The sequence below is a fragment of the Grampus griseus genome (genome assembly GCF_964374135.1).
Source record: "Grampus griseus genome assembly, chromosome: 8".
Classification (NCBI taxonomy): Eukaryota; Metazoa; Chordata; class Mammalia; order Artiodactyla; family Delphinidae; genus Grampus; species Grampus griseus.
The window spans coordinates 108236566-108374792 of NC_139002.1; the positions used below are offsets into that span (position 1 = coordinate 108236566).

The 138227-nt window shown below is 54.8% G+C and overlaps 4 protein-coding genes across 14 annotated transcripts; 3 read left to right on the plus strand and 1 right to left on the minus strand.

Annotated features, from left to right (window-relative positions):
• The first annotated feature begins 3475 nt into the window (after nt 1-3475).
• NAP1L4 (nucleosome assembly protein 1 like 4) lies at nt 3476-67191 on the plus strand. Of its 4 annotated transcripts, XM_082659658.1 has the most exons (16): nt 3476-3565; nt 22758-22788; nt 23234-23292; nt 31848-31947; nt 34792-34933; nt 42834-42920; nt 44348-44479; nt 48154-48225; nt 53087-53226; nt 54435-54580; nt 56884-56906; nt 57323-57442; nt 60295-60324; nt 60769-60825; nt 62638-62675; nt 66112-67191. In XM_082659658.1, exons 2-15 carry the CDS (start codon nt 22775-22777, stop codon nt 62641-62643), a joined length of 1128 nt encoding a protein of 375 aa, XP_082515784.1. In that variant the 5' UTR covers nt 3476-3565; nt 22758-22774; the 3' UTR covers nt 62644-62675; nt 66112-67191. The 4 variants fall into 4 exon arrangements, with proteins under 4 accessions (XP_082515784.1, XP_082515781.1, XP_082515782.1 ...); XM_082659655.1 differs by lacking the exon at nt 62638-62675; XM_082659656.1 differs by lacking the exon at nt 62638-62675 and having other exon boundaries at nt 3499-3588.
• A 14660-nt stretch (nt 67192-81851) lies between these two features.
• On the plus strand, nt 81852-82938 carry PHLDA2 (pleckstrin homology like domain family A member 2). Its single transcript, XM_082660543.1, has 2 exons — nt 81852-82302; nt 82570-82938. The coding sequence occupies exon 1, from the start codon at nt 81896-81898 to the stop codon at nt 82289-82291; it is 396 nt and encodes a 131-aa protein (XP_082516669.1). The 5' UTR covers nt 81852-81895; the 3' UTR covers nt 82292-82302; nt 82570-82938.
• Nucleotides 82939-84906: 1968 nt separating this feature from the next.
• SLC67A1 (solute carrier family 67 member 1) lies at nt 84907-106855 on the minus strand. Of its 7 annotated transcripts, none has more exons than XM_082660606.1 (11): nt 106739-106850; nt 105682-105872; nt 103596-103693; nt 102521-102681; nt 101894-102026; nt 93796-93914; nt 92381-92488; nt 91306-91406; nt 87293-87394; nt 86948-87068; nt 84907-85131 (listed from the first exon to the last, which is right to left on the minus strand). In XM_082660606.1, exons 2-11 carry the CDS (start codon nt 105823-105825, stop codon nt 84944-84946), a joined length of 1275 nt encoding a protein of 424 aa, XP_082516732.1. In that variant the 5' UTR covers nt 105826-105872; nt 106739-106850; the 3' UTR covers nt 84907-84943. The 7 variants fall into 7 exon arrangements, with proteins under 7 accessions (XP_082516732.1, XP_082516733.1, XP_082516735.1 ...); XM_082660607.1 differs by having other exon boundaries at nt 106743-106840; XM_082660609.1 differs by lacking the exon at nt 105682-105872 and having other exon boundaries at nt 106739-106855.
• Nucleotides 106856-120507: 13652 nt separating this feature from the next.
• On the plus strand, nt 120508-122950 carry CDKN1C (cyclin dependent kinase inhibitor 1C). Of its 2 annotated transcripts, none has more exons than XM_082661226.1 (4): nt 120508-120639; nt 120820-121469; nt 122000-122136; nt 122232-122950. In XM_082661226.1, exons 2-3 carry the CDS (start codon nt 120830-120832, stop codon nt 122131-122133), a joined length of 774 nt encoding a protein of 257 aa, XP_082517352.1. In that variant the 5' UTR covers nt 120508-120639; nt 120820-120829; the 3' UTR covers nt 122134-122136; nt 122232-122950. The 2 variants fall into 2 exon arrangements, with proteins under 2 accessions (XP_082517352.1, XP_082517353.1); XM_082661227.1 differs by having other exon boundaries at nt 120514-120639; nt 120788-121469.
• The last annotated feature ends 15277 nt before the right edge of the window (nt 122951-138227 follow it).

Consider the following 138227-nt stretch of genomic DNA (forward strand, 5'->3'; position numbering starts at 1 on the left):
TTGATAATTTTTGTTATTGTCCTGCTATAGTTTATTCTGCTGATCATGTTATCAGTAAGTCTTAACCTTAACCGGAAGCAGCCACCAGCAAAACCAGTATCAACATAAGCTCCACACCCTAGGCTCTGTGTCTTGGGATCTCTGCAAGAGTAACCACAAAGAAGGAACTATTCATCAAACCTAAAATTTGGATGATCATTGACACTTAACTGTACACCGAGAGTATTGTATTTGTTCCGAGGTACCTCAAAACTCTTTGGAAGTGCACTATAGGAAGTGGGAAAAACGAGTAATCCCATTTTAACAAGAATGTATACAGATGTGAAATAGGAAAATAAGGGTTCCGGAAAATTGTTATGGTCCTAGCCTCATGTAGTTTATATTTATTTAATTTTTTTGGCCATGCTGTGAGGCATGTGGGATCTTAGTTCCCCAACCAGGGATCGAACCCGTGCCCCCTGCAGAGGAAGTGCAGAGTCTTAACAGCTGGACTGCCAGGGAAGTCCCTCGTGTAGTTTAAAATTAAAGTCTGTGCATACAGAAAATATCTGCAAGGTAATTATTAGAATAACGGCAAGAAAAGTCAGGGAATCCTTTAGATTCAGAGTCATGACTTACTTTTCAAATGGAATAGACTCAGCTAGTGGCAGTTTTGCTTCTAGAGTAACGTGGCCTCAAGAAAGCCACTTCACCTGCTTCTATGGATTCATCTGTTACCTCCTATAGACTCCATGCCACATTCATACATCTCATCTTCCCTTCATTATTTCAGTGGTGACAGTGGCAATTTAGGTTTACATCTTAGCACCTGAAACTCTTTGGACTAAAAAGTCCTAAATAAAAACAGTCGTTAAAAAACAAGTTTCATGTAAAATTACCCAGCGTCTCAAAAGTCAATGAAAAGTTACCCAGGGACCCTAAGGCAGAAGTAGTATTTGAATCTTTAAACACAAATGCAGTGAAGTGTGTCAGTAACTAATAAGTTGCCTCCTTTGTAATGCTTTCCATTTTTGGATTTCATATGTCAAACTCCTTCGCTTAGCTTGTGAGCATAGTAATTAGACAGTGTTTCAGATAATTCATTTTTGGAGCACAGAACTAATTAACAACTAACCCTGTTATAACAGGCTAAAATGAGAGTAATGTTTTCCTAATACATAATTGTATTTCTGAACTTGAGTAGGGATATTTTGAGCTGTTTGGTCACATGTTAAATATTTTGCGCTTTTTAAAAGATTCCTGATAATACTTCTCAATTCTTTCCCATGAGCCCTGAATGTAATTCTGATCTTATAATATTTTTCAAAATGATCTACGGGGAATTCCCTGGTGGTGCAGTGGTTGAGAATCCACCTGACAATGCAGAGGACACGGGTTCGATCTCTGGGCCGGGAAGGTCCCACACGTCGCGGAGCAACTAAGCCCGCGAGCCACAACTGCTGAGACTGCGCTCTAGAGCCCATGCTCCGCAACAGGAGAAGCCACCGCAATGAGAAGCCCGCGCACCGCAATGAAGAGTAGCCCCCGCTCGCCGCAACTAGAGAAAGCCCGCGCGCGGCAATGAAGGCCCAACGCAGCCAATAATTTAAAAAGTATATATAAAATGATCTTCGTCTCCCTTTATCGGAAAATGTCACTTCATCAATCCTTTAGCAATTAAACTCCTCCTGTGGCTTGACCAGCGTGTGTGGGGGGAGGACCCATAGAGACACAGAGAAGGCCATGTGATGCAGCCACAAGCCCAAGACGGCCCAGAGCTCCCAGAAGCTGGAAGAGGCAGGAAGGACCCTCCCCTGGAGACTCTGAAGGGAGCCCAGCCCTGTAACGCCTTGATTTCTGCCTTCCTGCCTCTAGAACGGTGAGAGAACACAATGCTGTTGTACTTTCTAAGCCCCACGGCTTGTGTCCCTTTGTTGTGGCAGCCACAGGAAATTAAAACAGCATTCTCAGTCCTGTTGCAGAAAGGCTGTGGACAATGTCGCCCACCTTCCCACCAACTCACTGAAGTGACCCAGGGAGCGGCCACTACTCCACTACAGCCGTTCCACCAAGGGCCAGGCCCAGTGGCCAGCACACAGGCTGCTCCCCCAACTGGCGCCGGCGTGCTGCACCACCTGCTCCAACCCCGGAACAGACAGGCAGGGCCAGATACAGTGGCCTCGTGGATATGCGCCTTTAGTAAACAGGAGGAGGACAGACCTCCAAACTTGAAAATGCTGGTGCTCTTTTCTTTCGTAGTTTATTGCCTCCTCCCCCAGCTCGGCCCCATCCTCAGCAAAAACAAAACAAGATCACTACAGAAAAGTCAGAAAATCCAAGTAAGGCAAGCAGGGATCCCACACACGCCCTCTCAGTACAGATGCGGGGCAGAGGCTGGTCCCCGCCGTGTGGGTCCCACCTGGGCACCTGCTGGGCACCCTGCGGCTGGTTAACTGACGTTACGTCCTTAACAGCCCCATCCAACAAGAGCCTCTGGATGCTTTCAAACTCCTCCCCCCCGCCCCCTTCAAACTTGATGAAAGTTAGAACGGGTTTCAGAAGCGACCCCGCTCAAAGAAAGGAAAGTTTCTGAAGAAACGGACAAAAATAATCAAAGACCCCTCAACGGAAGATAGCGCCCAGAAACACACTCTCAGAAGCCCGGGCCTGGCGGATGTGGGTTTCCACCGAACTGTCGTCTTACTCAAGCGGTTTTCAGATTAACGCTTTTCCAGGAACTGTAACGTGGGGAGGCCGGGGTCAGTACCCCGGCCCCAGCCGCCCGGCCCTTTCTTCTGTCCGGTGGGTCTGTTAGGCCCGAGCCGGGCTGAGACGCTGGGGACGCGGGCCTGGGCGCTGCCCCGGGAGAGCCCGTGAGTGCGCGGCATGGGGTGGGGGAGGAAGAGGGGACCCCACGCGCCAAGACCAGCAGGCAGCACGAGCCCGGGGATTTGAGGGGGGAAGCCCAGGCCATGGGGTCGCGGAGGTCGGCGGGGTCAGCGCGCGCGTCCCTGGGGCTGGAACTCAACTGGGGTGGGGGGGGAGGCAGGGGTCGCGGGAGGTGGGTGGGCCCCGAGACAGCGCCCAGTCCCACGGGGGGCTGGGGAAGGGGGGTGCACAGGCCGGCGGGTGGACTGCGCCCGAGCGGGGGTGATCGGTCGGGGTGGGCTGTTGGGATGGGGAATGGGCTGCGCAGACCGGGATGAGTGTGGGGCCGGAAAAGGGGTGCGCCCGAAGAGAACGCGCCCCCCACACGTGACCTCCGCGCGCCTCCGGTCCTTAAAGGGGCGGAAGGAACGCGGGCGCGCGCCACGCTGACGTCACACATCCCTATTTGCATCCGGCCCGCGGGTCTCAGCCCCGCTCAGCGCGGCGCCTCCTGGGCGGCCTCCGATTGGCCGTCACCGGCGGCGCCGAAGCGTAGTTGACTTGCGCCGCGCCCTCCCAATCGTAGCCCGCTTTGCTCGAGGAGGGCGGGGCCAGGAGACTCAGCCAATGGGAGGCGGCGTTGTTGGCGGCCACGGCGGCGCACTCCCGGAGCGAGCGAAACCCAGACGGCCGCCGCCACTGCCGCAGGAGGCGTGAGGTGCGGACGCGAGGCTCGGCCGGGTAACGGTGGTAGTGGCGGCCGGCGGGGCGGGGACCGGGGCCGGGGCGGTGGGAGCCGCGGAGGAGGCCCGGGGCCGCTATCTCGGGAGGCCGGGGCGGCAGGGGCGGGGCCGGGCCCGGAGCGGCGGTGGGGAGCGGGCGGGCGGGAGCGGGCGACGCGGATGCGACCGGGGCACGCGGGGAGCCGGGCGGGGCCCGGCGGCGGCGGCGGCGGCGGCAGGTGTCGCGCCCCGCCCCTCCCGCGGCGGCCTGAAGGTCAGGAGAGCTTTGTTCCCGCGCGGCTCCCGCCCGCCGGCCCCGCGGCGTCCCCGGGAAGGTTAAGGCCACGGGTCGAGCCGCGAGGACCCGGGCGAACGCGGAGCCGCCCAGGGGCCTTTTGTTTTCGGAACCGGAGCCTTCCCAGGGCTGAGTGACCGTTAGCCGCGGCTGCAGCGGGCTCCGGTCCCGCGTCCGACGGGTGGGTGAGGCTGCCGCGTGTGCCGGGGCGACACCAGGACTTTACACGGTCCTGGGTGTTGTCGGGGACGGGCGGCGACGTGCGCTCGCAGCCGTTAACGGACGCGCCGGGAGCCGGACGGGCCCGGCGTGCCCGGCAGGGTGGCCGCCGAGTCTGCGCTACTTTACTGCTTAACGTCATCCTGCGGACGGGGAAGTGGGGCCGTCCGAGAAGTCCGTGAGCGTCACGGATGGGACGTTGCCTTGCGCGTCTTAGTCCGGAGGTGGTGACAGCAGTCACATCGGTGTGTTTGTACCTGATTGCTGGGCCACTTCCCCGCCCCCGCCCGCCCCCTCGATCCTGGGTTTTCCGAATGCTTTCTGTTAATGATTAGACTTCCCGCCGTCCGCAGTTATCCCCGGTCTATATAAGCCGAGTCCTGCAAGAAGCCTTTGGGCCCCGAAGAAAGCTGTGTCGGGTTCCTGGCGGGGATGCTCCTGCAGTCACCTGCCAGCAGGGCTTTGGTTCACATGTTCCCTCTGTTTTACTTGCATGTCGCTGTAAAGTATAAAAATAGGCTTGTGAAAATTCTCAGAGTGAGTTGTTGAACTTAAAAGTTGTCTTTTCAAAAATCACTGCCTTCCTGTAGAAGTAACTGTATCTCTAAGTGATTAATAGCTGTCCTGCACACCAGGGACTCCGATAATCTCTGCCTGCATTGACTCATTTCATAATAGTCTAATAACTTATGCGATAAGCACTGTTGTTTTCCCGTTTAACCACTCAGGAAGCTTGCGGCCCTGGAAGATTAATCCATAACTTGGATTAAAATACAGGCAGTTTTAATTTTGCCCAGCTTTACTGTTTCTGTAGAAGAGATGAGAAGTTTTAATAAATTGTTTTTGTTATTGCGCTGAGCCTCACTGAAGTCTAGTTTTTGAGCAGCACTGATGCTGGTTGATCATTTCCAGCTCAGAATTCTGTGATTCCACAGAATGCTAAATGCTTCCCGTAGTAGAATCTGGAAATGATTTCAGACGGTGATTAACAATAGCTAGAGGGATAAATGATATGCAAATGTAAAATGAACTTCCGAGAAAGAAAGGTGGTGATAGAGTAGGGATATATTTAAAAGGTTAAATGAGTGACTAAAGTAGAGGGAGATGGCTTAAAAATTAGCGTTATCTATTAGTGGTTAACTTGTTAAGAGTTGACAGGAAAAAGAAACCCCAGAAAATGAATTTTCTCAATTTATTAGCTGCCTTTTTTTTTTTTGGTTTTGTGACAAGGAAAGTTTTTTCTTTCATGTTTTGAAGGTAAAGTATTCTATTCTGAGATTTGGAAGGATTGAAGATAAGACTCTTGGTCAATAAAAATACCATTACAAAACTTAATTTCTTATAGAATTATAGTGACAAAGGGGATTCGTTTTATAGATAAAATAGGTATAGGAATTGTGACCATTTCAAGTTTACTTAGGAACACTTTCACTAGAAGTTTGAGGCCTCTTCTCGTGGTAGAGTAATTATTCTCAAAATAATTATAATTATATAAATAATTTCAACGCTGTAGTGCTGTCTTAAATACCTGTTATTACACATACATTTACAGTCTTTTTTTTCCCTGGTTGACCCGTGTTACTAATTCAGAATGTCTGCGGTTATTTGTGCCTCTGTATTATAAAATAACATCTAAATGCTTTTGTGACTTTTGCATTACTTTTGAAAATACTATAGAGAATAGAGATTGGAGAAATTGATTGAATTTTTTGCAGTAGCTGATTTTATCACTTGGTTTGATAATCTCAGTAAACTGAATTCTGGAAAGGATACATGTGCTTTAGGGTTGTGTCCTCTAAAAGTTTACAGACATTGTAGCTTTGTGAATTGACCATTTAGATTATCAGACCCTTCTATGATATTCTGAGTTGAGAGATTTTAATCTGTATGAGACAGTTCAAAATTTTTTAGAAATTGAGTGCTTCGAGTTGGGATGTGTTCATCAGTACGTGACAGTCTGAATTCATACTTGAATCTTTAGTTAAAATGTTGCCGTTAACCTGTCAGGATTTTTACCAACCTCTTGATATTGAGAGCATATTAATTCCCTGTATCTGCAGTTCTCTGACCAGCTAGGGTTCAGAGTGAAATCTTTTCCTTTTTTCTTTGAGCAGTTGATAGTCTTCTAGCATCAGGAGGAGGTGACCTCAAATGTAAATGTGTACGTGGGGTCATAAGAGTTACGAATTCCTTGTTTTCAGAGCGGCTTTTCTTTTCCTGTTCATTGTCCACAGTTGTAAAATGGTTTAAAACTGTTCTGATAAGCTCATGTTGTACTTCCAAAAGTTTTATTGGAGAACCCAGGGGGGTTTTTTGGTTTGTTTTTTGTGGGATTTTTTTTTTTGTGGTTTTTTTTTTTTTTTGATAAATAGTATCTGTAGGCCGAGGGTGGTTTAAATTCCCAAAGCCCTAAGGGCCACCAACCAGTATGAAACAGGGAAGAACCATTACTGCTCAGAACCAGTGTTCCCAGTGATGGCATTTTGAATATCAAGGCAGCATTGAGGAGCGTTGGGAGGTTGGTCTGGGATTGCTGTCTAAGGAGTGCTGTTTTGTTTTCTAGAGGTAAAGGTGTTTAGGCATCCAAAGTAAAAGGTTCATATTACTTAGTTTGACTAGTCTGCCACTGGGATGGTTTCAGAAGTAGAAGGTAGCTGGTGCGGAATTATTGCAGGAAATTGCTCTCCTCCAGCCTTAGCTTAATTTACACAATTTCTCCTAGTTCAGTGAATACTTGCCTTCCTAAACTGCAATTGTGAGATTTTTCCTTGAGCACAACCCTTATTAATGGGTAGTGAAGAATTTTATGTTTGACTGTTACGGAATTTTCAAAACAGACGACGTAGGTTTGTTTTTGTTTGACAGCCATTGGTTTTCTACCCTGCCCTCTTCAGAGAAAGCAGGGCTGCTTTACACTGTTTGCCATTGAATTTTAAATTTCATGAGTATTTAGTAACAGGAGAGGCAGTGTATTTCTGTAGTAAGAAAACTACAAAAGATCACTTAATGAACTTTACCTTTTGATATTGGCCCCTCACTGTGTAGCCTTGAAAATTTCCTCTTAAAAGTATACTGTCAGCTGTTATTAAAGGTGCTTCCATTCTGGGTCTGTGGGACTTTTTTTTTTTTTTTTTTTAGTGTATGTACTGTGCATTTTATTATTATCCCAAAAAGCCTGTTCAAAAACAAGAGAAGATGATTTCTGTGTAATAGTTGTGTGGTGTGGTAGAAAGATCGACTATACAATTTAAATACATGCAAAGGGTGTAAGTATTGTAATTTAAAACGTTACTTGTTTACCCAGTTATCCAAAGTAGCTTTCAGTGCTTGGCATCTGTTCATCCACGAATGCCATCTCTCTGCTAGGCACAGTTCTAGGTACTGGGGTATTTTATTGCACTGAACAAAACAGACAAAAGATCTTGCCCTCAAGTATTTCCACACTGGGAGACAAACAAGTTAGACAGTGGTAGGTGCTTTTGAAAACAAAAGTAGAGAGAAGGAATAGGGATTTGGGTTTTAAATAGGGTGGAGAGGGTAAAGCCTTACTGACCAGGTGACAAGACCTTGGATTAAGAAAAACCTTCAAATATTTGACTCATTCAGTCATATACTAACGAATTGCGGACAATAGAGTGGAGGAGGAAATTGGAGCTATAACGATGAAGAACCAGTGTGCCTTGAGTAAAAATAGACTGTTTTGGTTAAAGAAGGGAAACTTTTTTACTTTCTTCCTGAAAACTGAGGGCTTGGTCTCTAGCAAGCTTCTGAAAAAACAGTCCACCGTTGTCTCATGGCCATTCGATCTTCTAAGCAGATGTGACTTCCTGTGTGTCTTCCGAACCTTCTTAGGAGCGGCTAAGGTGTGCCTAGGGTCCCTGACACCACCATGCTGTATACAGGTGACACACGAGCAGATCATCACTCAGCAGCGGTGAGCGAATGGGTGAAGCAGATTGCTTGGCCACTGTCTCCTGCCTAGTCCTGTGCTGGGCCCAGGGACTGCTGCGTTGAGCAAGTAGATAGATCTCTGCCTTCATGGAACTTACTCTTCAGTGGGAGGCCAGAGATGGATCATTCATCCATTCTTTTTTCAAAAACATGACAATAAAAAGTTTCAAACATATGTAGAAGTAGTGATTCCCCCATATGTACCTAACATTTAGCAGCAATAATTATTTGCCACTTTAGTTCATCTGTAAACATGTAATATATGTGATTTTTAAAATAGATTTTTCGATCGTGGCAAAAGAAGAAGTGCATATGTATTAGATGATCAATCATTACACGTGATTGAAATCAGAACATAATTCTAAGACCACTGGTTTGAGTTTAGAATCTGAACACTTTTTTTTTTTTAACTTTTGAGAGATTACAAGTATATTGAAGGGTTTGTTGATTTACAAGGACATTTTCCATTATTTCAGCTATTTACATAAGTTATCTGGTTGTTTATTTTAGATGTTTTGACTTACCTGCTGGCATATTGAATCCAACGCAATTAACTCCCAGTACTAAGGAATGCAGTGACAGAGACTGGATAAAGAATCTCCTGATTAGGGCTTTGTGTAGTGGCCAGGTTTTGTGGGTAGAGACATTGGGATGTCCTGTGGGGATATCCTGATTCCTTCTTAGAGCAGATGAATGGCTTCTTTGTCCTTTCTGATGTGTCCTAAGCCAAAGTATGGTCTGGTACTCCTGGAGGATTTGGACCTGTACCCTGGGACTGATCAGACTCCACGATGGGATCGCCAGCCCTCAGACTTTTATGTGAACCAAGTGATTATGCTGTGGGGTTCATTTAACTGCCACCCTAATTTAATAAGTATTATAGACTATATTGAAATTCTAAAGTCTTAACAGAAACATGTTGATTACATTTAAATTAATTTTAATCATCTCATGGGAAGATATGGAGGACCTCTGACTTAAGACAGCTAATAAATGTATTAAAAGTTTTGGTTATGTGAAGGGCGACCATGTTCCCCAATTTACACCTTCTTTGTCTCTTGAGAGTGGCCCAATTTGAAATTATAGGATTACTCTCTAACTGTAGGCTAAATGTTTTCAGTTAAAAATTAAGAATTTAAAGTTATATTGGATAACTTGCTACAAAAATAAATTTTTTTCCCCTAGGAAAATTTTTTTGTTTGGGGTAAAAATAAATTAATCCATAAATCGGATTGTGAGGTAGCTTATATAAATAAAAGCAAAACATTCATTTGTGTAATCATGGAAATTTGCATGTCAATCCAGATTTAGAATTATAGGCTCAAAGTTTTTGACCCTGGAAGGGAAACTGAATAGCTGTATTCTTTTGAAGTTTTAGAATGTTCTTTTGCCTGGTATTCCTTTCATATGTCAACTTGATTGCCTTTTAGAAGTAAGAGACCCTTTTGATGAGGCTTGGGACTGTAGTTTCATAAAATTAATATTAAACGCAGTATGCCACCATTTAAAACAAATGGATGGTTATATTTCTCACACTTGCAAATTTGGTAATTCCTTATAATTTTCTATTTTAAGAAAGTTTTGTTTGATAGTGATTGCTAAACAAAAGTGAATAAATTGTGGTGTGAAACTTGAGTAACTGAACTCCAGCTTGTTTGTGATATGTCACCACTCTACATTATTTTTTCTTAGATAAGGGTAGCAATGTTTAAACTAACTCGATTTGTTGGTTTCATATCAAGCAATAGATAGGATGATTTGTAAGCGGTTATAAAAGTGGAGAGAGACCTGGAGTAGATCGTGTACTGGGCACTTCCTGTGTTTAATTCCGTCTTCACAGCAGCCTCTCAGGTAGGTCCCTTCTAGTTTATGGATGTTGAAACCGAGGTTACACAGCTAGGAAATGATGGAGATGGGATTCAAACCCGGATCAAAACCATATTGTTTATAGTGTGTGTGCTTTGCTTTAAACATTGATTTCTGGGTTTGTGTTGTTGTTTTGACCTCAGAGTATTTTCTTTTCTATTGTTTAAACTCATTATTTTGTTTGTTTTTCTTTCCTTGATTTAACTCCTTTTGGGGGCGGAGAGAATGTTTTGTTGGGTTTAACTTAATTGCTTTGTCATCATGTCACCGAAAATAGGATCATTGTATCCATGGGATCTTTTAAATTGGAGTGGTGTCATTCTGTGGGAAAGTGAACGTCTTTGGCCTCTATTCTGCAATAGAGTGTTTATTCGTTCACCAGGTATTTATTATGTCAGAGGCTGTTTCGGTCCCAGAGACTACTACATAGTGAACAGGATAGAAGGAGTGGCTTCACACTCTACTTCTAGACAGTGGGTTTCTTGGGAATGCTGCTGAACTGCAGGATCCTGACCCTGACTGAGCTGTTGATTGTCATCTATTCCAACAACAGCAACAGTAATTTTGAATTGAGCAGGTGGAAGTGGTGGCAGGAAGTGAAGTGGTTGGTGGGGGTAGGGAAAGGTCAAGAGGGTCTGGATCTGAAATGTGAAAGGATTTTAATCTAAAATGGAACCAGAGGGTATGAACGGGTAGCTCTCATGCATGCATCCTCAGGAAAATGAAAGTTGAAGACTGTGAGACTGATTTCCCAAAATTGCCTGCTTTACAGAAGATTGAGACTTATGCTATAACCGGTGAGTGTCTTCCAAGAATCTCTCTCCATCTTCAAGTCAGTGAACTTGCTGCGTGGCTCCTAACTGGGTTTTCCCCTTTTGCACTCTTTGCCTGTAAAAGCAACCTGCCCTAAACCTTCAGGCTCACCTGTCACTCACTGCAGTTTAACGTGTCCCAAATTGCAGTTCTTCTGCTGTTCCCAAATAAACTCGATTTCTGGTAACTTGAGCTTGCCTCAGTTTACCTCCTTTCTTTTAGGTTGCCATTACATGGTGTCAGAAGTGGGATCCAAAGGAGATACCCACCAAGGAGTGGCAACCCCCAGAGTTGAGCAGGGTACCCACACTTGAGCCCTTTGTGCTCTTCACTTTCACAAGTTGCCGTAACTTGGTTAGGCAAGTCTCCTCTTGGATCTCAAGCTCCCTCGTTTTGGTTGAGCTCTCTGGCTTTATTTGGGATCTGGATAGGGACAGACTGTCCTTCTGGCGAGTACTCTTTTGTTCTGAATCCAACAATGGGATACCAATCATCTAAATGTTTTAGAGGTGGCTCCCTTCGGGAACTCTGATGTGTTTTTGTTTGGCTGTTTTAAATATTTATTTATTTATTTATTTATTTATTTATTTATTTACTTGGTTGCACTGGGTCTTAGTTGCGGCAGGTGGGCTCCTTATTTGTGGCATGTGAACTCTTAGTTGTGGCATGCATGTGGGATCTAGTTCCCTGAGCAGGGATCGAACCTGGGCCCCCTGCATTGGGAGCGTGGAGTTTTAAACACTGCGCCACCAGGGGAGTCCCTCTGAGGTGTTTTTTAATTAATTAATTAATTTTAGGCTGCATTGGGTCTTCGTTGCTGCGCGCGGGCTTTCTCTAGTTGCGGTGAGCGGGGGCTACCCTTCACTGCAATGTGGTGACTTCTCTTGTTACAGAGCACGGGCTCTAGGGCACGCGGGCTTCAGTAGAGGTGGCACGTGGGCTCAGTAGTTGGGGCTCGCAGGCTCTAGAGCGCAGGCTCAGTAGTTGTGGCACTTGGGCTTAGTTGCTCCACGGCATGTGGGATCTTCCCGGACCAGGGATCGAACCCGTGTCCCCTGTGTTGGCAGGTGGACTCTTAACCATTGCGCCACCAGGGAAGTCCCACCTGATGTGTTTTATTGATCTTTATATGATCTTTCCTCATAGACATTTTTGACTAAATGGACCAGTCTTACTAAGGATAACTTAGAACTTCAGTGGCCGTTACAAGAAACCCTTTATGTCCCCAAACTTGTTTTTCTCCGAACCAAGTTAGAAGACCATGGTTACCAGATTAAACCATCCACATAGGGTAGTTATTTTAATTGTTATCTGGAGGCTTCTAAATGGGTTCAGGATTATAAAATTGCCTCCTTACCAAATACTGTTTCCAAATTGAAGCAAATAAGCAGCTAAAGGTGGATTTTTAAAATGTCACTGGCCTCTTTCTTGGTGTGAGCTGAGGTCCCTCCTACCCTTACTGCTCCATCTCCTTTGTACCTCTATCTTTGCTGCCTCCTTATCCCTCCCCTCTCTCTGAACTTCCTTTCTTTCCTGTCACTGAACCCTCACCTGCCAAGCCCATTAAAACTTCCCTTTCAAAATTAGACCTTCTGAGCATCCTGCTAAACCATAGCAAACTTCCTGTACCCCATGGGCAAAGGTCAAGCTTAGGGCTAGGGACTGCCCTGGTGGTCCAGTGGTTAAGACTTCACCTTCATGCAGAGGGGGCACGAGTTCTACCCCTGGTCGGCGAGCTAAGATCCTACATGCCTCATGGCCAGAAAACCAAAAAGCATAAGACAGGAGCAGTATTGTAGCAAATTCAGTAAGGACTTTAAAAATGGTCCACATCAAGGATATCTTTTAAAAAAAAAAAAAAAGGGCTTGGGGTTATAAGGACTTTCCCAAGGTAACATGGATCCTCATAGATTTGGTGAGGAATTCAGTATCGTAACCCTGATTTACCAGCTTGGTCCCTCCAGTCTCTATCAAACAGTCCACATGCTTGTCTAAAATAAGTCAAGCCCAGCACTGGACTAAAACAACCAGTTGAGAAAACCCTGAACCATCTCTTAGGCTCCCTCCCCCAATTTAAATTTTGATTTATTTATTTTTTATTTAATTAATTAATTAATTTTTGGCTGTGTTGAGTCTTCGTTGCTGTGAGCGGGGGCTGCTCTTCGTTGCGGTGTGCGGGCTTTTCATTGCGGTGGCTTCTCTTGTTGCAGAGCACGCCTCTAGGCGCGCGGCCTTCAGTAGTTGTGGCATGCAGGCTTCAGTAGTCGTGGCTCGCAGGCTCTGGAGCACAGGCTCAGTAGTTGTGGTGCACGGGCTTAGTTGCTCCACGGCATGTGGGATCTTCCCAGACCAGGGCTCGAACCTGTGTCCCCTGCATTGGCAGGCAGATTCCCAACCACTGCACCACCAGGGAAGTCCGATCTCTTAGGCTTAAACGAAACCAACCACCAGCCCTTTTATGTGATCAGGCTGGCAGTACAGCCAGAAGCCTGCATGAAGCCATCCCTAGAGTCTTCCCCTAGTCCATGGACTGGAACAAGATTCAGGCATGCACCCAAAAGCCTGCTGTATCTGTCCATAACTGTTAGAGCAGGCTCCAGATTGTTTTCAAGGAAAATTTCAGGCTTCCCACAGATGCCGAATCCACCCAGGTGGCTTTTAATTCCACGTTTGTATATGATCTAACCAAGGACTCACCCTGTTAGTCAAAAGAACCTGTATAGAATGGGAAACAGTGTCTACCCTGATCTTGTCACTTTGGCCACTCAATTGGCTCGTACCCCAGAAGATGACACCAAAAGAAAGACAACTCCCGCAGATGGAGACTCAAAGCAAATCTGGCCGTTGGAAAAAGGATTGCTATAAATTGAAATCCAAACACTTGCAACCCTCCAAGAACCGACAGCCAAACCCACCCCAAGGATGTGACTCAGAGGACACACAGGGACTGTTCCCTGTCCGTCCATTAAATAGCCTGGGGAAGACTCTTCTCCAGATCAGAGACAAGTTCCTTATAGTATTAATTGGCACAGGGGCTGCTCTGTCAGCGCCCAGCCTAACTACAGCGAAACAGTTCCTTCCTCACAGTATTACATACGTTCCAATAGTGGGGACCTCACGCTGCACCATGTCCCTGTTTCCCAGCCCATACCTTTTTGTCTGGGGCCTTTGCAAAACAAACACCCATTTCTCCTCAGCAGTGTGGCTCCTATACATGTATTAGGATGAGATTTCCTGGAGAAATAGCATGCTGCCACTTTTTCCCTCAAAATCAACAGTTCAAATCAACACTTAGGAAGATTAAACCCCTTTTTGCCTTTATTACATTGCAAAGCTAAAAAGACCGAGCTTTGGACTTACCCACTATTAAGGTACCCCTCCCCCCCACTCTTTGGGCAGAATCCTCAACAGACATAGGCAGAATTCATAGTGCCTCTCCTATTAAGACATACAATACCCTATAAATAAAGAAGTCTTCCAGGACATAAGTTCTATCATAGAAGATGGTAAGGCCGAAGGACTCTTTGTCCCTTGCACTAGTCTTTGTAATAGCCCTGTCTTACCTGTAAAAAACCCAGCAGCCAAGGAGGGAGATTTGTGCAGGACCTTTGGCAATAAACAGCATTGTAATTCCTTGCCACCCTGTCACCTGTAATCCCCACGTGCTGTCAGTGTTCATCTCTACGGGAAGCAACTTTTTCACTGTGGTCAACTTAGGCAGTATGTTTTTTTAGTATTCCTGTTGATAAAGAGTCAATATCTTTTTGCCTTTACCTGGGAAGGACAACAATATACCTGGACAGTCATGCGTCAGGGCTTTACTGAGGTTCCTCTTCTGACAGATTTTAAAGGCGACTTAAATGACGTAGAATTCTCTGGAGGCACCACCTTACTGTAACATGTAGATGATTTGCTTCTTTGCTCGCCCTCCCAAAATTTCCAGAGACATTGTTCACCTGTTAAAGATCTTAGCCATTAAGGGATATAAGGCCTTGAAGGAAAGACTGCAATTTGTCCAAACTCATGTTTGATATCTAGGACATTTAATCTCAGAATGGAGACTACACCTAGATCCCGATAGGCTTCAAGGCATTTTAAACTCTCCAAACCCCCAAACCAAATGTCAGTTACAGAGTTTTCTTGGGCTAGCTGGTTATTGTTGCAACTGGGTTCCAAACTTCTCTTTAATGATTCTGCCCCCCATATGCTCCCTTTTGTTGTTGGCCGTGCCACATGGCACGTGGGATCTTAGTTCCGCGACCAGGGATTGAACTCGGGCCCCCTGCAGTGGGAGCCTGGAGTCTTAACCACTAGACCACTGGGGAAGTCACCCTATATGCCTTTCTAAAGAACAGCATACCTGACCTCATTTTTTGGGATGACCAAGATCGTTTAGCCTTTGAAGGAAAGTTTAATAAATCCACCGACCCTTGAATACCCAAATTATCAGCTACCCTTTTCCTTATTGTTTATGAGAAGGAAGGGAATGCCCTCGGGATATTTACCCCAAAATATGGGGCTATCACTGACCCCTGGGTTACTACACCCAACGGTTAGATCCCTGGCCTGAGCATATGGCATGGCTTAGAGCTATGCCTGCTGCTGTCCTCTTAGTAAAGGCTACCATCTTTGCACCTCACACCGTTGAGGCTCTCTTGAGTTCACACCACACTCAACACCTCTCAGCAAGCCATTTTACCCCTTTGAAATCTTCTTACTCGCTGTGCCCGCATCACTCCCATTCAGTGTAACAGTCTCAACCCTGCAACCTATCGTCCCTCCTCCACTGATAAAATTCCCCATGACTTCCCATGATGACACCTCATGACTACTTACAGGAAACCTCCTTGATGAATCCTGATCTTATGTGGTTTACTAATGGCTCTTACCTGAAAAATGAAAATGGTGAATTTTGTGCTGGGGCTGTGAAGTTATTGAGGCTGCCGCCCTGACTTTGGCTGCTTCAGGTCAACAAGCTGAATCACACAGGCATACCTTATTCTGTTGTGCTTTGCAGATATTGTGTCTTTTGGTAAATTGAAGGTTTGTGACGACCCTGTGTCAGCGTCGGTCAGCGCCGGTCAGCGCCATTTTTCCAACAGCATTTGCTCACTTCATGTGACTGTGACATTTTGGTAATTCTCACAGTATTATTGTATGTGTTATAGTGATCTGTGGTCAGTGACCTTTGACGTTCCTACAACTCGCTGAAGACTCAGATGATGGTTAGCACTTTTTAGCAATAAAGTATTTTTAAATTAAGGTATGTACATTGTATTTTAAGATATAATGCTATCGCACACTCAACAAACTACTATATAATGTAAACATTTATATGCACTGGGAAACCAGGAAGTTCATGTGACTCGCTTTACTGCAGTAGTCTGGCACCAAACATGTAGTACCGTGGAGGTCTGCTTGTATACCCTCACTCAAACATGCATTTTAGTCAAAGGCAAGACAGCACACCTCTTTACTGATAGTATGCCTTTGTAGCGTGGTGCAGTGCTTTGGAATGTTATGGAAACAACAGGGTTTCCTTACTCCCAGTGGAGATAAAATTAAGCATGGCCCTTATGCCCAAAGTCTGTTGGACACCATACTGCTGCCGGCAGCTCTAGCTATCATTAAAGGGCCTGGGCATTGCAAGTCTGATTCACTGGAAGCCAAAGGAAACCACCTCCCTGATACCTCTGCAAAAAAACACTTCCTTTATGATACCCATAGACCAAACCTCCGTCATGGTCCAAAAGGCTCTTCCCCCTGCAAAGACCTAAGAGAACTAGCCAGGGGAGGATAACAGCTGGCCTCTGAAAGAGAAGAGCACAACTGGAAATCTGAAAGGCTGGCTGTTGGACCCATGAAGAAAAGGGGCTCTGGTTTGAACCCAGTAATAAGCTGTTTCTGCCAGAAAATCTAAAACTTCCCTTATTGACCACTGTACATGGATTAAACCATTGGTCCACTGAGAAAAGGGTAACCTTTATAAGTCAGTGTTGATAGAGAAACACCAGCAAGACCACAAAAGGCACTTGTCTTGCTTGTTCTACTTGTCATACATTGAGCCCAAGGAAGCCTGTTTGTCCCGCCTCAGGACATTTTAATGCACCAGACTGCTCACGCTCTGCAGGTGGATTTCATACAGTTGCCCCCACTCATGGGTATAAATATGCTCTCGTAACGGTTTTCATGTCGGACTCGAGCATTTCCATGTAGAGTGGTGACTCCCTCTTCCATAGCTAAAGTCCTTGTAGAAAAGATCCTTCCCACTTGAGGACCTCTCCCGCCCCTGGAACTCCCGGGGACCTACTTCACTGGGCGGTTTCCATCAGGCTTATCATCCTCAGCCTTCAGGGCTGGTTCATGCAAGTGTAATTGTAAAGAGCTGGCTGGCTGAGTTAGTTGAAACCCTCCAGATACATTGGCCAAAAGTAGTGCTCTGGTTCTTCTGGATCTTAGATCTACATTTGGGACTCATAGATTCTCACCCTTCGAAATAGTCACGGATGGCCGAAGCATTTAGCCCCTGCTTTGTTTGACCCACAATAAAAGGTTGCGTACTTCCCATTTTGCAGGGGCCTAAGAGCCATTGAGAGTAGTCGTGCTGTAGTAGAGCAGCCTTTCTGCAGTGTGCTCCCTGGGGATGAGGATGTCGCTTTACAGCCTGGAGACTTCAGCTACTGGAGGAGACCTACGCATAAAGACTCCCTCCTCCCTCACTGGAAGGACTTCTACCAGGTGTCACTGACTAATCCCTGTGCCACGAAGCTCCCAGAGTTAGACTTCTGGATTCATGTGTCCCATCTTAGAAAGGACCCCAAACCTGAGTGGACCTGCAGCCCAACTCAAGACTGAAAGCTAAGAATTCCTAAGGACTGAAGCAGACAGCTTTCCAGAGATCAGAGAGATCCGGCCCAGGCCTGTGAAACCTGTTTCAGCCAATTCTGTATCACTCAGCCAAGTCATGCTGCTATAGTTGTAATTGTCCTTTCTTTGGCCTCCTTGCCGCCCTCTAGTTTGGCTGTAATGCACCCCTTTGCTCCCACCTTACAAGAACTCTCATTCCACCAACCTTACTGATCGCTGGTGATGATGAACCTGAACTGGAGGCCTGGCCATTATCCTTAGAAGGGTGGTGAAACCTGTCTGGCAGAGATACAAGGTTTTCCTTTGGCATCTTTGTGGCTATACTTAAATTGGCACCTGACATTACAGCATTCCATTGGGTGCCCCACCCCTAAAGGAATCCCTCTCACTTAAGCCTGGACTCTTACCGAAAAGCTTTCCAGTGTTCCAGAAGCATTAATGGGACTGGTGAATCTCTAGGCTACCTCCTGCACCCTTGTAACACTTGTATGTGATTCAGATGGCCATGGGTTCATTCCCCACTGGAATCTAGGAGACTGACGTCTCCTCCAGCATGTATCTCTTCGGTGGGGTGATGAAAATTTTAACGATACAGGGAATAGAAAGCTGATGTGCTTTCTTCAGTGGCGCCTCATGGGGAGCTGAACAGAGATCTGTTGAGTGGTAGGAACTAATTCACCCTAGCTTGTCCCTGGCAGATCCCCAGCCTCCATCAGAACCTCACCCACAGTAACCAAACTCACCTGTTACTCCAAATATATTGAAATTTAAGATATTCCTCTAACTATCCTCACGGTGCTAAACAGAACCACTTATCATGCGTTGTTTATAAATGACTGATTTTGATCATGAGATCTCTTTTATTCCAGGAAAAGAAAAAACCCTGTGTTTAGAAAACACTGGTTATTTCCTTCTGTGTGGAAGGAATGCATACCCCACACTTGCCCTAAATGGGAAGTGCGCTTGGAGCCCTGTCCTCACTCCTGATGCTGGAGTTGGGAAAACCCTGCCTTCCATCGCCCTTGGGCCCAATCTGGGTTCCTTCTCCTGCCGTCTTGAGAGAGCACATCGTAGCTGGGATGGATACAATTTTGGGTGGATGCCTACAGATACGCTCCTGGTAGATAGAAAGGGATTTGCCCTTTGGACTTTTTCCCTTGAGTTGGAGTAGCAGAACTTGAAAAGGCAGTTAAGAATCTCATCAGATTCATGGCTGCTACCTTAATGCTTATGTCAGAGCTTTTGAATATCAACAAACCCAAGTAGACAGCCTAGCAGAAGTTGTCTTACAAAACTGCAGAGCCCTAAACGTCCACACTGCATAGCATGGGGGAACCTGTGCCCTGCTTGAGGAAGAATGCTGCGGGGTTTTTTGTTTTTTAAAATTTTATTTATTTACTTATTTATTTTTGGATGTGTTGGGTCTTCATTGCTGCACGCGAGCTTTCTCTAGTTGCGGTGAGCAGGGGCTACTATTCGTTGCGGTGCACAGGGTTCTCGTAGCGGTGGCTTCTCATTGCCCACTTCTCATTGCGTGGGCTTCAGGAGTTGTGGCACACGGGCTCCGTAGTTGTGGCTTGCGGGCTCTAGAGCACAGGCTCAGTAGTTGTGGCTCTAGAGCGCAGGCTCAGAAGTCTTGGGACTTCCCTGGTTCTTAACCAGGGAAGTCCCAAGAATGCTGTTTTTATGTTAACAAATCGGGAAAAGTAACACAAGACTGAAAGTAGTGAAAGAGGGCTTCCCTGGTGGCTCGGTGGTTAAGAATCTGCCTGCCAATGCAGGGGACACGGTTTCGAGCCCTGGTCCGGGAAGATCCCACATGCCACGGAGCAACTAAGCCCACGTGCCACAACTACTGAAGCCCGTGCGCCTGGAGCCCGTGCTCTGCAACAAGAGAAGCCACCGCAATGAGAAGCCCATGCACTGCAACAAAGAGTAGACCCTGCTTGCCACAGCTAGAGAAAGCCCGCATGCAGCAACGAAGACCCAACGCAGCCAAAAATAAATTAATTAAAAAAAAATAATAAAAATAATGGAAGATAATATCAAACTATTAACTGAAATAGGCCATACCGCCGGGACCTGGGCCATTTTTGACCTATTAAATATAGGCAGCTGGGGAAACAGGTTGAGAAGTTTATTCTAGTCAGTAGCTATAATTGGACTTCTGGCCATGGGAATAATCCACATGGTTAAATTTCTCCTGTTTTGTATCAGCAGGCAAATGTCTTTCTCCCAGGTGTATGTACAAAATAAAGTTGTTTTTCCTGTATGTAACTACAAAATAAAGGCTTATCCTGAAGCTCAGCTGACCATGGAAACTGAACTGACCACGTCAGAGGAACATAACTGAGGTTCCCCATTTCTCAATTGTTTTGTTAAAATGAGGCCAAGTACCTGCTTGCTGTTTTCCTCTTCCGTGGGATGAGACATCTGAGGATGGTCCTCCTCAGCTCCGAGAGACCCATAATCCACGTGCAGCTAATGGTGCCTCTGACTAAGTGAGATACCCACACAGTAAGACTGATGAGCAGTGCTTTTTGTGAAAGAGTTTAATCAAAAGGGGGGATGTGAAAGGATTTTAATCTAAAATGGAACGGAAGGATGTGAAATGGAGAATCTCTTGCGCATGCACCCTCAGAAAACATGTACCCTCAGAAAACAAAGATGGTGGGACTGATTTCCCATAAATGCTTGACTTATGAGAGATCGAAATTTATCCTCCAACCGGTGAGCATCTGCCAGGAATTTCTCCGCATCTTGGAACCACTTGCTGCATGGTCCCTAATTGGATTTTCCCCTTTTGCACTCTTTGCCCAAAGAAGCACCCCACCCCAAGCCTTCAGTGAACTCACCTGTAGCTCGCTTCAGTGTGTGTGTCCTGAATTGCAGTTTCTCTGCTGTTCCCAAATAAACTCTATTTCTGGTAACTGGAGTTTGCCTTAGTTTACCTCCTTTCTTTTAGGTTGAAAGAGACCCCAATCCACACCATACTAGCCAGGTAACCTTGGGTTAGTCACCTCACCCTTCCCATCCTCAGTGTCCTGTGCACTGGGGATGCACCCTCCCTGCCAGAGTTGCTGTGGGTATAAATTGTGGGAAATTGCCTGTCACATGGGGACCTTGCTAGTACAGAAGGTGTTGGAATTAGGTGTGTGGCTTGACTGGGTGGGGAAAACGGGACTTTGTCCGTTAAGCTGGCAGTGACAGCTGCTGCAAGAGAGAGCAGTTGGTGTGTGTGGTCTACACAGAAGGTGCTGGTGGACATAATTGTTAGACAATGGAGACTTTAATTACATAGCCAAATTGTAGTTGGTTTCAGTGTGTAACCAGTTTGGCAGTAGGTGTCAGTATCCATTCCTATTCTCTGACCCAGAAATCCTACAGTCACAATCCTACTATTGCCATATAAAGAATTACTTGGGATGGGAAGCCATGTAAACTAAGATGTGTTCATGTAGATGTTATCCGAAGTATATCAGGGGGGAAATCTTCAGTATTTAACAACTGGTAAAAGGTAAGTGTATTAGCTCTTAAAATGTTGTCATCAGATGTTATTTTGAAGACCTGCCTGTCTCATGTTTTGCATTTGTAATATATGAAAAAGCAGGAATATAAGCTTGGGAATCGGGCTTCCCTGGTGGTGCAGTGGTTAAGAATCCCCCTGCCAATGCAAGGGAGATGGGTTCAAGCCCTGGTCCAGGAAGAGCCCACGTGCCGCGGAGCAACTAAGCCTGTGCGCCACAACCACTGAGCCTGCGCTCTAGAGCCCGCGAGCCACAACTACTGAGCCCGCGTGCCACAAGTACTGACGCCCGCGTGCCTAGAGCCTGTGCTCCGCAAGAAGAGACGCAACCGCAATGAGAAGGCCGCGCACCGCAACCAAGAGTAGTCCCCGCTCACTGCAACTAGAGAAAACCCGCGCGCAGCAACGAAGAACCGACGCGGCCAAAAATAAATACATTTATTTATTTAAAAAAAAAAAGATAAAGCTTGGGAATAGCCCGGGTGCGGCTGTATGTATGCAGCAGATTGCGGAGGAGCTAAGCTGGGAGGTGTAGGAATTCGGGTTTCTGTGTGGAGTGACTTTGGACTCAGCAGAAGGTGATGGGGACCGTTGGAGGGTTTTTCCTCTCCTGATTTTCATTTGTTTCCTTAAATCATTTAGCTTTTTGAAAAAGATAATGTAACATTTATGTAGTGTTTCGAATTTTTAAAGTAATTACAATGTTTTATTTTGAAATAGAATTACCTAAGAAAGATGCACTTAAAACAATCGTAGTTCATACATTCCATTTGGAGCTGTATTTCCTAACTGAAGCGTTATTGTTCTCTTTGACCCTGAAGCACTGATGAAGGGGTCTGGGCTTTGCTCAGATACCTAAGAATGAGTCATCGACCAGTTGTCAGCTTGAAACCACCCCTCAGAGGGGCATCTGAAGTGGATTTACAACATCTAGGACTAAGGAAATGTGATCACCAAGCCTGACTGTTTTTAGCTCTGCATTTAGATAGGGCTTTGAAATTGTACTAATATCAAGTTCTGTTTAAGTCATAAATGTCTTAGAACCCACCTTTAATATTTATAGGTAGAAAGTCACCTAATCTGGAGATAATCTTTTTTTATATGTCTCTTGTGAAAGTGGGATCATAATTGAGTGTATTACATGATGTTTTTACACAAGTACTGCATCTTCAGTGTAGAAGTAGTAGAACACACAGAATAAACAAAATTTTAAAATCATTCTGAGTTAGGGTTTGAAAGGCAATGTGAGCACCAGTAAATTCTTTGAATTGCTCTAAAATAATTGGTCTAGCATAAATAAGTGTTCCTGTTTCTGAAACTTACTATAGACATAAGGCAAGTTAAAATTGATGAATTGTCTTTATTCTGAAGTCTGGTCATTTTAGTGCCAACAAGAGAAATTTTTTATGAGTAAATGTGCTTGCACTGAAAGACGTATAAGTTTTTAATTTGATGAGTTTTCACAAGTGTGTGTATGCAAGTAACCAGTACCCCATTCAAGGTCTTGACATTTCCATCACCCCAGAGCAGTCCCTCTTGCCCCTCCTTACGAGGTCCTCATCCCCCACTGAAAATCACTGTGAAAAGAGTACATTTGAAAATTTTTTTGTTTGTGAATTTTTAGTAATGTTAATTCTTTTTTAATTTGTAGGAGATAAAAACATTCAGATGGCAGATAACAGGTAAGCCAAAATGGACTTTGTTTATTGGAGTTTAAATTTTAGTTGGTGAGCAAGAGGCAAGCCTTATTTCTGTAAACATCATTAGGTGCTCCAGGTGATGGCTCTTTTTTTCCCTCTGTGTCTTTGAGCCCATAAAGAACTTGCTTTAGATGTGAAAAGTGTGTCATATATTGATACTAAAAACCTTTATGTTTTTAGAGACTTTGTGTGGCTGTCCCACAGAACCACTGTGGGCACTGTCCTAACAGCTTGGCAAGGTGGTTTTTTTTAATAACGGTGAGGAAAGTATTTCATAGGTAACACGTGTGTGTCTGTAGTTGTCTTCTGCTCAAATCTGAAGTTACTGTGGAGACACCTCTTAATGTGTTAAATAAGAAAAACACCATTGCGGTATTTATCTGTGAAACTTTTTTTAGAGTAATACTTTTTAAATATATTGTTTTAGTTTTTCAGATGGGGTTCCTTCAGATTCCTTGGAAGCTGCTAAAAATGCAAGTAATACAGGTCAGTTCACTGCACGTGGGAAAGTGAACCGTTGGAGAGTTTGCGTGCAGAGCAGGGAGGCTCCTACTCAAACCTCGGAAATCAAGTGAATAGCACAGTGCACCTCTACCTGCCGTCTCTCGCTGTTAGCGCTGATTACCAGGCGCTCAGCCTTTTTTCACCTGTGCCTTTACTTCTCTTCCCGTGATTATTCTGAAGCACGTCCCAGATATCATATTATTTTGATATGATCATAAATTCATAGATATATTACTTTTCCTCCATTTTCTTTTTTTTTTTAATACATTTATTTATTTATTTTTGGCTGCGTCGGGTCTTCGTTGCTGTGCACGGGCTTTCTCTAGTTGCGGCGAGCGGGGGCTGCTCTTCGTTGCAGTGCGCAGGCTTCTCATTGCGGTGGCTTCTCTTGTTGCGGAGCACGGACTCTAGAGCGCATGCTCAGTAGCTGTGGTGCGCGGGCTTAGTTGTTCCATGGCATATAGGATCTTCCTGGACCAGGGCTCGAACCCATGTCCCCTGCATTGGCAGGCGGATTCTCAACCGTTGCGCCTCCAGGGAAGGCCCTTTCCTCCGTTTTCAAGTATTTATCTATGCTTGTTTTTCCCTCTGAACTGTTTGAAAGCAAGTTGTGGATATTCTGGCTTTTTCTTCCTAAAACAATTTAGTATAAATTTCCTAAAAACTAGGATAAAGTCTCCTAACCACAGTGCCATTACCACAACCAAGAAATTTAATGTCGGTCCAATACTATTAGCTAATGTACAGTCATGTTCATATTCTCCTGGTTTTCTCAGCATTTCTTTTACCTCCATACCCCACACTCAAATCCAGAGCTGGCCGAGGATCACATATCACGTTTAGTTCTGTCCCCTTTATTCTAGAGTTATCTCCCCACCTTTTTTACCCTTCCTCGCAGGGACACATCAGCAGGCTGTGTGCTCCAGCTGTCTTGTAGAATGCTCTGGATGGGTCTCGTGGTTTTCTCCTCACTAGATTCAGGGTAGATGTCTTGGCAAGACAAGCACATAGGCGACCTGATGGAGTGGAATGCAGTTAGGCCTGTGATGGGGCTCCCGAGAGTGCTGACGTGGTGAAGACAGTGTCTGCCGGTCTCTGCCCTTAGGGTCCTTGGAGTAAAGGAGCTGTTGGGCACCCTGCGGGAATCCTGTTCTCCGTAAGACTCTTACGTAGGGATTCGGGCACCACTGATGATCCTTGCTGAATGCGTGATGACGTTGGTGGTCACCAAAGGGTGTTTTTCTAATCCTATCAATCTAACATATTAACATCTATTAAAGAAATACTTCCCTATTCCCCCGCTACCCCATTTTAATGTTACTATAGACTCATGGATTAGCTTTTTATTCAGTGTTTAATCATTTGCCATCATTATTCTTTTTTTAATAAATTAATTATTTTATACAGCAGGTTCTTATTAGTCATCCATTTTATAAACATCAGTGTATACATGTCAATCCCAATCGCCCAATTCATCACACCACCAGCCCCACTCCCCGCCGCTTCCCCCCTTGGTGTCCATACGTTTGTTCTCTACATCTGTGTCTCAATTTCTGCCCTGCAAACCAGTTAATCTGTACCATTTTTCTACGTTCCACATATATTTGTTAATATACAGTATTTGTTTTTCTCTTTCTGACTTCACTCTGTATGACAGTCTTTAGATCCATCCACATCTCTACAAATGACCCAGTTTCGTTCCTTTTTATGGCTGAGTAATGCTCCATTGTATATATGTACCACATCTTCTATATCCATTCATCTGTCGATGGACACTTAGGTTGCTTCCATGTCCTGGCTACTGTAAATAGTGCTGCAGCAAACACTGGGGTGCATGTGTCTTTTTGAATTATGGTTTTCTCTGGGTATATGCCCAGTACTGGGATTGCTGGGTCATATGGTAATTCTATTTTTAGTTTTTTAAGGAACCTCCATACTGTTCTCCATAGTGGCTGTATCGATTTACATCCCCACCAACAGTGCAAGAGGGTTCCCTTTTCTCTACACCCTGTCCAGCATTTGTTTGTAGATTTTCTGATGATGCCCATTCTAACTGGTGTGAGGTGATACCTCATTGTAGTTTTGATTTGCATTTCTCTAATAATTAGTGATGTTGAGCAGCTTTTCATGTGCTTCTTGGCCATCTGTATGTCTTCTTTGGAGAAATGTCTATTTAGGTCTTCTGCCCATTTTTGGATAGGGTTCTTTGTTTTTTTAATATTGAGCTGCATGACCTGTTTATATATTTTGGAGATTAATCCTTTGTCCATTTGATTCGTTTGCGAATATTTTCTCCCATTCTGAGGGTTGTCTTTTCGTCTTGTGTATGGTTTCCTTTGCTGAGCAAAAGCTTTTAAGTTTCATTAGGTCCCATTTGTTAATAGTGGATCGAAAAAGATCTTGCTGTGATTTATGTCAGAGTGTTCTTCCTATGTTTCTAAGAGTTTTATAGTGTCTGGTCTTACATTTAGGTCTCTAACCCATTTTGAGTTTATTTGTGTGTATGGTGTTAGGGGGTATTCTAATTTCATTCTTTTACATGTAGCTGTCCAGTTTTCCCAGCACCACTTATTGAAGAGACTGTCTTTTCTCCATTGTATATTCTTGCCTCCTTTGTCATAGATTAGTTGACCATAGGTGCATGGGTTTACCTCTGGGCTTTCTATCTTGTTCCGTTGATCTGTGTTTCTGTTTTTGTGCCAGTACCATATTGTCTTGATTATTGTAGCTTTGTAGTATAGTCTAAAATCAAGGAATTTGATTCCTCCAGCTCCTTTTTTTCCCCTGAAAACTGCTTTGGCTCTTTGGGGTCTTTTGTGTCTCCATACAAATTTTAAGATGATTTGTTCCAGTTCCATAAAAAATGCCATTGGTAATTTGATAGGGATTGCATTGAATCTGTAGATTGCTTTGGGTAGTATAGTCATTTTCACAATATTGATTCTTCCAATCCAAGAACATGGTATATCTCTCCATCTGTTGGTATCACCTTTAATTTCTTTCATCAGTGTCTTATAGTTTTGTGCATACAGGTCTTTTGTCCCCCTGGGTAGGTTTATTCCTAAGTATTTTCTTCTTTTTGTTGCAGTGGTAAATGGGAGTGTTTCCTTAATTTCTCTTTCAGATTTTTCATCACTAGTGTATAGGAATGCAAGAGATTTCTGTACGTTAATTTTGTATCCTCTAACTTTACCAAATTCATTGATGAGCTCCAGTAGTCTTCTGGTAGCATCTTTAGGATTCTCTATGTATAGTATCATGTCACCTGCAAACAGTGACAGTTTGACTTCTTCTTTTCCAATTTGTATTCCTTTTATTTCTTTTTCTTCTCTGATTGCCGTGGCTAGGACTTCCAAAACTATGTTGAATAATAGTGGTGAGAGTGGACATCCTTGTCTTGTTCCTGATCTTAGAGGAAATGCTTTCAGTTTTTCACCATTGAGAATGATGTTGGCTGTGGATTTGTCATATATGGCCTTTATTATGTTGAGGTAAGTTCCCTCTATGCCCACTTTCTGGAGAGTTTTTATCATAAATGGTGTTGAATTTTGTCAAAAGCTTTTTCTGCATCTATTGAGATGATCATAATGGTTTTTATTCTTCAGTTTGTTAATGTGGTGTATCACATTGATTGATTTGCAAATATTGAAGAATCCTTGCATCCCTGGGATAAATCCCACTTGATCATGGTGTATGATCCTTTTAATGTGTTGTTGGATTCTGTTTGCTAGTATATTGTTGAGGATTTTTCCATCTATATTCATCAGTGATATTGGTCTGTAATTTTCTTTTTTTGTAGTATCTTTGTCTGTTTTTGGTATCAGGGTGACGGTGATGGCCTCATAGATTGAGTTTGGGCGTGTTCCTTCCTCTGCAGTTTTTTGGAAGAGTTTGAGAAGGATGGGTGTTAGCTCTTCTCTAAATGTTTGATAGAATTCACCCGTGAAGCCATCTGGTCCTGAACTTTTGTTTGTTGGAAGATTTTTAATCACAGTTTCAATTTCATTACTTGTGATTGGTCCGTTCATATTTTCTATTTCTTCCTGGTTCAGTATTGGAAGGTTATACCTCTCTAAGGATTTGTCCATTTCTTCCAGGTTGTCCATTTTATTGGCATAGGGTTGCTTGTAGTAGTCTCTTAGGATGCTTTGTATTTCTGTGGTGTCTGTTGTAACTTCTCCTTTTTCATTTCTAATTTTATTGATTTGAGTACTCTCCCTCTTTTTCTTGATGAGTCTGGCTAATGGTTCACCAATTTTTTTTATCTTCTCAAAGAACCAGCTTTTAGTTTTATTGATCTTTGCTATTGTTTTCTATATTTCTATTTCATTTATTTCTGCTCTGATCTTTATGATTTCTTTCCTTCTGCTAACTTTGGGTTTTGTTTGTTCTTCTTTCTCTGGTTCCTTTAGGTGTGAGGTTAGATTGTTTATTTGAGATGTTTCTTGTTTCTTGAGGTAGGCTTGTATAGCTATAAACTTCCCTCTTAGAACTGCTTTTGCTGCATCCCATAGGTTTTGGATTGTCATGTTTTCATTGCCATTTGTCTCTTGGTATTTTTTAATTTCCTCTTTGATTTCTTCAGTGATCTCTTGGTTATTTAGTAACGTATTGTTTAGCCTCCATGTGTTTGTGTTTTTTACGTTTTTTCCCCTGGAATTGATTTCTAATCTCATAGTGTTGTGGTCAGAAAAGATGCTTGATGTGATTTCTATTTTCTTAAATTTACTGAGGTTTGATTTGTGACTTAAGATGTGATCTGTCCTGGAGAATATTCCATGAGCACTTGAGAAGAAAGTGTAATCTGCTGTTTTTGGATGGAATGTCCTATAAATATCAATTAAATCTATCTGGTCGGGCTTCTCTGGTGGCGCAGTGGTTGAGAGTCCGCCTGCCGATGCAGGGGACACGGGTTTGTGCCCCGGTCCGGGAAGATCCCACATGCCGCAGAGCAGCTGGGCCTGTGAGCCATGGCCGCTGAGCCTGCGCGTCTGGAGCCTGTGCTCCGCAACGGGAGAGGCCACAACAGTGAGAGGCCCGTGTACCGCAAAAAAAAAAAAAAATCTATCTGGTCTATTGTGTTGTTTAAAGCTTGTGTTTACTTACTAATTTTCTGTTTGGATGATCTGTCCATTGGTGTAAGTGAGGTGTTAAATTCCCCCACTATTGTGTTACTGTCGACTTCCTCTTTTATAGCTGTTAGCAGTTGCCTTATGTATTGAGGTGCTCCTATGTTAGATGCATATATAATTGTTATATCTTCTTCTTGGATTAATCCCTTGATCATTATGTAGTGTCCTTCCTTGTCTCTTGTAACATTCTTTATTTTAAAGTCTGTTTTATCTGATATGAGTATTGCTACTCCAGCTTTCTTTTGATTTCTGTTTGCATGGAATATCTTTTTCCATTCCCTCGCTTTCAGTCTGTATGTGTCCCTGGGTCTGAAGTGGGTCTCTTGTAGACAGCATATATATGGGTCTTGTTTTTGTATCTATTCAGCGAGCCTGTGTCTTTTGGTTGGAGCATTTAATCCATTCACGTTTAAGGTAATTATCGATATGTATGTTCTTATTACCATTTTCTTAATTGTCTTGGGTTTGTTTTTTTTTTTTTTTTTTTTTTTTTTTTTTGGGTTTGTTTTTGTAGGTCCTCTTCTTCTCTTGTGTTTCCCACTTAGAGAAGTTCCTTTAGCAATTGTTGTAGAGCTGGTTTGGTGGTACTGAATTCTCTTAGCTTTTGCTTGTCTGTAAAACCTTTGATTTCTCTATCAAATCTGAGTGAGATCCTTGTGGGGTAGAGTAATCTTGGTTGTAGGTTCTTCCCTTTCATCACTTTAAATATATCATGCCACTCCCTTCTGGCTTGTAGAGTTTCTGCTGAGAAATCAGCTGTTAATCTTATGGGAGTTTCCTTGTATGTTATTTGTCGTTTTTCCCTTGCTGCTTTCAGTCAGTTTTTTTTGTCTTTAATTTTTACCAGTTTGATTACCGTGTGCCTCCGCATGTTTCTCCCTGGGTTTATCCTGCCTGGGACCCTCTGTGCTTCCTGGACTTCGGTGGCTGTTTCCTTTCCCATGTTCGGGAAGTTTTCGACTATAATCTCTTCAAATACTTTCTCGGGTGCTTTCTGTCTCTCTTCTCCTTCTGGGACCCCTATAATGCGAATGCTGTTGCGTTTAATGTTGCCCCAGAGGTCTCTTAGGCTGTCTTCATTCTTTTCATTCTTTTTTCTTTATTCTGTTCCGCAGCAGTGAATTCCACCATTCTGTCTTCCAGGTCACTTATCTGTTCTTCTGCCTCAGTTATTCTGCTGTTGATTCCTTCTAGTGTATTTTTCATTTCAGTTATGGTGTTGTTCATCTCTGTTCTTTAATCGTTCTAGATCTTTGTTAAACATTTCTTGCATCTCCTCCATCTTTGCCTCCATTCTTTTTCCGAGGTCCTGGATCATCTTCACTATCATTATTCTGAATTCTTCTTCTGGAAGGTTGCCTATCTCCACTTCATTTAGTTGTTTTTCTGGGGTTTTATCTTGTTCCTTCATCTGGTACATAGCCCTCTGCCTTTTCATCTTGTCTGTCTTTCTGTGAATGTGGTTTTTGTTCCACAGGCTGCAGGATTGTAGTTCTTCTTGCTTCTGCTGTCTGCCCTCTGGTGGATGAGGCTATCTAAGAGGCTTGTGCCAGTTTCCTGATGGGAGGGACTGGTGGTGGGTAGAGCTGGGTGTTGCTCTGGTGGGCAGAACTCAGTTAATCCGCTTGTTTGCTGATGGGTTGGGCTGGGTTCCCTCCTGTTGGTTGTTTGGCCTGAGGCGACCCAACACTGGAGCCTACCCAGGCTCTTTGGTGGGGCTAATGGTGGACTCTGGGAGGGCTCACCCCAAGGAGTACTTCCCAGAACTTCTACTGCCAGTGTCCTTGTCCCCCTGGTGAGCCACAGCCATCCCCCACCTCTGCAGGAGACCCTCCAACACTAGCAGGTAGGTCTGGTTCAGTCTCCGCTGGGGTCACTGCTCCTTCCCCTGGGTCCCGATGGGCACACTACTTTGTGTGTGCCCTCCAAGAGTGGAGTCTCTGTTTCCCCCAGTCCTGTCAGAGTCCTGTAATCAAATCCCGCTAGCCTTCAAAGTCTGATTCTCGAGGAACTCCTCCTTCCCTTGCTGGATCCCCAGGTTGGGAAGCCTGACATGGGGCTCAGAACCTTCCCTCCAGTGGGTGGACTTGTGTGGTATAAGTGTTCTCCAGTTTGTGAGTCACCCACCCAGCAGTTACGGGATTTGATTTTACTGTGATTGCACCCCTCCTATCATCTCATAGTGGCTTCTCCTTTGTCTTTGGATGTGGGGTGTCTTTTTGGTGAGTTCCAGTGTCTTCCTGTCGATCATTGTTCAGCAGTTAGTTGTGATTCTGGTGTCCTCGCAGGAGGGAGTGAGCGCACGTACTTCTACTCCACCATCTTCCCTCACTGTCCATCGTTATTCTTTTTTGTGTGCAGATTGTCCCATTTGCCAATGGGGTCCCTGTAAGCTGGCTTCTGTGTCCTTTTGCTGCGTCCCCGTCCATTTTGAGTTCTCTGTAGCTTTGTGGCATAGGCGATGGTCCATTTTCCCGTGAACTTTCCTTTCCCCAGACCTGGAATCTACATTTATGCAAGGAGGCCTGTATCTTTTAGTTGGGACAGAGATTTAAAAACCAAAATATAACTCCCACCTGCCATTCTTTCTAGACCTTTCCGTGGCCAGAACCAGCGATGTGTGTGTGTATGTTTAGTATTTACATGCAGTTTTGTACATACACAGTTACATATGTTTTATACACATACACGGTGCTTCATGTTAATGATTGGGATTGTAGTTAAAAGGTAAAATTGAGTGCATACACGTTGTGTTCAGCTTGCCCGCATCACTGTCTTACAAAAGGTGGGGGAGAACTCTAGGTCTGCGCTGCCTTTTGAGTCGGGTGAGGGCCCTAAGTTTGGGTTTCCATACAGTGTCGCTGAGAGGGAATCTTTTCAACACAGAGCCTGTGCCGCGAGCCAGGTGTGAACCAGTCTGTGGCACAGCTGACCTCCCTCTCAGCGTCGTGTTTGTTCTTCAGGAGTCGGTACAGTGTGTGTGAGCTGTCGAGGTCGCAGGGCAGAGGGGCGGGGGCTCCTGGGAGGAGGCGGGTTTGGGCAGGAGGGCAAGGTGGGTGAAGGTGGAGGCAGAGAGCGCCTGGAAGGTCTGGTGCCCCCAGGGAGCTGGTGGGAGTCGCGCTTTCCTGAGCTGGGGCACAAGTGCGCGCTGATTTCCTGAGCCACGGGCACCTTGTCCCCGTCCTCGGCTTCCGGAAGGGAGGTAGACTGCCTGAACTTAGCAAGTGACAGTGTCCTCGGACCTCGGAGGGGACTGGGGCTTGTGCCGCTAAGGTGAGGAGCAGAACTCTCCAGGTACCCCCGGTGTGTTTGTAACCATCCCCTCAGTGATTAACACGGAGGATCGAATGCCTTTACAAGTAAATGTTTTTGAAACAGATGTTGTTTCTTTTTAACTCTTGATAGAAAAGCTCGCAGACCAGGTGATGCAGAATCCTCAAGTTTTGGCAGCTTTACAGGAACGACTTGACAGTGTCTCCCACACTCCTTCGAGCTACATCGAGACGTAAGTATGCTGCGAGGGAGACGACGCAACTTTAAGAGACAAAGAATAAACCTCTCCTGGTTCCTTAGACTAGGAATAAGTATGTTTTTCATTCAGTAGACCTTGCCTGCTGAGAGCCAGGCTCTGGGGTCCCGAAGGTGACTGCTGGGGTCAGAGCCTGGTAGAAGCTACAGGCCTGTGAGGGCCAGGGTAGTGCGGTGTGTCAAGTTATGGGCGAGTGTACGGTGCCAGCCTGCAGGGTGAGAGGCCTTCACAGGTCCCGTGAGCAGGCGGACTGGGGCGTCAGCAGGGGGCGGAGGTACAGGCAGATGGGGGCAGTGCTTTCTCTTCACGGTGGCTCCTGGTTCGCTAAGAGACCCAGTCCTGCCCGGCTCACCTATGTGAGCCTGCAACAGCGAAACGTGGCTTATTTGGACGAGGTCTGTGTCTCTGTTGTACTGCACAGTGAACACCGTAAGGATGCCCACCCTCCAGGCCCTTGGACTGCTCGTCTCGGGGCCTCAGCTGCTCCGGGCTTCCCTCCTCCGGTCAGTGCACGGCTGCGTCTCAGAGAGTCACCCCGCACACACACTGGCTGGCCCACGCGGGACTGGGGACAAGGGGGCACAGAGGGGGCACGCTTGGGGTCTGCTCTGCCCGTAGAGAGGGTTCTTCCGGGGGATGACCTAGTGGGGAAGGTGGGGTGTGGTGATGCTGGGTGCAGGTAGGAGAGCTGAGTGTAAGTGGTGCTTTCTAGTTTCTGGCTTCAGAAACTGGGTGAATGGGGTGGGTGGCATTCACTGAGAGGAAATGGGGGAGGGGAACAAGGTTTTGTGCGATAGAATTAGTTCCACGTTCCATGCTGTACGTGACGTGCCTGTTGTGGGGAGAAGAATGGTGTGTAGTTACTCTTACTGTCTGGAGGCTGGCTGGGGAGGATATCTGGGTTCAGTTGGCTTAGAGGTCCTTGTATTTTTACTCCATTAGGAAGATTAGAAAGTTAGGAAATAACGTTAGGTTGTGTAATTAACGTAGAAAAGAAGTACAGATGTTAATGTATTCAGCGTTACTAAATTCTTACTCTGCTTTTTCCTTGTTCTCTAACTAGCAGTAGTTCTAGAACGGTTTCTGTAGTTGGCAGTCTGTAGTGAAGGACCTTTGTCCAAACTGAGGTTGCCGTGGGTATGATTATACCAGGACAGGGTCCTTTGTGATTCAAGGCTTTTCTACTACACTTGACCCTCTGTATCCACGGGTTCCCTGGGTTGTAGATTTGCAGATTCAACCAACTGTGGATCAAAAATATTGGGGGAAAACTTTTCCAGAAAGTTCCAGAAAGCAAAACTTGAATTTGCCTCACGCCAGCAACTATTTACATGACATTTACATTGTATTAGGTATGGTAAGCAATCTAGTGCTGATATATAGTATACGGGAGGATGTGCTTAGTGTGCAAACACTATACCATTTCATATAAGGGACTTGGGCATCCATGGGTTTTGATATTCACAGGGTTCTGGAACCAGTCCCCCTTGATGGCTGTATTTTCTAAACAGTGCTGTGCTTGGGAGCTGCCTGGTACTGTATACCATTAGACTAATGCCAGCCCTGCCCTTGAGGAGTCAGCCCACGTGGAGGAGGACTCAGAGGGCAGGACCCAGGCCCACCAAGGGGGATAGTGTGGGTCTTTGTGGGGCCCAGGAGTCTGCTCTTGTTTTTAAAAAATTAATTTATTTGGTTGCACCGGGTCTTAGTTGCGGCAGGCGGGCTCCTTAGTTGCAGCATGTGGGAGCTAGTTCCTGACCAGCGATGGAACCTGGGCCCCCTGCATTGGGAGAGCAGCGTCTTAACTAACCACTGCACCACCAGGGAAGTCTGCAGTAGTCTGCTCTTTGTTCCAGATTGTGACTCAGGACTTCAGGTTAAACAAATGATTTTAATGGGTTTAAAATGTTTTTTCCCTTCTGATTTATAAAAGTAAGGCATACAAACTAAAATGTTTCTTAGAAGGTAAAAAGTATCAAAGGGCTAAGGAGCTGGTAGTTGTCTGACTCTAGACTAGAATGCACGCCTTGTCTCTGTCGTCTCTGGTTTTTCCCTTGCTGTGTCAGCAGGAGCTCGTCCTGTGGTGCTGAGTATTCCTTGAGGACACGGTTGTGGACAGGCCGTTTTAATCCTGCTCATCTTGTCATTGTTCCCAGTCTTTCACTTTTACAAATAATACATCAGTGGTCACTCCAGCACATAAACATTTGGTTATTTCCTTAGGATAAATTCTTAGAAGTAGATGCAAAGAATATTTTCAAGGTTCTTGTTTACCCTTAAGAAAGATGAGTCAATTAGAGGGCCTCTGCCCTCAGCCTCATCAAACCTGGGAATTTCTAAAATTTTCTTCTCTCTTTTATTTAAAAAAATTTTTTTGACTGCACCTCGAAGCTTGTGGGATCTTACTTCCCCGACCAGGGGTTGAACCAGGCCCTCAGCAGTGACAGTGCAGAGTCCTAAGCACTGGACTGCAGGGAAGTCCCCCCTGGGAATTATTTTTTAATTGCCAATTTGGTAAGGAAGAGACAGCAGTTCTTTTAAATTTACATTCTTTTGGCTATTTCATGAGATTGGACCTTTCTTCCGTGTTTCATTACCTGTATTTTTTGTGAATTATCTTTCAGCTTCCTCCTCCGCCACCGCCCTGCTTTTGGTGGGGGGGCGGGGAGGTGGTGTTTGTCCTTAATGATTTTTAGGAGCTCGTTTTCATGGTAAGGGTGTTAATTCTATGTTAATGTTAATTTATTTTAGTAAAAAATAAGCATGCCGCCTTATTTTGCAGGCATATGGATGTTTTATTTTTTATTCCCTCTCTTTTAGTTTACCTAAAGCAGTAAAAAGAAGAATCAACGCACTGAAACAGCTTCAGGTGAAATGTGCTCATATAGAAGCCAAGTTCTATGAAGAAGTTCATGACTTAGAAAGAAAGTATGCAGCATTATACCAGCCTCTCTTTGACAAGGTAGGGAACTCTGTTAGTAAACTTAATTAGTATATTTCAGAAAGTTCTTCAGGCAAAACATCCAGATGTACCCAGTGAATCATTGACTGTTACTCTTTTTTTTTTTGACATCTTCATTGGAGTATAATTGCTTTACAATGGTGTGTTAGTTTCTGCTGTATAACAAAGTGAATCAGCTATACATATATCCCCGTATCTCTTCCCTCTTGCGTCTCCCTCCCTCCCACCCTCCCTATCCCACCCCTCTAGGTGGACACAAAGCACCGAGCTGATCTCCATGTGCTATGTGGCTGCTTCCCACTAGCTATCTGTTTTACATTTCATAATGTATATATGTCCATGCCACTCTCTCACGTCGTCCCAGCTTACCCTTCCCCCTCGCAGTGTCCTCAACTCCATTCTCTATGTCTGCGTCTTTATTTCTGTCCTGCCCCTAGGTTCTTCGGAACCATTTTTTTTTTTAGATTCCATATATATGTGTTAGCATACGGTATTTGTTTTTCTCTTTCTGACTTACTTCACTCTGTATGACAGACTCTAGGTCTATCCACCTCACTACAAATAACTCAATTTCGTTTCTTTTTATGGCTGAGTGATATTCCATTGTATATATGTGCCACATCTTCTTTATCCATTCATCTGTCGATGGACACTTATATTGCTTCCATGTCCTGGCTATTGTAAATAGAGCTGCAGTGAACATTGTGGTACATGGCTCTTTGAATTATGGTTTTCTCAGGGTATATGCCCGGTAGTGGAATTGCTGGGTCGTATGGTAATTCTATTTTTAGTTTTTTAAGGAAGCTCCTTGCTGTTCTCCATAGTGGCTGTATCGATTTACATTCCCACCAACAGTGCAAGAGGGTTCCCTTTTCTCCACATTTATTGTTTGTAGATTTTTTGATGATGGCCATTTTGACTGGTGTGAGGTGATACCTCATTGTAGTTTTGATTTGCATTTCTCTAATGACTAGTGATGTTGAGCATCCTTTCATGTGTTTGTTGGCAATCTGTATATCTTCTTTGGAGAAATGTCTGTTTAGGTCTTCTGCCCATTTTTGGATTGGGTTGTTTTTTTTGTTTGTTTGTTTTTGCGGTACACGGGCCTCTCACTGTTGTGGCCTCTCCCGTTGCAGAGCACAAACTCAGCGGCCATGGCTCACGGGCCCAGCCGCTCCACGGCATGTGGGATCTTCCCGGACTGGGGCACGAACCCGTGTCCCCTGCATCGGCAGGCGGACTCTCAACCACTGCGCCATCAGGGAAGCCTGTTTTTTTTTGATATTGAGCTGCATGTACTGCTTGTAAATTTTGGAGATTAATCCTTTGTCAGTTGCTTCATTTGCAAATACTTTCTCACATTCTGAGGGTTGTCTTTTCATCTTGTTTATGTTTTCCTTTGCTGTGCAAAAGCTTTTAAGTTTCATTAGGTCCCATTTCTTTATTTTTGTTTTTATTTTCATTTCTCTAGGAGGTGGGTCAAAAAGGATCTTGCTATGATTGATGTCGTAGAGTGTTATGCCTATGTTTTCCTGTAAGAGTTTGATAGTGTCTGGCCTTACATTTAGGTCTTTAATCCATTTTGAGTTTATTTTTGTGTATGGTGTTAGGGAGTGTTCTAATTTCATTCTTTTGCATGTAGCTGTCCAGTTTTCCCAGCACCACTTCCTGAAGAGGCTGTCTTTTCTCCATTGTATATTCTTGCCTCCTTTATCAAAAACAAGGTGACCGTAGGTGCGTGGGTTTATCTCTGGGCTTTCTATCCTGTTCCATTGATCTGTATTTCTGATTCTGTGCCAGTACCATACTGTCTTGATTACTGTAGCTTTGTAGTATAGTCTGAAGTCAGGGAGCCTGATTCCTCCACCTCCGTTTTTCTTTCTCAAGGTTGCTTTGGCTCTTTGGGGTCTTTTGTGTTTCCATACAAATTGTGAAATTTTTTGTTCTAGTTCTGTGAAAAACGCCATTGGTAGTTTGATAGGGATTGCATTGAATCTGTAGATTACTTTGGGTAGTATAGTCATTTTAATAATGTTGATTCTTCCAATCTAAGAACACAGTATATCTCGCCATCTGTTTGTATCATCTTTAATTTCTTTCATCGTCTTATAGTTTTCTGCATACAGGTCTTTTGTCTCATTTGGTAGGTTTATTCCTAGGTATTTTCTTCTTTTTGTTGCAGTGGTAAATGGGAGTGTTTCCTTAATTTCTCTTTCAGATTTTTCATCACTAGTGTATAGGAATGCAAGAGATTTCTGTGCATTAATTTTGTATCCTGCCACTTTACCAAATTCATTGATTAGCTCTAGTAGTTCTCTGGTAGCATCTTTTGGATTCTCTACGTATCGTATCACGCCATCTGCAAACAGTGACAGCTTTACTTCTTCTTTTCCAGTTTGGATTCCTTTTATTTCTTTTTCTTCTCTGATGTAGCTAAAACTTCCAAAGCTATGTTGAATAATGGTGAGAGTGGACAACCTTGTCTTTTTCCTGATCTTGGAGGAAATGGTTTCAGTTTTTCACCATTGAGAATGATGTTGGCTGTGGGTTTGTCATACATGGCCTTTATTATGTTGAGTTAAGTTCCCTCTATGCCTACTTTCTGGAGAGTTTTTATCAAAAGTGGGTGTTGAATTTTGTTGAAAGCTTTTTCTGCATCTATTGAGATGATCATATGGTTTTTCTCCTTCAATTTGTTAATATGGTCTATCACATTGATTGATTTGCATATATTGAAGAATCCTTGCATCCCTGGGATAAACCCCACTTGATCATGGTGTATGATCCTTTTAATGTTCTGTTGGATTGTTTGCTAGTATTTTGTTCAGGATTTTTGCATCTATGTTCATCAGTGATATTGGCCTGTAGTTTTTTTTCTCTGTGACATCTTTGTTTGGTTTTGGTATCAGGGTTATGGTGGCCTCGTAGAATGAGTTTAGGAGTGTTCCTCCCTCTGCTATATTTTGGAAGAGCTTGAGAAGGATAGGTGTTAGCTCTTCTCTAAATGTTTGATGGAATTTGCATGTGAAGCCATCTGGTCCTGGGCTTTTGTTTGTTGGAAGATTTTAAATCACAGTTTCAATTTCAGTGCTTGTGATTGGTCTGTTTATATTTTCTATTTCATCCTGGTACAGTCTCGGAAGGTTGCGCTTTTCTAAGAACGTTTCCATTTCTTCCACGTTGTCCATTTTATTGGCATAGAGTTGCTTGTAGTAATCTCTCATGATCCTTTGTATTTCTGCAGTGTCAGTTGTTACTTCTCCTTTTACATTTCTAATTCTATTGATTTAAGTCTTCTCCCTTTTTTTCTTGATGAGTCTGGCTAATGGTTTTACAAGTTTGTTTATCTTCTCAAAGAACCAGCTTTTAGTTTTATTGATCTTTGCTATGGTTTCCTTCATTTCTTTTTCATTTATTTCTGATCTGATCTTTATGATTTCTTTCCTTCTGCTAATTTTGGGGGGTTTTTTGTTCTTTGTCTCATTGCTTTAGGTGTAAGGTTTGGCTGTTTATTTGAGATGTTTCTTGTTTCTTTTTTTTTTTTTTTTTTTTTTTTTTGTGGTACGCGGGCCTCTCACTGTTGTGGCCTCGCCCGTTGCGGAGCACAGGCTCCGGACGCGCAGGCTCAGCGGCCATGGCTCACGGGCCCAGCCGCTCCTCAGCATGTGGGATCTTCCCGGGCCGGGGCACAAACCTGTGTCCCCTGCATCAGCAGGCGGACTCTCAACCACTGTGCCACCAGGGAAGCCCTGTTTCTTGTTTCTTGAGGTAGGATTTTATTGCTATAAACTTCCCTCTTAGAACTGCTTTTGCTGCATCCCATAGGTTTTGGGTCGTCGTGTTTTCATTGTCATTTGTTGCTAGTTATTGTTTTATTCTCTCTTTGATTTCTTCAGTGATCTCTTGGTTATTTAGTAGCGTATTGTTTAGCCTCCATGTATTTTGGGTTTTTTTACATATTTTTCCCTGTAATTGATATCTAGTCTCATAGCATTGTGGTTGGAAAAGATACGTGATATAATTTCAGTTTTCTTAAATTTACCAAGGCTTGATTTGTGACCCAAGATATGATCTATCCTGGAGAATGTTCCATGAGCACTTGAGATGAAAGTGTATTCTGTTGTTTTTGGATGGAATGTCCTATAAATATCAAGTCCATCTTGTTTAATGTATCATTTAAAGCTTGTATTTCCTTATTTATTTTCATTTTGGATGATCTTCTGTCCATTGGTGAAAGTGAGGTGTTAAAGTCCCCTGCTGTGATTGTGTTACTGTCGATTTCCCCTTTATGGCTGTTAGCATTTGCCTTATGTATTGAGGTGCTCCTGTGTTGGGTGCATAAGTATTTACAGTTGTTATATCTTCTTGGATTGATCCCTTGATCATTATGTAGTGTTCTTTGTCTCTTGTAATAGTCTTTATTTTAAAGTCTATTTTGTCTGATACGAGAATTGCTACTCCTGCTTTCTTTTGGCTTCCATTTGCATGGAATATCTTTTTCCATCCCCTCAGTTTCAGTCTGTATGTGTCCCTAGGTCTGAAGTGGGTCTCTTGTAGACAGCATGTATACAGGTCTTGTTTTCATATCCATTCAACCAGTCTGTGTCTTTTGGTTGGAGCATTTAATCCATTTACATTTAAGGTAGATATCAATATGTATGTTCCTATTACCACTTTCTTAATTGTTTTGGGTTTGTTATTGTAGGTCTTTTCCTTCTCTTGTGTTCATGCCTAGAGAAGTTCTTTTAGCATTTGTTGTAAAGCTGGTTTGGTGGTGCTGAATTCTCTTCGCTTTTGCTTGTCTGTAAAGGTTTTAATTTCTCTGTCAAATCTGAATGAGATCCTTGCCGGGAAGAGTAATCTTGGTTGTAGGTTTTCCTCTTTCATCACTTTAAATATGTCCTGCCACTCCCTTCTGGCTTGCAGTGTTTCTGCTGAAAGATCAGCTGTTAACCTTATGGGGATTCCCTTGTATGTTATTTGTTGTTCTTCCCTTGCTGCTTTTAATATTTTTTCTTTGTATTTAATTTCTGATAGTTTGATTAATATGTGTCTTGGCGTGTTTCTCCTTGGGTTTATCCTGTATGGGACTCTGCACTTCCTGGACTTGATTGACTATTTCCTTCCCCATATTAGGGAAGTTTTCAACTATAATCTCTCCAAATATTTTCTCAGTCTCGTTCTTTTTCTCTTCTTCTTCTGGGACCCCTATAATTCGAATGTTGATGCGTTTAATGTTGTCCCAGAGGTCTCTGAGACTGTCCTCAATTCTTTTCATTCTTTTTTCTTTGTTCTGCTCTGCAGTAGTTATTTCCACTATTTTATCTTCCAGGTCACTTATCCGTTCTTCTGCCTCAGTTATTCTGCTATTGATTCCTTCTAGAGAATTTGTAATTTCATTTATTGTGTTGTTCATCAGTGTTTGTTTGCTCTTTAGTTCTTCTAGTTCCTTGTTAAACATTTTTTGTATTTTCCCCATTCTATTTCCAAGATTTTGGATCATTTTTACTATCATTACTCTGAATTTTTTTTCAGGTAGACTGGCTATTTCCTCGTCATTTGTTTGGTCTGGTGGGTTTTTACCTTCTTCATCTGCTGTGTATTCCTCTGTCTTCTCATTTTGCTTAACTTACTCTGTTTGGGGTCTTCTTTTCGCAGGCTGCAGGTTCGTAGTTCATGTTGTTTTTGGTGTCTGCCCCCAGTGGCTAAGGTTCGTTCAGTGCGTTGTGTAGGCTTCGCGGTGGAGGGGACTGGTGCCTGTCTTCTGCTGGATGAGCCTGGATCTTGTCTTTCTGGTGGGCAGGTCCACGTCTGGTGGTGTGTTTTGCGGTGTGAACTTAGTATGATTTTGGGCAGCCTCTCTGCTGATGGGTGGGGTTGTGTTCCTGTCCGGCTAGTTGTTTGGCATGGGGTGTCCAGCACTGGAGCTTGCTGGTCGTTGAGTGGAGGTGGGCCTTAGCGTTGAGTTGGAGATCTCTGGGAGAGCTTTCGCCGTTTGACATTACGTGAGCCTGTGAGGTCTCTGGTGGACCAGTGTCCTGAACCCTCCTACCTCAGAGGCACAGGTCTGACACCCAGCTGGAGCACCAAGACCCTGACAGCCACACGGCTCAGAAGAAAAGGGAGAAAAAAAGAAAGAAAAAGAAAGAGAGAGATAGAGAGAGAGAGAGATTTATTAAAATTAAAAATAAATTATTAAAAATAAAAAAATGTTTAAAGTAATTTAAAAAGAAGAAGAAAACAAGAAAGAAGAGAGCCACCAAACCAAAAAACAAATCCATCAATGATAGCATGCGTTAAAATCTATACTTTAAAAAAAAAAAGGACAGACAGAACCCTAGGACAGACAAATGGTAAAAGCAAAGCTATACAGACAAAATCACACAAAGAAGCACATACACATACACACTAACAAGAGGAGAAAAAGGAAAAAAAATATATATATATCTCTACATATATTAAAAAAGAAGGAAGACAGCAACCAAATGAATAAACAAATCTACCAATGATAATAAGCTCTAAATACTAAACTAAGATAAACACAAAACCAGAAACAAATTAGATGCAGAAAGCAAACCCCAAGTGTACAGTTGCTCCCAAAGTCCACCCCCTCAGTTTTGGGATGATTTGTTGTCTGTTCAGGTATTCCACAGATGCAGGTACATCAAGTTGATTGTGGAGCTTTAATCTGCTGCTCCTGAGGCTGCTGGGAGAGATTTCCCTTTCTCTTCTCTGTTCGCACAGCTCCCGGGGTTCAGCTTTGTATCGGCCCCGCCTCTGCATATAGGTCGCCTGAGGGCGTATCGCTCATACAGGACAGGGCTAAAGGAGCAGCTGATTAGGGGGCTCTGGCTCACTCAGGCTGGGGAGAGGGAGGGATACGGAATATGAGGTGACATTACAATAGCCTGAGGCACACCGTGTGTTCTTCCGGGGAAGTTGTCCCTGGATCACAGGACCCTGACAGTGGCGGGCTGCACAGGCTCCCGGGAGGGACGGTGTGGATAGTGACCTGTGCTTGCACACAGGCTTCTTGGTGGCAGCAGCAGCCTTTGCGTCCCATGCCCGTCTCTGGGGTTCGCGCAGATAGCTGCGGCTCGCAGCCGTCTCTGGAGCTCGCTTAGGCAGTGCTCTGAATCCCCTCTCCTCGCGCACCCCGAAACAATGGTTTCTTGCCTCTTAGGCAGGTCCAGACTTTTTCTCGGACTCCCTCCCGGCTAGCTGTGGTGCACTAGCCCCCTGCAGGCTGTGTTCACGCAGCCAACCCCAGTCCTCTCCCTGGGCTCTGACCGGAGCCCCCACCCGTCCGGCGGTGAGCAGGCAAGCCTCTTGGGCTTGTGAGTGCTGGTCGGCACTGATCCTCTGTGCAGGGAATCTCCCCGCTTTGCCCTCCGCACCCCTGTGGCTGCGCTCTCCTCCATGGCTCTGAAGCTTCCCCCCTCCGCCACCCGCAGTCTCCGCCCGCGAAGGGGCTTCCTAGTGTGTGGAAACCTTTCCTCCTTCACGGCTCCCTCCCCGAGGTGCAGGTCCCGTCCCTATTCTTTTGTCTTTGTTTTTCCTTTTTTCTTTTGCCCTACCCAGGTACGTGGGGAGTTTCTTGCCTTTTGGGAAATCTGAGGTCTTCTGCCAGCGTTCAGTAGGTGTTCTGTAGGAGTTGTTCCCTATGTAGATGTATTTTTGATGTCTTTGTGGAGAGGAAGGTGATCTCCGCGTCTTACTCCTCTGCCATCTTGAATGTTTCCCCGTATGTTATTCTTTAAGCCCCAAAACTTAGAATCTTAAGCTATAAAAGCATCCAGTTTTCAGTCTTTTTATACACATTATTTACAATTTCACTGTCTTTACTCTCAAGTTTCTGAGTAACTGAGTGTAACGGTAAGAAGATCTCGTTTTTACTTAGAGAAGGGAATTCATCACTGGTGACGCCGAGCCGACAGACGCAGAATCCGAATGGCACAGTGAGAACGAAGAGGAGGACAAATTGGCCGTAAGTTTTTTTTAATGAGCGCCACTCGTGTTCTGTTTCAATGCTGTTAGAAATAAGATGGTTTGGGGTGGTGATCTAGTGGTTAGGATTTTGCACTTCCACTGCTGTGGCCTGGGTTAAATCCCTGGTCTGGGGAACTGATACCCCGTGCAGTGCGGCTGGTGGGGAAAAAAAAGAAATCTGGTGGTTTTCTTTTACAAAGAAAAGAGCTCCTAACAGTAGGTGCGGCTTCAGCCTTAGGATGTTTAGATTTCTTTATGACAGTGAAACTGGACAGCTTGGTTCTGTTAGTTAATGTGGTGAGCCAGACACAGTCCCCTTTTTCAGCCGTCTGTGGCACCTCTGCACAGTGGTACAGTGAGATAAGGGATCAGGGGAGTGGAGATTAAAACATCAGAAAAAGTCTTAGTCGAGAGAAAGCAAAAACCCTCAAGGAGAGCACAGCTGTGTCTGTAGAAGGGCAGATACTAGAGGGTGGGCGGTGGTGGGGAGAGCATACTGGAAACATCCGTGCCATCCTGCTCGGGGACCAGCAGTGACAGTGAAGTAGCCCCAGTGCATCTCACCACTTTACATTGGTAAATGGTCCTTTTGGTGATGTGCCCTGTCCATCACCTGCTTGCAGCCTTTTTTTTGGTGATGGGTATCATTCCAGTGCCACGGAAAGTCCCAAAACGACAAGGTGAACTTTGTTGACCTGATTTTACATTTGGGAGTGGCTTTTCTATCCTATAGTATAAACTTCTGGGGTTTTTTTGTTTTTGTTTTTTTAAGTGTATGTTAGTTTTGGTAGCTATACATCTTTCTGATCTTTTAAAAACATGTAGAATCTGGCGTAGTTGAAGCCATGCCTGTGGATCAATATAGTTGTGAATCAGTTCTTCATTGTGCGAGGAAAATCTGCCCCTGTTAACTTACAAAGCCCCTTGTGATCATGTCCTTCTGAGAATCACATGTCAGGCCTGTGATGTTAGAAAAGACTGCCCTCCTCGTGGCTACATCGCCTTTCTCGTCACCCCCCTGATGTGCGCATGGTGCCTCTGTCCCAACAGCTCCGTATCATTGGACGTGCAGCTTGCGGGGCAGTTTCTTGTTGCTGGAGATCCTGGAGTATCCCTCTGGTGGTTGTCCCAGGAGGGACAGCGAGCCAGCGCCCCCCAAGTCAGGGGGGCATTGTATCAGCTCTTCAGCTCTTTTCCCCTTGGTCTGGAGTTACATCTGGCTGGAATGCCTTAAATGCTTTGTTCCTCAGAGACGTTGGAAACTGTGATGGGCACAGTGGTCTTGGAGATGCAGTTTCAAAGAGCAAGGGTTTTTGATAGAAGTTTACATGGGATTCTGAAAATATGGTCTGTATTAAGCCATTCAGTTATTTGTAAAGTTGTTGCTTCATGATAAGTATCCAATTTTGCATCTTATTTTTCTAGGGAGACATAAAAAATAAAGCAGTCATAGCGGAAAAAGAAGCAGCAGCAGCAGAAGAGCCAAACCCAAAAGGAATTCCAGAGTTCTGGTTTACCATCTTCAGAAATGTAGATATGCTAAGTGAATTAGTTCAGGTAAGCACACAGGCACATTCCCACTTTAGAGAAGACATTATTTATTTGTGAACTTTCAACCGCATGTCTAGCAGTTGTTGACTGTGGGTGGAAAGGTGCCTTCTGTGACCATAACTCAGGGGAGTCAGGGTCCCCGGGAGGCCTGGCTGCAGCTGGAGCCCCCGTGTGCCCTCGTGTAGCGGCCCTCACGGAAAGGCCTGCCACGCGGAACCTCAGCCGAGCTTAGGGTCGCTTTGTCTCCTGTAAAGTGTCTGTTGTCTCACCCCAGGAAGCTTGTTAACAGATTCCAGACCCTTCTCTACCTCACAGTGATGTGGACAAGCGAGAAGCGTGAGGGCGAGGGGTGAGAGTGGAGGAGTTGATACTGAGCGGTGAAGTGTGCGTGCGTGCGTGTGTGTGTACACATGTACCCATGAGCACGTTTACACACAGGCGCACGCTCGCTGGCACGCAGTCTTCTGTTTTGATTGATTTTTGAAATTTGAAATGGACCTATTGTGCCGCCTTGCTAGTTGTACAAGTATTTAACAAGTTGCTAATAATTTCTAATCATTTTCCTTGAAAAAGTCTTTTTTTTTTTTTAATGGGAATGGTCAAACTTCCTTTGTCTTGCCTTGTTGAGCTTTCTCTAATGAAATGGTGAACCAATTAAAAGGTAACAAATGTGACTTTCCCTGAGCTCAGTTATGGTAGAAGTTTCCAGAATTCAGAAATAGGTACTGCTCAGAAGTCCACAGAGGGGGCCATCTCTGCATTTGGACCTATTCCAGACGGGTCAGCACAGTGCTTTTATATCAGAGCACGGCCACAGGTGGCGTGCAGCTAGCTCGCTCTACTGCAGTTTGCAGAGGTTTCACAGCTGCAGTCAGAATGGTTCCAGAGAGTTGCTGCGTTGCTATGTCTGCTGCCTGCCTTGTTCAGTGCTTATCTGTAAGCCAGAACTGAAGAAAAGGTGGAGGGGATGCGTTTCTTACTCCCCTTCCAGACGGGGGGAACATTTAAAATACATGACTTAACAATAGCCTGTGTTTTCTTGTCTCATGTGAAAAGGTGCGGTTTAAGAATACTAGACCGTTGGGAATTCCCGGCGGTCCAGTGGTTAGGACTTGGCCCTTTTACTGCCAGGGCCCGGGCTCAGTCCTTGGTTCAGGAACTAAGATCCCATAAGCCGAGTGGCATGGCCAAAAAAAAGAAAAGAAAGAAAGCATACTAGACCAAGAATACTAGAAGACTAGAATGCCATGAGCCAGAAATTTATTGGGAAAATTGAGTAATATATGCTAGAACCAGATTCACCCTGCCTATAGGTTAGTCACTTGGGCAACTTTTAAAACTAAATAGCAGCATCAGTGCCTCCCCACCCACAGGTCAGCGAGAGTTTGAGGTGTTTGTAGAAGCTCTCATGATTCCGATGTACCCCCAAGGGTTGAAAATCCCCATGCCGGCAGACCAGATGGAGAAGGATGTGTGTGCCTGTCACTGGGACGTCTCGTGGAAGTGCAGGCTCTGAGTCAGGTCTGGGTGGGGCCTGAGGATCTTGGTTCCTGATGTGTCCCCCAGGTGATGCCCATGCTGCAGGTTGGGGGCACACTGTGAGTGGTGGCAGGGGTGTCACGAGGTAGGCTTTTTGGTGCTGGTTAGGCGACTTGATTGGGAGACCTAGCTCCTGGTGTTGCCTGGCCAGCCAGTTAGTAACCCAGGGATGGCGCTGCTGCTTCATCTGTAGCATTTCTTTGGTTTCAAGTACGGTCAGCTGTACTTGAATGAGGTGTCTCTTCCGTTCTCCCAGCACCTCTGTCTTAGTATCAGTGCTTCAGTATTTATGCCACAGAGTGTCTCGCTGCTTTTTGTCTTACGGTTGTAAAAAGACGTGCCATTTTTTGAGTACTCATGTAGTATGCAGAGAGTGATGAAATCTGGTTTGGGCTGTTTATAACCTGAAGCAAGTAATGGTAGTAGGTTCCATTTTGGTCAGACATTAAATCCCAAAGGTGGGTTTGGCTGTAGGTCCTTGGGTTCTCTGTTGGTGGTGGCCAAGATAGGTCCAAAAGCAGAGTTTTGAAACTTAGGGAGAGCAGCTTTAAGTCAGTCCCTGAGTTGCTTCCACTGTTGGCCCTGAGTTTTGAGCCTGCTAACTTAGGGCTTTGCGTTGTGGTCTGGGCCACAGAAGGTCCTTGGCCCTCAAGGCATGAGGTTGTTGGAGGAGATCAAGAGCATCATGGCCGTCTCCTGGCTATGGGGCGGCACCCGTGGTGCTGCTAGCTTGACTGCAGTGGGCTTGAAGGTCCCAGTGCCGTGTATTTGGAAAACATACTGGTGATACATTCGCCTTGGTGATTCTAGAACTAGGCATACGTGCTCAGTCACTGATACACGTGATCTCGGAGCCAAGTGTTTTCTGGCTCTAGAATTTAGGATTTGACATCTCAGACTGATGTGGCCTTTGAAAACTGCTTTGGACTTAACTTTCTGTCTAGAGACTTGGAAGGTGCCTTTGTTACTGCTTTTTTTTGGGTTTGTTCTATGCAGGCAGACCTCGGAGACATTGTGGGTTTGGTTCCAGACCCCTGCAATAAAGTGAACGTAGCATTAAAGTGGGCCACATGAATTTTTCGGTTCCTCGGTGCGTCATAAAAGTTAGGTTTACACTATACTGTAATCTACTAAGTGTGCGATAGCATTATGTCTCAAAAATGTACGTACCTTAATTTAAAAATACTTCGTTGCTAAAAAATCCTAACCATTGTCTGACAACGCAGGGTTGTCACAAACCTTCAATTTGCAACAAGAACAACAACAAAAAAACCCCCCAAAACCCCACCAAAATATCTGTGAAGCACAGTAAAGTGAAGTGCATTAAACGAGGTCTGCTTGTGATGTAGAAAGAATTTAAAATTGGGAAGTTGGTAGTTATCAGGCTCAGCGGAACCTCAGGAAATCCTTCCGGTCCAGTCCCCAGACTTCCAGGGTGAAGTGACTGTTTCACAAATAAAGCACCTCTCGTGAGTATGTGGTCACTGGGTTTCAGGTCCTGTGATTTTTTTTTTTTCTGAGTTTTTCTCAGTTGGCCTTTCTCAAACGACAGGCCCTGGTGAACTTCCGTGTTTGCATAACGATGACTCGTAAAGGCATAGAGCCATCGTTAGAGGCTCTTCCATAGTGCCTGCCATTAGGTCTCAGACTTGCTTTGTGAGTGTCCTTGACTGTGTGTGTTGCTGGATTTGGGCTATTTATCACCACGTGCCCTAAGCGGGGGGAACTGGCTGCCAAGGTCAGTAGCTTGTCCAGGTATTTCTTCTGATTCTGTCTCTTAGGAGATGCTGAGGACCAGCAGTCTTAATTGACGGCATTTCCGACCCTGTCTATACTGGCAGCTGGTGGGGCTGTGAAATCAGTCAGGGCTCTTGCCCCTGGCAATGAGCGCGATGCCCTTCTGGCTTGGCATTGGTGGTTACCAGTGCTCCGTGCCAGACAAAGGTGGCACCTCATTGCTGCCACCCTAAGACTGCTAGTGACTGAACAAATTTGGGTGGCTTCCTGGGAGTGACAAGGACAGAATTCCAACAGGGCTAATTATCCAGTGTCTAGGAGTAGGTGCAACAGTGACTCAGTGCGAACATGTGTGTTGTCTGTAAAAGCTCAGCAGAACTTTCTTTTCTTCTCTTCATGGTTAGGAATATGATGAGCCCATCCTGAAGCACCTGCAGGACATCAAAGTGAAATTTTCAGACCCTGGACAGCCTATGGTGAGTACTGATTGTTTGAACTCCTGGCTGGTGTCAGAAAGGGTCAGGCCACTAAGGGTAAAGGGCTTAGAGCCAGAAATCCACACCCGGCCATTCACTTGCTGGGTGACTGGAGTGCGACGTGTGTTCTCACATTGCATCCCTGGGCCTCACCCGGCAGTGTGCACAGCCGGACAGTAACTCAGTCCACCAGCTGTTCGGGGGCAGGCGCAGGAGTCAGGCACAGGAGGGGACTCCTCCGACGTGGCCTCCACTGTGCCATGCTGTGGCTTCTGGGCTAGTTTGTTTCCTCTGTCAGATGGGGCGATGTCCTCCTTCTCCTAAGCGTCTCCCAGGTTTGTGAGGGTGGAATGTATGTAAAACAGGCTGCAAAGGATGGTTGGTACGTATTCAAATATAAGCAGCACTTTAACAGAAATCCAAGATACTAGTGAAGGAAATGTACTAGGTTTTACCTTCAAGAATCACTGCGGATAGATAAGACTGAAAAAATGTTTCCCTGCTCTTTGATTTGTCTGGAAACACATCTATCCAGAATCCTTGCTCTCGTAGGCTGCCTACCAGTTAGTGAGGGGAGTCTGACCTAAGCCAGCCTGTCCTTTCCTGTGAAGCAGCCTTGAGACGGTGAGGCCTGAGCTGCGGTCCTCGGGGAGCGCTGTTCGTGACCTCCCAGCCTGCCTGTGGCTGGTGGGTTCCATTCCAGTGCCACGGCAATTCCAGCACCACGCAACTGCCTGCCTGCCTGGTGGCTCCTGGTTTCAGGTTTTGAAGACACAGTGCCTGAGGGCCGTGGGGCTGAGGCCCGGTCTCTTCCCACTTCCCCACCACAGAGCAGTGCGAGCGGGATTCCCTCTACCCTGGCCTGCGGGTGATGCCTGCTGGGGGCAAGGGGTGGGGGCACACACACCTGTATCTGTCCCTTTCCTGGTCTGCTCCACTCTGGAGGTGACATTCACACATCCCTCCGCAGCAGGTGGGGTGTGGACACCAGCCAGAGTGATGCCTGCTCACAGGTTGGGGGTCACTCTGGTAGCTGAGGGAGCCCTTTCTTTCCTACGGCACCCAGGTTATTGCAGCGCCTTCCTCTTGTCAGTTTCTTCCCAGTAATCGCTCCTCACCTGTGCGAGGCTTGGCCACAGCATCCCCTAGAGGCCTCCTGTGGCAGAGTGCTGTAGTTTGCTGTGATGGGTGTGAATTCTCTTTTCCTCTGTGTGTGTGTGTGTGTGTGTGTGTGTGTGTGTGTGTGTGTGTGTGTGTGTGTGTGTGTGTGTGTGTGTGTGTGTGTGTGTGTGTGTGTGTTGCGCACACACGCACGCACCTGTTTGATGATTTCCTTGGTCCATTCCCTTTCTTCCTCAGCCCATCTGTCTTATATTTTCCTTGGTCTCTTCTGTGGCCCATAGACAGGCTGGAGCCCTAGCTGTGGTAGACTAAGTCATTGTGAAAGTCATACGTGCTTGCATAAGAAAAGTTAGAAAGTATAGAGAAGTGTACAGAACGCTGTGCACTCTTTTAGAGATAACTGTCAGCAGCTTAGTGAATTTACCCATAGTCTCTGCGCTTTTTAAAATTGTTATGAAACGGGGTCTTCCCTGCCTGCCAGTACAGGGGACACGGGTTCGAGCCCTGGTCCGGGAGGATCCCACATGCCATGGAGCAACTAAGCCCATGCGCCACAACTATTGACCCTGTGCTCTAGAGCCTGCGAGCCACAACTACTGAGCCTGCTCTCTAGGGCCCGCGAGCCACAACTACTGAGCCCCTGTGCCACAACTACTGAGCCTGCACTCTAGGGCCCGCGGGCCACAACTACTGAGCCCGTGTGCCACAACTACTGAGCCTGTGCGCCTAGAACCTATGCTCCTCAACGAGAAGCCACCGCAATGAGAAGCCCGCGCACCACAACCAAGAGCATCCCCCACTCGCCGCAACTAGAGAAAGCCCGCACAGCAACAGAGACCCAACGCAGCAATCAATCAGTCAATCAACAAATAAATAAAATGTCTAAAGAAAATAAAATGAAACCACTTTACTTCAGAGGGAAACACAGCCAGGGTGTTTGCCCCTCCCCAGGGTCACTCTCCAGGGTCACCATGTTTGTACCTCAGCAAAGTGGAATCCCAGTGTGTGGACAGTGTTGCACTGCTCTCTTCACCTCACGTAGGCCCTACGGGGTGGAAAATAGTTGCTGCATCTGTTGGCTGTAAAAAGGTTCAACAGGGCTTCCGTGGTGGCGCAGTGGTTGAGAGTCCGCCTGCCGATGTGGGGGACGCAGGTTCGTGCCCCGGTCCGGGAAGATCCCACATGCCGCAGAGCGGCTGGGCCCGTGAGCCATGGCCGCTGAGCCTGCGCGTCCGGAGCCTGTGCTCCGCAACGGGAGAGGCCACAGCGGTGAGAGGCCCGCGTACCGCAAAAAAAAAAAAAAAAAAAAAAAGGTTCAACATTCCCCAGAATATGCCACTGCCACCACCACCCCGTTATAAATTGTTGCGTTATGATCAGCTTACTTGTGCCCCAGGCTTTTGTTTAAATTTCTGATGATTTCCTCAGTTTAGGTTCCTTTTAGTGTATAATTACTGGGTCGAAGGAGACAAACCTTTATAAGTCCCAAAGGTGGTTCAATTTACACTCCTGATGATGCTAGTGGTATCTTTTTACACTTTTCTTTTTGTAATAATAACATTTCTTGGTTTCTTTCTATGTTGAAATAATTTCAAGCTTAGAGCAGCACTGCAGCAACAGTACAGAGAATCCCCGTATGTCGTTTGCCTGGACATGAGTTGTCTGCTTTGACCACATGGGCAGCATTGCCTGGGGACCGCCTCCTCTCTGCTCAGCACAAGTGTCGGCAAAGACAGTAGCAGCCGTGTTTACTTTGCTGGGCAGAAGAGATGGAATTTGACACTTAATTGCGAGTGTGGCTGGGCATTTGTCATATGTTCATGGCTGACTTGGCTGTAGCGGGGTGTGAGTGAGGTCGCCTCGTCCTTGGGCCCTTTTCTGTTGGACTGTTAGACACTTTCTTTAAATCATCCCCAGTTGTGTTTGACTCATTCTTGACTAAACAGAGGCCTAGGGAAAGAAGGAAAAGTAGGAAAATATGAAGAAAGGAAGTAGCACCCTTGGTTTGGAGAAATGGCAGGAGAAGGAAATGGGGAGAGAGAGAGGAAGATAAATAATTCTGTCCATATCTATATGGACGTAATGAAGGATGGAATAAAACAGTGCCATTCGTTAGCCCAGCCCAGTCCCCAAGGTGGGTCATCCACATCTGTGGTCACCACCCTCAACAGTTCTCAAGTAATAGCAGTCTCCACTGACTGAAGTCCAAGATAAAGATCGGGTTTATGGGGCCTGGGGTCAGGTCCAGGAGAGCCGTGGAGAGGGATTCCGCCGATGTTCTGATTCCCCATAGCTGCCTTCCTGTCCTCACTGCACTTTGGTTTTGCCAGCCTAGTGACTTGTGGGTGTTGACCTCCCTTCCCCTCCAGCCCACACCACGCTGGCAGGGGTCAGTGGAGACCTGGCCAGATCCCTGCCATCCCTTCTGAACACTGACAGGACTGCCTCCAATCCTCTTGGCCACTTGTGTCTGTACTTCCCAGGCCCTTGTGGCCCTTCTCTTCCTCATCCCCCTCTTGGGGGAGTTCTTATTTCACTTCCCCTTGTGGAAGTGGCTTGTTTTTAGTCTTCTTAATTTTTTTCTCAACTGATGGTTGTACCATTACAATAAAAATAGAAATAGCTAACATTTAGCAAGTAATGCCTGTAAACCTGGCCCTGTTCTAAGTGCTTCCATAGATTAATCCTCAAGTGAACTCATGGAGAGAAAGGGTTGTTTATTCCATTTTGCAGGTGAGGAAACGAAAGCATAGGGACGTGGAATGGCTTCCCAGAATCACGCAGCACTGACAGGCAGAGGCTGGCCAGACCCGGAGCCGGCCCTGTAGACTGTTGCTTACTTCCCCCAGGTTGTCTTGTCAGAAGGGCTGAGGTCAATATCTTTGCACGTGCTGCTGCATCCATCCAGGTATCTTCCTGAAATAGGACACATTCCTCAAAACAGAATTATTGGCTCCCAGAATGTTTTTTATTTTGTTAATTTTTTGATATTGCCAAATTGCCCTTCACAAAGCCCTTTACAGTATATGAGTGCCCCTGGCTTCCCAAAACCCTTGCCAGTACCATGTGTTCTTTGGACATTTTGCACAGAAAGGGGGCGTCTCATTTTATTTTTCATCTATTTTGTTACTGTGCACACGAATATCTTCTGATTTGTTACTACTGCTCTGTACACCCGTTTGTCCATTCCTCCCGTGCGTGTCTGTAGGTCCGAAGAGTGCTTTGTGAGTGAAGGGTGAACTTGTCCTTGGTGTGGTTTGAAGAGGCCCAGTCAGTGCCTCCCCTTCTCTCCCCATGTGGAGTCTTGGCCCTTTCGCTGCGCGGCAGAGAAGGAGCTGCTCTGCCCAAGAGAAAGGAGAGGGGGACAGGGTTCTGCTGTCGCCTTCTGCCTCCAGACCCCCGCCCTGCTGTGCTCTCGGGGAAGGGAGGGTGGGGCGGCAGGGAGAAGCCACACTCCTCAGGAGAGCTTGTCCTCCCTGGGAGGGGAGGTGGCGGGGCCCGAAGGGTGACGGGTATTTGCCCGCCTGCTGCCCTGCTTTAACTCTGTGCTGGTGCTTTTGCAGTCAGCAAGTTCTTATGTGGCAACACCTGTTGAGCTTTTCAGTCATGGTTTCTGCCTGTGGTGTCATGCTTAGGGAAGAGCTGGGTTCCAGTAAGTACTGTGTGATTCATAAAGTCGGTCGCTAATTAGTCATAGATTTTAAGTGGTGCTTAGCCCAGTTTCTGTCTTTTTTTCCAGTCTTTTGTATTAGAGTTCCACTTTGAATCCAACGACTACTTTACCAATTCAGTCCTGACAAAAACGTACAAGATGAAGTCAGAGCCAGATAAGGCCGATCCCTTTTCCTTTGAAGGTCCTGAAATAGTTGACTGTGACGGGTAAGGAAATGCCATTGCAACTTCTTTTTCTGAAACAAAAGCAGGAGGTGGTTTTACAACTTTACAAGTAAGATGGAAGTTAGGAATAAAGCAGAAAGCCTTTAATCTGTTTAAAAGCCCAAAAGACAAAGATGGAAATTAAAGAGTCTCTCTGGGAATATGATGACTGGCGCTGGGAAATGTATCATGTGGTTACGTGGGCCAGGGTTTGGGGTGGTGGCCCGATTTCCTCGTTTTAATGAGGGCATTGGGATCTCCAGTCACCGTAAGTGAAGCAGTGATCATTGAACTGATAAATTGCTCTCAGCGGGTATTTGTCGAGTGAATGAATGAGTCAGTGCAGCGCAGCACTGACCGCGGTGAGGCAGCATGAGCGTGGTTGGCCTCAGGGCTGAGCGCCTTGGTGATTGCAGCCTGCGGACCACCAGGGAGAGTGGCTTGGAGTTCACTCCTCTTGGGTGGTTTGAGACGGTTTGGGAAATTGTTTTATTCTTGATTGAAACAGTTATCCTTATTCACTGAACCAAGTACTTATCCTGATGAATCTCCCTGTGTGAGTAATACAGAACTCTCTTAAAATCCTGCTAGACTGAAATGGCCAGAGTAATGTAGATTGTTTCCCACGGCCAGGCCATCGGGTGAGAAGGCCTGCCTTTCCAGGCATGTCCTTGAGCAGACGCTGTTCAGACACTGCCAGGGCTTACCTGTTGGTCCAGGGTGATTCAGAGTGCTGTCCCCACCAAGGGCCGCTCAGCACACTTGGAACATTGTGTCTTGCTCCGGTCACCAGTGTTTGCGGTAGCCACCTGCTTGCTTTCTCCAACTTGTCCCACTCGCTTAGCTAGTTGTCTTGAGAATTCAGGCGCCTGAGTGGGTGGCTTCCTGTGCGCTGTGGGGTCTGCGACGGGGCAGCAGGTGACAAGCCCTTGAGCGGGCGTGGTCACGGGAAGAATGTTGGAGGACCCCTGCGAAACGTCTGGGGGTTAAAGCTGTGCAGCTCCGGGAGCTGCCGCGCTGACAGCCTGCCTGGCGGGGCCCTCCGCCTTCACTGGCCTTCGCGTGAGCTCACCGTGTGCCGAGTGCTCGCTCACAGGTTGTTAAGTTGTTTTGGGGTTAAGCACAGAGCTGTGATTTGCTTGCTGGACACACGTGTGACCAGTTTTTCTCATGGAGTGTGTACCCCCGTGATCACGGTCTTGTCCCTGTAGGTGTACCATTGACTGGAAGAAAGGAAAAAATGTAACAGTCAAAACCATCAAGAAAAAGCAGAAACATAAGGGCCGAGGCACCGTCAGAACAATCACCAAACAAGTCCCCAACGATTCCTTTTTCAACTTCTTCAGTCCGCTGAAAGGTGAGTGGGCTGGGTGGTGACTCCAGGTTACACACAGAATGACTGTTAACATCAGGAAGGCGGTTCTGGTCCTCTGGCGAGCGTTGGGGGGCGGAGCCGTGGCTGTGCGGGCGGGCCCACGGGTGCCTGTCCTGGCAGGAGGGTGAGCCTGGGCAGCTGGCGGAGCTGCATGCCCCCGCCCCCAGGGGGAGGGCTCCGCGTGGCTGCTCTGCTCCCACCCCTACAGCCTGCAGGGTGTCGGCCCACCCCTCCCTCTCCCCGCCCTCTCAGGTGGGTTTTTGGTTTTTTCTTCGAGCCTTGGTATAGAGCTCAGGGGTTTGGGAACTTACATATTGTGACAAACACAGACTTAGGACAGAATCATAGCTTGGACGCTTGCTCTCTGCTCCTTGCTCCCACCCTCCAGTAAAAGAGAGATGGAAGTAGTAATGGCTCAGCCGCTGGTTTTGAGGAAAATTACTTGGAAGTCTTTACATAATTTCCTAATCCTGAGAATTCGAAGACCAGACCCGCTGGCAGCATTAAAATATGGATATGAGGGGAAAACATTTTCTCTTTATTTTCCGTGAACAAAAAACAGTTGGAGATAAATGTCGGCTCTGATCTAGGTCATTGGTGGCCCTTTGGGTTGTTTGTCGGGGCCACGGCGTGGCTTCCGTCTTCACTCTGACTCTTGTGCCGAGTTACCAAGCTGCCCGTCACCATGCAGTCCATTGTCTTTCACTCTTGTGGCTATTTTCCGTGACTTGTCTTCGAACCTGGAAGATGCCGATGTATATCAGTTTTGGGGACAAGAACAGCCATAAATGTAGTTCTTAAATTTCCTTTTTCGGGAAGATCCCTTTCAGAGCCTCACATATGGGAGGCTTCCTGTGTGAATTCACCGTGAAGCAAAGGGGCTTTGATTCCTAAATTCAGTGGCTTTTTTGGATGTTTTAAATAATAACAATTAAAATGGAATCAAGTGGATTCAAGAATTGGGGGGTGATTTTGGGGGTTCTAAAACTGTATTGTGGTTGCACAAGTCTAAAAATGTATGAGAAGTCATTGGATTGTATACTTAAAGTGGGTGAATTTTATGGTATATCACTATTTTTAAAGTAATTGAATAAACATAATATCAAGTGATATGCTCTATGAAAAGGAATAGAGGATGACAGTGGGGGAGGGATGATGGAGTGGTCAAGGAAAAAAACCCAAACTGCTGAAATGCTTTTTGAAATGAAGGAAATAAAAGATGGCTAGTCCAGCAACCTGTTTGGCTTTAATCCTACAAACTGGCCCAGAAGTCAGGTGAGGAAGTCCTTGCTGTGATTGTTGCCGTCCCTGAGTCCAGAGGCCCCGAGCCTGCATCTTAAACAGCAGGTGGGGCTCTTACACGCCGAGGCTCGGGCCCCCCACCGCCCACGGGGAGGGGTGCGCACACCAGCACCCGCTCCGCCGTGGCTGAGATGGCGCGTGCCCCTGTCTGTGCTGGCCACGGAGACAGACCTTGCAGCAGAGGGGCGACAGGGAAGACACAAAGGCAGGGTGAGCCCGGCAAAGGGGACGCGACGCCTGGCGAAGCGCCACTGGGCTTCACTGAGCGTGGTTTTAAGGCTGTGTCTTCCTGGTTCCGTGTTGGGCTGTAGTTCGGCACCGAGGTCTGTAGGGCCGTGGGTGCTGGAACCGAATCTCAGCTCACCTTTTGTGTGGAGCGCGGGCCTCTGCCGTGGGTGTCGGTGAGTGACGTCGCCCTGCGTGCTGCAGTGTTTGCGGGAGGAGCGGCTCCGCACTACCTTCTCCTTCCCCTTCGCAAGCAAGCAGGGATGCAGCTTCCGCCTAGCTGAGATGCAGCGCCTCGGTCGCACTGAGGACTTACAGTCTTAAAGTGCTTCCTGTTTCTCTACCGAAGCGTCGCTTGTAGTTTTGTAGGACACGGGTTAAAACTCCGCTTAAAACAAAAATGCCCTGAACGGCCACAGTCTGGGCAGCCGGTTCACCTTTCCATCTGCTGATGCTTTAAACGTCTGTAAATTCTCTTCTGAAAGTGGCCTTCTCCAGCTGGGCCTGTGAGCATTACTGGGTACCGGCCTTTGGCCCTTGATTGGGGGTGGGGGGAGGGAAGGGGGCCTGGCGGTGCTGGGGCCACAGCTTCAGCCTGCAGCAAGGCGGGGGAGTGGGGAGCCGGCCAAGGGGAGGCACAACGCTTAGGCAATTTCTAGTGAGCTGTTCCATTTTATTTGTCAGCTGAGCTTCCTGTGTGGGCCTTAGAAGGCTTTGGTTGTCGATGTAATGCAGATGTGTTCTGTCTTTTTTTCTAGCATCAGGGGATGGAGAATCACTGGTAAGTTGTGTGTCATTATCAAAAAAGTATGTTGTTTTGCTGTTAAGGTCCTTATTTCCTGAGTAGTTTGCTACTTTCTTTTTAATCTGTTCTTACTGCCTAAAAACCAAGGGTGAATTTGTATTCCCTGCACCGTGGGGGTGGGACAGCAGCGCGCGTGCCGCGGGTGGACCTGAGGGCAGGCGTCTCCTTGAGCCTCACCCCCGCGCACATGTGGCTCTGGGCCCTACGCTTTCCTGCCATTTGGCTGCAAGGGTTCCTTTAATGCGGCCTAACCTCAGAGATGCCTGTCACCCAGCAGTGCCCGCACTGGGTGCGTTATAAGCCGAGTCACTGGAAGTGGGGGGTCAGGCATGGGCAAGGGAATGTGATGTTTACCCCACTGAAGCAAGTTAGCACTTTGCTTTTCCCCTCAGGATGAAGACTCCGAATTCACGTTAGCCTCCGACTTTGAGATTGGACACTTCTTCCGTGAGCGGATCGTGCCGCGCGCCGTGCTCTACTTCACGGGGGAGGCCATAGAGGACGACGACAACGTAGGTGGCCTGTGGGAGCCGCTGGGGTCAGAGCGGGTGCTGGCTTGGGAAGCCCAGCCGAGATTTTCATGACATCCTCCACCAGGTCCACGGGGCACTGCCCTCTGGAGTTTGGAGGAAATAGACTGGGCAGGGAGATGGCAGAGGCGGGAGAAGCAGGTCTCTCTGAGGCATCTGAGCACCACACGCCCGCGTGGGCCCGGCCAGTGACTTGTTTCCGAACGTCCTCTAAGGACCCAGGGGTTCGCTGCTGCACACGAGGTCTGTGGCTTTGGGTGACTTCTGAACACGAGGAAACTCCTGTTCACCAAGCGACGGCCAGCAGAGCCGAGTCGTGCTGGCATGTGGCATATCGACCCCAAAGAAATAGAACCCCACACTCCACAGAAAAACAGCCCGGCTGCGCAGGCCACCTTCCCCTCTGCTTGAAGGAACTCGCCCTCCCACAGTCAGAACTTGGGAGCAGGACCCCTGAGCACAGCCTGGCCAGCTGCCCCGGGCTGTCACCTGAAATGGTTCTCCATCGTGACCAAGGCCCGTTTGCCACGAGCCCTCTTGTTGTGTGGAGATAAAGGTCTGTCCTGTGGCGTGTTGCTGGAAGTGTGCTTAGGTGCTGTTTGCTCCCTTGTGTTGAGTGCTCTGAGGTTCCTTTCTGGCGAGGTCTGTTGTGGCTGCTGGACAGGTCCGAGCTGCTTCGTGCCCTCCTTTGTGCTGAAGGCCCCCACGCAGCGGGAGTGGGCCAGCCCAGGGCGTACTGGCTACATCACCTGACACTGGTGAGCTGCTCAGGTGCGGCCTGTCCATCCCCGGGCTGGGAGATACTTGTGGGAATCCGGGAACACGGACACACACAGCACAGCGCAGTTTGGGGTCATCTTAGCGCTCAGGTAGTTGCTCAGACTTAAGTTTTAGGAAATGCTGGTTATGCAGCAAATTCTGGACCAGCGCTGTCCAGCGCACCTTCTGTGATGAGGGAGCTGTGCTCTGCCGCATCTGCTGCAGCAGGACTGGCACCACGTGACGCTGGGAGATGGAAGGTGCGGCCCTTGGCGGCTGGGGAACCAGGGTTTGCATTTATCTAATTTGACCAAAAAAGATCGAGTGGCTACACACAATGGGAAACTCAGCTCTAGACCAGTGGTCTCAAGCTTTTTTGATCATACACCCGTCAGTTTAAAAACTTAATTAGCAGCTCATATATATTTATTTATAGTATAGGCAGCATAGCAACTCCTGGTGAGCAATACAGTGTGTTTGCCTGTAACATCCGTGTCCATGCTCATTCATAATGCCTTTGGTGCAGGTACCGCAGGTGCAGGCACCGCAGGTGCGCAGTGTGGTCCAGGGGCTCACGTCAGCCTGCGTCTGCTGCAGCCCCAGCTCTGCCGGTTCCCACGCTTGGACCGGGGCTGGTGGTCGTCACTCCAGCTGCTCCTCAGGCTCCTGGCAGAGGAGGCTCGGTGGTACTGGGACAGAGATGAGTGCACTGACATCAGACACGCTAGGGACGATGTAGACACTGGGCATCGTTATGGGGTGAAGTGGGCGGAGGAGGAGTCCTGGTTTCGTCTTCCACACTCAACGTGGGTCACCTCACTCGTCCCACGGGCTGCACACCCCACTGTGGAGCCTCTGCTCTGCCTGAGCGTGAGATGCCCGCACAGAGCTCGCTCAGAAGACGGGGCCAGGGTGAAATGATGGCCTTAGAACCTCAGAAAATGGGCACTTGAGCCTGTGTGAGACTGGTTCCAGTGCGACCTGAAATGCTGCAGTGAGAGTCTTGTCGACTGCAAGACAACTGAAAGGTCTTCTTTGTCAGAGGCCTGGAGGAAAAGGTGCCAAGACACGGTCAGATCCCAGGCCGAGCGCACCAGGCCCTGCCCGCACTGCGCTCTTCTGAGTTCCCTTTGAGTCGTTGCTGACGAGTGGGGGGGGCGGGGGGCTCCAAGAAGAAAGGGTTATAAGAGAAAGCTTGCTGAACCTTCATGTGTCTGTGTCAATGCAGCCACCAGGGACGAGGGGTATTTCGTTCTGTTTGGCTTTTGACAGCAGTCTGATATTCGGGACTTGGCTGAGAGCCTGGCCAGCAGTGTCTTTGGACACACAAGACATTGAATTGAGACGTTCATTCAGCTACACTGTTGGAGTTTCTCCCATGCACACTTTTTCTGACTTATTTTAAAGATTACACACCAAGATTTTATTACATTTCTAAATACAGATTAAAGATTTCCCCTTGTCCGAGTTATAAAATGACATTGAAAGTCCAGTATGTGATAAAATTAACGCTACTGGTTTGCTTAGATCAGCCAGTTTCCCAGTTGGACCCAGCGCACACCCAAGCCAACGGTTTCCTTTCTTCACCCCGTCTCCATCCGTAGTCTTCGTTTTGAGTGGTTTTCGGATACCTGGTATCCTATTAACATGGCAGGGCTTGTGAGCAAGCGGCCCCGCAGTTCTGGCCCTGGCTTGGAACAGAGGTGCCGGTGGCAGACTGGCCTCTGCTGAGAGGCCAGGCCACTTCCCGCTCTCCTTAGGCCCTGTACCCCTGTGGGCGTTTGACGGGCTGTGTCTGGGTCAGGTTGCCTGGATCACGCTTTATAAAACCTAAAAACGGGCTTCCCTGGTGGCGCAGTGGTTGAGAGTCCGCCTGCCGATGCAGGGGACACAGGTTCGTGCCCCGGTCCGGGAAGATCCCACGTGCCGCGGAGCGGCTGGGCCCGTGAGCCATGGCCGCTGAGCCTGCGGGTCCGGAGCCTGTGCTCCGCAACGGGAGAGGCCACAACAGCGAGAGGCCCGCGTACCGCAAAAAAAAAAACCAAAACCTAAAAACCTGTTTCCTTTCTTTTCAGTTTGAAGAAGGTGAGGAAGGAGAGGAGGAGGTAAGACATGGTTTTCGTGAGACATCATTCCCCGAGGTTGCTTTAGGCCTTCTCTGTTTGAGTGGATGAAGGTTATGAAGTCAGGGGACCACTTTAGACTCGTCTCGTGGGAAGCTGCCTTTGAAGCTTTCAGCCCTATTGAATACTACGGAAAGACACGGCAGATGGGTAGCAGTGTCCAGTTTGACCCTGCAGTTGGCTTATGAAAATGCATCTTAGAAAATAACCATTTAGCAAACCAAATCCACTTTTTCAGCAGTATGTTTATTTCAGGGTTATTTGCTAGAACAAGAAGTGTCCAAAGGAGGGGATTTAAAGAAGTATGGCTAGCAATGATTGTAATTGCTTTCCTTCAAAATCAGAGTATTGCTTTATTTGTGGCTGGTGGATCCACAAGAACTTAAGTCCTGTCTGTTCAACTAGCTCTCACTCCTTTCAATGCAGGAATTAGAAGGTGATGAGGAGGGAGAAGATGAGGACGATGCCGAAATTAACCCCAAGGTTAGTTATTTGGGGCTTCCCACGCCTGTGTATGCTACACTGTGGACCTTTTAAAACACGTTGCCCACTTTGAGGTAGTGGTGTTACAAATATGTACCTGTCATTCTCTAATTAGGAAAGTTAAAATGCACCAGGAAAATACTTGAATGAGGAGCTATTTAGACACCTGGTGTATAATTTGAGTGTTAAGTATGAGTACTAAACTGCTTTCCCAAGCTATATCTTATTTGTATAAACTTGTTCAGTAGAGCAGCTTTACATTCCATAACTTTAATTCTTTTAAGATGATGATTTAACTGACAACATGAATAAACTTTTTTGTTTTGTGTGTTTGTTTTTGGAAAAGGTACAGAGACGGGACTTGGTGGGGGGCTTGTTTTGTTTTGTTAATGATAGGATAATGGAGTTGTAGGCATAATTTTACAATTGTACATGGTCTGAGAATACTCAAAAGACATGTCTCGATAGCTCAGATATTTGAAATAAATTAGGAAGCTTTGCAAAGAACAAAACAACCAATTAGGATGAGTGGGGAGTCCCATTAATTTTACGCCTGTCTTGAGTTTTTACTTACGGACTCAGATGAGCGTACATCAGGGACTTTGCCACTTGACACATATTTTAAATACAGAACTGTTCTAACGCTGTCCTGAAGCTGTAATTGCTCACGTGAAATTTATAGTTCACCTGACTCTTAGGACCAAATGTATCACAGGCTGTCAGAATACTAACATTACTTGGCATTGTAGAATCTTTATCTCTATTTAAGTAGATGTTGTTTGTTTGTTTGTTTACCCCCGTTGTGCCTGAAGTGGACCGTGCACTAAGCTGTCGTTGTGTAGCTGGGTCTGATCACTTTATAGCACCAGATGTTCCTATGAATGCATGCTTACAGCAGTAGTTCCTTCTGGGGAAGAATTCATGGTGGGTTTAAATCCTCACTGTGCCTTATAGATACTGCTCTGGGAGTGGGCTCGGGCATGTTCATGTTTTCAAAGCCAGCCTGTCTGTTGGGGCGTCGCCGTATGGACGGCGCACCTGTGCTCAGTTCCTGAGCTGCGAGCCTAGGGCCCTGCCTTGAGTGGATCGCCCTTCACTGTCGGGTAATAATAGAACCGCGCCGTGCCCGGTCCCAGGTGTCTGTATCTGGCTGTTCTTCTGCGCTTGGGGGGCGCTGATGCACACGTTCACGGTGGGGCTTCTAGAGCAGAGATGGCTGGTTACAGTGTCCACTGCTGGACTCAGGTGCCCTGTCTCTGGTCGCTTGTCTCACTGACAGCGGCTGCTCTGTTCCCCATTTCTTGTTGTTTCCTCCTGTTGTCCGTCCTCTCTCTCCCCTTGCCAAACCTTCTGTCTCCTCTCACGTCTGGGTTTTCTAGAGAATTCTCACCAAGTGATCACAGATAGCTTAACAGAAAGTAGAGACATGTCAGTAGTAAGCCTTCGTGAAGCCTTCGGTCTGTTGTGTTGGCTGGGAGTGGGCGAGGTGCCTGAGGAGGGCCCCTCGGTCAGCCACGTGCAGTCGAAATGCCCTAGTCCTGTCCCCTGGGGTCGTGACGTGACACTTCTGTTCCTCCATGTGCACCTCCTCAGGGGGCGCAGTCACATCACAGTCTGTACAAGCACAGGAAGATCAGGAAGAAGTGTTGCGGTATTAAAGGTACAGATGGGTGTTGAGGTTTCCCATCTCAAGGTCGATACTTTTGCAGCCCTTTGTATCATGAGAAATGGTGGCTCTTTCCTCCTGTATAATTTTGTGCATTTCATTTTCTTTCATGCTGACAGTTCCTTTCAATTTTTTTCCCCATTTAGGTGTAATTTTTGTCTGTTAATCATTCATACGTTTCTAGGTAAGGTGGAATTCCATTCATTCCTAACTTCCAAACTTCTGGTCTGTGCTTTGTAGCAATGCCATGTTGTCGTGACTCGGTGGAGCGTCCGGGCGCACTCAGCACGTGCTGGCCTGGACAAGGGCTTTCTGAAGAGCAGTGTTTTTGTGCAGGTGTCTGTCGTGTGTGCTTTTAAAACCGACAGAAACCACGTCTGGCTCCTACTTGCTGAGCCCAGTGTTTGTCGCTGACCAAGTAACAGAGATGTAACTGGTGTGAAAGCTTTGTTGGTGATGGGGCTGCCGCCCCCCTCCCCACACCCCCCACACCCAGGAAGAGGACAGAACAAGAGGGCCCTGGGACCAGGATGCACAGGTCCCCCAGCCATGCTGGCCTCAGCAGGACGAGGTCTGCTGCCTGCTGTGATTCTTCTCGACGTGTGTCTGTTGCTTGTTTATACTTTTTAAATTCAGGTGCTACGCAGACCAATAGATAATAAAGGGGTAACTTTAATGCGCCAGGATCTTCTCTCTCAGAAGCTGCCGGCACCAGGTTTCACATCAGCGCTAGTAAGTCTGTCAAGGTTGCTGAGGAGTGTACTGCTCGAGTAAGAAAAGGACCTGTTGTAGGTCCAGGTGAGCGTTGCAAGTCCCAGGAGCCGCCCTGTCCCCCTCTGGGGGTCATGGGTCCTCGTAGCTCTGCCCCAGTCACGAAGTCCCTCTCGTACGACACCGTCGGCTTTTGTGGGGCAACGGAGGAGGGTGCAAACAGGAGAGCCTGTGAGAAGCCAGGGCGGCAGTGTCAGCATCTAGGAGAGAGCAGGGGCTGCCCGCGTTGAGCTAAGCAGGCCAGCGGTGTGGGAGCGGCTCCTGGGAGAGCAGAGCTGTGTCTCTGCACCGCAGAGCCGTAGTCTGGGGGTCTGTGAGCCCCATGCCTTCGCGGGTCCATCTGCATCGCCTTCCTGTCTTACTCGGGCGGCTGGCTTTCTTAGAAGACTAACGGGCAGGTGGGCAGACTTGGGCTAAAGGAAGCATTTTAATTAGATGAAGTGAATGTACACCTGGGATCTTTTCTGTTTTAAAGGGTCAGATCTGATCATTTAGAATTGTGTCTGCTTACTGTCTGATTCCTGCTGCCCTGTGTGTCTGAAGAACGTGTCAGCCAGGCTGGTTTGGCCTGAAGCCCCACTGCTCCCCACCCTGCCCGTGACTGCGAAGCGTCCATAAATGGTCCAGCCTGTACCTCTGGGCGAGGAGGACTCTTCTGTGGCAGAACCACAGCCGTGCCGTCTCGCCTGTGTCGTCAGGCGCCCCGTGGAGGGGGTCGTGTCATGGGCTGTTGGGCAGGTGCTCAGGCCTCAGGCCCCCAGCCCTGAGGCCATGGTGGTGGCGTGTGCTTGCTACCAGCAGTGCAAGCCCTTCTTTTCAGTGCCCGCCCCCACCAGGCAGGGTGTTGACTGTTAGTTTGTGCCTTTGAAGCACCGACTCCCGTCCCTTGACGAGCGGCAGCATGAGAGACTGGGCTTCCAACAGCTTCGTGCCGTGGGGCAGAGGGCGCTCGGGTTAGTGCAGTGTTGCTCTGCCCTCTGTCACGGGCCGGAACTGTGGTGTCCCGGTGATGAAGCTCACATGCGTGGCTCCAGGCTTCTGGGCTGGTGCCAGGCTGGGCTGCACGTGGCCCTTGGGAGGTGGGATGCTGGTGACAGCCCAACCCTCTGCTGCCTGGCAAGCCCCACCTTCTGCCTCCTGTCTAAACACAGCGTCCCCACCCGGCTCCCACCCTCACAACAGCCCGTCCTGGTCTTGGTTTTGGCGAGGACCCTTCCCTCTAGCAGTCTTCAGCACCCAGGGAAGGAGTTCGTTGTCAACAGACAGATGATTGATGCCTTCTCCTGGTTAAAGATAGATGTGATGTCACTGAGACAGCACAGTGTAAGCCGCGTGCCGCTCTGCATTCATGGCGTCCTGTACGTCCTGCGTATGTATTTACCCAGAGGATGTAGAGCAGCAAGCCCGCCGCCCTGTGCCGCCCGCCCCGCCATACCACGGCCACGGCACCGTCCCACCCACTCCCTCAGCCTCAGCTTCTCCCACCTCCTTCCTTTCTGCAGATCCAGTGATGGAAACCCACACACTTCTCCCCTGTCCACAAAAGGCTGCACGCCACTGCCCCAGCCCCTGCCAGTGCTGTCCCAGTCCTGGGGCACCTCTGCGCCTCCCCAGCGAGTCTGGGGCCGGCGTCTGATCCCCCTGGGCACAGTCTGGGCCACCTCCAGGTCTCCCCTTGAGACGACAGAGTTTGAGTTAGGTCTCTTTCAACTAGGATTTCTGGTCGGAGTATTTGTTTTGGTGCCCAGGCTCTTTCTTCAGCAGTGTTTCCGGTGAGCGTGTGATGGGCCGGTGCCACTGGCCCAGTGCTGGGCAGTGCTGGGCCGAGACCCGGGCCAGACCTGGAAGTCCCAGCTCGTCCCTGTGCTGTTACACTTACAACAAGGAGCGTAGCCCAGGGCCCCAGGTTATTGTTTTGTCTGTATGCACCCTTTACACATGAGCTTGTTCATCCCTTAGGTGTGGTTTCCCAAGGAATGACCTGTAGCCCAGCTTATTCCATGCAAGGTGTCAGTTGTGTTATCCCAGATGGTTCTTCTGAACTGTGTGGTGCGGGTTTTTCTTAAGACTCCGTAGATGTGCCAAGTTGTATTCAGAGTAATGTCATCTTCACAGCCAAGACCATAGGTTACTGACGAGTAAATTCATTTGCTAAGAAGTACTGGTGAAATGGTTACCTGTCTCTCAGGCTGCTTTTGTCCTCCACACAGCATTCATGGGGTCGCTAAGTGGGCTTCAGCGACAGGAGACGCAGCTGCCGACCACACGGAAGTGCGTCCGCTCCTTGTCTCGCTCGCGCCTTCTCTGAAAGGACGGAACTCCCAGCCGAGGGGGCTCCTGGGAGGACTGGGGCCTGGCTGTGGAGTTCTTGGTGGCCTCTCGTCCTTTGTCGGGGCGCCTCGGGCCAGGGCAGGAGGGGCTTTGCTTCAGGGCCCGGCCTGGGGGCAGGTGTGCTCCAGGCAGCGCCCGCAGCCTTGTTCACCTCGGGGATGGAGGGGAGCCAGCGCTGTTCCCCGCCTGCTCACCCCAGAGCCCAGGCGCCTGCCAGCTTTGGAACGAGGGCACTGCTGTGCGTTTAATTACTGTCTGCCACCCGAGGACCTCCCTCACCCGGAGACCCTCCTGCTGAGAATTAGAATGTCTTTATACAGAGAGAGGCAGCCCCGCTGTGACCTTGTTACTGGGAAGTTAGCTGCTTATTTGTTACTATTTTTAAAGTGTATTTGTAGTGGCCGTGTTTTCAGCAAGAACGAGTGAATACTTGAGTCTTTGTTTTCGCTGTTGGTTGGAGATGCCTGGTTGGTGGAATTGCTCGGTTCTCTACAAGTCTTGTTCTCTCTCGTTGACAGAAGGAGCCCAGCCAGCCCTCGGAGTGCAAGCAGCAGTGAGGCGCCGCTCGCTCGTGTGGACAAGTGCTTACGCCTAACTTGTTTTCAAGTGCATGATTTTCACTTTAACTTCTCCTTTTACTTTATTATTTTGCTTAACCTGTACAGTGGCAACTCAGATGCATTTCAGAAACAGGAGGTTTAATTCCAGCAGCACGCTCTACGGCCTTGGGCGCAGCTCAGTGGACCCGCCCAGCCCTGCCTTAGGGAGGGCCTCGCAGACCGCTGGGGCGGTGGGGTGGGGGCGGATCACTTGACGCCGGGGGCCCGCGTCCAGGGCCCAGTTCCAAGGCGTGTAGATCCAGTTCACCCCTCCCGCCATCAGACGGGATTCCTGTTTCTTTGGAAGAAACCCACATGCAGTTTCCAGTTGTCTCGGAAGAGCCGGCCGGGGTTGGCACTCATCCCACTCGCCCTTTGGCTTTATTTTCCTCGGGGCTGGGGTGAGGGTCGCGCGGCGCCCACTGAGCCTGAGGCACGAGCTTGTGTGATTCATCTCGTATTTATTTCTCTCTCAACGCTTGTGAGGGCTTGGGACGTGAGCTGTCCTTCGAATTTCTGAGACCCTGTGGGCACCAGAGACCCGGTGCCCCGAGCAAGAGTTGGTGGTCCGCCCGCATGGAAGAAGGCCTCCCTCCCGCCAGCCGTGGGCCAGGGCTGGTTCTCGGGACACACGGACCACGCTTGGCGCTGAGGACGGGGGTGGGGTGGGGCTATGGGCAGAGCCAGGGTTTGCCAGGCTTCGCGGGGAGGGGCTCGGGCAGGAAAGTACAGCTTTCCCAGGTAGTGTGTAAAATGTCTTGCTTTCTCGGTAGCTCCCGTTTCTCAGCCTCACATTCACCTTGTCTTAAAAGCCCTGGGTTCCGAGCGACCCGTTCTTGGCTGGAATGTGGGTGTCGAGTGTGTGACCTCTGGCCCCAGGGGCATCCACGCTGTGGCCAGGCTGTAGACTGCTCAGCCTTACTTATGATACATTTGTAACTGAATACAGTGTTTTCAATTTGTACAGACTAGTTAGAATATTCTATTAAAGTTGTGAACTGCGAGCCCAGCGCTGTGTGTGTCTTCATTGCAGGAGGCCCGGCGGGCTGGGGCACTTGGGGCGGGTGGGGCTCGGATGTGGTTGCGCAGCCTCCCAGGCCGGGTCGGGTCTCTGGAGCCCCGGGCATGGGCAGATCCGGGACTTCCGGGCTCCTGGTCTTCTGTTTTGATTTTGAGGCTTTAAAGCCCATCTTGAGTTAGGGCTGCAGGCCCACTTCACCGTCGGGGTGGGTCTGGGGTCCCCGGGTGGGCCCTTTGCTGCCCCGAGAGAGCGTCTGCTCCTTCCCCCAGCAGAGTCATTTCTCAGCTTGTGTGCGGGGCTGGACCTTTCCGATGAGAAGGTTCCAGGAGGGACACTTGCTGCGCCATGGCCACGTTCGGCGTGTCTTCTCGCTGGTGCTCTTCTGGTGCTTGTGCCCTCCCTGCTTCCCTTCATTAGTGGGGAGACACCTGGTGCCCGGGCTCTCGCTCCAGCTGCCCATCTGGGGATCGGCCCAACCCGCATGCAGCACAGAAGCCGGTTCCCAGCTCGCCTGGTGCCTCCTGCCGGCGGGGCTGGCTTCTCCCGGGAGCGGTCAGAGAGAGCACACCGGGGGCCACGAGAAGGGCCAAGCAAGGCTTAGAAAGAAACATGCTTTCGGGGTGTCCAAGACGACCATAGGGCCAGAATGTCGTCCACTCCTGAGGCCCCCGGGCCAGCCGGGTCCAGACCCCCCCGAGGTGGGCGGTGGTGAGCCTCTCCCGGGCCTGCCCCGACGGCCACCGAGAAGAGACAGGGGCACCAGGGGGGCCTCGTTTCTGCAGACACGCAACAAAAACCCCATCCTTGGAGGGTGCTTGGAGGCCTGCACGCCCCCCACCCAGTCCCCTCAGGCCTCCAGCAGAGCTACCATCCCTGCTGACCCCGGGCCCTCAGAGTGACCGCATTTAGGACAGCGGAGTTGACAAGTACCTATGGGGTCAGATACGGTTGCATAAAGTGACGTGCGTAGGTAACTTGCAGGGGGAGAGCGGGGACAGTTTAGTGCCGGGAGCGCCTGTCCCTCTCCTGACTGTCACCAACGGGTGGCGGTGCCGGGTTCATGCCCAGGGCAGTGACCCTGCACTCAGGCACGTGCAGGGTGCTGGCGAGTCAGGTGAGAGGCTGGCTGTCTTCTCGCCGATCGGTCGGGGGCAGTGAGGGTTTGGCAGGTGGTGTGACGAGAGCCTGAGGAGACTGTTGGGACCTCCACCCAGCAGTCTTTGGGGCTTCAGGAGAGGAGGCGTGTGTCACCCATGTGCGAGCGGGTGGACGGTAGGTGCCGCCGCAGTTTGAGATGGCCAGGGGGTGGCGGAGGCCCTCCCTCACCCCCCAGGAGACACGATGAGTCAGGACCCACACCCAGGGACTTCTCTGGTGGTCCAGTGGTTAAGAATCCACCTTGTGGGCTTCCCTGGTGGTGCAGTGGTTGAGAATCTACCTGCTAATGCAGGGGACACGGGTTCGAGCCCCGGTCTGGGAGGATGCCACAGCTACTGAGCCTGCACGCCTGGAGCCTGTGCTCCGCAACGAGAGGCCACAATAGTGAGAGGCCTGCACACTACAATGAAGAGTGGCCCCCGCTTGCCACAACTAGAGAAAGCCCTCGCAAAGAAACGAAGACCCAACACAGCAAAAATAAATTAATTAATAAAAAAACTTCCTACCCCCAATATCTAAAACAAAAAGAATCCGCCTTGCAATGCAGGGGATGCAGGTTCAATCCCTGGTCGGGGAACTAAGATCCCACACACCCCAACTAGAGAAGCCCCCGCACCACAGCGAAAGAGCCCGCGTGCCGCGACTAAATGAAAAGATCGCGATGCAGCCAAATAAACATTTAAAAAAAAGAAAAGTCCCACGTCCACAGTGGGCTTCATGGCCACAGAGGACAAGCGCACCTGCCTGCCAATGGGGAACGCCCTCTGGGATGTGCTGGAGGAGCAGAACCTGTATGGGGAGCGCACCTGTGCGTGAGTGCACACCTGCGTGAACACAGCTGCGTGGGGGTTCCCAGTCAGAGGAGCTGTGTGCCTGGGGGACCCCTTTCTGCGTTCTCTGTGGGCAGCCATGTGACGTAGTGACCAGACACAGTGGTTTTACGTCAGACCAGTGTAAACGGGGGCAGAGGGAGGGGTGTTCAGATTGCTCACATTGTGGCACCGGGTTTATTTCCCCCATGGGTAAGAAGGGTGGGCGAGGGTGCCACGCTCGCCCGGGGCACTGGGGCCTCAGTCTGCCCCTCAGCTGTTCTGGGTACACTTGGTGGTAAGGCTGCAGCACGAAGCCCTGAGGCCGTGCCCTCCCCAGCCATGCGCTGTGGCTCTGACCCCACAGCCATGCACCTCCTGTTGGACCCTCCGGCGCCTCGGAGCGCCCTGTCTCACCCTGGGTGCTCACAGGCTCCAGGGCTCCATCAGTCCTTGCCACTTGTGCTGGAAGGTCACGGAGCGTCCAGTAGGTTTGCGCGGAGCCGTCAGCCTGGAGGCAGCGGGAGGGTGGCACTCCTGGTGGCCGGCTCTGCCTGGGAGCTGCAGCTTCCTGGGGCCCAGGCTGCTGTCACCACGGGACTGCAGCACTGCCTGCCTGCTTGGCCTCCGTCCCCACTGAGCCTCTGGACTGCCGCAAGCAGGGGAGGGCTTTGATGACCAGGCCTCCCCAACCCTGCTTTGGGGCCCCCTCTGGGCCTGGCCTTCACGTTGCTCGTGAGGGGCCACCTCCTCTCCTGTGGCCTCTGCCACCCCTGCCTGCCCCCCTCCCTGGGTTACTCTCCCCAGGCCACCCTTGTTCTGTCGCAGGCCGCAGGGCTTGGTTCGATGCCTCTCCCACAGGGCCTGGGTCTTGTCTGTCACACACGCTCAAAACCAAAGGGCTGGGACTTCCCTGGCCGCACAGCGGTTAAGAATCTGCCTGCCAACGCGGGGGGCACGGGTTCGAGCCCTGGTCTGGGAAGATCCCACATGCCACGGATCAACTAAGCCCATGTGCCACAGCTACTGAGCCGCACTTTAGAGCCTGCGAGCCGCAACTACTGAGCCCTCGTGGCACAACTGCTGAGCCTGCGCACCTAGAGCCCGTGCTCCACAACAAGAGAGGCCACCGCAGTAAGCCCACGCACCACAATGAAGAGCAGCCCCTGCTCGCTGCAACTAGAGAAAGCCTGCGCACAGCAACAAAGACCCAGTGCAACCAAAAATGAATAAATTTATTAAACCCAAAAAAACCAGGGACGACTCCAGGCCCAGCTGCCGTTCTGAGTCCCCCCCACCCCCACCAGCCTCGGCATCCTGACTTCCGGGTGGCGTGTGGCCTAGTGCCCCGGCCTTGGGGAGCAGGGGCTCCCTGCCTGAAGGTGGGGCGGCAGCAGTGTCTATACCCCACATGGACTAATCCTTGGCCATAGGAGCCCAGCAGCACAGGGCTCTCGAAAGCATCACCTGAGCGGGCCTTCCACGACGTATCTCTGACTTCCAAACCTTCCAGGCCGCAAGGTGACCACGGCTGCCTGGGGGCGGGCCTGGGGCTGCCCAGGGAGCTGTCTGGGTTGCGTGTTCGCTTGTCAAACTCCTCAAAGTCCCTCACGTGGGGACGTTTGGTTTTACGTATGTGAATTATACTTTAGTGAGGCTGATTTTTCAAAAGCCCCACAAGTTGGGGAGATTCCACTTAAAACTCTGGTTTTCCCCTTTAGGAGTTGGGAGTTGTGGCACCTAGGGCCTGGGGTGGCGACAAAGCCTCCCGGCCCCTCCGCCCCCGGTGGCCAGCCTGCTCTGCTGGTCCATGGCTCCCACTTGGTGGGGCAGGGGCCAAGCAGAGACCTGACCCCCCTTCCAGGGCCCCACAGTCCCCCCAGGCCCAAGGGCTCCCTTCTTTTTTTTAAAATTTGTTTATGTATGTATTTTGGGCTGTCTTGGGTCTTGGTTGCTGCGAGGCCTTTCTCTAGTTGCAGCTAGCAGGGGCTGCTCTTGTGCGCGGGCTTCTCATTGCGGTGGCTTCTCTTGTGGAGCACGGGCTCTAGGCGTGCAGGCTTCAATAGTTGTGGCATGCGGACTCAGTAGTTGTGGCATGTGGGCTCAGTGGTTGTGGCTCACGGGCTTAGTTGCTCTGTGGCATGTGGGATCTTCCCGGACCAGGGCTCAAAACCCGTGTCCCCTGCATTGGCAGGTGGATTCTTAACCGCTGTGCCACCAGGGAAGCCCAAGGGCTCCCTTCTTTAAGCCCAGGCTGTCACGGGCCAAGCTGGGCTTCTGCTCCCTGAGCGCTTTTGTGGGGGCTGTGGGGGGTGGGGTGGGGTTCCCACCAAGCCTTGCCCCAGAGGTGGGCAGCTGGGCTGTCTTGGTAGTGCTGCTGACCTCTGACCTGCCCTCTGCTCAGACTGTCTCCTCCACACCTCCCAGCACTGCTCCCCCCCTCCCCGCCTCTGAGTGCCCAGTGGGCTGGGCAACGCTGGGTGGGCTGCAGAGGCCCGGTGGGAGAGGGGCCACCTCCAGCTGCATCCTGAGGGAGCCCCTGGCCACCAGCCAAGCCCCTGGTTGCAGCAGGGGCTGTCTCCGGGGCTGGGGCCCTGCTGGAGGGCACTGTCCCAAGCGTGGGTGGCCCCTGGCTCCCTGCCAACGGCCTGCCCGGCGCAGCCACACCTGGGCTTTTGGCCCCTGCTTCCGAGTCCTTCCGAGCAACTTCCTTCCTGTGGAGGCGGACACGTCCTCCCAGCCCCAAGCTCAGAGGGCAGAGCCCCGTGGGGGACGGGAGCCCATGACCTCAAACCCAGCCATTCAGGCCCCCGACAGCAGGACCTCCAGAGCCCCTCCCCGGCCCTGGCTGAGCTTTCGGTCCCTCTGAACTTGGTGTGATTCTCCGGGTACCTTGTCTGCCTGGGATCCGCCTCACAGCCTCGGAGCCTGGGGCCCTCTGTCTGTGGATTCCCACTGGGCGCTGACCCTGGAGACCCCCTTCAGCCCTGCCTCCTCAGGCCGCCGGGAGGGTGAGGCTCGCACACACCCCGAGGCCAAGTCACTTGGTATGCCTGGGTGGAGCCCCGTCCGCCCCGAGGTGTCTCCACCCGGCCAGTCACTGAGCCAGCCTGGCCACGCAGACTCAGCTCCAGGGCGGTGGCCGGATGTGACTTTCCATGGCAACCTAACAGGCCTGGCCTGGCCCGGCCCAGCTGGGCTCCAGGCTCGTGGGGTCTGTGGACCTTGCCCAGGCCCAGGAGGACAGGGGCAGGAGACCCCACAGACACGCCCTCTGCGGGCTCTTCCCTCTCGGGCCGGGGGCTTTCTCCAGGGCCCCTCTGCAAGTCTGGGGGTGTCCACCAAGCCTCAGCCTTCCCGGCTCACGCATCTGGGCTGTGAGGAGACCCATCACTTGCCACCCTGGGGCTACGGGAGAGGAAGCCTACGCGTGAGGCCAGAGCCGCCCTCCTACTCCGACCCCGGGCACGGGTAGGGCTGCCCACGCCACCTCCCCAGTGCCTGCCAGTTGGGAGCTCTGGGCCTCAGCGAGCCTGGAGCGTGCGTCTCGGGGGACGGGCAGGCACTGGGCCAGCGTAGTCTGGGCTCTTCTACCATGGCCCCGTTTTTGGCAGGGGGCTGGAAGGTCCCAGCAGAGCTCCTGGAGCTGCCCTCCCAGGGACCAGGACCCTGACCTCCTGAGAAGGAGGAGAACCAAGTAGAGGATGGAGCCCAGCCCCCAGGCTGTGACCCAGAGAGGTCACCTTTCCCAGCTCTGCAGTGGAAGTGGGGGAGGGAACCGTGAGAGGCACCCCCAGGCCCGGTCCTTGGGGTCCCGTCACAGGGCAGGGCTGAGGGGCTCCAAGGACGATGGGAGGAGACTGGCCCTGAGGAAGGGGCTGGGCCGGGGTCTTTCCTCAGGCTTTCAGCACAGCCTATCTGATCTCCAGAACTGGAAGGTAATAGACCTGTGTTCTTCACAGCGTGTGGTCATTTGTTACAGTAGCCCCAGAACACTCGTGCAGATGACCACAGGCAGCCGGGCTAGAGGCTGGGACAGGAGTTGCGCCGGCGGGCAGGTGGTGGTACAGAAGCAGGAGGGTGGACTTCAGGAAGCAGGGAAGAGAGTGCCCGGCCTCTGGCCTGCAAAGTGGGAGGCACAAGGGGACACTGTTTAGAGCATGAGATACCTGGGGTGGTGTGTAGGGGGGCCTGGAGACCCTGGGCCAGGACGCCCAGCCTCTCAGCAGCTCATGGGTGGGGGGCCAGGATGGGGCTGGTGGATGGGAGGGGCCACGGGCAGAGACCAGCCCCGAGACTGCGGTGCCTGGTGAGGGGCTGATTGTCCAAAGAAAGCACAGTCTCTACCCAGAGGAGGGGCCGAGGGGACCCCCTAACCAGGTCCCACCGGCTCAGGCCCCTCTGAACATCCCAAACCTGCTCTCCTGGCCTCTGGCTCCCCTCCTGGCCAGGAAGTACTTCCATCTGGATTCCAGACATCCGAGGAGCTCCGTCTCCTTGTCTATATGCCTGGGGAAACCAGGTGATGTGGAGAACTCCTACTCATCCTTGAAAACCCAGCTCAGAGCTCACCGGTGGTCCCTGGGAAGCCTGGACCTTACCACCCACGGTCAGCTAACGACCCCATCACTCTTGTCCGGTCCCCATCTGCCATCAGACTGGGCTGCAGGCCCAGGAGAGGATGAGAAGGTGTGGATGGGAGGGCGGGGCAGGCGCAGCACCGGACTCCCTAGGGGCTGTATCAGTGTCCAGGGGCTGCTGCAACTGACCACAAGCTGGGTGGCTTAAAGCAAACAGAAACTTACACTTTTACGGTTCTGGAGGCCAGAAATCCAAAACCAAGGTGTTGGCAGGGCCACGCTCCTCCAGTGGCTCTCGGGAAGGGTGCTCCTGCCCTTTCCAGCTTCTGGGGCTCCAGGCATCTCTGGGCTGTGGCCGCGTCCCGCCAGCTTCTCTCTGTTGTCACGTGGTCTCCTCTTCTCCTGTGTCTCTGATGAGGACACGTGTGCTGGCATTCAGGCCCCTCGATAATCCAGGAGCAGCTCCTCCTCTCAAGGTCATGAATTTAATCGCATCTTTTGCCATATAAGGTCATCACCTCCATCCATCTCCAGAACTTCCCATCTTCTCAAACTGACGCTCTGTCCCCGTTAAACACTCACGCCCCGCCCCTCCCCCAGCCCCCACTGTCTACTTCCTGTCTCTGTGAATGGCAACTCTGGGGACCTCATGTGAGTGGGACCCTATTCACTCTTTTACTGTATAAGGTCACATTCACAGGTTCTGGGATGAAGACGGACACATCTGTTGGGGGAGGGCCACCGTCACCCCCTACAGAAGCTGTTCAGACAGACACAAGCATGTGAAGAGCAAAGACGGCAGACACATGGGGCTCAGAGAAACGCCCCTGGAGACTGGACCCCGTTTTGGGCCACAATTGGTCATACAGAGCATTCATTGTTCGGCCAGCTTTGGGGAAACGGGCACCCTGACTGCCAGGAGGGCTGTAAATGGGTTGGCAGGCAATCTTGTCCGAGTTGTGACACGTTTAACTCAGCAACTCATGTCCTCCCGGCTGCCCTGGTGAAATGCTGCACATATGGGTATGGTCAGCGGCACACAGACACTCCGGCAACATTGCCCACAGGAACTGCAGCCTGAGGCCCAGCACAGGAGGTGATTAGATGAGAGAGTGGCCGGTGGAAGGGAGGCGGACTCATGGGGGACACCCACGACCTAGAAGAAAACAAGACCTGTCCCCCTTTCTATCAAACAGATTAAAAACGCAAGCTCGTGTCTGCAGACGTGGATATTCACATTTTCTAAGTTGTGCTAGGATACACGTTCCATACAATTTAGCATCTTAACCATTTCTAGCAGCTTAGCCAGCTCAGTGGCATTAAGTTCATTCACGATATTGGACAGCCATCCCCACCATCCGTCTCCAGAACTTTCCACCTTCCCAAACGGACACTCTGTCCCCATGAAACACTCACTCCTCTCCCCTCCCCCAGCCCCCGGCCCCCAACGTCCTGCTTCCTGTCTCTATGGATTTGACGACTCCAGGGACCTCGTGTGAGTGGAATCAGACAGAACTTGTCCTTCTGTGTCTGGCTTATTTCACTGAGCATAATGTCCCCAAGGCTCATCCACATTGTAGCCTGCGTCACGATCTCCTTCCTTTTTAAGGCTGAGTAATACTCCATTGTGTACATGGACCACGTTTTGTGTATCCGTTCGTCCACGGACGGGCACGTGCTTCCGCCTTCGGCTGCTGTGAACACGGGTGTGCAACCATCTCAAGTCTCTGCTCGCTTCTTTTGGGGACAGACCTGGAAGTGGAATTGCTGGATCACATGATAATGCTATTCTTAATTTTTTTGAGGAAACGCCAATGCATTTTTTATTGGGTTGGCCAAAAAGTTCTTTTGGTTTTTAAGTAAAAACACATTTTTCATTTTCACCAAGAACTTTATTGAACAACACATTCACCCTTTCGTTCCATTTACCTTCCGCCGTTTTTCAGGCAACTTCATAATTCCATCTTCCCCAAACTTTTTATCTATTCCAGGTGCCTTTTACAGTCTTCTAATGAATTGAAATTTTTTTCCATGAAGGGAATTTTGTAAAGACCGAAATAAATGGAAATCCGAAGGTGCAATGTCTGGTGAATAAAGCGGATGAATCGGAACTTCTTGGACACTTTTCATCAATTGAGAGCAGTATCTGTTGGAATTAATCGTTTGGCGTTCTGCAAGGAGCTCATAACAGAGGACTCCCTTCCGATCCCACCCTGTTCACAACATCACCTTCTTTGGATGAAGACCGGCCTTCGGTGTGGTGGGTGGTGGTTCATTTCGCCTGCCCCACGATCTCTTCCGTTCCACGTTATCGTACAGTATCCACTTTTCATCGCCCGTCACAACTTGTTTTAAAAACGGAACGTTTTCGTTACGTTTATGTAGAGAACTGCATGCGGAAATACGGTCAAGGTTTTCTTCGCTTAACTTACGTGGAACCCGAACATCAAAGCGATTCACATAACCAAGCTGGTGCACATGATTTTCAGCGCTTGATTTGGGTATTTTGAGTATGTCGGCGTATTTTGAGTATGTCGGCTATCTCCCGCGTGGTGTAACATTGATTTGTTCTAAATTAATGTCTCGATCGCTCTCCACTTCAACGGGTCCACCTGACCATGGAGCATCGTCCAGTGAGAAATCACCAGCAGGAAACTTCGCAAACCGCTTCTGACACGTTCGATCAGTCACAGCACCGTCTCCATACACTGCACAAATCATTTTATGCCTTTCAGTTGCGTTTTTACCTTTCTTGAAATAATAAAGCATAATATGCCGGAAATGTTGTTTTTCTTCCATCTCCCGTATTAAAATGGCTACAGAAAAATTCACCAATTTTGATAAGTTTTTTAAATGCACGCTGATATGATACCTGTCACAATACAACCTAACAAAATTGTTTTGAATACAGTTAAAGACAACTGAGCGCTATCAGAGCCATCTCACGGAAAAAAACGAACACTTCGGCCAACCCAGTAAAAAGGATCGAAGGTCACTTAACCGCATCAAGAGTGGACCTGAGGTGGGGTCGCGAGAGAGGAGCGCTCAGAACTTTGAAATAGAGCTTTGAAATCATTTCAGCCAGTTTTTACTTTTTATGTCAACAATTGGTAACTATTTTGGTAAATGTTTAAAGTAGTAAAGAAGTTGATTACAATACACATGACAGGGACTTCCCTGGCGGTCCGGTGGTTGAGACTCCGTGCTTCCGCTGCAGGGGGCACAGGTTCGATCCCTGGTTGGGGAACTAAGATCCCGCATGCTGCGCAGCACGGCCTAAATAAATAAATAAATAAATCTTTAAGGAAAAAAAAAATACACATGACCGAAAAGAGAAAACAAAAATACACATGACAGGGTCCCACCCCAGACCTGCTGCACAGACTCTGGGGTCAGGGTGGGCGGGAGCAAGATGTTCTGTCCTGTGATGACGCAGCCCAGGCAGCTGCAAGGGCTGAGTACCGTCCAGAAGGTGGTGGCCATGCCTTGCCCACTCGCCCTCCCCCCTTTCCTGTATTTTGTTCATACATTCATCCGAGATTCCAGAAAGGTCCCTTGTCCCCGTGAACCAGGCCCTGGGCAGTCTCTGCTGAGTGACAGGAATGACAGCTGGCTCCCCTACCCGCTCCGCATTCTGTGATGATGGGAGAGGCCCCTCCTCTCAGCTCCCCCAGGCCTGGACCAGCCTGGCCCTGTCCCCGCCACCAGACCCCCCCACCCCGCCCCAAGGTGTTCTGGTTTCACAGACAAGCAAACAGTCTCCACTGACATCAGTTGCTCTGAGCAGAGAGCTGGGTCTCTTGGACAGGGAGGTAGATGCTTTTTAGGCCCAGTCATTTCCAAAAACACTTCGCGAGTGCCTGGGCTGGGCCCTGAGGGCCCCAAAGACCAAGACATTGTCACTGCATTTTAGGAGCTGGTAGTGACTTCTGAGCAGGGTACTGAGGGATGAATGGGCGCTTGCTAGGACCCAAGAAGTAAAGGCGCTCTGGGTGGTGTGTCACTGTTTCTCATTCGATCCCCAGCGCCTTGTGAGGTGGGGCCTGCCTGGCGGACTCCAGCTGAGGGGCTCAGGGAGCCAGACAGAGGGATGAACCTGAGAGACCAAGGCCAGGCTGACAGTGAGAGCCTGAAACCAGGTGGGGACAGGCGGCCTGCCTCCCGCCCTTGGACCTCTCACTTTTCCCAGGCTGCAGCTTTGGGGAGAGGGACTGAGGGCAGGCCTGAGTCACAGGCCACGGCCAATGGGCTATGTGGGGCTCAGGTCAGGTGACATCAGGCCACTTCTCAGGTGCTGCAACTCCAGGCAGCTGGGGCCTCCCCGTCCCCCGCTGCCCCCGGCCCTCCCCAGGCTTGCATGGAGCAGGCAATGGAACTCCAAGGCCTGGCAGTCACGTGGTTGGTGGGAGCAGGCCCGAGGGTGTGCCCCGGCAATCCCAGAAGGCTTCCTGGAAGAGGCAAGAGGTGGGGGGGGTGTCTTCCAGGCAGGGGAGCAGGGGACCTGTCCTCAGGGCTGTCCCTGAGCACTGCCACTCACAGGAAGAGCCCCAGGCACAGGGGCTGCCGTGATGCACAGCTTCCTCATCTTCCTTTCGCCAGGCTGGTTGGGCCAGAGCCTGGAGGGCCTGGCCTCGTCACCGCTGGGGAAATGACCTCACTCGGGGAGTTTCGAAGAGGTGTCCTCTCTCTGCCCCAGCTGCCTGACATCCTCACCCAGCTGGAAGGGATGACAGGTGTCCCCAGCCGGATGTCTGGGGACCAGTCTCGTCTGCCTGGTGGGACAGGGGGTGGGGGGTGGGGGTCTCCTCAGGCTCCGCGTGAATCCCGGATGCAGCCCTTGGATAAATATTAGTAAACTTGGCTCAGACCTATGCTCTCTGACGCCACTGTCTCGAGGCGAGGCCCCGCGCTGGCCCCTCCCCATCTGAGAAGCAGCCACCGAACATCCCCAACCCAGAACCTGCTCAGCCCTTCAGGCAGAGGCTGGTTCCTGCCCCCAGGCGCGGGATGCAATAGGACGGATCTGAATTCTACTGGCGGGCTGGGTGACCTCTGCTGAGCCACTTAACTTCTCTGAGGAGCCCCACCCGTTCCTTGCAAACACCAAGAAAGCAACCCAGCGCCCCCCCCCCCTCATGGGGTGACCCTGAGGAAGAAAGCAGGGCCCACACGGGCCTCCCCGAGGGTGCCAGGCCCCTGACCCTCAGTCTGGGGCTCCTCCCTCCCCAGCACCAACCTGGCCTGGCGCCCTGATGGGCCGCAGCCCACATCCGCACTGGGGGCCTCGGTCCCCTGCAGGAAGCCAGCCTGGTGGGTCCTCTGGGCTCCTAGCTATCAAATGGCTCAGGGGTGTCTCCCCGAGAGACCTTCGCTGGGGTTGCAAGGTCAGCGCTTTGCTTCCTCCTCATGTTCCAGAGGGACCCTCAGACGGGCCTGCTTCAGGCGTGGGGACAGGGTCCCCTCCTTGCTCTGGGTTCCTGCTGGTTTGGCCAGGCGGCCCACGGGCCTCTGGCTGGAGGGGTTTCCAGGCCCCCCGGGGCAGGGGCGTTGGTGGTGAAGCTGCCTGGGGGGGATTTCCACCAGCCCATCCCCATCCTCCGGGGAGAGTGGCAGTGGGCTCCCCACCCCCTGTGACCTGCTTTCCCAGCTCCCGTGGACGCCCACCTCTCAGACCACCCCCCCCCCCGCAGGTCATTGGTCACCGACTGACTCTCCCCAGAAAGGCCTGGCTGTTGGGGACAAAGAGAGGAGCGCTGGGTGGGCATGGCGAAGTGCAGCTCACCTGGCCTCACCTGGTTTTCAAGACCTCTCACATCCCTTCCTGTCTCTCTTGCCCCGCCCTCCCTGGGGCCTCCGCTACCACGTCTGTGAAATGGGGCTGGAAGAATGCCCACCTTGGGCCTCGCTCACCTGGGCTCCTTGGGAATCCCCCTGTGGCACCCCGCCCTCCCCATGGAGACCTCCAAGCTGTCCTCTTGCCCACCCCCAACCCCGTACTCCCCAGGGCAGGCAGGGCTTCTCCCCTCTCCCCTCTCCTCGGGGTCCTAGCACCAGCCAGGCTTACAGGCACACAGTAGGTGCTTAAGCAGTGCTGAGTGTCTGTGGTTTGCCTGGCCCTGAGGTTCCAATGACTGGCCCCCGGGTGGGGGAAACGGGCTGGTGGGCCTTGGAGGGGTCCCGGCAGAGCGCTGGACACCCAGGGGGCTCACAGTGGCTTCCTAGAGGCAGCAGCCTGGCCCCTGGGCTGCCTCTCCCGTGGCCCCGACAGCCCAGGGCCCCCTCAGGACAGAGAGCCTGCGGGAAGGCGGGTCAGCAGTCTCACCCTGCCTGATGCTGGAATCCCCTTTACCAGCTCTGCTGGGATGCCTGTAGTGATGGGGAGCTCACCCCCTTATAAGTCTGCCCTGTGTTGTCTTGAGGGGAGATCTGTCTCCCCACCCACCCACCCTGTGCTCCCTTCACCCTCTGGCCTGCCACCCCACGGGCCTGCCGATTCCAGCTCCGCCCCTCCCCCCAACACTGACCAGCATCCCTATGCTTGTCCTGTGCTCCCTCCCACAGGCCAGAGTCCTGGGCACCCCCTGCCCTCTGCCACACCGCTGACAGTTGCCCTGGACGCACAGGTGGGTGTGTCCATCTGCAGAGGCCTGGCCCAAGCCACTCATCTGAGCCAGTGGTGCACCTTATTCCTCACGGTGACCCTGAAGGGCCAGGGTTGGGACTTGCCCAAGGCCGCAGAGCGGGGGCAGGTGGGGCAGGGTTGGCTCCACGGCCGGCCGGACGGGCCCGCACCTAGAAGGTCCCACATTGGCTTTATGCTCTGCCTTCACAGTCCTGAAAATATCATTAATACTTTTTGAACCAGGGTACCTGCGTTTCCATCTTGCACCAGGAGGGGGCGTGGCTCTCACAGCCCCAACGGACTCGTGCCCTCCTTGCTCCCCTTGCTTTGCACCACCTGCCCAGGTCACAGCCCGGCGGGGTGTTGGAAGGTGCTGGCCCCGGAGCGGCTGGGGCCCCCGTAGATTCCCTTCTGCCGCCACCCCCCCCGCCCCCCGGGAACCCTGGAGGAGCCAGCGATCACTTCCTGTTAAACCCTTTAAAGGAAGAGGGTAAAAAAAAAAAAAGGAAGAGGGTAAATAAAAAGACTTGTCCTGCTGGCAGGGCATGACTCAGCCGCCCCCGGCCCGGCCCAGGCCGAAGGCCCCTCTGCCCCCCACGCACCAGCGCGCTCCGCGCCCCCTCGGCTCCCAGCACCTCTGGCGGGTTCGCCGGTGCGTCCTCCCTCCCCCCACGTACAGCCGCCAGGAGGGCCCAGGGAGCGGGACAGGCCCCCGGGAAGGGAGCTGGGAGCGGCCCTCACACTTAGTGAACACTAAGGGGAGCTGTTCTAGCATTTTCCGTGCGTTGCCTAATCCAACAAGTGTCATCGTCCCCCATTTTACAGAAGAGAAAACTGAAGTTCAGAACGCCTGCTCTCCCGGTCGGCCCGACGACCCAGGGGGAAGAGGGCAGGTCGTCCCAGGCGCGCCGGCCGGCGGGTGGCAAGATGGGAGATAAGGCCGGCTGGGGCAGGGCCACCGAAGGGTCTCCCCGGGGGCCTGGGAGGAACTGGGGCCGCGACTGCATCTGCCCCACGAGCGGCAGGGCTGGGTGTCGGGGCGCCTGGAGGGTGGAGGTCTGAGTCCCGCCGTCACCGCGCCCCGGGCTGTCCCCGGCCTCGGGCGCTTCCCGCGGCTCCCCGGCAGTGAGTCACCGCGGGCAGGGCGGGCCGCAGCGCATTCCTCCGTGGGGCCGGCGTCCGGGGCGGGGTGGGGGACATTGAGTCGCCCCACGGGGCCACGGATCTGGGGCGCCGGGGGAACGGGCTGCAGACAAGGGGAAGGGGGGGCGACCACGGCGACCCGGGGTGAGGGTGCGGCGCGCAGCCCCGGGGTGGCCAGGCTGGGGGGACCGGGGCGGGCTGGGCCCAGGAAGGGGGCGCGGGGCGTGGCCGAGAGGGGGCGTGCCCGGGGCGGGCCGGACGGAGCGCGTGGGGCGGGGCCGCTATAAAGACGGCGCCCGGGCACCGGGGCGCACTGCAGAGGCCGCCACCACCGGAGCGCCTTCGCTTCTGCGAGCTGCACCCGGCCGACATGAAGACCCCCGGGGAGGTGTTGCGCGAGGGCGAGCTGGAGAAGCGCAGCGACAGCTTGTTCCAGCTGTGGAAGAAGAAGCGCGGCGTGCTCACCCCTGACTGCCTGAGCCTGTTCCCCACCGGTCCCGGCGCGCGCCCCAAGGAGCTGCGCTTCCACTCCATCCTCAAGGTGGACTGCGTGGAGCGTACGGGCAAGTACGTCTATTTCACCATCGTCACCACCGACCGCAAGGAGATCGACTTCCGCTGCGCGGGCGAGAGCTGCTGGAACGCGGCCATCACACTGGCGCTCATCGACTTCCAGAACCGCCGCGCCCTGGAGGACTTCCGCAGCCGCCAGGAGCGCGCCGCGCCCGTCGGGCAGCCCGAGGCCGGGACGGCCCGCGCGCCCTGAGCGCCGCCGCGGTGAGTGCCGCCCGCCCGCCCGCTGGACGCGGTCCTCGGGGAGGATGATGTCGACCTCGGACGTCGGGGGGAGGTCCTGCTCTGTCTAGGGAACGCTGTCGAGAGCGGACTGGGGGCCTCGCCAACGCGGCGCGGCTGGGGCGCGCGGCAGGAGCCGTCGCTTGCGCCTTCCGTGTCCGGGCCTTGGGAGACCCACTGGCTGGACTCCGGCTCGCTCAGCCACCGGGCTCGGGCACAGCTCCCTGAACCTCCCCGCTCTCCCCACAGGAACCACACACTGGACGAGTCGGGCCGGACGCGGGCCGCGCCGGCAGGAGCTCAGGGAATGTCCGGAGCGGCAGAAGCCCCGGCGGCGCCCAGCCACTGACCACGGCGAGGACAAAGGCTGGGGCTGCGTCCTGCCCGGCAGAGAAGGACCCTCCCGTGCGGAGCCGCAGAGCCTCGCCCCCGCTGTGCGGGTGCATTAAATTATTGGACTATCTATGTATTTATTTTGATGGTATTTGTGTTAAAACCATCTGTCTTAATATATATACATATATATATGTGTATATATATGTGTGTATATATATATATATATGTGTAATCAATGTGTCCATTCCAAATAAATTACCTGACTTGTTCTCTTTTCTACCAGCCGGTGTGGTGCAGTGAGCTTCCTGCGGGACGCGAGTGGGTGGCCCCTTCATTCAGTGTGTGTTAGTTGGGGGGAGCGGCCACCCCAGGTGTCCGAAGGGCAAGGAAATGCTCTTTGAATGAACACCGTTATCCGCCGGACCCTGGCCGCACCATCGCTGGAGGCGGGGAAGTGCCCTGGGAGTGGCCCTGACTTCCGCTCCCGGGTGTGGAATGGGGAGGACAGGGCCCCGTCTTGCTCCCGGAAGCCACTCACAAAATGCCCCTGTGAGGTCATCACGCCTCCCCCATCTGAGCTGCTCCGGCCCTCGGTGGGGTACCCGACCCTAGCTGCCCCCTCCCGCCCCTGCCCAGCCCCCTGAAAGGAAGCCTTCAGGCCTCTGGCTGCCCACCGGCCGCACTCCTCTTAACATGCTGCCAGCCAGTGCCTGATGTGCGGGGCCAGCAAGGTGGGCAGTGCTTCTGCGCCAACGGGAGACAGGCCTGCACCATTTCTGCCGGCGTGGCAGGAAGCTGAGGCCTCGAGTGGCCCAGGATGTGACATCAGGATGGGGAGGCCTGAGGTCCTGACAAGCGGGCAGCTTCTGCCCTTCCTGCCCGCTGGGACCCTGTGCATCCAGGGTGGCCCCCAAACCCCCAGGCTCCGGAGGGGAGGTGTGCCCCTCCACCTGGAAGGGCTGTGGGTGATGAAGCAGCCTAGGATGGAAGAAAGGGACAGGACGCTGATCCTGGCCTAGCCAGGGGACCTTCATTTCACCTTTGTGGCTGGAGGGAGCCAGGTGTGGGGGGCAGAGGTGAGGGGAGTGAAGGACCAAAATTGGGCCCTAATGTCAGTCACTTACCCTTGATGGGGGGGGGGGCACCATCACAGGCCTCCTAACCGGGTGGCAGGGGTCAGACAGGGGAGGGGCTGTCCCTCTGCTGGGAGGCCTGCAGGAGCCTGGGTGCTGGGTCCAGAGAAGAAACCATTCCTGCCATGAATTTTCTCCTGAACAGCACTGTGAAGCCCCTGTGCAAATGGGGAGGGGGCTCCTTCAGAGAGTAGAAAAGACCAACCCCAGGGTGCGCCCCCATGCTGCCCTACCCTGGAGACCCCTCCCACCAGACCCTCTGGGTGAATGACCAAAGTCAGCGGGTGGGACCCCAGTTCCTGGCGGGCTCAAGTGGAGGCAGGGTCCGGCCTGAGCCCTCGGGCCGGGAGGGTGGGCGGACCCTGGCTCTCTGAGGCCCCTCCAGTCGGGGCGTGAAGTTCTGAGGTTGGGGTTTCTGAGTTGAACAGCTTCTTTTACAGGCAGCCTGTGGGGGAGGGGTAGCCTTCCTGGTCTCAAGGGCGTCTGTAGACACCTGACAAGGTTGTCCTTTCCATACTGGTCATGGGGCACGGCAGCCTGCTGGCCTCCCTGCGTCTGGTACCCCTTCTCTGCAGCACCTGAGCTGGGAGGCGGGGGGAGGGGGAGGCACAGCTCTCCAGTGCTCAAGCCTGGATGCCTGGTCCTCCCCACGGGGCTCCCCAACAGTGAAATGAGGGTTCTTTTCCTAGATCTCCTCCCAAGCCTCAAAAGTCCTGATCTTTTCAAACAACCGTGTCCTCTTTCTGTTCACGAGTGGAAGCAATTTCAAGGGCTGAGGAGGGTGTGCGGGCAGCACGTGCTCGACCCCAGGCCGGGGGTTGGTGTGGGGTGGGGGGTGTGAAGGGGTGAGCACGGAGCTCCCTGTCTCTGGGGACGTCGTGGGCAGAGCTGTCTGGGTGGCAGCAGGGGGTACTCCTCACTGGCCTTGGTGGCGGACTCCGGGGGCAGGACCCACCTCCCACTGGGATGAACTTGGGTGATTCTGCTCTCCCTGGAGCCCTGGGGCACAGCTGCAGGCCCTCTCCTCCAGGAAGCCCTCCAGCATCCAAGGCTCCATCCTGCCCTCGTCCCCAGGCCCCCTGCCCAACTGATAGAAATCAGCCTGGAAGAGGTCCTAAGGGAGTTTATTGCCAGTCTGTGCCTGGGGGCCACGGTCACCAGGCTTTGTCCATCTTTGGGGGCACAGGCTGCCTCCAGAGGACCAGCAGGACGAGGAAGTTGACGGCGAGCTGCACGTGGCCGAAAACGGGGACTCCGAAGCGGTGGTACAGGAGGCCTCCCAGGGTGGGCCCCAGGGTTCTGGTCAGTGGCTGCACAGAGGCGCAGAGGCCTAGCATGGTTCCTACGGCGGGGGAGGGGAGGGTCTCTCAGCATCACTGCCCCAGCCACCCAGGGCCTTGACACAGCTACAGCCTCCCTGTCTCCCCCGCCGCCCTCCAGCCCCCCCCCTCCCTGCAGACCCCCCAGCCATGCAGGGGGAGCACGGGGCCCTCTCGGATGGGGATCTGAGCCTCTGCCCTGCTCCAGAAAGTTCCCAAGCACAGGAGGAGCCTGGGAACAGGGCCCCAGGTTGTGGGCCAGGCCCCCCTGCACCAGGCCTGCCTGAGAGGTGGCATCCCAGCCAGGGGCCTCCCGAAGCACCGCGGTGGGGGCTGGGCCACCACACACCCCAGTCACCTGGCTCCCGCCCTCACGTGGACTGCAGGGAACTCCCCCCGGGGTGGGGGAGGGGCTTCGGGGCGCTCGAAGGGCCCGCACCTGCTTCTCTGCACCCACTTCCCGGGCTCGCCTGGCTGCCTGCACCCCTCTTACCTGACACCCCTACCTCCACACCCCTCTTGTCAGCTGTGCCCTATGAGGGCCACCAAGCGTGTGGCTCCTGTCAACACTGCCGTCTGCCCCGAGGGCCCCAGGCTCCAGGGGCTTCACAGCCCTCGCTCTGGGAGCTGGAAAGCCCTGCCCTTGGGTCAGCTGGGCGTGGCCAGCCTCTCCCGGCGCCCACATGCCCTCTCTCCTTCAGAGCAGCCTCTCCCGACGCCCACATGCCCTGCAGACACCAGGGAGCAATTACCGCCCCCTCTGTGGTTTCCGGTTCCCAGGCTGGTGCTGGGAACCGGCTCCTGGCTCCTTCCAAGCTGAGGGATGGTGCCTCTGGCACATGGGGCCCTGGTGGACTGGATCTGCCCCGCCTTCCTCCCTCTCAGGCTCCGCCCTCCTCCCGCTCAGGCCCTGCCCTCATCTCTCCAGGCTTTGCTCCCCTCCTCTCTCCTCCTGGCCTCTCACACCTGCCAGCCCACAGCCTCCGGGACCCTCCAGGACCAGTCTAGTCTCCCAGGACCACAGAGCCGCAGGTCTGGCCGGCCTTGGGGTCCCCAAGGCAGTCCTGAGAAGAGGCCTTGCCCAGCAGCCTCCCCATTTTCATCAGGGCCTCTAGACCTCAGTCTGACCTTCCCAGACAGGCAGGTAGATGGACGGAGGGTCAGCCAGGGCCCTGAACTTTCTGGCCCTGCTGCCAGGGAGGGAGGTCTTAGACCTCAACCGGCCCACAGGAGCCCTTGACCTTGACCTGCACCATGCCCGGGGCAGCACGGGGGCAGAAGCCTGGGCAGCATCGGGCCCAGGGACCCCCAGTCTGGATGGGAGACTCCTTGGCCTCAAGAAAGAAGGCCAGGTGCAGAGTTGGGGGACTGCAGGTCCACCTCTGGGGGCGCCTGAGTCTCACTGGGTGGCCCGGGGGCAGCACTCACTCCCTCACTCGTTCACTCAGGAGGCACCTGCACATCCCGTGCGCAGGGAGGGAACAGGAGGTGCTCCCCATGCTAGCCACCCCCTCTGGCCTCTAGCCATTCTCTGCCCATGCTTCAGAGCCAAGCCAGACGCCACCTCCAGGAAGCCCTCCTCCCCTCCCCCAGGCCTGGCCCTGGGCTGATCAGCAGGGCCTGGTGCAGGGTTGGCTGGGTCTGGCTGGACTGGGTGGTGGGCAGGATTCTCTCCTGAGCCCTCTTGCAGCCCACCATCCCCATCCTGCCCACTGAGTCCAGGCAGGTCCCACATTAGGGCAGCTGCTTTGCCCGAAACTGCTCAGCAAGCTTCCCAGAGAGGAGGGCCGGGGTCTCCCCAGGGCCTGCCCGTCACCCGGCCCGGGATGCTGCCCTCACCCGTGTCTGAGGCCGAGACGGCATTGGTCAGCATGCTGTCGGTGACCACGTTGAGGGCACACAGGCTGAAGACCAGGCCGGGCATGAGCAGGCACAAGTGGAAGACATTGGCCATCAGCGCCTGCCAAGGGGCAGAGCAGGGTCACGGTCACGGGGGCCTTGCAGGGCCTCGCGGGACCAGGGTGGAACTGCCCATCCCTGAGGTCCCACTGAGGTGACCTGGGTTGGGGTAGAGGGGGCCAGGGGGCCCAGGGGCTCAAGTGCAAACTGGGCACCGGCAGAGGGTCAGGGGAGCAGGCCTGGGACCCTGCTCTTTGCGGGGCAGCCAGAGGCGGGAGCTCTCACCATGGCCAGTCCCACCACGCTGAACGCCAGCACGCTGGCCCGGAGCAGGGCTCCCTCGGAGAAGCGGCTGCTAAGCCGCCCGATGACCAGGCCCTGGAAGACCTAGGTGAGGGCGAGAGGGTGGAGGTGGGTGCAGCCGGGCCTGTGGAGGGGGCTGGGCTGCGGCCAGCCGCGGGACCTCCCCCACCACCTGCAGCCCCTGGGGCCACTGCCACCAGCCACAGCAGGCGCCAGGCGCAGGGCACAGGGGTGAGCCTGTGGTACCCACGATGGCCTCAAAGTCCCAGGGGAGACGGGGCCAGCAGCCTGGGCACCTCTCACGCACACGCGTGCACCCGCATGCACGCACACACCCACGCACGTGCACGCACATACATGCACGCACACGTACATGCACCTGCGCGCACACACACGTGCATAGCCAGCCACTCAGAGGTCCGAGTCCACATTCAAAACTAATCTCTGCAGTTTCAGGCGTGATAAACATATTTTAATCAAACGACTGGTTCACTCCTGATGGGGGTGGGGGAGGCCATGGCTTACGGTGCAAAAAGCTTCTTTGATAGAAAAATGCTCCCAGTGTGGCCCCAACTCCAACCCTGGGGACCCTTGGGGCCCTGGGAAGCCCCCTACCGTGTCACCTGGCCCCCATGTGCCCCATCCTGGCCAATCACTCGTCCTCAGCCCCCTCTTTGGCTGTCTCCTCTGGGAGGTGGGACCTGCCCCATTCACAGATGGGGAGACCAGGGCACAGAGGAGAGGGGGGCTGGATTGGGACCCGAGCTCAGAGCCCTGGTGCCCATGTGGGGTCGCCCTCCCAGCTGGCCCTATGGAGGCCTGGCCCCAGCAGGCGGGCACACCAGCTACTGTCAACTGGGGCCAGGGACTGGGCCAGGAGCCCTGTGTCCTCCACATCTCAGGAGGCCACAGCTCCAGTTACAACTGGGTAAACTGAGGCCCAGAGGGTGGATGTCACTTGCCTGAGGTCCCAGAGCTGGCCAGGAGTGGGGCTGGGCTGGAGCCCAGGGCGGTGGACCTGTCCTGAGCCTGGGCAGGTAAGCAGGGGGCAACCAGTCTCCCCAGATAACCCCCACTGTTGCTCCGCCCTCCACTCCCAGCTCTGTCCTCCTGGCCGCAGCCCCCTCCCCCGGCCCCAGGGTCAGCCAGCCAGGAGCCAGGCTAAGGTTAAGGCTCCCCTTCCTGCCCTCGTGGGGGTGGGAGGAACCGCCCAGAGCAGGGACACCCTTGACGCTGCGGATGTGACTCAGAGGGCAAACCCAGCCCTCGGCCATCCCCAGGCCAGGGGGAGGCTCCCTACCTGGTCCCCTGCCACCTCCACCAGGCAGACAGGAAGTGCCCGGGGCACAGTGGGTTTAGAGCAGCACCCCCTGGGGCTGGGGTCAGGCCGGGGCTGCGCCCTGTGACGGGGCGGGCCCACCCCTGCGGAACAGGACGGGCCACTCCGAGCTGCCTGCCTGGCAAAACGAAACTGTCTCAAAGGAGCACCAAAGATGTCCTTCTTTAAAAAAAAAAAAATCCTACTCTCACACTTGCTTATCTTCGTTTTCGTTTGTTTAAAGGGAAGATCTACTTGGCAAGTGCCTTGTAGTGCCCTGCACCCTGAGAGGAAACCACCAAGCCAGGAGGGAGATTTCAACCTGCCTCAGCTTTTCATACAGAGCCAGAGACCAGGACCCTAATGGACTGGGGTCGTCTTTCCATTTTCCCATTAACTTAAACAAAGCCGAAACTTTCGTGCCTTACGTGTTATTACATGAAACTAGAGCTACCAAGCACACCAGAAATTTCACTTTCTCCCAACCCTCCCATCTGGAGACCCTGTCTGCTCACCTGTCCTGCTCCCCGCTGCCCTGGCCCGAGCCACCTCCACCTCCCCGGAGGTCACGTCGGCCACAAGCACCCAGTTCCCCAGCAGGGGGCTAGTAAGACCACATCCAGCCTCCAAATGGTCCCACCCACTCCGAGTAAATCTGAGTAAATCTGGGTCCTTCTTGGCCTTGCAGACCATGCCCCACACGTCTTCAGGGGGCAGTCTTCTCCCCTCAGGCCGGCCCAGCCACCCCAGGGCCTTTGCACCTGCAGCCCCTCCCTGTCTGAAGTTCTCTCCCTCCAAGCCTCTCCATGGGCCAGTGGAGAGCCTACCAGCCCTAACCCTAACCCCAACCCTTACCCCATCTGAAGCAGCATGTCTGCCCCTCCAAGGGCCCTGATTCTCCTTTGAGGTTTTGTCGCCCCTGACACACCAGATGCGCCAGTGGTTGGGGGCTTGCCTCCGTCTCCCCCACCCCATACGACGGACGCTCCCTATCACTGCAGCGGCGCTGTGCCTGGGGCCCAGATGAAGGCCGAGGGGGGGCCCTCGCAGGAGGCTCCTAGAGGGACAGAGGGCTGCCAGCCCCCCGGGGGAAGGGTGACCACCATGCCCTCGTGTTAGGACCATCCGGGCTGCCACCCCCTGAGACCCCAACCCCAACGATCCCTGTACCCAGGGGGCTGGAAGGGGGTGCTGGTGGGGGGATCGCCCTTGGGATCCGGCGGCAACCACACCTCAGGTGGGGCGGGAAATGGTCTGCAACGGAAGCAGCAGATGCAAGAGCAGCTGTGGGGGACCAGGTGGGAGGCATGGTTCACCCCGCGGCGGGGCCGCCTCCCCGGACCCTCGGTGCCCAGCTCTACCCTGGCGGGGCGGGGAGGGAGGCACCCGACGAAGGCGGCTTGGGCCTCCCCTGCAGACGCAGCTCAGGCCCTCAGCCGCCTCCACCTTCCCTCCGCTGGACTTAGGGCCTGGGGCCTGGCACCCCACACCGCTCCGTGGGCTCCCTGCCCTCCCCAGGCTCCTCCACCCGGTCGGCCTGTGTTGGGGTCCCCAGCCCCCCACCCCCAGGCACTTTCCCGAATCCCACCGCTGCTCTCCAACCCCGTCCACCACCATCCTCACAGGTGCTGGAGCCCGGGTCCGTCTCGGGCAGGCCCACCCTCATGCCTGACCAGGCCAGAGGCTACCAGGGTCTGTCCCTGAGGGCCTCGAGGGGTCTGCCGGCTTCAGCCAGGGTATAGGCTTGGCCTCCTGGTCCCGGGGAGCCCAGGACAAGCTCAGGCTGGTGCTCTGGTCCCAGGCAGGCAGGAGCAGCCGTTTAGAAGGAAGCGCCAGTGGCCCCCGATTTAGAGCACTGTTATCGTTGCCGTTGCTTTCTGTTTCTCTCTTTTCCTCCACCAGGCTGCCACTTCCCAGCCTACCCAGCTAGGCCCTCTTGGCCCACGGTGGGGTGGGGGGCCAGCCCCTCCCAGGAGTGGCTATTTTAGAACCAGAGTCTAGACCAGTCCTGGGCCCAGAGGCACGGGCAGCAGATGGCCTGGAGGTGCTGGGAATGCCACCCGCTTCCGGAGAGCGTGAGCTCTCTCCCCCGCCCAGGCAGGTCCCGGAATAGCCCCTCCTGCGCTCCGGCTGTCAGGCAGATGTCCCGGGTGGCGGCTGCATGTCGCCACCTGTCCCCGCCATGCTCACGCGACCGGCGGGCAGGCGGGCGGGACGCAGAGCCCGGCCATTCTCCTTGTAACGCGCCCCACCACTGGGGTCTGCCCCCTTCCCGACCTGTCCACCGCCAGCGCCCAGATGGACACGCGGCGGACCATGGGCCTCCGCAGTGTTTCCCAATGGGAGGCCAAGGGCTCGCCAGCCTCCACTGCGGATGAGTCTCCCCTCTCCCCTCTGAGACGGGACCTCCGGGCAGATGGGCGGGCAGACAGACCCAGGCGTGGGAGCCGCGAGCAGGGAGAGGAGAACAAGCCAGAAGCTAAGGTGTGGATGCAACACCCGAAAGGCGGGCATGCAGGACGGCACCTGCGCTGCGGAGAAACCGAGTGCCGGTGGTCTGTGAGGTCCTGGGACCCCAACACAGGCCGACTGCCCAGAGGACCCTGGGAGGGCAGGGAGCCCACAGAGCGTGGGGTGCCGAACCCCCGCCCACCCTGTGCGCCCAGCATCCACTCACCATCTGGAGGACCCCGAAGAAGGACATGAGGTAGCCGGCCTGGGCGGCCTCCAGCTGAAAGAAGTCCATGGAGATGAGGGAGAACATGACCATGAAGAGCCCTGGGCGAGGTGGGGGGTCAGGGGTGAGGGGTCAGGGCTGCGCAGCTGTGCCCACACCTGCTCCCCCCGTCGGGTGACCATCACGGTGCCAGGGGCTTGGCCACGGTGACCGGCTCAGGGAAGACCAACGTGAACCTTCTCCGAGGTTGTCCCTGGCAGGTCCACCCCATGCGGCTGCTGTGGGCCGTGAACAGGAAGGTGCCGGAAGCTGCCCCATGCACAGGGTGGCCACAGCCCAAGGCCGTCTGGGGGCGGAGGCTGGGAGATGGGGGACCCTGGGCTGATAATGTAGGAGGATTTGGCCCCAGAACTGACGTCGGTGACCTGGGTTCCCGTCACTGTGCCCCACTGCGCCATCCTGAGTCACAGATGGAGCTGGGCGGGGGGTTGCCCAGTTTGCCTGGACAGAGAGCTTCCTGGGCTGAGGGACTAACCCTTTAGCGCCAGTGTGGGGGCACCTGAGCGCCTGTCAACCCTGCCTTGCTGACTTGTCCTCTGCACTGCTCCCCTGGTTGGAGGACCCCAGATGGGGGCTCAGAGCGGTCGCCACTGGGCACGACTGTGGTCAGGGAGGCCCTCAGTTCCACCGAGAATGTGCGCGTCCACCTGCAGACGTACCGTCTTTCCCACCTCCCGGACTGTCCTGAGAGACCCTGGAAGCCACAGGCCGGGGCAGTGAGACCTTCTGTAGAGCAGGGGTAACTGGGGCCCGAGCAGGGCCCTGGGGGGCAGGAGGGAAGGACGGAGACCCTCACTTCTTCCTCCTCCTGGCCTGTGCAGCCACATCTGCGTGACCCAGTGGGCTGTCACCCTCTCTGGGACAGATGTGACTGGACAGGGCCCAGTGGAGTTTCGGAGCGTGGGACACAGGGCAGAGCGAAGGGGTGACGCGCGGGCTGCAGACCTCCGTCTCCGCGGCCCCGAATTCTCAGCCGCACCGGGCTCTGGACGCTGGCCAGGCGGCCGGGACTCACCTGAGGGGAAGCCGCAGATGACCTTGACCAGAAACACCGGCAGGACGCCGGGCTGCAGCAGCAGGCAGGTGATGGCCTTCAGGTCAAACACGCTGGCCTTGGGTTTCCCTGAGGCACCCGGAGAGGCCACGGTAGCACCGGACAGCCCGCGCCCCAGGGCCCACTGGGTGCGGAGGAAGCACTCCGGCTGCCCGGCGCCCCACACCCACTGGGGATGTGAGCTCGTGCTCAGCGTGCCTCCCACCAGCCCCGCCCGGTGAGCCCCGGGCAGCTCATCACACTCAGGACTGGGCCTCGGGCCCTGCTGACCCTGGGGACCTCTGAATTCAGGGGGCAGCCTGGCCTGGACCCGGGCTCCAAGTGGTGGAGGCTCTCACTCCCCAAACCCGCATGACCAGGCAGCTGCTGCCTGCCTGGCCCTGGCTCTGGGCGACGGCATGGCAAGGCTGGTGAGGCAGCCCTCGGCCAGGAGCGGCCACCTTACCCTGATCCGGAGGCCACTTGGGTGCCTCGTCATAGCCTCCCAGCTGGGTGCGGCGGTGCCCCCCTGCTTGCCTCTCCCAGGTGCTCCTACGCCTCGGCCCTTTTCCTCTGTCTCTTTGCAGGCTAGGCCCCCACCCAGGCCCTCCCTCTTGCCTCTTTCTGGGCTGTCCCATCACAGCCAGGGCTCAGGGGCCTCCTGTCCCAGGTGGGTCTCTCCAGAGCTCTCGGTCACCTGGCCAGGAGGCATGGGGTCCCACTCTGTGCCAGGCCAAAGTGGCTGGGCTGGGACACCCTGGAGGGGACCCCCCTCTCGAGCCCTGACCTCTCCTCGTGGGGCCTGGGAGGCACATTGAGCCCACAAGCTCTAACCTGACTGTGCTCTGCCCCCCGCCTCGGCACCCCGCCCCGGGAGCTGAGCTCCTGAAGCCGGCACCCTCACGTCCCCCCATACAGCGCAGTGACCGACTGCTCTGGGCCTCGGGATCCTGGTTCGCCATGCCCGCCCCCTCCCAGGCCCCTCCTGGTCCTTTCCAGGCTCAGCTCCAGTGGTGTCCGAAGCTGGGAGATGCCCAGCGTCCTGGAGGGACCCAAGGAAGAAAAGAGGGCTTGAGTGGCCCCGAGTGCCCCAGGCCCATTGCCTGGAGCTCAGCCCTCTGCCCCCGCGGGTGAGAAGCCACCGGCAATGCTTTGGCACATCGTGGTCTCGGCAAAGCCTCCCTGAAGGGTGGGCTGGGCTGGGGGAGGCCTAGCCTGAGGTCCAGGGTGCCGGCTGGTGGGAGGGGAGGGCTCACACTTCACACTGGCCAGGCATCCGGAAGCGGCATACCCGGTGGGGTGTAAGCGGTGATGTGTGTCCGGTAGGGCAGACCCAGCGGGATGTACCTGGTGGGGCTACTTGTGTGCATCTGTGGGGTGTGTCTGCTGCAGCTTACCTGGCAGGGCAGCCTGGGCATGGGCGCTGGCCCCTTTGGTGCTGGTGGGGATGCAGGTGAGGCTGAGGACGGCTCCCAGGAGGCTGACCACAAGAGCCACGATGACCGGACACTGAATCCTGTGAGCGACAGTTGTGGTCACACAGGGCTCAGGCCCCAGGGCACAGGTGTCACCTGCGGCATCTCCCCCGCGTGCCCCTTCAGTCCCACTCAGGCTCTGACAGCTGAGAACAGCTCAAACCCCCCCACTCATGTCCTCGCAGGCTTCGAACTGGAGGCCAGGCCACGGGACCCTCAGGGCACATCAATGAGGTGATGGATGAAGAAACAGGAAGCTCTTGCCTTCCCGACCCTCGGGCTGTGGACACAGCATACGCGTCCTGGCGGCCTCTGAGCATGGGTGGCAGTGGGAGCCAGAACGCGAGCCCCAGAAGGGCTGGGCAGGGGCCTGGGGCGGGTGGCGATTCTCCAGGGGACGTTTGGCTCCCAGGCTGCTGAGGGGTGAGAAAGGCCCCCGAAGGACCAGGCTGCTGTGTGGCGTGCACCCACTGCTCCCGGCTTGGACAGGGGTGTTAGAGGCCTGGGGGCTGTGTTCCGCGGAATTGGAACCAGCAGGGAGGATGCTCCCCAGACAACCCTGGCAGCGCCAAGCGTCCTCCCCACCCTGTGGAGCAGGAGACTGAGGCTCCCGGGGGACTGGGCCCCGTCCCCAGAACCCTCAGTCCTCCGGCCTCTGGTGGGACTGGAGGGGCCGCCTGGGGTGGAGGAGGGCAGCTGAGAAAGTGACCATTGCCCTCAGTGACTCAGGTGAGGTAGGGTGCTGGCTCGCGGTGAGCAAAATGCCAGGTGGCACTGGGGCCAGGGTGCCAAGAGGGGCCGGAGAGACCAGGGCTGACGTGCCCGGTGGGCCGGGGCTTGGGTTAGAATCTCAGCTCCACGCACCCACGTGGAAGACTGTGGGACCCCCTGCAGCCCCATCTGCATCCTGGGCATTGTCATGCCTCTTTCCCCTCCTGGGGGAGGGCAGGCCTGCACTTAGGGGGCCTCAGGAGCACCCCACCACCACTTCCTGGAGGGGGCGGGGCAGGCTGGGCCCATGGGGTAGGGGGGCGTTTGGCCCCCCGATAAACCTAGGACACAGCCCTCAGGGTGCCTTCCCGCCTGCCCACAGCGGCACCAAGGGTCGTGACTCAGGCACTCAGCTGTCACTTCTGAGGGAGCATTTCCCCTCCATGGGTCACTACATGGAAACTCAGCCCTCGACCTCTCTGGACCGCATGCGCAGACCTCGGCCTCCAGCTCCAGGCAGCCCGTGTCACCTGGGGACAAAGGCACTGGGGCCCGGCCCCTCTGATTGTCACCGTTTCCCCCTGAGGGCTGGAGGAAGACAAAGAGTGAAACAGAAGATTCATACTGAGCCGGGCTGCTTCGACCGCCAGACCTGTGCACAGCCGAACACCCTGCCCCTCTGAAGCACGGAAAACTCCTATACATCCTGCAAAGGCCCTTTCTGTGAGGCCCTGCCCCTCTTCCCCAGTGGGTGCCCTGTCCTCTGAGAAGGGCTTGCTCTACTCCAGGGCCAGTATCCGCCCCCGAGGGCAGGTGGGCCTGGGTGGGACCCTGTGCCGAGACCCCAGTGGGCATCAGAGCGTGGACTAAATGGACGAAAAAAGTCCTGCCTCAGACCTTGTTAGTGTCGTGGGAGACTCCCTCCGCACTTTCACGTGAGGCAGCCACAAGCTGCCTGTGACCTTCCTCCAAGTTCAAAGAGAGGACTCCCCCGCCCCCACTCCACCACAGGTGCACACACGCGCACGCACCTGCACACATACACGTGCATGGCTCCTGCGGGAACCCCAGGCAGGGAAGCCAGTGGGGACTCCAGCACCAGAGAATGGGCCTCGGCAGCCCCTTGTTTCCGGGCTCACACAGCTGGTCAGTGCTGCAGCCGGCACTGTCCAGTCTGCACATGCCACCGACCTCTCCCCTCCCAGACGGGCCCATCTCTGGCCCCCAAGCCGATACCCACTGCCCAGGATGCTGGACATTTGGGCTTTCTGGCGGCAGGGGTTCCGGACAAGTGGGCGAGTCCATTGGCTGCCAGGTGGGAAGGGTCAGAGGGCACTGGACCCCAGAGTGAGGGCTCTGCTCGGACCCAGGGGAGGCATGAGGCCGGGCACGGGCCCCACAGGCCACCGTCAGAGAGAGGGGCCCTTTCTTCAGGACTGTGGCCTCACAGGCCTGCACGTCACTGCTCCGGGCCAGCCTGGGCAGGGACAAAACCAGCTTTCTTTGCCAGATGCCCCGGAAGTGCGTGAGAGCAGAGGCGGCCGCTTAGATGGCTATTTTGGGAGGCTGGTGACAAGTGAGGGGCGGTGGCAGGGAGCCAGGCCCCTTCTCCAGAGATCTCTCCTGTCCCTGTGTGGCGGCCAGTGAACCAAAGGGGACACGGGGACCCTCGGGGGCCCCGGGAGGGCGTCGGGGCCCACAGCTGCCCCAGGGGAGGCTTGGGTGTCCTTCCCCACCCACAGTGCTCTCCGACTCCCCCAGACAAAATGGCAGAAAGGAAAGTGGACAGACGGCAGGAAAGCGTGGCAGCCCCGGGTCCCACACGGGGGCCTTCTCGGTGGGGACGCCCTCCAGCCTCGTGCCCCTACCCACTGCTGCTCTGTCGTCCGAGACACAGCTCGGGAGCCCCTCCCCGGGGGCCTCCAGTCAGCCCACCCCCAGAGTCTGCCTCTGGCCCTGGGGACCTCTGGGACGCCAATCGCGCAGGATGGGGCTCTGGGCCACCTGTCCACTGGCTCACTGGACTGTTTTTACAAACTGGGCACTGACCATGAGGCAGGCACTGTTAGTGTGTCTTTGTCTACCCACCCCCTTTTATTTTTGGTTGAATGCGTGGATGGGAGACTGGACGGATGGACCCATGGACACCCTGAAAGGGCCCCAGACCAGACTCAGGGCACCCGAATTCTCTGTCCCTTCTCTGTAGCTACCCTGCTGGGTGACCTCCTTTCCTCAGATGCAAATGAGGGCTAGACTCACAGGGGTCACCCTCCCGGGACCCCCTGTCCCACGCCAAGGCTGGGACAGCCTGGAGGCAGCCCACCCCGAGTCCCGCCGATGGGAGGCCTCTGGAACTGACCACGGCTGCCACCGGCGCTGGTCAAATGGCAGCGGACACAGACGCCACTTTCATCCTTATCTCGAGGGCCCGGAAGTTGCCGACGTGACGTTATCAGGAGGGTGGCAGGCCTGGCCATCTGCCCACCCAGTGCGGACTCTGAGCCTGACGCCGTCCCTCTCCTGCCCGGCTTGGAGGGGACAACTCCTCCTGCAGCTGGAGCTGCCCTCCCTCCCCGCGTGCTCCGGGGCTCCCAGAGGGGATGGCACTCGGCCAAGGTCCCCAGGCCTGGGTGCAGGTGGGGCTCAGGGCCTCCCGGGCTGCGTACCCCTGTCCTGTCCAAACTGAAGGGCAGGCTGGGGTCAGCTGGCTTCATGGGAAGCCTGGCCGTGCGGGGATCCTGAGAGGCACGAGGCATCCAGCCTGAGCTTGCGGGGGAGAAGTCCCCCTGCCTCCCCTGATCCACAGTCCCTGGCCCTGTGGCTAGACGGTGTCTGAAAATGGACGCCTTGTGGGTCCACCCCATCTTGTGGGACGTCAGCCCCCCTCTGGTTTCCGAGTCCCAGAAAGAGGCCCTAACGCTGTGTCCGGCCTAACCCTCTGCAGTCCTCTGTGTCCCCTGAGCATCTGCCCACACAGGCCTCCAGGCAAGCCCCAACCTCCTTCCTGCCCCGGGGCCTTTGCACGGGCTTCCCCTCTGCCCGGAACACTGTCCAGCTGACAGGTCTAGGCTGAGGTTCCCAGCCCCACTGCTCTCAGCCATTTGTGCCCTGTCCATGGACCTCCTAGTGCCTGAAACACCCGGGTTCTGTCTGCAGGGGCGGCGCGAGCCCCGGGATGGGGGGACACCTCCACACCCTCGGGTGGAGGGTCACCCAGGAGGCCCCGCGCACCCTCGGTGAGCCACCTCCAGCACCAAGTGGGGTAGGCAGCCTGGGTGACCCGTGAGTCACCCCGTCCCAGAGCCGCTCAGGGCAGCCCTCGATGTCTACTCATTAACTCCAGGGACACTGCCGTGTCACTGGGGCGGAAACCTTCCGTCAGCAGGATAAGGGTTTCCCATTCCCTCGCCCGGACCAAGGGCCGAGATACGGTTCTCGGGTCGACTGGCTCCCCCCAGGCCTGCAGACAAGCAGCGGGGTCACACCAGCCGAGTCACCAGGGCCTGCTGGGTGCGGCGCACGGCTGCAGTCAGAGCGGGGCCACACGCCGGCCAGTTAGTGCCCAGGAGGGCCAGCCGGTGACACTGAGGCCCCGGTTTGCCTGACCTCAAGGGTCTGTGGCTGGACCTAAAGGAGCGGCTACCCTGGTGGGCCACCTCCGGGGGACAGAGCCTTTGGGGGCTGGACTGCGGGCCCAGCTGTACCTGTGGCCTGTGTGCAGCACCTCAGTGCTCAGAGGAGCAGGGGGTCCTGCAAAGACCCCCACACACACACTAAGTCCAGCCATCAGGCCTGGGCTCTGTCTGACTTCACCATCAGCGGCGTCTGACAGGTGGCCCCCCACTTCTCAAATCCCTGAGCACCCTCGACCCGGGACCCAACTGTGGCGGGCTTAGCAGGCTGGTGCCGCCCACCCCAGAGGCAAACGGCCCACTTGGGGGAGGGGATGATAGAGGCCTCCCCAGGCTGTGAGGCGCCAGGCTCGGGGACATGAGTCACAGAGCTGCCCCCTCACCTGCTAAATGACTCAGGAGCCAGGTCTGGGTCCTCCATGGGAGCTAGGCCTCCCAGCCCTGAGCTCCAGACTGGGCCCAAACCAGTTATACCACTACCCAGCCCACGGCAGCCGAGGCCGCTTCCTCCTTCCACCTGCTTCCCAGCAGGGGGTGGGGCACGGCTGGGGACTTCAGGGGCCTTTAGGGGGCCGGGGTGGAGGTGGGCAGGGAGACCTCACACCGTGCCTCAGTTTTGATTGAAGAACGGGGGGGCGGGAGTGTGGCCTTTACATCTTGCCTGAGCCTTGCCAAGAGGTAGAGCAGGCCGTGGGCCAGCAGAGAGGCTGGACAAGGGAGATGGGGCATCGGGGTCCCGGAGCCCCCCTTCCCCGGGCCTCGGATGGAGACTGGGAGCTCCATGGGGGAGTCTTACCCTCTCCGGGGCCTCGGTCTCCCCACCTGTCTAAGGAAGTGTACACAGCGCCTTAGATCTTGGGATGAAAGAAGGGAAGCTAGTGGGATGCTCAGGAAGGTGAGGGCAGGGGTGGGGGTGAATCTGGAGGCTACTAGGAGGGAGAGGGAAGTGAGAGTGCCTTCTGGGTCAGCAGCTGGGCTGGAGCAGAGGGCAGGAGGGAACGTGCGGTGGGGCTGGCCAGAGGAGGCCTCTGTGTGTGGTGGGGGGGCGGGAGGGGCGCTGGCAAGGTGAGGAAGGTTGCCCATGGCCCACAGTAGCAGGTGGCTGGGCTGGGAGGTGAACTCCGAGTCTGGGCGCTGAAAGCCCTGTTGTGCGGGGCAGCTAGCGGGGCTCCTCTCTGCGTCGTCGCTCCCTTCCCAGCACCCTCCTCACGCCCCTGGTGCCCCTCCTTACTCTGCAGCCGCTGACCCTCTTTCTTTCCTCCCTGGGGACAGAGGTCCTCTTTCTCCTGACCCTGGTCCATCTACCAAAGCAGGCTCCGCCCTCATCGCACATGGAGAGAGACAGCCCTGGTTCAGGCGGAATCCGTCACGGGCGCAGGGTCCCATCCTTGACCCACACGCCTGGATATCTCCCTGGATCGCCCTCCCTTCTGGTCCTCCTGGTACCTTTTCCCGATCCCCGGCTTCTAACATGAAGTGCTGGGCACCAGCCTCCATCTTAAGCAGTTCCCAGGGCTAAGAAGCCACCCACTCGAGGACACAGCCCCACTGTCCTCCAGCTCAGACTCCCCCGCCCAGCCACCCACTCTGGGGTTCCTTCAAGTGTGTGCTGAGCACACACTCATCCTGACGGAGACCCAACTCCTGCCAGCACCCTGGCAGCTCAGATCTCAGCGAGGCCCTCGACTCCCCCAGGGCCAGCCCCGGAGTCTGGGCACGGCCTTGAGTTCACACTTACACCCCAGCCATCAGCAAAACCAAGCCAGAACCTGCCCCTGCCCTCTCCCCACCACGGCCATCCCTTGTCCCCCTGCCGTCCTCTCCCACCTGGACTGATTCAGTAGCCACCTCTCTGGTCTCCCTGAGGTGGCCCTAGCCTCCACATTCTCGACACAGCAGCCAGCTCATCCCCTGCCCCTGCTCATGCCTCCCAGGGCTCCATGGCCTGACCCACTGCCCACCCCTTCTCCACTCCAGCCACACGGGTCTTCTCGCTTCCCCAACCTCAGGGCCTTTGCACTTGCTATCTCTTTGCCTCCCCAGATGTCCTCCAGCCTGACGTTATAGGAATACACATCACGTTCATTTCATCTGAGGACTCGCCTGTCCCGTTCACCACTGTGTCCCAGAACCTGGAATCCCAGGGGCACTTAATAGGTGTTCAATAAACATCGAGGGGGAAATGAATGAAGCAGTCCTGCCCTCTGCACCCCACCCTCCTGCTCACAGCACTTAGCAGAGCCGGCCACCCCCAACCCAGCTCTGAGGAAATGATGGGGAGGGGTGGGGGGCGGAGGCCTTGAACAGACCTCCCTCGAGAGAGGGAGCTGCCTTGACAAGGCCACTGTGCCCTCCTGTCCCCCAATCCCTGGGGCTCAGCCATCATCGGCTCTCAAGTCTGGGGCTGGTCTGGGGGCACTCAGGGAACCTGGGGAAACTAAGGCCCCCAGGGGCCCCGGCATAGGGTCATTCAAGATGCAGGGCCAGGTGCTGGCCTCATGCTGAGTGCATGCATGTGTGGTTCAGACAGCAGGAAGGCTCCTCGCCTGAATGGAGGCCCAGGGCAGCTCATCCAGGCCCAGGCAGGGTGGGCGGGGCACCAGCTGGCACAGGGCCTCCACCCACAGCTGGGCCGGGCACCTGGATCCCCAGAGCAAAACCAAGGTCTTGGGCCTGAATGAAGGTAAGGTGCAAAGTCCATTCCTATGTAGGAAGCTGGTTTTGAGTGGGTGTCGGAGCACCTGGGGGAGGAACGGGGGTGGGGCAGCATAGGGGGAAGCAGCAGAAGCTTCCTCCCTGGCCAGGCAAGGCCTCTCCAGGGCCAGGTGTCCTAAGTCCAAGGGTATGCACGCCTAGGGCCACTGGAACAGACGGCTCTGTGCAGCCCCACTGCAGGGTCTGTCCCTGGAATGGGGTCCACTCTGCAGACCACATGTGAGAGCTGCCGCCCACAGGCTCTCAGGACGCTGGGCAGGAGTTGAGTTTAGCCCCCGGACCCCTGGGTGCGCAAAACTCGGGGGGGGGTGGTGAGGGCAATAGAGACCTTTAGTTCACACACGCTAGCTTTTTATCCCCGCAAGCCACCCTCGCTCCTTCCGGAGGCAAGGGGTCTGGCTGCCCACAGCATCCCCATCGCAGGGAGGTGATGGCACCATCACCCCGCCCCCAAGGCCTGCCGTCTGGTTCCTTTAGGTTCAGCGTGGGACCTCCCAGGAATGAGCAGCCCGAGCGCACGGACCTGGTGCGGCTGCAGCATGCGGCGACGGCGCCCCCCGCCGGCCGCCCCGCCCACGTCTTCCGGCCCCGCCCACGTCTTCCGGCCGCAACGCCACTGCTGGCCACGCCCGTCTGCCGGCCGCGCTGCCCCCTGCTGGCCACGTTCACGTCTGCCGACCGCACTGCCCCCTGCTGGCCACTCCCTCATTTGCTGGCTGCACTGCCCCCTGTGGGCCGCGTCGCCGGGGGCCCTGCCCACCGCTCCTAGCTAAGCCCTCGGACCCCGCCCACCGCAAGGCCACGCCCCGGATGGCCACCCCCAGCTGTAGGTTCCTGCAGGTCACCCTCCCATGGACCCCACCCGCTCAGCGTGCACATGGGGAAACAAAGGCCTGGAGAAGTGGCGGGGCTGGGCTGAGGGCCGGAGCGCGGCGCACAACCGACCCAGCCTTGGCACTCACCCGCACGTGCTGCTCAGGGTCCCGCCGAGCAGGGAGCCGAAGATGACGCCAACGCCGAAGCACAGACCCAACCGGCCCAGGGCCGCGGGCCGCTCCTCAGGCGCAGACAGGTCCGTGATGGCCATCTGGGCGGCTACGGGGTGGGACGGGGGTGCTGACAAGCGCGGCCCCCTCGCCCACCGTCTTGTGGCCTACGGACCCAGGCCACACCTCGCCATCCCCGCACCCCAGACCCAAGCCACAGGCCACGCCCTCACACCACTCCACTCCTCTGACCTGCCCCCACCCCCAGCCACCCCCCACATCACCCGCGGGACCCCGACGTGCCCCCAGGCCGCGTGCTCCCCACCCTGGTCGCGGCACAGGCCACACCCCATTATTCCTCACCTCGGACCTGCCCCCTTCCGCGGGCTACGCCCCCGCATCACCCCTCCATCCCGGTCCTGTTCTCCAGACTAGACCGGCACCCTGGGAGTGGTCTCCGCCCCAACCCCTGGCTCAGGCCACGCCCACACCAAGCTCTCCCGCCTCCCTCCGGTCCCACCCTTGGCCCTGGCTATTCCGACCCGTTCCCGCCCCCCACCCATAGTCCTCCAGCAGGCCGGAAGGCGCCCTACCTGGCCCTACCTGGCAGCGTGTGCATGAGGGCGCCGGGCAGGCGCGAGGCAAAGAGTAAGGGCACGCCGGGCAGGGCCGGGCTGCAGGCGGCAGCCAGGAGCAGGTAGAGCGCTGAGGACGCCAGGAAGGAGAGCGTGAACGCTGCCCGCGCCCCGCGCTGGTCTGCGAACCTGGGGGCCCCACACCTGTGACCCTCACAGGTGTGAGGCAGGCTTCGCGCTCCTCGGCCCCACAACAACCCCTTGGGACTGCCGGGGAACCGGGCCGCAGTGCCCCCACGGGGCTGATCAGGGAGGCCCGGTGCTGCAAGGGTGGGCGGGGGCGCCCAGGGCCCTGCTGGGCTGCTGGGCTGCCTCCTCTCAGGGCCTGTTTCTCCATCCTTCCAGTGGGACAGTTTTCAGTGACCTCGGGGGGGTCTGACCCACACGGCCATTCCCACGCCTGTGTGCGTAACTCGTGGGATGCAAATGTACCAAGGGCACGTGCTTATTTTACAGAAAGCGCTTCCCAGGCTGAAGCCTGGGAAACCGCCCCTCCCCCCACCCGGGGCTCTGCTCTGTCCGATGCTACCGGGTCTGGAGACCCTTCTTTTCTGTGGAGTAACTCTAGAAATCTGACTCCTGCCACGTTGATCTGTCCATGGCAGGCTTTGCAAGAGGATGTCTGCTGTCACGTCCCTGAGCCCAGCGCCCCCGCTGAGGCTAGCGGGAGTCTGGGGGGTTCCAGTCCCCAGAATATTCTTTTCCAGAAAAGTTGCTGGTGGGACCCCCCGGCTCAGTGGGGCGGGGCATTTATAGCCATGAGGGTCTCACCAATTAAATCCTCTCTCTGGGTCTGGCCACAAACCAGAATTCGTGGAAGTTAGGGGTGGAGATACCCTGGGAGCAGGGGCTTAACCCAGTCTTAAAGGGACTAAAGCCGCTCTGTGCTGCGGGCTGGCCGTCCATGAAGCAGCGGCTGCCGTCTCTCTAGTGGGGCCCAGTGTGAGGTTTGGGAACCTGGCATAACCCAGGCCGTGACCTCCAAAGGGTGGGCCTGGATCATCATGGGGTGAGGGCCCCCAAACTTCCCTGCCCCATGGTACCTGCCAAACACGGGCCCGCCCAACAGCTGAAGCATGCCAAAGATGGTCTGCTGGTAGCCGAAGGCAACAGAGTCCAGGCCCAGCCTCCGGGACAGGTACTGAAACATAGGCGGGGTCCATGGGAAGGGCCCGGAAGGACCCCAGCATCTGCAATCTGGGGTCCTCCATGGGCAGGGCGTAGGAGGGGTAGCCCTGAGCAGGGTGGGAGGGGGTTGAGGGTCTGGCTCTGACCACTCCGCAGTGCACATGGGGGGACCCGTGGCCCTGGCACTCAGCGGCCCTGGGGTAACCTTATCTTGTAGCGGGGAGCCCAACAGGGGCTTTGGGTCCAGGCTCCAGGGACTCGGTACTCAGTGCAGGCAGTTGCGGGCCCCTCCTTCCCCTCTTTGGGGTTCACCTCAGATGGGCAACGGCAAATCCCATGCTACTCTGGCTCTGCACGTGGTGTCTAAAAGCACCTGGAGCTCAGCACGTCCAGAACTGACTCCCGGTCTCCCTCCAAGACCAGCTCCTCTGCTCCACCGTTGATGCTTCCACCCTTCCAAGGGCTCAGGTCCAAATCCGCAGTGTCATCCCTGAGCCCCCCGTTTCTCGCACACCTGTATCCCATCCATCAGCAGCTCCTGGGCTCAGCTCCTTCTCCCCTCTCCAGCACTTGTCCCACTACTGCCCCACGGCCTTTGCACTGGCTAGCTCACTCCCGTGTCTCTTTTAAGGCTTCGCTCAGGGTCGCCTTCTCAGGGAGGCCCTGCTGACCCCGAACCTGCCACATTCCTCGGCACCCCCAGTGCCCTTCCTGCAGCACAGTCTAACTATGCACTGTTTACTGCCGGTGGGTGTCACCAACGCCCAGGACCACCAGCGGCAGGGGTGCACTTTGCAGTCTGCGGTATTCAGAGTTCTGAGACCAGGTGCTCAGAGTACCTGCGAGCATTGGTTGAACAAACACATGCCTCTCTTGGGAGAGCCAGTGGGAGGAGAGGTGGCACCAGCAGCTGCTCTGTGCCCCGCGTGCTAAGGATTTCAACTGTTCTCTCATTGCCCCAGCGCCAACTCTCCAAGGGAGGGATGGCCGTCACCCATGTTATGATGAGGACAGCAAGGTACCTGGCTGCCAAGGAGAGGAGAAAGGGCTCAGACCAAGCCATTCGGTGGAAGTGAGCTGGGCTTGGGAAGTGGGGGAGTTGGGCTCACTGTCTGGCCAGGGAGCCCTGCCAAGGCCGGAATTGTGACAAAGGCAATACCCCCTCCCACCCAGATCCCCGGGCCCAGGCTGCTCATCAGAATCTCCTGGTGAGTGGCCAGCGGTTAGTGCCATGGTCCCACCCGGACCAGACAGATAAGGATCTCTGGGGCTCTGGGTCTTCCAAAGTCCCCTGGGTGCTCTTGCCCCAGGAGGGTGAGACCCCACAGGGCGGTGTTGAATGAATAAACAAGAGTGCACGGAGGAGGAGGGTGGGTGTCCGGGCCCAGCAAGCCACAATGGCCACTTAAACCAAGGGGCAGCTATGGCCAGGCAGAATTCCAGACCCAGGGAGGCGGCATAGAATGAGCTGGATCAGTCCTGCCCTCACATCCTGGTTGGAGAGACAGAAATAATCTAATGCCATGAAGTACAACGTGGGGTGTGGGCAAGCTGCATGCGGACGGACCAGCCAGGACGGGAGGGCAAGTGACCCCGGGTACCTGGCAGGTGTTGGAGGGAGGGCCCCGCCCCGGAGGAGACCTGAGCAGAGGCCTGAGTGGGACTAGAAAGTGAGCTGAGCAGGTGTCGGGGTGGCGGATCCGTAGGGCAAATGCCCCCAGGCGGGGCGGGAGGTACGCGCTAGGGCAGCCGTGCGGGGGGTGGGGGCTGTCATGGGAACAGCTGGTGGTGCAGCCGGAGCGCAGGACGTGCTGAAGGGGGCCGTCCAGAGGCGTAGTTCCCAGGTGCCTTAACTTAGCTCCAGCATGGCAAGGGGTCCCCAGCGCGAGGAGCCTGGGCAGCATGAGGCCCGACCCCCGGCCGTTACCAGGGCAGAGATGGAAGGTGAGAGGGGCGGCGAGGGCACGCCGGTGGCCAGGCTGCCTGTGGAGGGGTACTCACTGGCATGACTGAGAACTGCATGAAGAGGCAGGCGAGCTCCAGGGCTGCCAGCACGTACACGAGCAGCATGACCCGGGACAGGTCCAGAGTGCCAGTCCTGCTGGGGGACCGGCCCTGGCCCCTGGAGGCCCTGACTTCCCGCATCCTGGGCAGGCGTTGCTGGGAGACCCCGTAGGGATCTGAACAGGAGGCTGGAGGAGCGGGCAGGGGGCAGAAGTCCTGCTGTGCTGGGCAAAGGTGCTGAGTCATGGGGCAGGAGGCAGGCGGCCCCGAGAGGGCCCGTGGGAGAGGACGGGGATGCCGGACGGGGCATCTCCAGCCCCTCGCCGTGCGACCTAGGGCCCATCTGGCTCTTGGAGAAGACCACAAGTGGCTCTCCCCCTCCACGACAGACAACTCTGGGTCTCTGGGCACACAGCCACCATGGAACCGGAGACAGGGACCCTCCCCTCCAGCATGGGCTGGTCTCAGTGCCCCATTTTTAGAGGGAAACAGAGGCCCAGAGTGGTTGCCGACTGCGGCTCAGGTAGGTGGCTCCTGTGGTTGCGGGGCTGGCTGGGCCTCTACGCTGGGGGTCTGCGGGATCTTCAGGCCCACGGTGCACCCTCCCGCCGCCAGTACGCAGCGGCTGTCAGAGTGCGGCCTACTTTGCCCAGCCAGAACCAGAGGGGCTTCTGGAGTGGCCTGGGGGTGGCGGTGGGCGACGGCTCAGCCTCGCAGGCCCCCAAGCAGGGCAGCTCCGCCTCACCTCCGGCAGCAGGGCCCTGTCTGCTCCCCCCACCCCCATCGGCTGGCGCCAGATTCCGCGGTTCCACGGAGGCCTCCAGTTTTTGCCAGATGAACACCCGGCTGTACGGTTGGGCCAAAGGGCGGCCTTCAGAGCCTGGGCCAGGGGTGGGGATGCGGTGACACCAAGGAGGGGACCCGGGGTGCGAGGAGCTTGGCGGGGAGCGGGCCAGAGGCTGAGAGCAGCGGGTCAGGGGCACCCGGCTGGCAGGGGCTCGACACGGCGCGGGGTGTGGGTCAGGGGCCGCCCTGCTGGAGCGAGCTCGGGTACCTGCCTTCGTAGGGGTCAGCTTGGGCACCGTCCTGGTGAGGCGAGCCCTCCTGGGTGAGCTCCGGCCTGGCCCATCCGGGGCAGGGCTCGGGCACCCGCCCTCTCCGGGGGACCTGGGACACCCATCCTCCAGGGATGAACTCCCCCCCCCCGCCCCGTCCCGGAGGCTGACCCCCGCCCCCTCCCGGCCTCCGCACTCTCATTGGCCAAACCTGACACGCCCCCCGAGGGCCCCGCCCCACTCCGCGGCCCCGGACCCTACGCCGCCTGCTCCCTCCCCGGCCCGGCTTTGCCGGGACCGGCTCCCTCCAGGTTTTCTCCCAGGTCCTCGGGGGAGGCGGGAACTCAGATCTCTCGAGCAGTACTGGTGTCCGGTCCGGGCTTGGGGTGGGCAGGGTGGGGAGGGGGAGGGACGGAGGGACTCGAGACAGGCTGGGAAGAAGGATGGGAGGGGGAGGGGTGGAGGTAAGGGGAGGGGTGGAGGTAAGGGGAGGGGTGGGGGCAATGCTTGGCTTGCCCCCCCCCCCGGCTTGCCCCCAGCCTAGGGTCTGCAAAGAGACCCAGAGGAGGGGCAGGGAGAGAAGAGCGTTTCTGGGAACCGCTCCTGGGCCCCTCCCCCCCTCCCCCCCAGAGCAGGAGGCTGCTGGGAGTTCCTGAGACGCTGGTTTTCCTCATTTCACTCTGCGGCGACCTCACCTGCTTGCTCAAGGCCATCAGAGCCCCACGATATGCAGGTTCACATGGCTTCACGCTGTCCCTCCGCGGGACCGGGCGGGGCCCCCTTGCAGCCAGCCAGAGCCCCTGCCGGAGCCCCCCGGGGGGCACACAGACTCCCCCTTGGGTCCAGGCACGATTTCGCAGATGAGTAACCAGATGCCCGTGCAGGACTCTGCTACTCCACCACCTGCCCTGCAGCCCAGAGCCAGGCCAAGCGTCAAAACCAACATCCCCTCTGCCGTGTGCTAACCACAGCTCACCAGTTTTCTAACTTCAGGGTCGAGAAGCCTGAGACAGGAGGGCCAGGCAGCCTCGGAGCCGCCCCTGCAGGGCCCGGGAGGGCAGGCCAAAGTCCAGCAGAAGCCCCAGGCCTGCTGTGGGGCCTTTCAGGGAGGGGCTAGGGGGTCCTAAGTCTGCAGGGGGAGTGGGCCTGAGGTGGAGGAAGACTTCAGTCCAGATGCGCGGGGTGGGCAGGAAGGGGCTGGTTACTCACCTCTCCCTGCGTCACGCAGGGCCTACGGGTGGCGTGGAACTGGTTGGAGCAGAAGCAATGGGATCCAGCCTAAGTATCTGTCAGGACAGGCTCTGTGGGCAGGGAGCTTCCTGGTCCCAGGGAGTGTGGGAAAAGTGCTCTCCTAGCCCTGCAACTGCACTCCCCCTGGACCCACTCCCAGCCCCGGGGCACTCCCAGCCTCTCAGAGAAACTTGCTGAAGTTCTTCTGGGTGAGGCTTATCTGAGCAGGGCTGCGGAGGAGGGCTTCTCAGAGGAGGTGACACCTCTGCAGAGTCCTAAGGATGAGCTGGCAGGATCCAGGGGGCTGGAGTCCCCCCTACCACCACCACACACCCACTGCCTGGCGATGGGCTGCAACACGGGCGTGTACAGGCGTGTGTGTGTGCACGTGGGTCTGCGTGTGTGGGAGAGGGCAGACAGAACCCAATACGTGGGACGCATAAGGAAATGATACACAGATTGCAAGCACGTAGGCTGGCTCTGCGTGCCGTGGAGCTGTGGCAGGGTCCTAAGCTCTTCTGTTCTAGAAGGAACCTCTAGCTGATCAGGGACCAAAGGGGGTGGGCCAGTGTAGAGACACTTCTGCAGTCCTGAGAGGGGGGACGTGGACTTGGGTAGAAGGTGGCAGCAGAGCGGGAGAGTCTGCAAAGCTGGGAAAGGAGCAGCTGACGGAGTGTCTGGGTGGTGTCCGTCAGCCGGGAAGGAACCAGGGTGTGAGCGTGGGATCTTGAGGGGAAAACCTGCTGGGGCTCAGTGCTCGAGGGGGTGGAGACGTGGGTCACACACAGGTGCAGGAGCGTGGGGTCTGAGCTGGGGGTACCACAGGGCGTCTTCTGCATCGAGGTAGTATTTAGGGCCCTGACTCAGGACGAGATGAACGCAGGAGGGGTTGATGTGGGTCCAGGGCACAGTGCCTGTTACCCTTACTATTCCCCGAGGGGCCCACCTCAACGTCACCTCTTCAGGGACGCCAAGGAGGTTTTGGCTGGGGCAGGACCAGGGCTGGGGGCAGGTCTCCGCCAGAGCTTACCTTCCCAGCCCAGGTGAGGCACAGTTTCGGGCCTCGGCCAGCAGGAGGGTATCCAGACCCCACAGCAGCACCTGTGCCCCTCACAGCATCCCCAGGAGCTCAGACTCAGCTTGGTAGCTGTCCTTGAAGTCGCATCCTTACGAGGGGCGCCCCAGCCCACCACAGGCACCGGGGGCCTGGCCTCAGTTTGTGGGCACCACCTTGGAGGTAGTTGGGTTAAGGGTCTGGGAGGGCGGGTGCAAAGTCCCTCTGCAGATGCCACAGGAGGGGCTGGGCTGGCAGGTGCCGAGAAACCTTCCAGAACTGGAGTCTGTGACGAGGCTCCTGGGGTTGGAGTCTGGGCAGGGGCTTCTCGGAGGAGGGGGCAGGGGCTGGGCCTTGTGTTGGTTCCGACTCAGCCCGTGGGTGGGTTCGTGGGATTGAGGCCTTCAGGACATGGCCTGGCCACATCCCCAGAGGAGGCTCTGCCAGCCAAAGGGGGCTTCTCTGCTGGCCTCTAGTGATGCAGGGACCCCTGGCCCCAGCGTCCAGGCAGAGGGAGGGCAGCAGGCTGCACAGGCCTGGGGTCCCACCTCTCACCCAGAAGCTCCGCCCTGCACCTGGCCCAGTGCTGGGATGCAGGGTCCCACGTGGTGAGGTGTGGGTCACTCAGTCCAGGGGCTCATGCCAGCCGATGGCCACAGTTGAGAGAGAAAGAGCCTTGACGGGGAAGCAGGGCCGAGAAGGTTGCTGGAGGTGGCCTCAGGGAGAGAGGCCTGTGTACCGGAGACCCCGGGGCCCTCAGGTGATGGCTGGGGTACACTGTGGGATGGCGTGTCCCCCTTCTAGCAGGACCAGAGGAGAGGAGGACCAGGGGACCTTGCTCTTGGGACCCTCAAGGAGGTGCCAAGGGCCCCGGCTTGCCTGGGACGTGGGGCTTTCCATGTGAAAACAGGAACTGTCCTGGAGAAGCCCGGCCAGCTGGTCACCCTCCCTCTCGGGTCCCTGGAGGCCAGACAGCCTCACGCTGGGCCTTGACCTACAGGAAGGAAGGAAAGACGCTGGGGTGGGCGACAGCCCGGGCAGCAGAGCAGGGGTGGGCACTGCAAGGTCGCAGGCCCCGTCTCCAGGGCCCTGGAGGAACACCTTACCCCAAGTTCCATACTTGGGCAAGAACTACAGCTTCAACGGAGAGGTGTCCATCCAGGAAGACGTGGAGGGGGGAGTGGCTAGCAGCTGGTGGTCTGGCCTGGCTAGGGCCTGGGTGGGGGGTGGTGAGAGGGCAGAAGGGCAGCCTGGAATCAGGAAAAGACGAGCCTTCCAACTTCATGGGAAAGCAGGGCTCAGAGACAGTAGCCATACACCTGTTCACCAGGCTGGGAGGGCGGAAACCGAGGCAGGACACGTGGCATGGATGCACTCCTCTCCATGTGCTCCTGGTGCCTCAGTCCCCGAAACAGGCACAGGCCCGAGGGACCCGGAGGGGCCCCACATTTCCCCGAGCACCACCTCCTCTGGTCCTGGTCCCTCATCCCCCACTAGAAGGGACCGCCCCATGTTCTGACCATCCATCCCACACACCTCTACCCATCGGGAAGAAGCAGGAAGGACTTCCAGGACCCCAGAAGAGAAGTCACAAACCCAGGCACCCGTTCTTACCCCGGAGAACCCCCCTGGCCGGCACCAGTGCCTCCCCCTGCCGGAGGACACTGTCAGAGAGCCTGGCTCTTTGGTCTGTGTTGGCAACAGCCACACTGACACCTCAAGAGGTGACAAGCAGCAGCTTCCCTTCTGGGCACCCTGGGACCTGGTGGGGGGGTTTCTGGGGCCCCTGCTGCCTCCCACCCCTGGCCCTCTGGTCCGATGCCCAGCTCGGGGGGCGGCCAGGTCTCACACGCATTTTGCAAACCGGAGAAGCATGAGGGATAGCCACGGCCTCTCGCCCTATCCCTTCCACTGGGACTCAGCCCTGCTGGATGGACAGGTGAACACAGACGAGGGCACAAGTCAGACACCCCTGGCCCAGGCCCTGATTTGACAGTCGAGGAGGAGGGGCTGCCCAAGGTCACACCGCCAACAGTGACCGAGCCGGGACCAGACTGGCTCTGCAGGCAGCCCTGCTGGGCCAGCAGCTCCACAGCTTACCCGGCTTTGACAAGCATCTCATCCTCTCAAGCCTCAGTTTCCCCATCTGCAAAATGGGACAATGCTAATTCCTCCCTCGTAGGATACATGTGAGGATTAAATGAGGCAACCTGCACGTAAATCGCGTGGCCGGGGCGGCTGCCTGGCACAGAGAGGGTGTGTTGCCAGCAACAGCAGAGTACCGACCAGGGATGCCGCTGAGCACCGGGCATGTGTGCAGCCGGGCGAAACAGCCTGTGTTCCATGAAGACAGACCCACCAGTCGCTGTGATGTGTGTCCCACAGACCCCCTGGGTCGCGTGGTAGCACTGTCCAAGCTGCTTGTTACGTAAATACTGCTTCATCCTGTCTGACAATTTATTAGGGAACTGCACATGATTTGGGGGTACAAATGCCTTTGTTGGGGTTGGAGTCTCCCTGCCAGCCCACACCCCTGGGCTCAGAGCAAATGTCCACTTTTCATTACAGAGGCAGCTGGTGGGGTCCTCAGTGCTCGGCTGTGCCCTGCCCACCCCTCTAGGTCTGGAGGGAGAGACCGATGATGCAGAGGGTGATGCCTCTTCTCAAGGAGGGGGCCCCTGTGCCAGGCACATAGGACATGGCCTCCGAGCCTCATCAGGAGCCTTACAGATGAGAAAGCAGAGGCACAGAGAGGTTAAGCGATTTGCCCAAGGTCACACAGCCAGGAAGAGGCAGTCACTCTGCTCAACTCCAAAGCCCACAGAGTTGCCCATCGACCAGGCAGCGCCCACTACCTTGCCCCCTGTCCCATTCCTCTTGCTGTGCGAAGATGCCACCGGCAGGAATCTGGGCCCGCTGGCACCCTGGGGGCAGCCGTGGGCTGTGGCCATACCCTCCTGTCCCCCCAGCAAGGGGACCAGCTGCTGCCTCTCACCCCCCACCTGCACTCCAGGCCATGAGGCACCTCCTGGCACCATCCTCCGAACTCCCCTCCCTCTCCTTCCTCTCACCCCCCATCCCAGGCTCCCTGAGCCCTCAGGACTGGCCTCTCCCAGGCTCGCAGCCTCTGCTGGTGCCCCGTCATTGCCGCTTCCCTGACTCTTCCTCACCTCGCTCCCAACTGCTGGTCCTGGCACCTGCAGCCACCACTCAACCACAGGACCCTGGACCCCCAGCTAGAACCCTCTGGGGCTCCCTGGTGCCTTCGGGATGTAGCCAGCTCCTGGGCCAGATGGGTCCCCAGGCCCTGCAAACCTGCGACCCTCTCCAGCCTCCATCCAGCCCCCACCCAGTCCATTCCCTGCTCCCTCTCCAGGCACCAGCTGCGACGGGCCGTGGAGGCCTGCAAGGCCTGGGCATGGCCACCTCCCTGCCTGGGCCCCCCTCCGTTCCCAGACTCATCATCCTCACCCCAAAGCTGGGGTGGCCCCTGCTGGGGGCTCCTGCTGTATCCCACTTCCCACCATCATAGCACACCTGTCCCGGTAGCTGTGGAGGTTCAGGGTTTGTGCCTGACCGTGGGCAGCTTGGAGGCGGACCCCAGGCCTTCCCTGGCGGCCCACAGGGTTCCCTTAGGGTGTGGGCTTATTTTTGGGGGTGTGGACAGCTGATGGAGATTGTGGGGCACACGCATCCCTTCAAGCCTGCTGTCTCATCTGCTGTCCCCCCAGCCAGGCACTTCTGCCCAGATGCCCGCTGGGCCTTAGCCCCCAGCCCAGACATGGGAGTTATAGTTACTGGTTTGGTCGTTGATGTTGTCAGGTGGGCCAGAGTCCAGTTCCCGGATCAGGCCTGAAACCCGGGCCCCCCCCAGTGAAAGTGCCCCATCCTAACCACTGGGCCACCAGGGAATTCCCCAGGTGTGCCCCGCAAGGGAAGGTCCGCGTGCGGCCCCCCAGGCCCAGCAGCGGGGGTGGGCAGGGGCGTGCACCACCAGGGAATTCCCCAGGTGTGCCCCGCAAGGCAAGGTCCGCGTGCAGCCCCCCAGGCCCAGCAGCGGGGGCGGGCAGGGGCGGCCAGGTGCAGGCCTTACAGAGAGATCCAGTGACCGACCGGCGGCACCGATGGCGCGAACAAGGCAGAGGGCGCTGGGGTGAGGCCGGGCCCCTGCAGGACCTGGCAGGAAAAGGAAGAGGAGGGGCTGAAGGGCAGCCGAGGGGAGGGGGGAGGGGGGAGGGGAAGAGAAGGGGCGAAGGGGAGGGGGAAAGGCGAGGAAAAGGGACGCGGACGGGGGAGGGGGAGGGGCGGCTGAGGCCCTCACCTGGGTTCTGTGGCCTCTTTGTCTCTCCCCTCCTTGGCTCCCTGGCCCCCTGCCCACCCTGGAGACAGCAGAGGCCGCATGCTCTTTACCGCTAAGGTGTGAGGGACACCCCTCACCCCAAGCACCTTGGGGTGCTGGAAATTTTTTGAAACTGAGGCTTCCCCCTCCACAGCCTTGACTGGCCACAGTGGGCAGACCTCACCCCAGTCTTAGACTCGAGGAGACTCAGGGTCACAGAGAGTGAGGCCCTTGGCCAAGGCACCCACGGGGGGAGGAAGAGTGAGGTGGGCAGGCAGGCGGCAGTGGGGGGAGGGGGTGGCTGGAGGCTGCGCAGGGTCCGCCCTCCACTTTCCGGCCCCAGTGGGCTGCGTGGGCGGGCTGCTGGAGGTGGTGCCCTTTGTGGACACCAGGGGGCAGCAGGCCCCCAGTTTGGGGCCTCAAGGCTGCTGCCGGCGGGTGGGGAGGCGGCCTGGGCTGGTCTGGCCGGGGGCCCAGGGGCTGCTGCTCACATTGAGGACGGTTGTGGTCCCCCTGCCCGGGCCATTGGGGGAGGGAGGGGACAGGCACCGCTTCTGCTGAGCCCCTACTCTTTGCAGCCCTGGCTTGGCCGGGTTGTCTTACTTTCACCTCCTGGCCTCTGTCCTGATCAGCTGCTGCTCACCTTGGAAACGCTGCGGGGGCGGGGGGGGGGGGCGGCCGGGGGGGAGTTGGGCAAACGTGGGGAGTGAGTGGATAGGGGAGCGGACAGAGTGGTGAGGGCTGTCCTCCTCGCCTGACCGTGGGCGGGCAGCAGGCAGGCGGCTGCTCCCTCATCCTGCCCTGACTTGCGGTGGGAGCCTGCTGGGGGTGTCCCAGTGCCTGCGGGTACTAGGTGCTCAACTAATGTCTCACATGAAGTCTCTCCTGAAGCCTAGGAAGCCCCTGCCTCTTGTTCCTCCATGGCTGCGGGGGTCCAGGTCCTGCTGTGGGAGGGCTGGGGACCATCACATCTCCTCCCTGGCATTTCAGCTGCTCTGAACGCCACGCGGAGGTGTTGGAAGCAGGGTGGGAGAGGGGGTCCCTGGTGTACCCTGTGGGTAGAAGATGCTGACTCACAGGGGACCCCACTAGCTCAAGAAGACTAGACAGGAAGTTGGGGGGGCATGGTGGGCATGAGGTCTGGGAAGGGGGGGTCATCTGCTCGTCCCCGATGTGCTTTTCTTGCTGTTTCCCTGGCAAGGTGAGCCTCTGGCCCAGGGGATCGTCCAGTCTGTGTCCTGCGGGTGGGGAACCGGTGGGACTCAGAGCTGTGGCCATAGAGGGTGTCTGAGCCAGGCCCTGAGATCTTCCTCGGTGCCGGCCCCCCCCCCCCAGGACACCTCCTCAGCCCCGGGAGGGTCTGTCTGGAGCCTCGGATGACCAGTGGTCCAGGGGCTCCTGGGACTTTGAGGACTGAAACCAGCAAAGTCCCAATTAAGGTGGGAAGAGGGGTTCCCCCTGCTTGAGACCCCCGGGGTCGGGGGAAGCAGCCCCGGTCTATGTTGGAGATGGGGCGGAGGAACTCTCACGTCCAGGGCCGTTCCTGTTTCCCCGCTCCTCCCCCGGGGCTGCCCAGCCCCTCCCACCGATTCAGGGTTGGGGGGAGTGAGGACCCCGGCCCCGACCCTGAGTACAAGGCAGTCCCTGTAATCGGAGCTTTGGATTCGCGTTGTGTGGCTTGCGGACAGTCACCGGAGGGAGGCCGGCACCTGCGGAGGACGTGCCTGGCAGCCGCCCCGAGAACAGCCCCTCCTGGGGGGCCGGGGGCGGGGCGAGCCAAGCGGCGGGAACTCGGTGCGGGAGGAACATTCTCGCTGCGCGCGGGGTGCTGGCCCCCTGCCAAGGGCGCCAGGAAACCTCCCCCTGTGCGTGCGGGCGCGCAAGCACAGAGCTGGGCCGATCCGCCTGTCGCTGGGGGCTGGCTGGTTAATCTGTAACTCTCCCTACCCCTCGGGGCCTCCAGGCCCCATCTTACGGAGGAGAAGGTGAGGCTCAGAGGGGCAGCGGCCTCCCCAGGGGGCCTGCCAGGCCGGCCCAGGGCCTTGGTGAAGTGCGCCGCTGGGTGACGTGCTTTGACTCCCCGGGCACACTGGGTGAGCTGGTGGGGCGGTGAGGGCCTTACCCTGGTGGGCAGGAGGTGGACAAGCTGAGATCTGTACGTGGGAAGGCCGACTTGGCTGGGTGGGAGCTCGGTCACCTCCCTGGTAGGATGAACCCCAGAGGTCAGCCATCCCGGGCGAGGGCCATACACCCACATGTGCCCGCCCCTGGCTCCAGGGCTCGCGGGGGTGTCAGGGGACGTTAACCTCGGGACCCTTGACTTGTTTCCTCTCCCGCTTTTGTGCCTACCGGCCCCTCATAGCAGTCAGGTGGAGGGGCTCAGGGCTGGGCCAGAGGCACAGATCAGCTGCCGTTGAGCACTGGGTGACCGCAGGCAGGTTGCTTAACCTCTCTGAGCCTCAGGCTCCTCCCTTGGCAAATGGGCATCAAAACGCCTCCGTCTTCAGGTTCTTGGAATGATTAGAGGCAAGGAGGCCAGCCTCAGTGCAGGGCAGGCTCGAGGTAGCTACTGTGGTCACCAGTTGTCATGTCCTTCCAGACTCCTCAGACAGGGCAGTACCCTGGATAGCAATCAGAGAGCTGTGGGAAGGGCACAGACACAGAGGCCCCTGCAGGGTCCCCAGAAGCACTGCTGGGGGTGGGCCCTGGCACACCCACTGCCCCAGTGGGTCCCTAGGAGAAGGGAGGTTTGGGGCAGCCAGAGAGGCCGCTGGTGCCGAAGTCAGCCACCAGGGGGAAGCACGCGGCTGAGGATGGCGTTTCCCTGCCACCAGAGACCAGGTTCGGCCACTCATTCCGGCAAGCATGTTTCTCCTCCCTGGAAAAAGAGCCCACAGTATCCACCGACTGTGGGGTGTTGTGAGGACTAAACGCCCCCCCCACATCGGGCCTTAACCACTGTAAAAGCTGGAGCAAGTCCTTGGATCTTCCTGAACCTTCCTTTCCTCCCCGGGATATACCCGTGCCATATATGTGAGTCAGGGGAAGTAGTGTCTGTACCGGATGACTCTCACTGTTTAGTGACTGAAGATGCGATGAAAGTTTCTCACTCCCGTCCTGGTCAGGTGGGTGTGCAGAAGGCGCCGTGGGTCTGGTGGTTCGGCTCCACGTGGGCTTTCAGGGCTCCTGGCGCTGCAGGCTCTGCTGTCCCCAGGGGCCCCTCTCCCCCCCCCCCCCGCCCACGCCCCCGCCAGTGGGGAGGGGAGGAGGACCGCTTGGCTGGTTTTGATGGGCGCTGCCTGGAAGTGGTGCAGAGCACCCCTGCTCACGTCTGTGGCCCCCGTCGCAAGGGGGTTGGGCACGTGGGCTTTCTGTGTGCTTACAGGAAAAGGCAAAGGTTTGGTGAGCTCGTAGCTTTTACTCTGCTGCTCCTAGGCTGGATGAGGTGAGAGCTACAGAGATGTATCTGCAGGATACCAGCAGGGGGCCTGGCGCTTGGGACTCCCACCCCCCACCCCCCGCTGCAAATAGGCTCCCCGTTGCTGCACATGCAGGATTTGGGGGGTAGGGTAGCCCCGCCCCTCCCTGGTTCTGCTGTCTGCACAAACATTGTTCCTTTTAAATGCTTCTTTCCTTTGGATACATTTTAAGTTACAAAAGCAGATCCTGGCTGTCGTACCTAGACACATATTTGCTTGTCCAGAGCCCCTTGGGGCGGAGGGCTGGGCCTCCTCTCAGTGCTGGCAGCTCCCAGCCCTCCCCACCATCCGTCCCTGGCGCAGGGAGGGACCCAGCCTACTACTGGGAACAGCAGGTTCAGTAAGCCAGTGGGTACCATCCTGGATCGAATTCAAGGTCACAGACTCAGAAGGTCACCTCCCTGCCCTAATGAGGTGACTGAGCGAGGAGGTGTCCCCATGGCCCCTGGAGAAATATAACTAGGACACCAGGCAGCTGGGGGTGGCCCTGGCAGCTGACCCAGCCTCTGTGCCTCCAAGCCTCCAGCTCTCCGTTCCCTCCCCCGTAAAACAGGTGAGGCCCAGCAAGGGATCTGCGGAAACCATCCTGTGCAGGGCTCAGCTGGCTGAGGGCCCCACAGCTGCCACGCTATGTGACCCAACATGTATGGGACGCCCACTTCCAGTCCTTGGCGACGGGACTCCAAGTCACATGCTGTTGGGCTTGTCGCTGGGGGGGGCCCCGGGACCCATCTGCCTGAACTCAGCTGGCACCCATGGGGGTGTCTCGTGTGCACCGAAGGCAGTCGGGATGGCCCTCCCAGGCCTGTCCTCGGGCCAGACCGTGCACGCGCAGGGCAGGGTTGCAAGAGGCCTGGTGCAGGGTCAGCTCCCGTAAGTTATGAAGCGTGCACTAGGTCCCCTGCCCTTGGGGGGGCCAGGGCACACAGGTGTTCATACCATGGGGCAGTCCTTGCCAGGGATGAGAGTGCTGGCTCCCCTGGGTGCCCAGAGCAGGGCTGGGAGTGCGGTGGCTTCAGTCTTGTCCGAAGGGAGATGGCCTGGAGGCTGAGCCTGGGCCGGGGGTTGGCTCCTTCCCCGGCCTGCCCTCCCAGATGGCTGAAGTCAGGGCATCCTGACCTCTTGGGAAATCCTGGGGGCCATGTGGTTCCATGTTTGGTGGTCACTACCCACTGTGGCCCTGTGCATATGGCCTCTGGGGAGACTGGTGTGGCCGTGGCACTAGGGTGGGGCAAGGCCCTGCCTCCTAACTCCAGGCCAGGTGATATCAGCCCCACCCAAGGGGTCCACAGGGCCAGGGGAGCCTCTGTCATCTTATTTTCCCGAAGATAAAAAGTTGTACTGGACTTCCCTGGTGGCACAGTGGTTAAGAATCCGCCTGCCAGTGCAGGGGACACCGGTTCGAGCCCTGGTCCGGGAAGATCCCACATGCCGCGGAGCAACAAAGCCCGTGCACCACAACTGCTGAGCCTGTGCTCTAGAGCCCGCGAGCCACAGCTACTGAGCCTGTGTGCTACAACTACTGAAGCCCGTGCGCCTAGAGCCCGTGCTCCGCAACAAGAGAAGCCACTGCAACGAGAAGACGGCGCGCCACAACGAAGAATAGCCCCGCTCACCGCAACTAGAGAAAAGCCCGCGCAGCAACGAAGACCCAACGCAGCCAAAAATAAATAAATTAATTAAAAAATTTGTACCAACTGTACTTGTGGAAAAGTTGGAATAGAATGCACAAAAAAGAGGAAAGAAATATAACACGAATCATCAACTTTGCATCCACTTTGGTCCTGCTGTCAAGAGCCGAGAGTGGCAACGTGCCCTGTCCCTTAGCTGGGCTGATGGCTTCTTCTGCTGGCCTTCATCCCAAACCTTGCCTCCACAAGCCTCCTCCAGGACACGTCTGCATGCTAGCAAGGAGTCCCGTCCCTGAAGGGACCTGGAACCCACCTGACCCTGCGGGGGAGGCAGGCAGGTTGGGTTGGGTCGGCCCCAGCTCCTTTCTCACTGGGCTCGTGGGCTCACCCAGGACAGGGGCTGGGAGCTCAGGGCCCTGCTGGGCCCTCCAGCAGGAGCTTGGCCGTCCCCCTCCCCACCTGAGCTGCTGGAGGCATTTCCTAGGCCCCCAGCCCTGGGACAGGCTGGGCCAAGGACATAGCTGCAGAAAGTTACAGTCTCCTGTGGCCTGGCCCCGATGGGATGGCCACTGGGGAGAGCCAGGGGCCACACCAAGAAGCGGGGGAGCAGGGTCATAGGCCTTGCCGGGCAGGTCCTTCCCTTTCTGGGCTGGCTTCTTCTCTCCCTGACACTGTGGTAGGGCCCACTGGCTCGCATGCCCTGTCATTCATTCTTGGGTGTGTACTTTCCCAACCAACATGTTTCCTGGGCACAAATGAGGGGGTGCTAGCCTTCCAGGATGGAGACACAGAGGCGCAGGTCCTATAAGCAGCTGGACCAGGGCTGCCTGGGCACCCTCGTGGCTGCTCTCTGCTGCCCCCCCCGCCCCCACCCCATCTGGCGGTTCCCTGTGTGACAAGGGATAAGCCTGGCCGGGAGGATCAGCGTGCACAGTCAGGGTCCCAGGCTGGGCAGGGCCAGCCCCACCCTAGTGGAGAAGCCCTCAGCGCCCTGTCCAATAGCCAGCCAGCCAACCCCCGGCCTGGCCAAGCCTGAAGTGGCCGAGCACCCAGTCAGTGACGTAGCTCAGGATGTCACAGGGCGCATAGCTCAGGATGGGCACGGCCAGTTTCCCATCCACTGCGCAGGACTTACGGCCCCAAGGGCTACAGTCTCCAGACCCTGGCTCCAGGCGACTGTGGGCCAGCTCTCAAGGTGTCTGCCACTTCGCCCTTGGAGAAAGAGCGGAGCAGAGCCTCCCTCCCCCGGCCCCCCAAACTCCTCTCCCCGCTCACTCGTGGGCCTTAGGTCTAGCAGGTGTGTTAGGGCTCCAGGTGCGCGGAACCCTGCCAGGCACACAAGCCTCGGGCGCAGCAGGCCGCGCGGGGGCAGCCGAAGACCCTATCTAGCTCCAGCCAGGGACGAGCTGGCCGCGGCGGGTTAAAGGCCCGTCAACTGGCGCGGGAGGCCCAAGGGCGAGCGCGGGCGGCGGGGCTGGGTGCCCCCGGGGGGGCGAGTCGGGCCAGGCCGAACGCCGGTCTTGCCGGGGGTCGTCGCCCGCCGCGCCCGGTAGGGCGCGCCAGCAGGGGTGGGGGGGGGCGCCCGCGCCACCGCCGCCGAGCAGCCCCCGCCTGCAGACAAAGGAGCCGGCGGGGGGCGGGAGCGGGGGCGGGGGTGGGGGTGGGGTGGGGGTGGGGGGGATGGGGCGAGGGGGCGGGGCGCCGCGGTGTCACGTTACCGCCCGCAGCGCCCTTTAACTCCGGCCCCGCCCCGCGCACCGCCCCCTCCCCCGCCGCTGCGCGCGCCCCGCGCCCCGCCAATCGGCCCTCGCGCCCCGCCCCGCCCTCGGGTGGGTGTGTGCGCAGGGCCAATGGGCGGCGGGCGGGGGCCGGACCGCCGGAGGGGCGGGGGCAGCGCGGCGCCGGCCAATCGCCGCGGTGTTGTTGAAACTGAAAATACTACATTATGCTAATAGCAGCGCGGCCCGTGCGCGGGGGGGTGGGACCCTCGCGTATAAAGGGGCGCGCGAGGACTGGGCGTTCCACAGGCCAAGTGCTCTGCGCTCGGTGGGTGCCAGCCAGGCCAGGGCTAGCCGAGCGAGCGAGGACAGGCACCCGAGGGGGCGCGGCCGCCGGCCGGACGACACAGCGAGCGAGACTCAGGAGCAGTCCACGGCCCGACAGCCAGGTAGCCGCCGCGCCGCCCTCCCAGCGCGTCCCTTTGCAAATGCAGACTCCGGCGCGCGGGGTCTCACTTGCGCCCGGCCTCCGCCCTCCTTTCCTCTCTTCCTCCTCCTCCTCCTCTCCTCTCCTCTCCCGCCGCCCGGCCCGCGCAGCCCCCGGAAAAGTCCGATGCGTATCTCCGCAGCGCGTCGGCAATGGAGCGCCTGGTCGCCCGCCGCACCTTTCCCCTGTTCGCGCGCACCAGCGCTTGCCGCAGCCTCTTCGGGCCCGTGGACCACGAGGAGCTCAGCCGCGAGCTGCAGATGCGCCTAGCCGAGCTGAGCGCCGAGGACCAGCGTCGCTGGGACTACAACTTCCAGCAGGACGTGCCACTGCGGGGCCCCGGGCGCCTGCAGTGGACCGAGGTGGACAGCGACTCCGTGCCCGCCTTCTACCGCGAGACGGTGCAGGTGGGGCGCTGTCGCCTGCTCCTGGCGCCTCGTCCCCGCCCGGACGGCGCGGGCGATAGCCCGCCCTCCGGGCCGCCGGCCGATGAGTCCCTCGACGGCCTCGGGGAGGCGCCGGCGTCGCCGTCCAGCGGCCCGTCCGTAGCGCCTGCCCCGGCCCCGGCCCCGGCGCCGCAGGAGAGCTCTGAGCCGGAGGCGGTCCCGCCGCCGCGCAGCCAGGAGCCCCTGGCCGAGCCGCCGCACTCAGGGATTTCGGGGCGCCCCGCGCCGGGCACTGCCGCCACTGCCACCAACACCAACGCCGCCGCCGCCACTGCCGCCGCCGCTGCCACCACTGCCGCCGCCGGAGGCGCCGCGATCAAGAAGCTGTCCGGGCCTCTCATCTCCGGTGAGTCCCGCGCGGCCCCGCCCCGGCCCGGCCCGGCCCGGCCCTGCTTTGTCCGGCCGGCCGGGCTCCCAGGCCCTCGGGGGCCTCTCTTGGTCCCCGCCTCCTCCGTGGCGTTAAAGGGCCCGCAGCGCGCGGGGCGAGGCAGCGCCCGCACCCCGTCCCCGCCCTGTTGTTGTGCTCCGGAGAGGTTCGCGCGGGAGGGTTGGGAGGGCGCGCTCTGGCCCCCTCCGAGCGCGATCCTCGCCCGGGCCACTGGAGACCCTCCTCGGGCGCGGCCCGGCGCGGCGATCGCGGCGCGGAGGGGGTTAAGCGCGGCGGTAGCCCCGGGGGGCTTGGCCGCGGGACAAGGGGAAATGCTTACACAGCACATTGCGCGGCGACGTAAACAAAGCTGACCCGCCGCGGACCTCGGCGCGGGCGGGGACGGCGCCCCCCCACCGGCCGCCCAGCCGCCCGCGCCTCCTCCCGGCACCCTCTTGGGCTCCCCGGCCGGCCCCGCCCTGACCGGCCGCGCGCGCTGTGGCCCGCAGATTTCTTCGCCAAGCGCAAGAGACCCGCGCCCGAAGCCAAGGCGTCGAACGAGGTTCCCGCGGGATGCGCCGCGCCCGGCGCCGCTCCAGCCGTCGGCTCGGCTGAGCAAACCCCGCGCAAGCGGCTGCGATGAGAGGTGAGCGCGGCAGACGGGGCGGGCGGGGAGGGGCGTCCCGCGGGGTCCCGGCGGCCAGTCTGTCGCCGCTCGCTCACCGCACCTCTCTCCCGCAGCCTCGCGCCCAACGAGCCCCGAGGGAGCCCGCTGGGCAGCGGACAGGAGAGGAGCGCTGGGCCTCGGCTGGGACCGTCCATGTAGCAGCAACCGGCGGCAGCTGCCACGGAGCAGCGTTCGGTTTTGTGTTTAAAGTTTGAAAACTGTGCAATGTATTAATAACGTCTTTTATATCTAAATGTATTCTGCACGAGGAGTACACTGGTCCCAAGGTGTAAAGCTTTAAGAGTCATTTATATAAAATGTTTAATCTCTGCTGAAACTCAGTGCAAAAAAATGAAAAAAGAAAAAAAAAAGGAAAAAAGGAAAAAAACATGTATATTTGTACAAAAAGTTTTTAAAGTTATACTAACTTATATTTTCTATTTATGTCGAGGCGTGGGCCGCTCTGCCACGCGCTAGCTCGGTTATTGGTTATGCCAAAGGCACCTCACTCGCATCTGGTTATCGACAAATGTAAATTTATTTTTTATAGCGGACTCTGGGGGGAGGGGGTCGCTCACAAGCTGTAGCTGCCGTACAAGCCCATCTAGCTTGCAGTCTCTTCGCGCTTTCGCTGTCTCTTTTTACTATTATGATTATTTTAAACTTGAAGACAAATCTGTTAAAAGAAAAAAAAAAAGAAAAAAAAAAGAAAAAAAAAAAGGTTCCTGAGCCGTCTGCACCACTGCCCCGGCTCCTCGTCCGCCGGGTTCTAAATAAAGAGGCCGAATAATGCTGCAACTCAGCTCCGTGTGTGCTTGTACTGCCTCCAGCTTTCCCCTCCGGCACCCCCAAATGTTAGGGAGTTAGAACCCAGGGGGCAGCCCTAAAGGGAGGGAGGGGGGGCTTTCTCCTGGCAGGGCTGGCCCACGCCCACCTGCTCCAGGGCCCTAATTTAGGGATGAGCGGCCCCGCCCTCGCTCTGCATTTATCACATCCACACATCCACACACACACACACACACACACACACACACACACACACACACACACACACACACACACACACACACACACACACACACGTGTGCAGGGCTGTACACGGAGACCAGGGCTCACTGTTTCCCCGGCTCCAAGGAGACCACCCCAGCTGCCCTGGGCCGAGCCCCAATGGGACTCAGGTGGGCACCTGCGGGGACTGGGCCGGTCGCAGGCCCGGAAAGGGCGAACCTGAGCCTGAAATTCTTCAGGCCCCGCCCAAGGTGGACCCCAACGGCTCCAAAGTCCTCCGCTTCGTGGGCCCCGGTGTCCCCCAGGGTGGGGCCGCAGGACCGCAGATGTGTTCTGGCCTCTTCTCTCGCCCACGGTGGGGGAGGGGCAGCCTGCAGGCTTGCAGGGGAAGAAGGGAGGGGGGAGGCCAAGAGGAAGGGCCCAGGGGCAGGTGGGGGTGGGGAGGGATGAGATGCGCCGCAGCTTCGGTGGAAAAACTCGAGGCCGGATCCACCCGGGCACCCACCAGCCTTCTAGTTTCCAAGTGCTCCCTTTTAGTCAAAAGGCGAGGTTTATTTTTTTTTTTTATAGCTGACCTATAAACCTCTGAAAATTATGGCTTACAATGGAAAGCGTGGTGTAAAATAGCAAAAACGGACGGCTAGCAGTATTTTTGCTGGTGCCTTGGGCCTGGGGAAGCGGAGCAGTGGTGGTGTATTTTTTTAAGTTAACCGTTTTGGGGCTGGTTGCGACACTGATGTCCCCCACGGATCAGGGTCAAAGACTTGGCTGAAGCCTCGATTTTGGAGATGCGTTTGGACATGCGATTCACTTCCCCTCCCCCGCAGCTGCCTGAAAGGGTGGGGAGGAGGGAAGTGGGACCGGCCCGAGGCCCAGCTGGGGCTGCACGCTGAGAAATACCTCCCCTGGGAAATGAGAGTAGGGGCCCCGCCGCCTTCAGCTCAGCCCGAGCACATCCTGGGAATTAGACCTGCCGAGATCTGACTTCAGGCTCTGCACCTCTCCTCTGGGGAGGGGGCCTCCCCCAGGCCTGCCTGTGTGACCAGGTGGGAGCTCAGCCTGGCTGAGCGGGAGGGAGGAAGATGGCGCGAGCTGGGAGTCCGAGGGCAGCGCACCCTGCTGGAGTGACCGTTCACACTGAGGACAGAGTCTGGCTGGGGGTGGGCACGTCCCCACCCCAAACTCAATGCGACCGGGCATCCTACCCGCCCCCCACCCCCTGACCCCGCTCTGCTGCTTACACCCCTAGCCCCCAGCACGGACCTGGGGATGCAACCCCTTGCTACCCAGCTTCCGGGTGTCACGCAGGGTGGCTTTCTCGAAAGCACCAGGGCCGTGTAGGGACGGGAAGGGGACACTAACGTCGTTTCTGGGGCCAGTTTCTCCCCCAGGCAGGAGCTCGCAGCAGAGACCCAGAGGTTGCCCTCCATAGGGAAAAAGCACTGGATTTTGAGTCACAGTGTGACCTGGGCAACTTCTTACGGACCAGGCTGGGAAGACAAAATGTAGGGCCGCTAACCATGAACCAATGATGGGACGATAAAGGGGCAGAGGCTGAGCAGGGACTGCCCCGGGCAGTGGTGGGCAGGGCGCTTTAGCTGGGTGTTTGGGGAAGCCGTGGGATGGGATGTCACCCATAGGGTGAGTGTAGTGGAGCCAGAGGGTCCTGATAAAGCTGGAGAGTAGGGCCGAGGGGGCCACTCGGGGGTCTCCCATGGCCCTGGCATGGCCTGCTGGTGCGTGTTGGGCTGGCACATGGTTTAAACATTATTCGTTGTAAGAGTGCCTTTGAGGGTCTGCCTGCAGGGCCTCTCCACGCCCTGGTCTCCCACTGCTCTCCTGGACCTTCCTGATTCTGATGGACTGGCATCAATCGCTGGACCTTGTCTGCAGGCAGTAGGGAGCCCTTGGGGAGACTGAAGCGGGGTGACAGAAGCTGAGGCAATTTAAGAAAGCATCCTAAGGCTGCCGGGAGGAGAACAAAGGAGGGGCCAGGGAGGGGCTACTGTGGCCGGCCACCCTAGCAGAGGTACCAGGTGGGCAAACGTTCCCAGTGCCTCCAGCACACCAGACACTGCTCTAGGCACCAGAGACACAGCGATGCATGAAACAGACACAATTCCCTGCTAGCAGGAGCTGCCTCTGTGGGGAGAGGTGACATAACCCGGGGCCAGGGGGCTATTGTTTAAAGCAGGCCATGCCAGGAAGCCCCCCTCCCACCCCCCAGCAAGTGCATCTGAGCTTGGCGGAGGTGAGGGATGCAAGTCTTGAGGATTAACTGGGAGAAGGTAGTTTCAGCAGAGGGAGCAGCCAGTGCAAAGGCCCTGAGGTCTGGAGTGCTCACAGAATAGTGGACCAGAGGGGCCGGAGTGGGAGGTGGGGTGGGGGGATCTGGGAGGTATATTGGGAGGGAGAGCTGATGGGACTTGCTGATGGACTGGTCGGGGTGAGGCATGAGGGGGACTGGAAAGCGGGGAAGCGGGGGAGACCTCTGAGGTTCCTGGTTCCATGTTAGTGTGAACGTGGGCCATTCTCAGAGCTGAGGAAGCCTTCCCAGAGAAGGGGAGAGCCCCTTCTTTTGGACGTAAGTTGTAGTTCAGGCTACTCTGCCCTGATTTCCACTCCCAGCCAGGCCCTGTGGACACCAGGACAGTCCTGTCCATGAGACATTAGCTTTCCACGTTACAGGGGAGGACAGCAAAGCCACTGGCCCAGGGTCACTTGCTGGCCAAGTACCCAAGTCAGGACACAGCCCACGCTGCTGGCCCAATGGCTCTAGCTGCCCTCCCCCGATTCTGTCTCAAGAGCACTGTTTCTTTTTTTTTTAAAAAAAGTTTTTATAGGGCTTCCCTGGTGGCGCAATGGTTGAGAGTCCGCCTGCCGATGCAGGGGACACGGGTTCGTGCCCCGGTCCGGGAAGATCCCACATGCTGCGGAGCGGCCACAGCAGTGAGAGGCCCGCGTACCGCCAAAAACAAAACAAAACAAAAAAACCCGAAAAGTTTTTATACGTTATTTAAATATTAACGAAAGTCTATATTTTATATGAGTTCACTCTCCATGTTGGATATTGTATGGGTTTGGACAGATGTATAAGGACATGAATCCACCATTACAGGATCCTAAAGAGTATTTTCCTGCCCTAAAAATCCTCTGTGCTCTGCCTGTTCATCCTTCCTCCCAGCCCCTGGCAACCACTGAACTTTTACTGTCTCCATAGTTTTGCCTTTTTCAGAATGTCATAGTGTTTGCTTCCTACAATGTGGAGCCTTTTCTCATTGGCTTCTTTTTTCACTTCACTTCTTAAGTTTCCTCCAAATGAGCTTGGTAGCTCATTTTATTTTTTTAATTTTTAAAAAATTTTTTGTTTTTGTTTTTGTTTTTTGGCGGTACGTGGGCCTCTCACTGTTGTGGCCTCTCCCGTTGCGGAGCACAGGCTCCGGACGCGCAGGCTCAGCGGCCATGGCTCACGGGCCCAGCCGCTCCGCGGCATGTGGGATCTTCCCGGACCGGGGCACGAACCCGTGTCCCCTGCATCGGCAGGCGGACTCTCAACCACTGCGCCACCAGGGAAGCCCTTGATAGCTCATTTTAAAATATTTCTCAGTAATATTCCATCATCTGGATGGACCACAGTTTATTCAACTATTCACCTACTGAAGGACATCTTGACTGCTTCCAAGTTTGGGCAATTGTGAATAAAACTGTGCACAGTTTTGGTGTGGAGCTAAGTTCTCAACTCCTTGGAGGAAATACCAAGGAGCATGGTTGCTGGATCATACGGTAAGAGTACACTGAATTTTGTGAGACACCGCCAAAGGCGCCGTACCATTTTTGCATTTCCACCAGTAGTGAATGAGAGTTCCTGTCCAAGACACTGTTTTTCAAACTTTTCTCCTGGGTGGACCACACTGACCACGAGTTTTTTTTTTTTTTTTTAGAATGACCACGAGTTTTTAGGTGAATTCAAACAAACAGAAACCTAATTACAATTTAGACACAAAGACAAAGCATAATCAAAAATGAACGTTAGGGGCTTCCCTGGTGGCGCAGTGGTTGAGAGTCCGCCTGCCGATGCAGGGGACACGGGTTCGTGCCCCGGTCCGGGAAGATCCCACATGCCGCGGAACGGCCGGGCCCGTGAGCCATGGCCGCTGAGCCTGCGCGTCCGGAGCCTGTGCTCCGCAACGGGAGAGGCCATAGCAGTGAGAGGCCCGCGTACCGCAAAAAAAAAAAAAAAAAAAAAGAACGTTAAAGAATTCCTTGGTGTCCAATGGTTAGGACTCGGCACTTTCACTGCTGAGGCCTGGGTTCAATCCCCGGTTTGGAAACTAAGATCCTGCGAGCCTTGCGGTGTGGCCCAAAAATAAAAAAAATTAAAAAAAAAAGATCCCTGATGACTGTGGGTTCCTTTCAGTACCTCTTGGGTTTGACCTGACTGGGACAGAGAGCCTGAGCCATTGGTCCGTTCCTCGTTCAGTTGGCTCTGCACGATGGTGGATTGCATTATTGTCCAAATATTTGCTGCCCTGCCCTGTGGGAGGATTCTACATCTCCTGCATGTTGATATCAGGCTTGGCCATGTGACTTGCTCTGGCCAATGAAATGTGATTTATGTGACATATGCCACGCCTGAGCAGAAGCCCTTACAGCCCTGGGTATGGGGCCACCTTTTTAATCTTTCCACTGAGGGACCAGCAGGGTCCTGATGGGGCTGCCCCTTCCACTGGCTTGCAGTGGAACCCAGCCCCAGCCCACCAGGACGGGACTGTCACAGAGAGAAATCCTCTGTATTTGGTGTAAGCCACTGAGATTTTTGTTACGCAGCATCCGGTAAACGAAGCTGACAGAGACAGCTCCTTTGAAGATCCCAAGTCACTGCTTTAGGTTTCCAGGAATGACAGCAAGGACGGGGTGGCGGTGTCAAGTTGTCCTGGATGCTTGGACACGTGTCTGGAAAATTTGGAGCCTCCTCTCTGCGCACTGCCTTCAGTGTCCTACAGGTGCCAACTCAAGCCTGTCACATGTAAGGGCGGCAGGCCGGGTCTTTCAGTGTGGCAGGGTCCCGTGTCCTCGCTGGTTGCTTTCTGTTCTGTGGTACAGTTAGTATATGCTTTAAAAAGTGTCCCGTAGGTGAGGCAGGGAGCATCTGGGCAAAGGAGCTGCAGGTGGGATGGAAGAGCTTGGGGGCAGGATGGGAGTCCCTCTGCATGGCTAGCGCAACAGTGACCCAGCTTCTGACTGCAACATGCTGGCTGCACGTTCATCCCCGCCACGGTGATCCACCATCCTGAGCTTTCCTGAGGCCACAGGACGGATCACAAGCTTCCACACGAACGAGACTCCACACGCCACTTCCGCCTCCCCTCCCCTGGTGCTGCACTGATCCATCTGCATTGTCCGGGGCCCAGGCTCTGGAGGCAAGGCTTACGTTCCCAGGTCTCAGTGTGCTGAACCACTAAGGCATCGGTACCCACCGCAGGAGGCTGGCCGCTGCTGGTTCAGATGAGTGTTTCTGCAGGTCTTACTCTCAGTTGAAGAGAGTCGCCTCATCCCTGCCCGTACATGCCCCACCTGCAAAGGCTGGCGGATTCAGGGGGCAAAGCCCTGGCCCCTTGCCTTGAACAGACAACTCTGAGAGACCATCCCAGCTCCGGGGCCCCCGAGGGATTGGCTGAGACCTTCCTCAGACCTGCACCATAGCTCAGCTTCTCCGGTTCTTAACCCTGCTCTTTCACCCCACCAGCCAGGTGAGCCCAAGAGTGGTCCCCAGCGAAACTTCCTGCACACACACGCACAAACACACATATAAATACACACATACACATACACACACACACACACACATGCACACACACAGACATATACACGCACAGACACACAACACACACAGACACAGACACACACGTCCAGTCACTCAACTAACTTTTTTATATGATGAAGGAAGAAAATTATCACGGTTTGGGAACAGGTCACAGTCTCAGAGCTTGCGCTGTGAGCTGACAGCTGGGCATACTTAAGCAGCCCCGATCTCTTATTCTGGAATTTAACATCGGGATTACATAAGCCTTGAAGTGAGATTTTCAAGGGTAGTGGAGATACAGAGCGTATTGCTGGCATATGTTCCCTAGACTAAGAAGGAGAAGTGGCCTGTGGTGGACTGAGTGGCATCGGGAAGAAATGCTTCGAACTTAGCCATTGCCTGAGAGCCCTTGGGTGTGGGGCCCCCTTAGGGGCCAGCCCGCTTCTGGGTCGCATGGCTGTGTGTTCAGCATCCCCTTCGGCCCTGAAACTCGACCAGGGTTGTATTCCTCAATGCCAGGACCGTGAGGGCAGAGGACCACTGGCAACCAGCCCTTCTCTCCTAGTCAATGGCATGAGAACACCTGTGCCAGTGATCTTGTGCCAAGTAGAAGCCATCCCAGTGCTTTGTGGTTTAAAACAACGGTTTTGTTTATGCCTACGATGTTATGAGTCAGGGACTTGGGAAGCGCTGGCTGGTGCTTTAGCTCTGTTTATGGGGCGTCAGCTAGGGTGCTTTGGTCGGGGTTTGGGGGTTGCCTTCCAAGATGGCTCGGCTGACTCCGTGCCTGGGAGAGTGGAGCTGGCCGCCCGCTGGGGCCTCAGCTGCTTTTCCTGTGGCTTTTCCTCAGGCCTCCTTGGGCTTCCTCACAGCATGGCAGTGCTCCCGGAGCCCTGGTGAAAGCAGCAAGGTCTCTAACAGCCTGGCCTGGGGAGTTGAGTAGAACCGCCTCTGCCCCATCTGACCAAGCAGATAAGTTTCCAAAGAGTTTGCAGCCCCCCTGGCCATGGCACCTTTCCCGGCAGGGCTCAGTGCGTACCCAGAATTTTCTGGGGGGTTTGCTTCGGGACTCACAAAATGATTGTTACCCAAATTAAAAACAAAACTGTTTTCCTTTAGCAGGGATTTTTAGTAATAAACAGAAAAAAGGTCACGGAGCACTTCCTGTGTTTGAACTGACCAAATGGTGGGAGCGGCTTCTTACTTTGACATCAGAGTTGGATCCAGGCGAGAAGCAGAGTCGGGGGCACGTGCCCATGACAGCATGGATCCCACCCCCGCCCCCCGACCCAAGGCCACTGAAACGGTGACATGACAACACCTGATAAGGGCATTTGCTAGCAACCCTTCCTGCCTTCTTTTATTGTATGTGTGTATACTTTATACAGATATAAAATACATAATAGATATTATATACATGTACGTCACACACACAACTTACACGTGCATATAATTTCTCTCTTTCTTTGTGAACTTTGTAGCTGGTGTTAAATTTTCTCAGCAATAGTAATAGTATCGCTTGTATCTCCTTTAAAAAAATTCTTTCCGGGGAACTTGGAACTTGTAAACATACACAAAGTTAATAAAAGATTACCGTGAGCTCTGCGCGCTCACCAGTCAGAGTCAGCAATCGTTACCATTTCTCGAAACTTGTCAGTTGGTCTCCCTCCCCCACCTCTTAATTTTTTGTGATTGCTGTTTGTTTTGAAGCAGATCCCAGACCCCGAATCCTCCCACGGGGTAAATCTGTCTTTGCCACTGGAACGGGCGTCGGTCTGGGAGTGCAGCGTGGACCCACGGGGCCGAGGCAGCTGTGGTCCGGGCCCGCCATCAGGGCAGCGCCCAGCAGTTTGTCCCGGAAAGCATTCCTTTCCCTTGTTCTAGAAGATCGCTGCTGGCTTCCAGGGAAGGCCCTGGGCTTTGTTTGAAAACAGCACAAAAACCTTGCTGACCTCACGCCAGTGTCATACCAGAGACCCTGCAAAGGGGACCAGTCCGTGATGTCCTGATTCCAGACAGCCATCGCTACCCAGAGGACCTCCCTTTGCAGCCTGTCCCACTGGGTGGACGGTCCCTGCCTGGACAGGACATCCCACGTTTGCCCTTGAGTCCTGGCTGGTTGGTATGCTGCTGCTTTTCTGAGCCTCTTTTGAGTCATTTTTGGTGATTGAAGTAGTAATAATCCTAATAAAATAATAGTAATAAAATGGAGCTGTCACACACGCAAACCTCCCTGGGAGGAGCCTAGCTGGGGTTTGAGACAAAGGCAAGGGTCTATCTCCTCTGCTTTCTTGTGCAAACCTCCCTCCGCCCTTGCCCTCCTGTGCTGGGAGATCCCTGTGTGGTCTGTTTGTTATACCCCAAAGGGGCAGGGACTGGGTCTCAGGTCCCAGGACCCAGTTCCCAGCCTGCGCTGAAGATACTTCCACTGGTTCTGATGGTGCTTTAAGCTCAGAGTCATGTGCCTGATCAGAAGAGAGAGAGAGAGAGAGAGAGAGAGAGAGAGAGAGAAGGAGGGAGGGAGGGAGGGAGGAAGGAAGGAAGGAAGGAAGGAAGGAAGGGAGGGAGGGAGGGAGGGAGGGAGGGGAGGGAGGGAAGAAAGACATACTGTTTGAATCCTGTCAAACGACTCCCCTTTGTTGATTCTAGTTTTCTTTTTCTTTTTGGTGGCTCATTTCAGGGGCTTCGGTTTTCAGCTTTCCGTTTCACTTGTGCCGCTTTGGGGGTGCACAGAGCCAGGCTTAGGGAGCGCACCAGCCCCTCTGCTCTGATGGGCTCCTGCACCTCCCGCGGCCTCCGTCCAGAAGACACAGACTCCTTCTGCCCTGGGTGCTGGAGGCCCCCAGCCTCCTGTGTCCCTCACACCCCCTACCCAGCTCACACCATCAAGGCGGAGAATGAACGAAACCAGCCTGCCCAGAGAATGCAGAGCACAGGCCCCAGGGAAGCAGATCGCTGGGTTTCCACGGGGAGACTTGGAAAGGAGCAGCCTTCCTCGGAAACTCAGCTGAGGCTGGACGGGGCTGCCCCCTTGGAGGCCGGGGGAAGGAGGTGGGGAAGGTGGAACGAAGAGTGGCATCTGGGCGGGGCACCAAGGGGGAGACACAGCCACGCAGCCTGGCTGGTAGAAGTCACTCGAGGTCAGAAATGCCCCAGCAGGAAATGAGATGCAGCTTGTAAAGGACATCAAAGGAAGTGGAAGAACATTCTTCTAATATGTCAGGGAGAGGAGAGGGAGCGGGAAAATGCTGGCCCTTTATTAGGGGAGGGGAGGGGGGGAGATGAGATGGAGCTCGATAATTAAAATCAAGATAATGAAAATCAAAAGAGCTGGAGAACTGGGGGTGGGGGTGAGCATCTTCCTGCAGCCAGGAGACCCAAGGAGCAGGCTCCGGGCCCTGCTGATGCAGCCCTCTGCCCGGCACCCCCAGACCAGTGTTTAGAGGCCTGGCCATCTCAGCCGGCTCCTGCAGGCCTGGGGTGCCGCGTCCCTCGGGGTGCACACGGCAGGCCACCAGCACAGGGCTGGCATTGCCAAAGACCTGGCTGCTGAATGCACTCCTTTTCCTGGAAGAAAACCCCAGCTGAACCTGTGTGCCAACACTTGAATGCCTAGACCATTGCGGAGCCCAAGTCCAGCCCCCTCCGTGGAGAGAGAGGCAGGGTGTCCATCCAACCGAGGAGCTGCTGCCATAGAGGGGAGGGCAGGCCTCACACCCTGCCTGCAGCCAGGGGCCACATCCTCCCTCGACTCAGGTCAAGGCCCCTCTCCAGTGCCCACCTCCAGTGCCCACCTGAGGCTGGCTGTTTGGAGCAGGGCCCTGTTCCCTGACTCTGTAGGCTGCGCCCCAAGATGAGCCCGCCCTGCTGCATCTGGGGGCACCCAAGGAGGCATTATAGCCCCTGTAGCAGCACCACTTCCTGGTGGTCAAGATGGCCCAACCTGGCCATCACTTCCACCCTCCAAGGAGGGAGATTTTAAAAATCTGGGGAAATACACAGCTGCATCAGATACATGGAGGAATTAGTGGTCAACCCCCCACCCTAGGCCGCAGGCCTGATCGGTGTGGGCACTGGAAAACACCTGTCCCATCTCCCCCCACCCCCTGTGCCTCCGGGGTGACCACGGAGGTGACCATGGCTGCGGTTATGGGGAAGTTGATGCCAGACACACGTAAGTGTCCAGGAGCTGAAAGTTGTGCCCTCCTGAGAGCGTGGCCCTTCCAGCTGGAGGACTCAGTCCAGCCTCTGAAAGGGGAAGGCTCCCAGAACACCCGCAGGGCTGGGTGCGCCTGGGACAGACAGGGTACTGGCCCCCTCTTTTAGGGGCTGGCAGGTCCCTAACTGGGCTAGGCCTTAGTTTAGCGAGATGGGATGGAGCCTGGTATGCCTGGAGGTCAGGGGCGGGGTTGTTTATCCCAGGCCCCGGGGGAGGGGAGGAGAGGGGAGGGGGGAGGGAGGGTGGGGGGGGAGGGGCGCGGAAGGGGGGAGGGGAGGGGAGCGGAGGGGAGGGGGGGCGGGAGCGGTGGGGAGCCTGGTCCTCCGGTGTTAGGGAGCTTTCCCGGGCTCCCAACACTATAGACAGCAGCAACAGTAACAACTGGGGTTCAAAAGTTCAAGAATTTGGTTCAGAGGCAGCCCGAGTGAGCACCCTAAGCCCGGGCGGGTGCGTGGGTGCGTGGGCACCCGGCAGGAGGGACCGTACTGGCTACCCGAGGGGACAGCGGCCCTGGGCGCAGGCCTCTCCGGAGGGGAGGCCGCGGTGGGTCCCCGCGGGAGCTGCGCGGGGCCGGAGGGAGCCCGCGGCGGTGCCCCGCGGCCGCGTGTGCGGCGTTGGCGGGCGGGAGGCTCCCTCTCGGGGCCGCGGCCGCGCTGGGCTCGCCGGTCCGCGGGGAGGGGCGGGAAGGCAGCTGGACGCGGCGGCGATTTATGGGCCTTTCAGGCGAGCAGGTGCCTCTTCGGGCCGCCCATTGTCTCGCCGGCCTCACAATGGGGCTGCTGCAGCCGCAGTGCCGGCCCCCGCCGCGGCCCGCGGCCTGCACGGGCGCGAGGGCCCCGGGGCGGCGCGGGCCGTCCGTCCGTCGTGCTTTGGTCGTCAGTGCGTCCGTCCGCGCGTCCTCCGCGCTCCAGGCGGCGGGGAGCCGGCCCGGCGCTCCCGGCGTCTGTCCCGGCGCATGACCCGCGCGCCCGGCCCGAGGGCACCCCGCGCCCTGACGTGCGCCCGCGGCCGTGGCGCCCGCTCCTCACGCGCCGTCGGGCACCCGGCTCCGCCCGGCTGGCACGGCCCGCGCCGCCGCGTCCCGGGCGCACACACAGGGGCCCATTCTTCCCGGCTCCGCGCAACCATATGGCAAATCCGCGTCGACACAGCAGCCCCCGCTCATTCAGGCGCAGAATGTCCCGCAACGGGGAACAATCACAACTCTGTTCGCGTCTATTATGGATGCGAACGGGCGAGAAAAAAAATCATTTAACTCCAAGAGATAGCCAGCTAATTACCAACCATATGTGAGCCCGGATTCAAAGCGATGCCGAGGAGTTCATTCTGAATCGGGGCGACTTTATTAGGTATAGAAGACAGATGTCCCGACAGCACACGCATCACAGAAAATCGTGTCGGGGAGTTCTTGAAATGTCCGGGAGAGCTCTTTAAATATTAAAGACCCAGCCCTGCTGATGGGCTGGGCTGGGGTCCTCTGGGAGACCCGGGCCGGGAGCAGGACTTAGCAACAGAGACAGTGGCAGACGCCGGCCCTGCTGTCCAAGGGAGGGGTGCCCTCTCCTCCCCCTCCCCGCGGTGCTCAGACGCCTTCCTCTTAGGTGCTCTGGGCCCCCACCCCCGACCCCGGGGAAGGTGCGGAGGGAACCCCGTGGGCCCTGATGGCCCAGGGGATGGCTCTGCTGGGGTACCGAGTCCCCCAGGGAAGGAGCTGGGGTACCTTGCCCCCAGGGAAGGAGCGGGAAGGAAGGTAGGGTTGGGGGAGGGGGTGTCTGATTCCACTGGCCCAGCCAGAGCCCGGGTGGGCTGAGCACACAGTAGGTCTTCCACTGGAATTTATAGTGAATGAGTGAATGAACGAACGAGCCAGTGGCAGCCAACCCGACTAAGAAAATCCCTTGTGGGGTGGGTGAGAGTAGGGGACAATAAGGAAGGAAAACACTCCTGATTTCTTAACCAAGAAAATAGCCTCTGGCCATGCGTCCCATTCTTTGAGGAAGGAAAAAGAGAAAGCTCGTTAGACAGAGAGAAAAAATCTTTCTCTGTTTTCCATGCAATGTAATTACGTTCCAGCTTTTTCTCCTTGTTATTCTTTTAAGCCAAATGTCTGAATAAAAGGATTATTCCCCCGCCCCCCCCCCCAGGGCTGTGGGCGCCTCTGCTGGCTAGATTAACTGCTGCTCATGGCTTCCGCATCTTCTATGAAAATAAGTGAGGTCAGCTGCCATTCGATTGTCACAGCATATATATTTGAAAATTTAAATATTTGAATCAAAGGAAAAAGGAGGATTTGCATTCTGCCCAATGCGACAAGCGCGTTCCGTGAACACTGCACAAGGGAAACGTTTCAATCGGAATGAATTGTCTCCTCGGAGGAGGATTCTGTATAAAGGCAGTCAGTGCTTTCTCTTTTGTTTCTTCTGCTTTTGTTTTGTGTTGTGTTTTTCTTTCCTCTTACCCGCTCCATCCAGGAGGGTGTTTTCTGAAACCTGGTGACTGACTTTGGTTTCAAGGACATAAAGAAACGTGGAAAAACTCCCAAGAAACGCTCACATCGGAGGCTTCTCTGGCACAAAAGCAAAATTTAATTGAACATGTGCGGGTGGAAAAATAGATATTGGGGACTCCCAGTGCCACCAGAATGGGCCAATCAGCTGACTCCAGCTGGACTGGAGGAGGCTGTAAATGAAGGCCCGGTGGGCAGGAGGGAGGCCCAGCAGCGCCCGCAGCCCCCAGCCTGGGCTTGGCCCTCCAGGCAGGCCCCGATTCTCCAGGGCACCAAACCTCCCCAGCCACCCAAGTCAGCCGGATCCAAGCGCGCACTCTCCCCAGTTAGCGTTAGGGGCCCACAGCTGTGGGCTTTGCGCATGGCTTTTTAATCTTGGCCTTGGAAAATGGCATTCTGGGGGACTCCCCACTTTCACAATGAGTCCCTGGGTGTCAGGACACTGCTTCTAAAGGAAGCCGGCTGTAGGGAGCTTGATGCACTGAATTAGAAAAGGTCTCAAAGCTGGCATGGGTGGGGGTTTCTGTTGGTCTGGAGGTCTGGGCCATGGCATCTCTGCCCACCCTGGCTGCATGGGTCTGGACAGGTGTCTTCCCCTCTGTCGAGTTTTGGAGGGGCGGATGCTGGGGGTATTAGTCTCCTAGGGCCTTCTGTAACAAAGTCCCACAGACATTCATTGTCTCCAGTCGTGGAGGCTGGAAGTCCAAGATCAAGGTGTCGGTAGGGTTGGTTTCTCTGAGGCCTCTCTCCTTGGTGTGTAGACGGCCATCTTCCCCCTGTGTCCTCACATGGCCGTCCCTCTGTGTGTGTCTGTGTCCTGATCTCCTCTTCTTATAAGGACACCCGTCATATGGGATTAGGGCCCCACCCTGGTGACCTCATTTGAACTTAATCACCTCTTTCAAAGCCCCCTCTCCAAATAAGGTTGCATCCTGAGATACTAGGGGTTAGGATTCGACACGGCACAACTCAGCCCATAATTCTGAGCTTCCAGTTTGGGCCTCTTGCCCTGGGGTCTGAGATGACCAAAGGTGAGCTGCCCTGTTCGGGCCTCCAGCAGGCTGGGTCATCGTGAGGGTGGGCGCTGGGCTGTGGCGCCTGCTCCTGAGGCTGGGGGATGGGCTTGGTGACTGAGGTTCATGACTAATGCAGGCTCTAGGGCCTCACACACCTTTCAGAGAAGTCTCGAGGGGCATCTGGAGACCCCCATCCTTCCAGGCCCAACCCCCCTCCCTTCTGGACTGAATATTCAGAGTCCAGAAAGGGAGGCCATCTCATGCCCAGCTCCTTTAGAACCCGGCCCTGGTCCAGAGGTGCAGGGAGAATGGGCCAGCAGGGCCACCTCGAGGGCCTGAGTCCCCTGCCTGGGCCTCTGGGTGGCCACTCTGCCAGGCCCCTTGCCCCGAGGAATCAGTGCTTCTTGTTTCTGTCTCTTGCACCTGACTCTGGTTTTCCTTTTCCTTTTTTCTCCTATCAGACTGCTGCTTTTTCTTCTCTTTCCCAATGTCCCCCCTCCCCCCAATTCCTAAATCCAAATGAAAGCCCAGTAGGGGCTGAAATGTGAGATATACGCCACCTTCTGCAGAATGACCTGGGGCCGGATCCCGACATCCATTCTCGCTCCCCCCCCCACCCCCAATCCGTTCCGCCCTGTTGCTGTGTGACCCGTGCAGGTTTTCTGACCTCTCTGAGCTTTTGCAGGCCTGTTTCATGGCAAGCAAAATGCTGACCTGTCTCGTGGGCAGAGTGAGAAGGAGCTAATGAAAATGGTAGAAAAACACTCCAGGCATTTAAAAAATGTCACGTAATTGCAAAATAATAATGATAACAACAGTATACTTTGGAATTTTCTGGAACTGAGAGCGGGCCCAAGTGGAATTTGGCACGGAGGGGGCCTGCCCTGGCCTCTGTCCAAGGGGGTTTAGTTACTGAGGCGTCCCCAGGAATCCGTTCTGAGGCGGCCCTTCTTGTAAGGAGGTCCTGCCATGGACCCCTGCTCCCCCACCGGCCCAGGGCCAGCTCGTGGATTTGCCGCCACAAGGTTTAGGTCACATGGTTGGCAAACCAGTGGTGCTTTTTTTTTTTTTTTTTAATTCTCAAAATGAAAATAGCCTTATATTTCCCTCAATTGTAGAAGTGTTATACACTCACGGTAAAAAAAAAAATGCAAACAATACAGAAATGTATCAAAAAGAAAGTAAAATTCCCCGAGAGACATTCTCCTACCCAAAGAACACCAGAGATGGTAGCTTGGGGTTCTATGCAATTTCGGGACCCACATTACTTTTTAGGTTCAAAGTGCACATTTTAGTACCTACTTTAAAGCATTAAATACATATACACACATGTATACACATATATTGTCTTAATTTCAAAATATTTAACCATGATGAGAGGTTTAAGACCCATAATATGAGTGTGGTAAACAAAATCACAGACACACGGTTTGGAAGAAAGATTTCAGTACAAGCAGCAGCTGGTGACTGTAGCAAAACTGGAAGATGGCTTGCATCTTAGCAAATGTGTTAGCAAAA

What these genes read in the sequence shown, in the direction of transcription:
- NAP1L4 (XM_082659655.1), top strand. An exon ending in CAGACCCTGGACAGCCTATG is followed by an intron (nt 48,226 to 53,086) that starts GTGAGTACTGAT and finishes CTTTTTTTCCAG; the next exon opens with TCTTTTGTATTAGAGTTCCA. An exon ending in CCATAGAGGACGACGACAAC is followed by an intron (nt 57,443 to 60,294) that starts GTAGGTGGCCTG and finishes CTTTCTTTTCAG; the next exon opens with TTTGAAGAAGGTGAGGAAGG.
- PHLDA2 (XM_082660543.1), top strand. Translation starts at nt 81,896, where the DNA reads ATGAAGACCCCCGGGGAGGTGTTGCGCGAGGGCGAGCTGGAGAAGCGC.
- SLC67A1 (XM_082660606.1), bottom strand. Translation starts at nt 105,825, where the DNA reads ATGCGGGAAGTCAGGGCCTCCAGGGGCCAGGGCCGGTCCCCCAGCAGG. An exon ending in TGCCCAGGCTGCCCTGCCAG is followed by an intron (nt 92,489 to 93,795) that starts GTAAGCTGCAGC and finishes CGGGTGCCTCAG; the next exon opens with GGAAACCCAAGGCCAGCGTG. An exon ending in GCGTGGTGGGACTGGCCATG is followed by an intron (nt 87,069 to 87,292) that starts GTGAGAGCTCCC and finishes GCCCCTTGGCAG; the next exon opens with GCGCTGATGGCCAATGTCTT.
- CDKN1C (XM_082661226.1), top strand. Translation starts at nt 120,830, where the DNA reads ATGGAGCGCCTGGTCGCCCGCCGCACCTTTCCCCTGTTCGCGCGCACC. An exon ending in GTCCGGGCCTCTCATCTCCG is followed by an intron (nt 121,470 to 121,999) that starts GTGAGTCCCGCG and finishes TGTGGCCCGCAG; the next exon opens with ATTTCTTCGCCAAGCGCAAG.